General features: G+C 35.0%; 14 protein-coding genes across 22 annotated transcripts; 8 read left to right on the top strand and 6 right to left on the bottom strand.

Moving 5' to 3' along the window:
- Nucleotides 1-532: 532 nt before the first annotated feature.
- Nucleotides 533-13,651, bottom strand: LOC100257467 (mitogen-activated protein kinase kinase kinase 5). Of its 3 annotated transcripts, none has more exons than XM_010666308.3 (12): nt 12,681-13,651; nt 10,600-11,259; nt 10,435-10,522; nt 8,558-8,620; nt 8,314-8,474; nt 7,937-8,012; nt 6,405-6,464; nt 6,203-6,328; nt 2,643-2,852; nt 2,419-2,513; nt 1,048-1,112; nt 533-930 (listed from the first exon to the last, which is right to left on the bottom strand). In XM_010666308.3, exons 1-11 carry the CDS (start codon nt 13,142-13,144, stop codon nt 1,049-1,051), a joined length of 2,067 nt encoding a protein of 688 aa, XP_010664610.1. In that variant the 5' UTR covers nt 13,145-13,651; the 3' UTR covers nt 533-930; nt 1,048. The 3 variants fall into 3 exon arrangements, with proteins under 3 accessions (XP_010664610.1, XP_010664608.1, XP_010664609.1); XM_010666306.3 differs by having other exon boundaries at nt 1,048-1,196; nt 12,681-13,649; XM_010666307.3 differs by lacking the exon at nt 8,558-8,620 and having other exon boundaries at nt 1,048-1,196; nt 12,681-13,649.
- Nucleotides 13,652-20,438: 6,787 nt separating this feature from the next.
- LOC104882607 (protein OSB1, mitochondrial) lies at nt 20,439-21,416 on the bottom strand. Its single transcript, XM_010666637.1, has 3 exons — nt 21,303-21,416; nt 21,102-21,183; nt 20,439-20,707 (listed from the first exon to the last, which is right to left on the bottom strand). Exons 1-3 carry the CDS (start codon nt 21,414-21,416, stop codon nt 20,439-20,441), a joined length of 465 nt encoding a protein of 154 aa, XP_010664939.1.
- Nucleotides 21,417-21,459: 43 nt separating this feature from the next.
- On the top strand, nt 21,460-37,688 carry LOC100247210 (uncharacterized). 4 transcript variants are annotated; one of them, XM_010666301.3, is made up of 18 exons: nt 21,460-21,846; nt 22,516-22,575; nt 23,852-23,967; nt 24,078-24,341; nt 24,442-24,539; nt 25,057-25,219; nt 25,318-25,428; nt 25,820-26,863; nt 26,966-27,118; nt 27,213-27,312; nt 27,407-27,501; nt 28,368-28,556; nt 28,653-28,709; nt 28,783-28,854; nt 29,095-29,193; nt 36,241-36,372; nt 36,494-36,667; nt 36,920-37,688. In XM_010666301.3, the coding sequence occupies exons 1-18, from the start codon at nt 21,741-21,743 to the stop codon at nt 37,079-37,081; spliced, it is 3,195 nt and encodes a 1,064-aa protein (XP_010664603.1). In that variant the 5' UTR covers nt 21,460-21,740; the 3' UTR covers nt 37,082-37,688. The 4 variants fall into 4 exon arrangements, with proteins under 4 accessions (XP_010664603.1, XP_010664604.1, XP_010664605.1 ...); XM_010666302.3 differs by having other exon boundaries at nt 21,462-22,307; XM_010666303.3 differs by having other exon boundaries at nt 21,462-22,319.
- A 1,095-nt stretch (nt 37,689-38,783) lies between these two features.
- LOC100242069 (CST complex subunit CTC1) lies at nt 38,784-49,769 on the top strand. Of its 4 annotated transcripts, none has more exons than XR_002028951.2 (18): nt 38,784-39,974; nt 40,130-40,248; nt 40,349-40,423; nt 40,499-40,577; nt 40,703-40,765; nt 40,854-40,931; nt 41,082-41,276; nt 41,697-41,798; nt 41,965-42,243; nt 42,484-42,942; nt 43,069-43,695; nt 43,778-43,869; nt 44,973-45,180; nt 45,333-45,435; nt 46,328-46,659; nt 47,066-47,232; nt 47,964-48,396; nt 49,030-49,769. XR_002028951.2 is itself a non-coding variant. In XM_019216754.2 (17 exons), the coding sequence occupies exons 1-17, from the start codon at nt 38,793-38,795 to the stop codon at nt 47,965-47,967; spliced, it is 4,164 nt and encodes a 1,387-aa protein (XP_019072299.2). In that variant the 5' UTR covers nt 38,784-38,792; the 3' UTR covers nt 47,968-49,769. The 4 variants fall into 4 exon arrangements, 2 of the variants coding, with proteins under 2 accessions (XP_019072299.2, XP_010664602.2); XR_002028950.2 differs by having other exon boundaries at nt 48,951-49,769; XM_019216754.2 differs by having other exon boundaries at nt 47,964-49,769.
- LOC104882606 (uncharacterized) lies at nt 49,165-49,616 on the top strand. The gene is made up of 2 exons (XM_010666636.1): nt 49,165-49,522; nt 49,603-49,616. Exons 1-2 carry the CDS (start codon nt 49,165-49,167, stop codon nt 49,614-49,616), a joined length of 372 nt encoding a protein of 123 aa, XP_010664938.1.
- A 2,298-nt stretch (nt 49,770-52,067) lies between the features above and the next one.
- LOC100255850 (uncharacterized) lies at nt 52,068-57,558 on the bottom strand. Its single transcript, XM_010666295.3, has 3 exons — nt 57,419-57,558; nt 56,531-57,103; nt 52,068-52,334 (listed from the first exon to the last, which is right to left on the bottom strand). The coding sequence occupies exons 2-3, from the start codon at nt 56,993-56,995 to the stop codon at nt 52,146-52,148; spliced, it is 654 nt and encodes a 217-aa protein (XP_010664597.1). The 5' UTR covers nt 56,996-57,103; nt 57,419-57,558; the 3' UTR covers nt 52,068-52,145.
- Nucleotides 57,559-63,426: 5,868 nt separating this feature from the next.
- LOC104882539 (hypothetical protein) lies at nt 63,427-64,246 on the top strand. Its single transcript, XM_010666293.3, has 2 exons — nt 63,427-63,667; nt 63,764-64,246. Exons 1-2 carry the CDS (start codon nt 63,490-63,492, stop codon nt 64,021-64,023), a joined length of 438 nt encoding a protein of 145 aa, XP_010664595.1. The 5' UTR covers nt 63,427-63,489; the 3' UTR covers nt 64,024-64,246.
- A 7,455-nt stretch (nt 64,247-71,701) lies between these two features.
- LOC104882605 (uncharacterized) lies at nt 71,702-72,222 on the top strand. The gene is made up of 2 exons (XM_010666635.3): nt 71,702-71,873; nt 71,963-72,222. Exons 1-2 carry the CDS (start codon nt 71,702-71,704, stop codon nt 72,220-72,222), a joined length of 432 nt encoding a protein of 143 aa, XP_010664937.3.
- A 2,351-nt stretch (nt 72,223-74,573) lies between these two features.
- On the top strand, nt 74,574-75,453 carry LOC104882538 (uncharacterized). Its single transcript, XM_010666292.3, has 2 exons — nt 74,574-74,791; nt 74,881-75,453. The coding sequence occupies exons 1-2, from the start codon at nt 74,614-74,616 to the stop codon at nt 75,138-75,140; spliced, it is 438 nt and encodes a 145-aa protein (XP_010664594.1). The 5' UTR covers nt 74,574-74,613; the 3' UTR covers nt 75,141-75,453.
- A 3,378-nt stretch (nt 75,454-78,831) lies between these two features.
- LOC100250670 (transcription factor MYB73) lies at nt 78,832-80,054 on the bottom strand. Its single transcript, XM_002284201.4, has one exon. The coding sequence runs from the start codon at nt 79,670-79,672 to the stop codon at nt 79,022-79,024; it is 651 nt and encodes a 216-aa protein (XP_002284237.1). The 5' UTR covers nt 79,673-80,054; the 3' UTR covers nt 78,832-79,021.
- A 3,104-nt stretch (nt 80,055-83,158) lies between these two features.
- LOC100245545 (protein MIZU-KUSSEI 1) lies at nt 83,159-84,153 on the bottom strand. The gene has a single exon (XM_002284212.5). It carries the CDS (start codon nt 83,934-83,936, stop codon nt 83,250-83,252), a length of 687 nt encoding a protein of 228 aa, XP_002284248.1. The 5' UTR covers nt 83,937-84,153; the 3' UTR covers nt 83,159-83,249.
- A 6,429-nt stretch (nt 84,154-90,582) lies between these two features.
- On the top strand, nt 90,583-101,256 carry LOC100267853 (uncharacterized). The gene is made up of 18 exons (XM_002284218.4): nt 90,583-90,930; nt 91,011-91,198; nt 91,543-91,647; nt 91,773-91,844; nt 92,815-92,962; nt 93,720-93,802; nt 94,396-94,451; nt 95,366-95,502; nt 95,635-95,725; nt 95,827-95,892; nt 96,105-96,327; nt 96,769-96,870; nt 97,111-97,196; nt 97,275-97,397; nt 98,389-98,458; nt 98,569-98,660; nt 100,737-100,841; nt 100,929-101,256. Exons 1-18 carry the CDS (start codon nt 90,758-90,760, stop codon nt 101,040-101,042), a joined length of 2,034 nt encoding a protein of 677 aa, XP_002284254.1. The 5' UTR covers nt 90,583-90,757; the 3' UTR covers nt 101,043-101,256.
- A 2,035-nt stretch (nt 101,257-103,291) lies between these two features.
- LOC100262703 (probable dipeptidyl-peptidase 5) lies at nt 103,292-116,058 on the top strand. The gene is made up of 18 exons (XM_002284228.5): nt 103,292-103,943; nt 104,021-104,205; nt 104,481-104,588; nt 104,718-104,789; nt 104,966-105,113; nt 106,171-106,253; nt 106,815-106,870; nt 107,584-107,720; nt 108,033-108,123; nt 108,225-108,290; nt 108,459-108,681; nt 112,733-112,834; nt 113,103-113,188; nt 113,268-113,390; nt 114,667-114,736; nt 114,827-114,918; nt 115,531-115,635; nt 115,719-116,058. The coding sequence occupies exons 1-18, from the start codon at nt 103,612-103,614 to the stop codon at nt 115,830-115,832; spliced, it is 2,193 nt and encodes a 730-aa protein (XP_002284264.2). The 5' UTR covers nt 103,292-103,611; the 3' UTR covers nt 115,833-116,058.
- Nucleotides 116,059-117,439: 1,381 nt separating this feature from the next.
- LOC100243808 (uncharacterized) lies at nt 117,440-118,903 on the bottom strand. The gene has a single exon (XM_002282267.5). The coding sequence runs from the start codon at nt 118,805-118,807 to the stop codon at nt 117,605-117,607; it is 1,203 nt and encodes a 400-aa protein (XP_002282303.3). The 5' UTR covers nt 118,808-118,903; the 3' UTR covers nt 117,440-117,604.
- Between the last annotated feature and the right edge of the window lie 964 nt (nt 118,904-119,867).

Here is a 119,867-nt window from a genome sequence, read left to right as displayed (position 1 = left end):
TATTCTAACACTTGAAAATTTTTATCATTCAAGTATTAAAAAAACTAAAAACATTTCTTAAAATCACTATCAAACACACTCTTAATTATCCAATGGGAATCCGTGAGATTATGTATTCAAGAGCCATTTCAAACAACCCTAAATTTTATTTCTCCATCTTCCTAATTGTTTTGAGGCTCTGGAAATTAAAATATCATACGATGAAGAGCCTGACAGAAATAAAGGAAATTTCCAACTGGAACCAAATTTGATTAAATTTACCCATGCCTATTCCTTGAAGGTAACATATTCCTGAATCTATGAGTCAAATTCTCAAGTTTTTCTTTAACTTTTTCCCAACTTTTCCTACATTATCATTTTTTTTCCTTTGTGTGAATGTCTCCATACAGGCTGGGCATTGCAGCTATAAAGCAAGAGCAGCTATATGACTTAACAAGACTTTATGTGAAAAGTGCATGCAAAAATAAGAAGCATGGTGAAATAAGTTCATGTACAAGAGTGAAAGTAATAAAATTTAAGACAAAACATCTCATTTTGTTGCATTGGAAATGATTTTATAAACAAGTATAATACAGCGACAGTTTCAAATAGTAAGAAATCACATTCTTAAGCCGTGGAAGCAGCTTCCATCCAGTTTCTAAGTACATTCTTCTCTAAAGGTATACAAAATATGGAAAATTCTATTAAAACAAAAATATCAAGGAATGCAATTGAAAAAGGAACCTCAATATGTACATAACAAGGGTGGGCAGAACATCATTGATCTTTGCCTTTTGTTTACTCTTTCTGCTTGGACTCCCTGAATGCGTTGAAGTTCTGTGTTTGATGCGCATAGAAATGGCCAGAGTTCATTTCCCAATAACAATTCTCTGTAACTTCAAAAGGGATCAAAAATAAATTGAACCTCCTGTTGAATGAGGCATCAAAAACCTGAAAGACAATATATGAAACTCTAAGTAAGCCCAGGTGAATCCCTACAAGATGTTAGCTCTTCCCAGCTGTAGTAAGAATGCTTTCATATCAAGCTTTAGTCGACCAAAAGCATACCTCAGAGGGGATGCAAATCCCTTCCACGTGTTTTCAGACCCGCACAGTGATTTCTGTTCTCCAAGCTGCACGTCATGGGAATATGGGAAGTGTGATTCAGCAATGGAGATAGATTAGGGAGGACTTTCAGTGTGAAATGAGAAGTTTCCCTGGCGAAAGGAAATTATATTGCATGATGTCAGCTTTGGTGGTCATGATAGAGAAATTACAAATTCAACAAATTTTAAGCAAGAGGTAAAAGAAATCAATTACCCATTACTTGGAGGGTATTTGTTTTTTTGGTTTTTTTGTTGAAAGTCATCTACTTTCAGAATTTAGGTTGTTTATTTTTCTATTTTTTTATGACTTATTACTTAATTTTTAAAAATTTTGGCTGAATGGAAAAAACCAAAATATTTGGCTTTTTCTATTTAGAAAAAACAAGTTTTTAAACCTCCTCAAATCACAACTCCAACCCCGACCCCCAACCCTACCCCACCCCTGTGTAGCTCTCCGGTCTCGACTGCAACCCCATCCCTCTGTACCTCAAGTTGTTCTTCATCCTTGTTTTGATTCCAATATGTTTTTCACTCACTGGTATTATTTGTTTAGTTTTTTTGGATTTTGATGTTTTTTAAGGTTTTTTTTGTTTGGATCTCGGAGAATGAGAGGGAATGGAATCTCTGGGTTTTTTTTTTTTCCCCTGCATTTTTCTTATCTTTTTTGCTTGTATTTTGTGAAATCTGAATGGAGCATTGTTTTGTTGTAATGTTGAAATGTGGATATTTGTTGGATCTTTCTAAGAGTTTCTGTTTTGATCTTGGGAAAGGAAGAAGAAATGCTGGAAATGGCTTGGGAAAAGGATTGCAGAGAATGAGGAAGTAGGAGGAAAGTGTGCTGTTGTGAAGCTAGTTTCTGAATTTTCTGTTCATGTCCTGTGGTCTTTTGATGGTCGATCCTAATAATTGCTTTATTTGAAGAATTTTTTAGAATGTTTGAATCTTTCTTTGGGAAAAAGCTTGAATTGAAGTGCAGGGAAGAAATGATTTTCTTAGGAAAAGTTTCTCTTGGGATTTGGCTTTCAATTGGTATGTAGGGTAATTAAACTTAACAGTTGTGCCATTAGGTTTGGACTAGTTTAGCATTGTGCTCCCTGGCTCCTAAATGATGAAAAATCTAGGCTTTGTTTCAAAAAGAATGGTAAAAGAAAAGGAAAATGGTGACAACATTCATTAATTGATTTTTAACATATAAAAAACAAACAACTTAATATTTAATAGAAATAAAATATCAAAAAACAAACAATTTAATACTTAATACTATTAAACACTATTTGGTATTAAGTTAAATATAAGTTCTATTTAGAATTAAGCCAAAAAAAACAAACATCACCTTAGTACATTTCTGTTCATGGTTTGTGTGCCTGAAGAGAGTGGCATGGAATGAATTTTATGTTTCATGGCATCTCCTGGACTGCGTGGTTTGTCCTAGAAAGGTACAATAGAGTGTCAATGGGCAAGTTATTTTCACATGTTTAAAAAAAAAAGAAACAAGAAAAAAGGTCATTCTGAAGCTGATGAACAGTTGGAATCCAATGAATCATAATTCATACTCACCACTAACTGCATTCCTGAAAATGCCTGGCTGAAGCCTGAAACATTTTGATCTTGTGAACTTCTTACAAAAGAATGATCAAGCAGCATAGCAGCTGATGGCCGTTCTGCAGGATTTCTTCGAAAGCAATGCTGGAGGAAATCCTTTCCCTCTGAAGACAATGTTTCTGGTAAGGGTGGGCTCTCATGCAAAACTTTGAACATTGCTGCAGGCTGATGGGAAGAAGACAATTAGTCCATTTAAGTGATAAAACAGAAACACATGCAAGTGGAACACATACTTGTATGTTCTGGTATTCTCTTGTGGAACACATACTTTTATGTGGAACCATTAAAAGTTGAGGGGACAATTTCATGACCAAGCAAATTGAATCAATGTGCTGTGCTTAGCATAACATCTCAATACCCACGTTGGTAGTACAGTGACAGATACCATCACAATCACCAAGGAAAATAAAAAGTGAGATAGTATATGATGCTTGTCTGGAAAACCTTTTAATGTAAATTTCAGCAATTCCAATCCAAAGGATTCATGCTTCTTCATCAACAATCAGCACGTCACATTACATTACCACTCAAGCAATTTAACCATTTTCTTTGAGAAACTAGTATTGAAATATTGATTAATGTTTTGATTTTAATCTCAGTTAATTTTTTTTTTGATGGGTAAATAGCAATATATTAAAACAAGACACAGGAAGTATACAAAGGACACCTAAGAGCGCCTTAGAAAAGAGCAGGGGACAAAAAAGAAAAGCACCCCCTCAAACATAGCCCAACCAATCTACAAAATCAACAATGGAAGAGGGGCCGGAAACTAAAAACCTATTAGCCCACACCCAAAGGTTACAAAGGAAATAACATGTTGAGATGACTTCAACTCTACCTACAATATTTAATTGTGTTGAGATTATAGGAGAAATTGTAGGAGAGATAGTATGAATATTTTGATTTATTTCCTTTTCTTTTACTGGTAAATGATAATGAAGAATCAGTGATAGATGAAGGTGAGTGTGTGGAGAATAAGCAACGCTGCTATTAACAGAAAATCAACTATGAAAAAGGGACTAGAAGTCTTTGAGAAAATCTTAGCAATCACACAACAATGAACTCAGAGGTTTTACATGGAAAACTTCCAAGAGGTCAAAAATCATGAGCAGCCGTCTCAGTTGATAAAATCCAGTATGAAGATAACTTTTAGCACAACCTAGTCTTACCTAGCATAGAGCTTCAGACCAATCTTAGATTATCTTTACCTGGTGGCCTGCCCTCAATTGCAACTCCACAAATTCATGTTGATGACCTTCCACAGATCAACATCTCATCAATCTCTTCAAAATTACTTTAAATCTTCTTTCACATTACAGGAATATTTCACCATTCTTCTTTCACATCACCAGAGTCTGACCAAATTTCACCTTTGTTGCACGGATAGGGGTGTGGGTGTTAGATACAGGTATACATCCAGGTGTTTGATCCTTTACATTTACAAATTTTTTGGATATGGGAATTTGGCCAGAAAGGATTTCAATAATGGGTATGGACACTTGGATACAACACACTAAAAGGGAAAGAGGGAAAAAATCCAATTAAAAATTAATTAAGAAATCAAAGATATATTAGATAGGAACTCTTCTTCTTTTCCATTTTATCCCTGTCTTTTCTTTCTTATTTATAAATATGTTTATAAAAGTTCACTTTTGGCAAACTGTAAAAAATAAAAAATAAAAACTAAAAATAAAAATAAAAATCAAATGACCAAATCCAAAGCAAAGTGAGAATATCTGATAAGAATCCCACACCCATATCGTATAATGTCAACACATGTAAGCTAGGTCCTGTTGGAGGATTTAGGTATCATAGGACTTTATGATGACATCTAATCACAACCCTCCAAAAACAAAGAAGAATGGAGTAGAAGTTGTTCAGCCCGATACGAAGAGAGAAGAAGAAGAACCTTTAGTGAACTTGGCCTTGAATCAACCTTGCTTTCATCTTCAAGAAGAAGCTAAATTGATCTTCAATGGAGAATCTCATAATCTTCTCAGAACAAGGTCTCTCTCAAGTCTCAACAACTCTCAAAAAGCATCAACAGATATGAAATGAGAATGGATGCAACACCAAAAGCTCACTCAAAAAGAAAGACTCTTACCTATTTATGGAGAACCTAGCATACTTCATTTCAACTCAAAAGTTCCATGAGAAATGATTTAGAATCATTTTGGAGTGAAAATACAAAATTTTGAATTGGTGAACAATTTCGCTAGGGCCACGAGTACAATTTGCGCCAAGTGATTGTCACAAAGGAAACCAGGTGGCACAGTGCACTAGGGCCCAGTACAGATTTGTGCTAAGCACATCTACCCAGTCAGTAGCAACAGCTCTTTGCCCATGGCCTAAGCACCTAATATTGTGTAAATCCAATATGCAAATGCCACATTAATTCAGTGCTAGGCACACATCTACTTCCCCAGGAAGCATGCACATCAGGCTGCCCCATCCCATTTGCGGCAAATGTGCAAGCTCAGTGCGAAAAAACTCACTAAGGACAAATGCACTGCCCTCAGGCAGTAGCCAAACCAAGATGCACAAAATATGCCCACTCCGCCTCCACCTGAGCTGACATGCATGACACAAGGCCAACCTCCCTGCACCATCCTTGCGCACACCCTATGCACTGCCTGTGTGCAGCCTGCAGCCATTACACCAAGTGCAATTCCATGCCCAACTTCCTTTTTGAATTCCATTCAATTTTTCTTCCACTTCAACATTTTTCATGACTGTTTTTCACAACATTTTGAACATGATTGTTCAGAATTTTTGGGCCAAAAATACACAAAAAATATCATGCTTTAAATCCCTCAAAATGTATGCATTTTCAAAACTACATGCACATATGTCATGTGATGTTATCTTTACCACCAAAACCATGCAGATGCCTTCCACTTTGAATCATCTGCAGCATATCTCCCATCAAATCTTGATCACCTAGGACTAATCTAGGAGCTCTATTACAATGCCATTGACACAATATAAATATAACACACTCACAATAAGCTTATTTACATTCTAAAGCACACTAGTATAAAGACTCAATCTGAGTGATCTTGATTTAGATCATCTTGGTGTCAACTATCCAAATATATCCACGAGAATGATAAGCTGCATGGCATCTATCTAAAGAGTAAAGACAGAAGTTTAGGAGTAGCTGCTATAGCAGGAAAACTGTAGATGAGCACCAATACAGTGAGTTAAAACTGTAAGGCATTAAAATGACTCAAAAATATTTCTAAGGGGAACTTGAGATAAAAGGAGCAAGGATGCTATGAAACAAATGCTGCAAAAGCAAAGAATCTTCACGAAAATATGTATAAAAGAAAATGATTGATACTTTAGCATAATGAATTAACCACACATCATCTCCTAATACAAGCATGCCTTTAGGAAGTTTGAATAACTCTATTAGGGTGCTATTCAAAATCAAAACCCAAAACAGTTGGCATGTTGAGATATTCTAACAAGCCAAGGCTATGATGAATGCAGCCAGACAATCAAAAGCTTACCGCAGCAAACTCACTCCAAGGAGGTCTTCCATTCAGCATCTCAATGATGGTACAACCCAAGCTCCATATGTCCACCGCAAAAGCAAGATCAGGATTGGCATCTTTCCGCAGCACAGCTTGCATGACCTGCATGAAAGAAAAAAAAAATTATAGAAATAACTATAAGCCATTCACAAATTTACAAGTAACTTCAACTAGATACCTCTGGAGCCATCCAGTGTGGACTGCCCTTCAGTGAAAGATCACATGCTTGTCCTGTAAGCTGAACAAAAAACAAGAGTTGAAATACTGAAACAAAAAGGTGAAAGAGATCCAACAGCAGCAATGACTTAAAATAGGCAATAACATATATAATTAATACATCAAGGCTCTCAATCAAAAGAATCTCATCATATTCTTCTCTAAATATAATCAACTCTGATATAGGACAACCCTAGGATGGTTGCCTACACTCAAAGTAGGTGGATTAGGGTTTAATTCTTTAGGGTGCAAGGAGAGGAACAAGGAATAAAGTTTATGATAGAGAAAAAATACAATAAAAAAAATAGAGAGAAAGAAGAAACGATTAAGAAAAGATAGAAACCTTAAAGTCTCACTAAGGCCTTCTAGGAATCTCACCTAGAAGAAAATCAATAGGAATCTCATCTAGAAGAAAATCAATAGGAATTTCACCTAGAGGAAAATCAATGGAGTCTCGCTCTTGAGGATTGCAACACTTGCAATGAGAAAAACATAATATTATTAATTTCAATCAATTCATTGCTTTGATTTACATCGGTTAGCCTTATTTATAGGCTTATATAAGAAATCTAAAGTCTATTAGGATTGCAATAACCTATTATGACTCTAATTCTAATCATCTCATAACCTAATTAGCTAATCCTAATTTGACTCCAAAAAATACTAATCCTAATTTAATTCCAATTAATAGTAATTCTAATTTGATTCCAACTAATACTAATCTGACTCTAATTGCAACTAATACAAATTCCCTTTCTTGATGTATATCTTAGAGCTTCATCTTCATCAAACTCTCTTCAAAACAGAGAGTGACCAGGGTCATGCCAACTCAATTCTATGCCTAATCTTAGTCCAAACATCCAAAAAAGGTTCACAGGTTTCAATAAGAAAATATTATTTAATGCACTTGCCTGAATGCTTGCCAAGTTGACATCAAGGGAAAAAAATTATTTTTCGAGAATTATTTATAATCATAGTAGAGGAATCACCATAAGCTTTTAGACTGATTAAAAGGCCAGTTTTATGTATTGGTCATCACATAAATAGGGCAGTTGAGACGTAACTCATAAACATCATCTTCATCCTTATCTAATATGAAACATACAAGAGACAAAACCTCCACAATATCCATCGCAATTATGACAGTTGCTCCTCACTAAAATTACATTAGGAATAATCTAATAAATATAGAAGACCAATTAATACTAATTGAAAATATATTTGAATGAATTAATAGACATGTTATAAAATAATAATTTTTTATGCAACATGCGTCTAGTAATAAAAAGTAAGTTGTTCATAAGAAGGCAAAGGAAATGCTTTTAAACAGAGAATATAAAACTATAAGAGAGATCCAGATTGCTAGAGATTAAAAGCTTTTCAGTGAAAAAAAGAATGCAAAGAAGCAAAGGTTCATAAAATACACAAAATTAAGAGAAAGAAGATCTGTATTAATAAATAGAATAGAAGGCATTTAAAGAAATTAAAACTCACAAATTTTGCCAACCCAAAGTCTGCAAGCTTAACAACACCAAATGAGTCAACGAGTAAATTTGCCCCTTTGATATCCCTAAAGAGCACAAACATCTGAATTACCTTAACTTGCATCAACAGAACTACCAAACTTCATGAAGACCACAAAAAATGTGTTGGCTTTTTCAACATTGTTCGTTTCCCAACCACTGAGAAATAACACAACCGTAAATGTTCTTTTATTATTTCAAAACATGTCCATTGCATAAGTCATTTTATATTTTTCTTATCTGTCATATATAATACTATTAAAATACTGCAGCTTACATACTACAGTAGGTGGTTGTTGACAAAGAAGTTGAATCAGAGTTTCCATTCTAATCAAACATGACTCTTACCTGTGGATTGTCTTTGTGCTGTGCAAGTAAGCCAACCCAGAGAGAATATGGCGGGTGAAATTTCGAACTACATTTTCTGTCATAGCTCCAAAATGATCAACATATTTATTTATGGATCCAGGATGAACATATTCCAAATATATGTAAAAATGATCATCAACCTGCGCATAAACCAGTTTGTGAAAGATCTTTAATAAGTCAAATTTGACCATTACAGACTAATAGGGACCAAGCAAATATTTACAATTTCACTGCCATAGTACTGCACAATATTTGGATGCTTTAAATGATGGAGAACTTTAATTTCCTGCAGCGAGAGAAAATTGAGTAAGAAATACAAAACATTTTCAAAAAACAAAGGGAATGTTTATGAAGCCATGATCAGAAGCCTAGTAATCCTATTTGGATTTGATTCTACATGCATCCTCAATCCATGTAATAGAAAGTGAAGGAAACACTCTGAAACTCCTAATCAACAGCTTTTAATCAATCATAATCCATTTGAATTTTTTATTCTTCAGTCTGGAAAATTGTAATCCAGTAACTAATCTTACATAATTCCACTAAGTTAGCTATCAACTTAGCAAGTGTAAGACCAAAACTTTTAGTGAACTTTAAATTTTCTCCATAAATAGCTTCTTTGGCTATCTCTTGACACTAGCTGCTGAGAGTTCTTTTTCACTTCTTTTATCATAAAAGGAAAAACAGGAACTGTACTTACTATACAGAAATAAAAAAAACTTCAACAAAACAGAACACGTGACAATCTAGAAACTACAGAAGATGGACCTTGGTTAGGTATAAAGCTTTAGATCTATATTCATTAGATAGTTGACAGCCTATGTTTTCAGGTGGCTCAAGAAGGAAGGTCATGATTGAATAGGACAAATAAAAGATAATAGACAAAAAGGGTCTTCTGAAAATTATTCTACCAAATGATTAAACTAAGTAGTTTATAGTTCACAAATGCCTAGTAACTAAATCCATCACAATCACAGATGTTAATGAACAGAATGTCCTTACATAAATCTCATATCCAAGAAGCAGGCTATTCCTGTTATATGAAACCTAACGGGACGCTGAGCAAAAATAACAAACTTCAGAGATATTGGACTTCCATGAGACAATAAATGATTTTCACTTCAGTACAAAAATAAGTTCCCAAAGCCTGGAATAAAAAACTTGTAGCAGTTCAATATCTTTTTAAGTTTCAAAGCTTTACCAAGTTGGATGGGTTGTATCCACTATAATGAAGGGTGAGACATGATCATATGTCCTCAGCATATAGCCAAAGAAACATCAAAGGTTAAATCATTCACATCCCATTTAAGAGGTTAGTACATGACTCTACTTGCAAGAAGTATATCTTCTGCTCACTAGACTATCCACTTAAGAATGTAACATCTATCCATACACTGTAAAGGAGTCATAAGGGTAATTCAAGCTTCAGTATACACTCAGAACTCTTTTACTAGCACAGCTGTAAGTTAATAAAATATAAAAATGCCATTCTTAACAAACAGCATAATTTATTGTGAACTGAAAGATGAACATAATCTAAACCCCTTAAACCAATAAAGACAAACCTCTATGTATCTCAATTTGGAACGAACATTTAAAAATCATGGCTCAAAGATGATCTTTACCACTCCTCTTCTGCACATTTTATGATATTATGAGTTTTAGATAGCATATTCTGATATCCGTAATATTTAGCAAGAAGTATGGATGCTTCAGGGCTGGGTCAGGGCACCAACTAGAACCAGCAGATAGAACTGAGAATCCCAGTATTCAGTCCTTACTGAAAATTCACTACAGTGACCAAGCTAAAAATAACATTCCACCCCCTTATTCTTGTAATTAAATCACATAATCATTCATACTTATGGCCTTCTCTTTCAGTTTTGTATCTTCACTCATTAATGGTCCTTGCAGTCCAGATAAATGTAGGTGATAATCAAGTGGCAAGCAGTTGGCTAGGGTATATGGGAGGTTGTTGATTCGAGTCCCATCAAGGACCAAAAGAAATTGTGACCTATCAGAAAACAGGCGGTAAAAATAGAATGCAACATAATAATACTATACAAAGAATCAGAGATGTAAAGCCTCATAGAGAATAACCTGCTCCAACTGTTTGATACACTCACTAGATTTAGGGTCATCTGGAATGATATCAACTTCCTTCATTGCACATAAAGCTCCAGTTTCTCTGTCAGAAAAAATAGCAAAGTAACGTTTACTGCAATGGAAAGAACTATCAACAAAGCCTCAGACTACATGACATACCGATTTGTTGCAACATACACACTTCCAAATGTGCCCCGTCCAATAAGTTTCCCTTTCTGCCATTGACTTTTCATTGATGGTACATTTGGTTTCTCTGCAGTGTGATGACTGATAGCTGACTCTGATGGTGTTAAAGCTTTTGGAGGCAAGGGTAATTCTGATGGCATTAAAGCTATAGGAGGAAGGGGCAATGGATGGACAGTGACATGACCATTCTTTTCAGGCCATGTTACATGACTCCCTGGGAGCAATTTAGGATACAAAGAAAATGCAATACCAGTTGGACTTTTGGGGCTAAGACAGGGGCTAATGCAGGGACTTTGAACTGTTGGGCTATGAAGCGGAGAATAATCGGGAGTGTGCGGAGTTTTCAATGGTGACATCTGTGAAGAACAACCTGGAAGCCTATCAAAGCCGGGTGACTGAAAGTCTTGAATAGCTGCATAGGAGGATGGTAAACGTTCCCCAGGGCTAAATCTTTGTGGGCTAAGAGCAGGACTTGAGAAACCACTTGTTGGAGCACTCCTAGCAGGAATATTCACCCGTAAGTTGTAAGGACAAGCTTCATCATTTAGATCTTGAGAGAATCCCCTTGGCGAATTAGCTGATTTTGTGGCAAGATGATCTGTGTTCTTCCAGGTAGATCCACGAGCATAAACACTGCACCATAACAATTTCATATATGCAATCTAAAAATTATTTTTTATATAGAATTGAAAGATATCTCTGACCAAGGAGAAAAAGAAACAGTAAAATAAGAGAGAGGACCCTATAATATAGCATCCTAAATGTCAATACAAGATTTTACGTAGATGACATGTCAATGAAGATATATTGGAAATTCTCATGTCAGCAACAACATTTTAGGAGCTCTTTGAGGCTTTTACCTCAAGGCATATATATGCAACTACAACATCTCAATATCAGCAATAAAGAATAATGCCTCAAAGTTTAGGCATGCACTTCTTTCCTTCAAGCCAGCAATGAATCTAAGGATGTAAACATTGCCCAAAAGCTCCTATACCAATATTTGTTTGGAACTTATTACTCACTGTTAAAAAACACAAGAACAATAACATGCTACAACTTATGATTGACATATTTAGAGTTTCTAATTATAAGTGAAACTTCAACACAAAATAATTATTTCCATGTGATTCCATAAGTTGTAAATATTGAAAGGAAATAAGTAACGCTTGACATGTGGAATTTGCAAGTGTCTGCAATCATTTTCTACTTCTCTGAAGCAATAAATTGTCATTAAATATTGGAATTTTAAAGTGATATATTCTTCACTTAGATGATGTTGCTGCATATTTAATTATTTCCATGTGATTCCATATTTATTTATTTCAAAGAGAACCTGCATATTATCTTGTTTATCAGTTTTATCACCCAGTTTGCCTTCCAAAGCATAGGTCAGTGTAAGTACAAGAAACAATAGTCACCAAGTATTATAAACCTACTAACAGCAATGAGAAGATAAACAGAATTTAAAGAATAAACCACATAATACCACAATTTATGTCGATTTCAATAGAGCATAAATAAAGACGGCGCAGTCAATTCTCCAAGAAGCATATCTGGGCAACATTTGGCTTGATTTCTGTCCCATCCATCTATGCAACTAGAAGGTTGATATTTGATTTTGCAGAACCGGATTTGGTTTGGAATTCCATGGCTATGGATTTTTCTCCATATACCTCAATTGCTTTTATGAATCAGCTTATACGGAAAATTCAAATTGAATTCCAAGTTCCTGAGTTCACTGGTATTATAGAAACTAAACTGTTGATTCCACCGATTTCAAGGAAGTATAAACATCAAATATAAACCAAACAAACAAATCCCTTGAGAACGAAAAGAAATAATAGAGATCAACATTGATGAATGAATCAAATTCTGTATTAAGAGCCACGATTGTTTTTGCAGATGCATTCTTCATAGTCAAAAGAAATGTTTTCATCTGTTTGATAATATAACTGAGGTCCATTTAGATAAAAATTAAAATTGAAATTAAAATTAAAAAATATAAAAAATAATAACAATCCAAGGCAAATGACAAAGAATAAGAAGCTTACCTCCAAAACCTTGAGCCATACAAGGTTCTATCACCAGTTCCATTTCCATCTGCTGTGACCGGTGACCTAACACCACGTTGCCCCAAATTTGAATCCGGCGGACCAGGTCTCCGACCGATATGCGAAGGCAATTCCGGCAGCGGCAAAGGCTGTGGCAGCGGCTGCGGCTGCGGCACTGGGGGGCACGACCAGCGCTCCGAGCCTTTCGGCCACCGCAAACCCGACGTCGACTTCGGTGAAACAGGCAACGAATAAGAACGCTCCCTCAAATCCAAACCACCGAGCTCACTGTCATCCAGATGCCGTAGCTTCCGCTGCCGCGTGAGTTGGCCGGCCCGTTTAGGGTACAGTCCTCGACCAAGACTACCGAAACGGAAACCACCGATTTCCCGCCGCTGTGGCGGAGAATCGGGAGGAGACGACGACGAAGAATGTGGCCAGAAGGCGTTCTGCGAGGAATCCATTTCAGAGGATGGTAGAACAAGGTGGGCGGACTCGTTAAACGCATTGTACAAAAAGCTGGAACTCCATGGAAACAGCTAGGCTACTTCGTTATCGTCAACGTTTGACCCTATAGACGAACTTCACCCCACCGTTCAAACCCTGACCCTCACCATGGATCAGGCATTGCAGAGTCGATAGTAAGAGGCAGAGACACGACGACACCTCCAAAGTCAATGGCAGAGTCAAGAGCATGGAAAGGATTCATTTGCTGGTGATTTGATTATCACGAAGTCAATGCTGACAAAATCTGCGAATTTACACAAGACACACTACCAGCTTCTCGATTTATTGCTGGCCACAAGTAACCAACATTCTCCAGTATTAATATTCAACGTTTATGACTCGGTCACCTTGTTCAATTTCTCCTAATTCCCGCCGGCCGCCTACTCGGATTTGTCCGCTTCTTTGCTGACACCTGTACCTATACTGTTTGAAAAGCTTTGTTTTTTTTTGTACGGATATCTTGGTTGATTTTTCAAAGTTTTGGTAGATAATGATATAAATAGAGCTTTCGTTCTCCTACTTGCTTATTTAGACCCCCATAAAAAATGTTGCATGATAATCGAAACAACGGCTGCAATTGGATCAAATACAATTCTCCAGCAGGTACATGACAACCGTATAGACTCAAGGACTTGACAACAAATGATGTTTATAAAATCCCAATCCATCTTCATCACTGTTGTGGGCTCATAACAGTCCACGAAAAACAAAAATATTGATAAGGTAAAAATTATTTAAAATTTATAAAAATATTTCAAAAAACTCAAAAAAATTATATATATATACACAGTAAAAGAGAGATTATAGGATAAATCAACCTTAATAATTTATTATTTATTTAATCAAATTAATTTTAATTTATAAAATATTAAAACTTCATTATTATTATTTTTTTATTTTAGTATTTTTTTGAATAAATTTATATTTTTAATATTTTAAAATAAAAACATTCAAAATTAAATAAAATTAAAATGATAAATATAAAAAATTTAAAAGTGAAATGATAGTAAATTTTTAAAATAGGATTAATGAAATAAATGATGATACATTTAATATTAAAATTATTATTTATTTAATTCAAATGCATTAAAATAAATTATGATCCATATATGATTTTTTTAATATTATATTTTTTATATTTAATTATCATATAAATGATATTAAAAATTATTTGTTGAAAAAATTATAATGATGGTTGTCATATATTTCTTAATTAATAAAATAAAATTATAATTAAAATAATTAAAATTAATTAATTAATTTTTTAATAATGAACTTTAACAACATATAAATTAAAGGGGACACATGCAATGAGCAGCAACGTAAACATTTCAAAAAATGTGGCAATTGGCAAGGTCAATCGAGTTTACCACTAAAAATATTGGGAAATGACAGAAATGCCAAAAAATCGATGGTCAACTTTGATAACCGAAATATCGATAATATTTCACCGAAAAATCTGACATTTCAAATCATGGTTATTCAGATAGCATCCATTTATTACACAAGTAACAAATATTTTGAACCATTACATTTGGAGCAATTGTAAATATAAATGTCTAAATTTAAGCCTTATTTGTAATACCAATTATTAATCTTTAAAGTATTAAAAGACACTTGATACCTTACAACTCTCTCAAAATAAAATATCATTAGACATGGAATTCATGAATGACAAAAGTTCCCTAAAAATACACTATAATTCGTTTTTTCCAAAAATCAACTTAAGCTTCAAAAGAAAATGTGAAAACCATCTCAACAGACATCAGTGGGGGAAAGCGCACCATTCACTTGGAAGAAGCTAGTTAGAGAGAATATTATTGGTCAGAAAAGTATATATATATAGGATAACTAGGCCAATCGTCTTTCTCTACCCTATAACTGAAAGATAGCATAAGTAAAAAATTAACAAATGGTTGAGTTGAATGCTTATTAATAATTTTTAAGAATAACTAAGAGTTTAAAAAATGACCCATTTCTGACAAAAATGCCCTCACACATATCCATTCAGCCACATCAACTCATTTTCCCTCCTTTTACTTTTTTTTTATTCATATTTTTCCTTTTCTCTCTATTTTTTCATTTTCTCTAATTATTCCAGATTCTTTTTTTTTTCCAGCACATTTCTTTAAATTTTACATACATAATTATTTTTTTATATATATCTTTTTCATTTTTCATTTATTGAATATTTTCAAACCTTTAATAAGATGTATTAAATATTTAAATAAATTTGAAATTATTATAATTTTTTTTAACATCATTTACAATCATGAAAAAATGAGTTAAATGACGAAAACAACCAAACTAAAAAGTGTGGAGAAATATTGTCCATATGAAAAGATCAAATGATGGTAAGTAATAAAACTTATGAAATTTTATGATGGTAATGGTATTATTTGCATATTTATTTTTTATATGGATATAAATATATGATAGGGTTTTGTCATAATATATAAAGTTGTTTTTTTAGTCATATACCAAAACTTTACCGATGTTAAGTTGAACTTGAAGTTAAGTTTATATATAGTTATTTTACAATAACATTGTATTATTGCTATTTTTTTTTTAATTATATTCAACTCGAGTTGAATCATTTGCAAACTACCCTTGACATTAAATGAATTACAGTGTAAACAATCTTTTAGTAATTAATATATTTTTATTGTTAAAAATAGTTGAAAGTTACAATATTTGAATTTATTTAATAACCATAAACATTGTATTTCTATAGCATTGTTGATATTATTTGAAGTAGTAAAGATGATTAATAATATTCTTTATTTTTATTTATTAAAAAATAAATATATGTAATGAAATAATATGTATTTAATAATGAATAAGTTTTTTAAAATGAATACTTATTGATGGTAATACTTGGATGTAACTCAAAAATATTCTAATATTGTATGCCGACGCCAACAATTGGGATTGTTTTGTTGTTTAAGTGGTTGATGAAGTAGGAATAATACTTCTATATGAAAGAAAATGGGTACGAGATTGAAATTGCAAGATGCAGCAATTGGACACATTGATGATTTGTTTATGATATAAAATCAACACAGAACTTGAAGACAAAACAACACAAAGTATTTCCCCATGCAAGAAACAATGTTTGCACTTATCACATTAGATCAAACTTGAAAACAAAGTTTAAGAATCCTATAATTCATAAGTTGTTCCATGATGTTGTTCATACTTATCGTATTTCATAGTTTAATCTTATATTTGGATAACTAAAGATGATTGACCTAAGAGCAACAAGATATTTGATGGATGTTGGAGTTGATCAATAGACTTGTTTACATTCTACTAGGAAAATATATAATAGCATGACCACAGGGATTGTTGAAAGCCTTAATGTTGTGTTAAAAAAATGCTAGATATCTTTTGGTTTTGCAATTGGTTGAAGAACGGAGAAACTTACTTCAAAAATGGTTTATGACTCGTCAACAAAAAGTAATGTCAATGTCAACTAAACTTACTATGTGGGTTGATGAAAACTTCGTTCAAAATATTATGTCATTAACATATTAGGTGGAATCTTTCAACTCCAAGGAGTGTAATGTTAAATATGTTGACATCGGTGCTCAAGTGAATTTAGACACTCGTTCATGCACATGTTGGTAATTTGATCTTGATCATATTCCACGTGTGTGGGCTATTACTGCTTGTAGATATTATAATATTTCATATTACACTTTGTGCTATCGATATTTTACTACTAAAACGCTGTTATCTTCATATTTAGAGTCTATTTAACCAATTGGAAATGAGATAGACTAGATAATACCTGGTCACATTCATAACAAAGTTGTGTTACCACCTAAAACATGGTGGCCAATAGGAAGACTAAGGAAAGTAAAAAATCCCTTTTGGTAGAGAGGGTAAGCATACATCTCGTTGTAGTCGATGTAGTCAATGTGAATATAATCGAAAAACATGCAAACGATCAATCCCTTGATATCATTATAACTTTGGCACCCTATGAACCAACATGGAATGAAAATTGCAATAGTGATCATTTTCTTTATTTATTTATTTTGGTACCTATGCGAATGGAAATATAAGTTACTTGTTTGTACAAGGTGATAGGATAAACACATAGATGATTATTATAATAGTACTCTCTCTTTTTGAACATCCATACAAATAAAGTTATTAGTTATTATATATATATATATATATATATATATATATATATATATTGTGATGAGGTATGTATAAAACATGAATGAAAATTGTATGTTTATCAATCTTTTGACTAAATTGTCCTTAAGTTTGCTAACAGGAACTTGATACTAGTTAAGTTCAGGTTCTATCTGAAGACTATGAATTTAACTACCTTTAAGTTTGTACATCAAACAACTTGACTATAATTAAATTCAGGTTAAACTATAAACATAACTTACTATGAGTCTATACAAAATCAACTTGATAACTATTAAATTCAAATTAAATATGATACTCTAGAATGGACTTGGATTTAACATCTTTCAAGTTTGCTCACAGTTAACTTGATAGTAGTTACATTAAGGTGTTTTGTGAAGATTGTGGACTTAATTATTTTTAAGTTTATACACAAAACAACTTGACAATAGTTAAATTCAGTTTAAATTGTTAACTGTAGTCATAACTTCTAATGATTTTATACAAAATCAACTTGATACCTGTTAAGTCTAGATTAAGTTTGATAACTTTAGAATAGACACAACTTCTTACAAGTATGTTCACAATGAATTTGTTGCCTAGAAAGTCCATAAGAATATTATTGATAACTTTATAATAACCTTGTTATTCAATTAGAAACCTACCATCATGGAGCTACATTTAAATTTATATTGCATATATCAAAATGTCCAACTACATATGTCAAAATGTCTAACTACATATATCACAATGTTCAACTACATATATTAAAATGTCTAACTACATATATCAAAATGTCTAACTACATTTATCAAAATGTGAAACATCAAGTCTATATGAATTAATTATATAGGCAAATCTTTCATATATAATAACTCTACCAACATTTGATCCCAAAACTAATCCATACGAGCCCCTGTTAGTGAATTGAATGAATAATTGTGCATTAAATATTCAACATATTTGATTACAAACATTCCATAATTACCATTGCATGATATACCAATAATCAATGTTAGATTTGTTATTAAAGATTAAGTGTGCAAGAGATGAAAGTAAATATAAGAATCACTCACTCATGTTCTTGTTAGTTGTTTCCTTATTTTAACTCCATTTTTCATGACTATAAATTGTTAGCCCAAGGGTTCTCCAAATCATGTTTTGATGATAACAAATCATAGTTAAGTTACTAATTAGTTTGAATTATAAAGAATTTCAGGTATTAGTTTGGAAATTCATCGAATGACTTAATGGATATAAGATCAAGACTTTTAGAAGACCTTTAATCCTAGGAAACATATGTAAGATGAATGCATTGGTGCACTTAGGATTTACATATCATTTCATGCATCTTTGAAAAACCCAGTTTATACTTTAAAGTTATATTTCCATCAAAATCCGAGATCTATCAAATGAACCTTAGGCAAAACTTTTCAAAATTGACATATTAATTTACCTAAAAACCTTGCCTAAGTGTTAAAAGAGAAAAAAACATAAAAAGATAGGTTTTTGAGCCAAAAATGGTGAACCGATCGAGTCATTAGCCAAACCAGCTCAACCGATCAAGGTATCGGTCGACCGATTACCCCTTCTTGGTCAAGGTCTGATCGAGAGGTGTAAAAAAAACATTTTCTCTACCAGTAGTCTTTTCTTCCCGGTTGAGGTATTTGCTTTCCCGGTCGAGGTAACGATCACCTACCAAACATTAAATGCTCAAATGGTTAGTGAATCGATCGACCCCCAACTCAACAGGTCGAGGCTACTTTTTGGCTCCCGAGGTTAGACACCTATAAATAGAGAGCTTTACTTCATTTATAAGCTAGAGAACACTTGTATTTATTTATTTACCCACTTTTTCTTGCCTTAAAAGCTCTCATTCTTTTCTTAGTGCATTAAATCTCCATTTACATACTCTTTAATACACCTTTGTGATTTATCCTAGCCTTGAGTTATATTTGAGTCATTATTGAACTAGGTTGAGAGACTTAAAGTTGTTATTTGAGTGATAAAGCCTTCAAGTGAGTTGAGACTTGAAAAGATTGTGTAAGAGCTCATTGGAGCTGGAATCCAGGTGTAAAGGTGATTAAAAGGTTGGTTGAAACTTTAAGTTAGTAGAACTATCACTTTGTTAGAAACTTGAAAAGAGTGAACGTAGGTAAGGAAGTGTCGAACCACTATAAAACTCGAGTTTGATTTCTCTTACCTTATCTCTTTTTTATTTGCTCATCTTGTATTTAAATTTGTTGTGTTTAAAAAGATTTTTTTTAATCACCCCCCTCCTCTCTTGAGCATTTTCTCTTTTAAGATTAACCTTGATTTTCTCATAAATGACATTAAAAAAATTATAATAATTTCAAATTTATTTAAATATTTACTACATCTCATTAAATGTTTAAAAATATTTAATAAATAAAAAATGAAAGAAAAATATATGAAAAAAATAAAATAAACATACAATGTTTATCCAACCATAGCCTTAAACACTTTAAGTTGAAAAATTTTGAAGAAAATTTAAGTGTAAAATTTGAAGAAATGTACTAAAAAGAGAGAATTCGGAATAACCTGAGAAAATGAAAAAAGAAAGAGAAAGGGGAAAAAAAGAATAAAAAAGGTAAAGAAAGGTAAAGTAATAATTGAAAGGAAAATAGACTAATATGGTTGAAGGATAGTTGCAAGGGCATGTTTGTTTGGAATGAGCCATTTTTTAGGCTATTAGAAGTAGGAGGTTACTTTTACAATTTTAAGGAAATTTTGTCCCTCTTAATCTGTTATCCCCAAAAAAATCCAATAAAGATAAAACCTAAAGAAATTAAATAAGGTGCAGTACCTTTTAAAAATCTTAAAGCACTATATCTGCCGACTTCTCATTGCTTAACATGCATTAGTTTCAAGTTTCACCCTTTTGGATTCAAATTCTTTCTCAGAATTTACGCTCTGCTTACATCCTAAACATGCTTAAAAAACCTCAGATTTTAGAATATAAGTAATATGGAAGGAAAAAAACCATTTAAATCTATTTTCATTTTTCTCACCTTCTCATTCAAACAAAACCCGCACGCTAAAACATAGCAACCACCAGCTGGAATGTTGGGACCGAGAACCTTACAATTGCATGGGAGACACGGCGCGAATACCAGTAGGTCGCACTTGGTCCAGTTCTGCCATTCTCGAATCGTGCAGTTGCAGTTGTTTTCTGACCCATACAGGATCTCCTTTATGGAGCCAAAGAGCCTCACCTGTATGCTTGTGTTCGAAATCTGGTTGACTAGGTTTTTTCTTACGTTTTCTGTTATCCCACCATTCATCAGGGTTGTAGAAGAACACTTGCCACAAGTAAAGGCGGCTTTTCGGTTTTATCAAACCTGTTCCACCTACAATTCAATAACAGAAAATACAGAAAATGAAGAATGTGGCTAAACACCCAAAAAAACCAAAAAAATGAAGTGAACAATTGTAAAGAATGCCCCTTGATCAGCTACATATCCTATTATGATGATCAATTCTATTCAAGCCCTTAGGACTGTCCATGAAGGCCTAAATCTCAGGGGTTGACCACCCCACAACAATCCATACTGAGTAAATTCAAGGTATCATCTACGATGGAATTCGAATTCAGGACCATATGCCACTTGTTAGCCCACACTTTCAGTGTTCTATCAACTAGGTTACCCTACCGGCCGTCAGGTTTGTTCATATCGTTTCCATTATGCTTCATGGAAATGACATTGTAGCATATGTCACATCAACTCAAACTTGAGATAGTACCTTCTGATTCTAAATTCTCAATTTTCTTGTATGTTGGTGGCTGTCCAAATTGTGTAACATAATTTAATTCCTTTACGATCACCTGAGCAGAACAAATATATCATGTAAATATATCAGAAAATCAAGCAAGATGCAGTTCTAATTGCCATTTGGACTGTGAAGAATGGAACAAAGTTGTGAAAAAAGCTTAGCATTATGAACCTTGTGATATGGTCTGAGTTGTCCGTTGTCATCGGCCTTTGTGTAAAATCCTAAATGACCTGAGACATGAATCAAATCATTTTGTTTGAGATGCTTGAAAGATATTTCTGCCATCCTATCCCACATCTGCAGGAATATCCTGTTCACAAATTGCATAATGTAAGTTTTCATGATACAATAAGAAGCGTGAATTGAAATCCAATCCGATCAATTGAAGTTGAAATGATCAGAGGAAAGGAAATTGTTCTTAACCTAACATCGCGTCTTGCTTCCCGGAAAGGTTTGACATGGAGCACGGTGTAAACATACAGATCGCCGTTTATCGTATAGCGTCTTTCCAGGGGACGGTCCACTGAACCAATAAAACTGACGGAGTTGTGGAACCGGTCGCACCATTTAATGGTGGTGGGACGCTGGAACTTGAGGGTGTGCCGGTAAATGGAACTGCCGTCAGCGCTTAAGTCGTCCGAGACGAAACGCCGTGCGCTAGGGTTTGCAGCAGAAGATGAAGAGAAATGGAGGAGCTTTTGCAGAGAAAATGGAGGTATATTCTTGAACAAAGCATGGAGACGAAAGGCCTCCATAGAGTTATGGCGGGGCTTTTTGAAATTGAACCGCTAGGACCAGCGAAAGGTTGATTAGGGTTTTAGGGCAGGGGTGAAATCAGGAATATTAAAAGGAGGGAAGGGCATGTTTGGTATTGCAAAAGCACCATTCAAAAATTCCAGAAACATTCTTCTAAATTGCACCGTTGGAGCGAAGATCCGGAGACGCTGGTTGCCTTTACCTTTCCCTTTCTTCGATCCTTGATTGCGCTTTTTTCAATCTGCGAAAAGTTAAATAAAATTGCTGGGCGGATCTACTATGCTTCAGGGTCCATACCTGAACAAGACTCACCAAAAAAGAGGGCATCTGGGGGGGACAACCCTAATGCCATTCCCAAAGTTAGGGCAAAATGCTTCCAATCCAAATACGTATTACCTTGTTGCTTTTGCACTACACTGAGTAAGAATCCATGTATGCTTCTTCTTTTTTCATTTCTTTTCTTTTCCCCTGTTTTTTTGCTAACCAAACACGCCCTTGAAATCCTCCACCGGCTTACTACTGTTTGTGCATTAAAATCGAAGCCATTCCTACACACATGGTTTTTTTCCCTTTAATTTCTTCCATATTCTGTTACTACTAATAGTGTCTTCTCTTTCTCTCTCTCCAGTTGAATCATTTAGGTCGCAGGCAATGCTGGGTGGTTTCTCTTCCGCGGAGGCTCAAATAGGTGGGCTGGACGTCATTTTCTTGTGATGGTTATTTTTCCGTGGATTATCTAGATGGGAAAATCTGTCTGCTATGGTATTGTTGCTCTGGATCATTTTCTTGGGATATTGCATCAAAATTTTGAGTTCTTGTGCTAAGTGTTTTGCCTAGTCTGTTAGAGGGCTTACATTTGGATTACACTTTTAAGATTCTTTTCAGATACATAACAACAGAGCATTCCTCTTCTACATTTTTTTTTTCCATGTAATCATCCATAATTTTTAGACAATGGGAAAAGGATGACCGTCAAGGTTCTTTCTCAAATACTTGATATCATCCATAACTCAACAAAGCATTGCTCGCCTAAAGTTTCTTTTCTTTTCCCATGTAGTCTTCCTCAGTTTCTTGGGAATCTTTTGCATATGAAGGAAGCACTTGAATTTTCTAAGTTCACAGACATAGAAAGATTTCCTTTTATCTGACTGGTAGCAATGCTGGTTGGTGGTTATGGATTATTTTTCTGCTAAGAAAGAGTAAACCACAAAAATGTTTGTGATTGATAACATAGAATTGAAGCGAATTGTATTGAAATCTTTGATTTAAAGCCTATATTTGTGAACTCTGAAAATCCAAGTGATTCCCAACAAAATTTCTGGCATTTAGACAAGTATGAACATGAGGAATGATTCCCATTGGTTTTTGATTTGATAGCATAGAATTGAAGCAATCCTTTTCAGCCTCTAAAACTCTGTGGATTGACTCTAGCAGTTCAGACATCAGAAAGGGTTTATAGTCCAATAAGTGGAGCCAGATCTTAATGGAAATGGTTTAATTTCTAAATGCTCTCTTTGGAGGGGAAGTGCCTCTTTTTCCAACTAGTTATGTTATTGAAAAAGTTAAACATTAAGTTTATTTGATGATAAGGAAGTTATGCCTCATTGGTAGACTTTTGGCAAACTATGTAATATTCTATGTTAATGTACAATTTTTTTTTTAAAAAAGAAATTCAAGTGGCACAAAGCTTTTGTCTAGTATACAAAGGACAAATATCAATATTGGTGCTTCCTTTTAAAGCTGTGTTGCAACAGAAAGAGACTCAAGAAATGTAGGCTATTTAGACAGAAGGTTATATACTTTGCTAGATATTTTAAGGTTCATTATTTTAAAATTTTCCTCCTTTTAGTTATGTTCTTTTTTTTCTTTTATATTCTCTAACCTCTGTCAGCTAATCATGCAATTTCCAATGCACATTTCAACTTTCATGCATTCATATATGTCTAGTATCTTTTATTGGGCAGATGTGGCAAGGACGGATGCTTCTAGAAGTTTAATTGATAAAATTTCTAGTGCCTTATCTGATGGCATACATTTTGCAACACCAATATCCTCCTTGAGGACAAATGAAATTGACCTGGTTAGCTCCTTTCTTGGTATATTGATTCTTACTGTGCGTGTTCTACCCATATTGCCACATGCTTCCACATCCTCTTTTATCTTCATCCATATCATCTTTATTTGACTCAGGTACGAGGTGTTTTACAAATATTACAAGGTTTCTCCAGTTCTCTATTTTATTGGGACCATGCTGGACAGAGTTTCCAGGCTAAAAGTGGGATATATGTAACTCACCTTTCCCTGAAAAGTCTCCATGTCATTCTCAATCAATTTATGTATGCTGCAACATGTTTAAAACTGGTGGAAATTCTAATCAATAAGGTGGAGAAATCAGTGAGGCAATCTCCTCCTACTCTGAAAGCATTTGCATGCTCTATTTCCACATGGCTCAAAGTATGTATACTAATGTTTAATAAATTCTTTGTCTTTTATTTTTCTATTATTATATTTTAGTACACATTTATGAAAATTGAATTAACTTGTTTTGGAGCAGCGCTTGCGGGATGTTGCATTAAAGGAGGAAACAAAAATAAGCAACTCCAACATTGGAACTACTCCAACCCTCTTGGGATTGGCAAGTGGTTTATCAAGGTTTGAATGTGTTATTTTAAAAAAAAAAATAACTTTATCAGAATTAGGGATGTGAGTAAACTTACTAATTTATGCCATTCTCTCAGAACATAATATCAGTAAACTTCAATTCTGATCAGAGATCATCTTAAATATCTCCTTATAAAAAAATTTCATCTCTTTGGCCCAAAGAGCCTATCAAATAAGAGTTCATAACAAAATGTCATATCTTCTCTTGTCTGCACAATTATGTCTTTCTATGTGGTAAGGACACTCTTATATTAGCACCTTTTTTTTTTTTGTACTGGACACATCGCACATGTCCATGTTGGAACCCATGTGGGTACGAACATACGCATCATGATTCATTTTCTTTTGAGTTTGCTGCACTAGACACCATTTGGGACTTGACATGCAAGTTAGTATCCTTGCTACACAGCTTTTTTCCAGTTCTTAAATTTCATTAATACTCAAATCTTGTCTCCTCCTGGTTTCTTCTTGTTATGGCAAAGCATTAATGATGCCTGTTTCATCTTAGTCTTTGCTCAGGAGCTGAATATCTGTTGCAAGTAGTGCATGGAGCCATTCCTCAAATATATTTTGAACCTAATTCATCTGTCCCTGCTGCTGAAATGGCTACTCATATTCTTGACCACCTTTACAAGAAGCTGAATGAAGTTTGTCACATGCAAGGTGGTGAGGTTGTAATAGCTTTCTTGGCATTGGGTTATGTTTTTTGTCTAAACTCTTGTGGTTCTCTGGCTTTATTGATTTGAGTTTAATCTCTTGCTAATTTCAGGAGGAAGCATACCAGATGCTACTTTTTGTTTTTGTTGGAAGTTTATTGCCTTATATTGAGGGTCTTGATTCATGGCTTTATGAAGGAACACTTGATGATCCTTGTAACGAGGTGATGCTTTATATTTTCTCAAAATTCAAAATAGTTTATTTATTTGTTCTTTTGGACTGAAAGATTAGTGACTTCAAATTGAGATCATTAAGACTGTCCAATATGGAAATTTTACTCAAGAGTTTCCTTGGTGCCACAACAAGTGTGAAGGTTTTACATCTCTGCCTCTTTTACCTTGTGGAAGTGCATATGATGGATTTGTTGCATAAAGAACTTCCATTTCCCTTATGATTTTAATTTTATTCTTCAAGGAAACACCAAAAAAAATTTGATTGTTGACAGGCCATCTGTTTGCTGTACTTGCAACTCTGAAATTATAGTTCCATTAATATTTTCTTGGCAGTGTGTGTACTCCATAATATCATGTTACTAATATTTGCTCTCCTTGCAGATGTTCTTTTATGCTAACAAAACAATTTCAATTGATGAAGCTGAGTTCTGGGAGAAGAGCTATCTTCTGAGACCATTGCAGAGCTTAGATGTTGAGCTCTCTGCTATGATTGGCACCAGCAGTCGCTTGCCTTCAACAAATGACAAGAAGGAAATGGCTGGGAGGGAATCCATCTCTACATCTAGCTCTATGAAAGGAAAAGAGCAAAGCAGTAAAGATCTTAAATTGTGTCCTCTTTTTGTTGAGGATATAGCCAAGCCAATTATTTCTGCTGGGAAATCATTGCAGCTGATCCGGCATGTTCCGATGATGACCTCAGCACCATCTGGCAGAAAGAGTGTTCATGAGATTAATGGTTTTGGAAGTTCCTATGATGGTAACATTTCAAGTAAGATTCATCGGGGGCAGAGCATAGCTGGGTTAACATTGTCAGAGATTTTCTGTGTGTCACTAGTGGGTCTTATAGGCCATGGTGATCACATCTCTAAGTACTTTTGGCTAGAGGATCCATGCAACCCCAAGATTTTCTCCTTGTTTGAATCTCACATGGACAAACAAAACTTGGAAAAAGGGAATGGTGAGAGCTTGCCAAATTTAGCTTGCTCAGAGAAGATTTGGTTTAAATTCTTGGTTGAGACGTTGTTGCAGAAAGGAGAGATTGATTTTGGATCTAAGCATAAGAATGCAAATGATTTTCATGATGTGAAGGAAGAGACTATAGCTGGAGGTGCTCTGGATGAATTGCTCCTGAGATCATCCTGTCCAGAAAATCCTGTTATCACTATGTGCAAATTGTTCCTCAATAAGAATAGGGATGCTTGGAGCACATTAAACTTGTCTAGGAATTTCTATCTCCCTCCTTTAAATGACGAGGGTTTACGAGAGGCTATTTTTGGTGAGAAGATTGGACTGGGTTCCTCAGCTAAAGGAACAGATTATGCTTTTGCTTTTAAGTTTGCTGAATCTGAATATCTTCGTTCAAAGGATGATACAAAACTGTTAGAAGAATTATTTCCCTTTCCAACTCTTCTTCCATCATTTCAGGTAGTGCTAAGAGTAAAATTTTTTGAAGCAGTTATTTGTAACTATAGATTTTACAACAATTTCCAGGCATGCCTCTGAAATTTATTTGCCATTCTGAAACAGGAGAATCTCCAGATGTCAGAGCTCTTACCTTTCCAGAAAAATAGCACCCTTTCATCACGAGTTCTTACCTGGCTTCAAAGTGTAGAACTGAAGGTAGTTCCACTTCCTGTGGTTATTATGCAGGAATGTCTTATCGTCTACATCAAAAAGCAGGTAAGCAACTCCAACCCATTCACAGGACTTTAGTTTCTTTTTGTAGTAAGCATGCTGTTCATTTACTGAAAAATCACACTTCTACTTATCATAGGTGGATTATATTGGAAGACACATACTGTCGAAATTAATGAATGACTGGAGATTAATGGATGAGCTCGGGGTATTGCGTGCTATATACTTGTTAGGTTCAGGTATCTTCTAGCGTTACTTTCAGTTTATGTTGGTTCCCAGGGGCCAGAAAACTCATATTTTTCTGACATTATGTTTGCAACCTTGCTGTCTTAGGTGACTTGCTGCAGCACTTCTTAACTGTGCTTTTCAATAAACTGGATAAGGGAGAATCCTGGGATGATGATTTTGAGTTGAACACAATATTACAGGTGTGATTTGAACTGAAACCAACTCAACAAAGTGTTATTCCTACTTTTTGTGGCAGGCAACATAGACCTGTTTTTGGGACTTTAAGGCTGTATATTGTTTCTCTACGGTTCTCTGGGTTTATTTTTCATAATGATTTGACTTGAGTTGGAATGAGTATGAACTAAGAAGATAATGCCTAGATGCAACTAATAAAAAAGGTGTCAAGCAAAATACTGAGACATTAGAAAACCTGTATGTTCTCATACCGGGGAAATCAATCATGTAGTATCTTAGAAGGTGATTGTGCAATTGGGAAATCAATCATGTAGTATCTTAGAAGGTGATTGTGCAATTAGGAAATCAGTTTGCTTTTTTACTAGGGAATTTAATCATGAAAGACATTTTCATACTTAGGCTACTCAGTAAAAGGTTTAGGGAAAAAATTAAAAACCTTTATATGGTTTTCTGAGAGTAATGGAAGGAGGGACGAGTGAATTTTCATTTACAATAAGCTCATGAAGGATCCGTATATAACCCATGCATGTTTTGCATTTATTATTGGTGAACTTGTGGGACATAGAGAGGTCTCTTGAGGCATATTGTTTATTGATAAAATTGGAATAGATAACAGGTTAAGTTTTAATTTTGTTATTTTGGATCAGTCATCCAAAATGAGGGTGTGTTGAAGAGGATGCTGATCATAAAATGTTAGCAGTGGATGGATCAGGTACAATGTTTGTGTGATTTATGGATACCTATAAAACCAGAGGGAAAAATTATAGGTCATTTATATGATCAGCCATGTTCTAAATATACATTGCTGTTGGCGCTTTTGGTTTCTCTTGCTCTTGAGGCCTCTGTAATGCTATGTGCTTAATGATTTCAGGAATCCATTAGAAACTCTGCTGATGGCATGCTCTTAACGGCGCCAGATTCATTGGTTGTGTCTATAACTAAACATCATAGCCTCAATGGTGATGAGCAACATAATACAGCTTCTCTTGTCTCTACCCCTCGTAGAAGTCGTGAGAGCTTTGGGATTGATGGCCTTGATTTACTGAAATTCACATACAAGGTTCATTTTTTCCTATAAGCACACTTTAATCTATGTTTTCATCCACATTTTCCCTCTGTTATAATCCTTTAACTGTATTCATGTTGTATATGATAGGTCTCTTGGCCACTTGAACTTATTGCCAACACAGAGGCAATTAAAAAGTATAACCAGGTAAACCTGTTGTATTCAAGGGATCACAGTCCAATTTGCTTATTGTTAATTACATGTTACCTGTTTGATGTAGGTGATGGGTTTCTTGTTGAAAGTCAAGCGTGCAAAATTTGTACTTGATAAAGCTCGGAGGTGGATGTGGAAGGTTCCTTTTTTTCCCCTCCCCCCCCTTAGTTTTATTAATGCTGTTGAAACATTAACTTTGGACTAGGATTGGAAACATGTAATTTTGAGGAATTAATATTGGAGTTTTAGTTCTAATAAATATATATATATATATATATATATATATATATTGAAGTTTTAGTGGGCCTAATGTGACTGGTATTTTGATTTGAATTGATATTGTGAGGATCCTTGATGTCTGTTAATCTGTCTCTTCCAGGGTAGAGGCACTGCAACAATCAACCGTAAGCACCACTGGCTAGTGGAGCAAAAACTCCTGCATTTTGTGGATGCTTTTCACCAATATGTGATGGACAGAGTAAGCTCTTTCCATTGTTTTAAAACACCATTGTGATAATCTCAAGAAATAACTAGCAAATAATAATATACACAACAACGACAATAATGATTATTACTATCATTTTGTGAACTTAGCTGCTATTCATGGTTCATGAGCTGTGGCAATTGCTGTACTGGGTTTGAAATGACACAACAATGTCTACGGGTTATTTATTTTTATTTTTCATAATATTTGACCATGAATTTTTTTCTATTTCTTTTTTTGATGAGAAATAATGATTTCATTGGATTGAAGTAGTAAGTAGAAAAAAGGATTAGAAATCATTCCAAGAAATACAAAATCCTCTATACAAAGTGTAACAAAAAGGATAGATAAGTGTTTACTAGTTCAAAAAGGTGAATCTATATGCATATATCAAAATGATTAGGGTAATGCTAGCAGAGGTTAAAATCTCCTATGAAAGAAACCAAATGTCTAGTTCCCCACTTTGCTAGTGCATTCTTGCATGATTGCCTAAGCAAGGAGTCTACGAGAAGGAACATCCTAACTTTGAAAAAATATCAATAATTTGGTCTAACCACCTATCAAACTTCCACAATCCTTTTTCTTTTTGTTGCCCATGATATACATTGTGGGCCAAAATCTTATAAGCTTAAACTTTTATGAAGATTGGTTGTCCAACATGGTATTAGAGCCTTGTTTGGTAAGAGGTCAAGTGTTTGAATTTCACCACCGCATATTTATTTGCCCAATTTATTAAGCCTACATATAAGCCCAAAAAAGAGGCTACATGTAAGGGAGGGTGTTGGAGAGCAGGATATACATTGTAACCCGTATTCTATAAACTTAAGCATTTAAGAAAATTGGTTGTCCAACAATGACAATAGTGAAATCTGCTTCTACTAAGAGATTAGCGATGCCCAAAGCTTTCATTTGCAAAACTCTTCCAAAAGGGTTAGGATCTCTATCTTGATGTCTAAAACTTGATTTGCAAGTTTAAAGAATGGTCTTGCTTCTATACCAAAGTGGTCCTTAAGCAATCCTTCCATCTCTAGCTATCATGGTTGTCCAAAGAACAACCATTAAAATTTAGCTAAACAAAACCCATTGGAGTTAGTAACCATGCAGTAAGTGTCTCCTTAGTCAACCTTGTAATTTTGCAGACTAGCTTCCAATATAGTAGATTTTGGCTCAAAGAGATACCTAAAAAAGCTTCATTGGTAGAAGTTGAAAGGGAAGAAGAAAAGTAAAACAAGTCCCAAATGGCTTCTAGAGACTTTCATCCAAAAAATAAAATTCTTGCACTCTTTTCTCGCCAATGAGTCCATATCAAGTGAGGCTAGTAATGTGCCAATGAATCCTACCTCAAGAAATTCCCCTTAAACTTCTAAAGGATATATTTAACATCTCTTCCACCCTTATGGGTGGAGCTCAATCAATCCTTGCAAGTTTGACTAGCCTATACCATATTGTAGACTTCATACTTCCCCTGCACATGACGTACTATTATAGGTTAAGAGCATTATAAGGTCTTATCCATTGGGGCAAGTCATTAGTATTGACTTATTTACTACAAGCCATACAAAGGCCTTTACTTTTGGTGGGCCTTCAGATTTCCAAATGAAGTTTGGTAGGATAAAAGATATTAAGTTGGTAGAAGTAGAAATAACATTAAAGGGGCTAACTAAGAACAATCTTGAGGATATTAAGGACCAAATTCTCAATTGAGAAAAGTGGGTGATAGACACGCAAGGCCTTGAGCAAACATAAGAAAAGATAGGTCCTTACTTTTTTTTACTCTTAAGAGGTTATGATGAAAGTTGAAATTCCAAGATATAGACAAGGAGAAGGGAACTACCACTAAGAAAATAACACAGTCTCTTAACCTCATTACTTCATAGATGTTTGGGAATTGCTCACTAAGTGGTTTATTACCCCATTAAAGATCATATTAGATACAAATTTTTGCATCATCACCCATAGAATAACAATTGAAACAAAAAAAAAATCTAAGGAAGTTCAATAGCTTTCCAAGAGTATTTATATGATTAACTAACTACAAAGTTGACATCCCATCTATTAGAATTTAACCTATAGATACTCAAGATGACCTTAGGCTATAAAGCATAGCTTTCCTTAAGGACCCTCAACCACTTCCATAAAAGGGCTCATTTTCAAAGATATCCTACCGATGCCTAATCCCCTTTCCCTCTTAGGCTTATAAACCTAATTCCAACTCATAAGATGATTTTTTTCCCCTTTTCGAATACTCGACCAAATAAAATCTCTTTGCAATCTCTCAATCTTGGAGGCTACTTTAATTGGAGCTTTGAACAAAGATAGAAAATACAAGGGGTGAGTGATAAACATGTTTGCACAAGAGTAATTTTACCACCTAGGGACAAATAAGCTTTCTTCTAACCATCTAAATATTGTGAAGTCCTCTCTATAATTGGGTCTTATTCCTAAAGGAAATCCTAAGTAAGGAGTGGGGTCAATCCAACATTGTACAATCTAAATATGTGGCCAGCTTAAGGACACAAGTCTGAGTAATATTGATATGTGACATGATACTCTAATCCAAATTTATCTTGAGCTTAAAAATGTGTTCAAAAACCAACAAGATTAGCTTAAGGCTCTATAGCTACTCCTCTTAGACTTCAAGACTAGTATTGTGTTACCATCAACAAACTTTAAGCAAGTCACCCTTGTCTTTTCTTTACCTAAAAAGCCCTTTAAGATTCCCCTATCATTTGCTCTCAATATCTATTTACTCAATACGTCTGACACAATGGTAATAGAAGAGGAGAAAGGGGATCAGCTTACTTTAAACTCCTAGATGCCTTCACTAACCCTTTGGCACACCCATTTATTATTGCAAAACTGATTGATGAAATACAACCACAAATTCATGATCTTCATCTCCACTTGTTGGAGAATAAGATATACGTTATGAAACCAAATCCTACCAACTTAAGCTTTTAAGAAAATTGATTGTTTAACATTGTATTAAAGCCTTGTTTGGTGGGAGGTCATGTGTTTGAAACTCACTACCATTTGTTTATTCCCCAATTTATTTAGCCCATGTGTAAGCAAAAAAAAAAAAAAAAGAGGTTATATGTGAGGGGGGTGTTGGAGAGTGAGATATACATTGTGAACCCAAATTATACAAGCTTAAGTTTTTAAGAAAATTGGTTGTTTAACATTGCCTAAAATGTTTCTTCTCTAATGCATGATCCAAAAAACCCGACTTCACATGATGATAAGCTTTTTCAAAATCAATCCTAAAGACAATCCCTTTTTTTTTGGAATTTTTTTTTTCATCCACCATTTCATTGATGACCAATAGTGCATTTAAAATCCAACTACTCTTAACAAAAGCTCCCTAAGAAATATGAATTGTCTCATGTCAAACCCTTCATAAACGTTGGAACAACATCTTAGCTATGATTTTGTATGGGTTAGTCACCAAACTAATGGGTCTAAAGTCATATATTCTATTGGTTTGGCTCCTCTGAGACACTAGGGCGATGAAAGTGGCATTTGTGTTCTTTGTCATGAAACTTAAATGTTCAACAAATCCCTTTTAATGATATTCCAACAATCTTAATAAAATGGGAGTGTGAAGCAATATAAGCTTGGTGCCTTGTCCTTGTCTATGTGAAATATTGTTTCTTGAATTCCCTCCTCTAAGAAGGGTCACTCCAAATTTCTAGCACTCCCTTCCAAAATAGTTGGCCAATTTAAACATTCTAATCCCACAAATCCTCTTCTACTCTACTATATGGTTAACCAAAAAGGCTTAAAACCGCCTATGAGATACTTGACTATCCAATTTCACGCTTTCCTCATGCACTAAAGATTTGATGAGCTCTTTTTCCTTCTTCCATTAACTATCTTATGGAAGTACATTGAGTTGTAGTCTCCCTCCTTGTTTCATTTAACTCTTAACTTTTTGCCTCCAATGAACTTCTTTTCTTACCAGAAGTGCTTCTAAATCCACTTTCTTGGTATTTGAGGTTATTAATTCATTTGAAAGCGCACCTTCCCTTCATGAAAGTCTTTCATGGAAATGTACTCAATGATGAGTTTTAAATGTCTTGCCTTTCTGGAAGAAGTAAGGGTATATACTCCTTGTGCCTATTGCTTATCTGCTCGACTTTTTTTATTTATATATAGGTAAGTAAAGATTGTATTAAACATAAAAACAAGATGGTATACATGATGTATACAAAACAACCAAAAGACCAAAAAAGGCACAAAGACACAAAAACCAGTAACCATGCCCTACAAATAGCCTAACCAATCCACAAAGTCTAATAGAGTCAAAGAACCATCCTTAACATATAATCAACCCAATCCCAAAAAAGATAATTGTTTAGTCCATGTTTTCACAATTATTAAAAGTTATTCTATTTTTCTCTCTCTGTATGGTCCAAAACAAGCACAACAGAGCAACCTTTCAAGCCTTTTTTCTTCTTGTTCCCACAAAAGACCAGTGCTTGCCTAGGAGAACCCTTCCAACTGAAGAGTGTATCATCCCTTGGACACCAAAAAGAGCATAAATCAATTGCCACAAAATACGTGTTTTCGAACAATGAAGGAGGATATAGTCGCCTATATCTTCTTTTGCATTGCTCATATAGCATCTATTTCCAATCCCTCCTTTTGAGTTGATTTGGAGTCAAAATCTTTTGGCCCAAGTTGCTTCCCAAGCAAAGAAGCTAATTCTCAAGGGCATCTAAGAATTCCATACTGCGTCATAAGGAACAACTTCGCTCTCCTATTTGCCAAAGAGAAATAGAAGGGCTTAATCGAAAAAATATCGTTCTTTGTAGCCAACCACACCATAATATCCTTAATCCCCAAAGTAAAGAGTGTTCATACAACCTCCCAAAAGACTTCTACTCTAACCCTTAATCATGCAACTGTGTTGTAAACCTAGGACTTTAGCTATCACCATCCCAAAGATCACCCACTTAAGCATTTTTTAAAGAAGCTATAAAATAAAGCTTCAAAAATGATTCTCTTAAAGGTGTGTCCTCAGACCATTTGTCCTTCCAGAACTTCACCATATTCCCAAAACCAACCTGAAAACTTGTTTTATCCTTGAAAACCTTCTAACTACCTTTGATTGCCTTTCACACTCCCAGTCCATACCTTTATCTCACTTCTTTAGTGCATTATCCCCCCTCCTTCTTACCTATACTTTCCTACAATTACACAAATCTCCAAGACCATTTTACCAAATGAGCCTTATTAAAGATGGATAAATTTATGATGCCCAAGCCTTCTTTTTGTTTCTCCAATTAAACAATAGACCAATTCACCAAATACAACTTTTGTTCCAAAGCCTCCCTCCCCACAAAAAGTCCCTTTGAATCTTTTTGAAATCTAACAACTACCCTCTTAGGGATGACAAAAAGAGATATAAAATAAATCGGCAAATTGGACTGAGTACTCTTTACCGGAGGTCGTCTTCCACCTTTTGATAAATACTGCCTCTTCCACATAACAAGCCTTTTTTGGAATCTTACACCTCTTCCCAAACCTTAGCAGACTTGTAGAGGGCTCCCAACAGGAGGCCTAAATAGGTGGTTGGAAGAACACTCACCTTGCAACCTAAAACCCCAACAAGATCCTCCAAATTTGAGACATCCTCAATAGGGATCAACTCACTTTTCTCTAGGTTGTTAGCTCTAATAAAGCCTCAAATCACATGAAGACCTAACTCAGGTACTTTAGGTTCTTCTTATTAGCATCACACAGAATGAGGGTATCGTCTGCAAATAACAAATGAGATATCTCCGCCCTTGCTTCATATCTTCCCCTTACTAAAAAGCCATCCCCCCCTCTTCACCTCCTCCTCCTTTGTCCATAAAAGGATATGGGAAAGAGCCTCCATTGCCAAGATAAACAAATAAGGGGACAAAGGATCTCTTTGTCTCAAGCCCTTAGATCTTTGGAAGAAACCTGATAGAGACCCATTTACCAAGACAAAGAAATGAACTGTAGAGATGCACCACCTAATCCAACTAATCCAATCACCGCCAAAACCCATTTTTTTCCAAAACTGCATGAGCAAAACTCTAATTTACATGGTCATAAGCCTTTTCAATATCAAACTTACAAATGATCCCTCTCAAGTTGCCTTTAAGTCTAGAATCAGTGGCCTTATTTGCTATCAAAATAGCATCCAAAATTTGTCTTTCCACCACAAAAGCATGCTGAAAATCCTAGACTAAGTTGCCCACCGCTTTCTTAAATCTATTCTGCATCTTTATTTATTCAGGATACTGTACCTATGCTTTGTCTGCTCTTCATCTTTATTTATTCAGGGTACACTTTCTTTGCTCCTTGGAATAGATAATCAAAAGGTGGAGTTAAATTGGATCTCGTCTCCCTATATTTTTAAAATTCCTTTTCTTGTCCAAAAAGTGGTTGAGATCATATGGTTAAAACTTCCCACATGGTTATCTCTATATCTTTTTACACAATTGGTGAGTGACAATTATCTATTTGTATAAAATAAGCAAGTTGGGAATTACACTCCTGCAAGTCCAAGTCATTCAAGTTCAAACTAGAACTGTTTTTTTATCTGGGTTAGTTTAGGTCAAATTAAAGACTGCAATATTGCCTTGTTAAATCTCAATTTTCATCTGAAGATCATCAACTTGATTGCTTACTGCTCATTATTGGGGTTTTCCACTGCTCAAGAATTTGATTGATAGTAAATATCTCTAAGTGGACCTTTTTGTTCACTTATATCATTCACTGATAATGATGACTCCTTATTGTTGACTTAGTTACTTTTGTTTTGAAAGACAAAAGTAATTAAGTTCTTACTGATGAAAGAGTTTGAGCAATTGGGGTTCTTTTGTAGTTATTGCTAATAGTCCTTCCTTGTATTTGCTTTACTTTTTATTGTTATTTTGGTTTAGAAATTGTTTGAGAAGGATAACGCATCCTTCTTTTTTAAATATTTGTGCAGTTCTATCAATTGAGTTGTTTATTTATGATAAAAAAGAAGAGCTCCCTTTGTCTCTAACTGGACTTCGTGAGCAGGTATATCACAGTGCATGGCGTGAACTCTGTGAAGGTATGGCAGCAGCTGGATCTCTAGATGAAGTCATAGAAGTACATGAGGCCTACCTGTTGTCAATTCAACGGCAATGCTTTGTGGTTCCAGATAAGCTGGTGTGTGAAAGTCTCATTTTTTGGGTGTTCGCAACCTATATATTGAAAAGATAAAAATAAATGCTGAACTTTTTATTTTTTGTTTTATCTTCCTTTTACTTATGGTTTCTTTTGCACTCAGTGGGCACTGATTGCCAGCAGAATCAATAGCATCCTTGGATTAGCTCTAGACTTCTATTCCATACAGCAAACCCTAAGTAGTGGTGGAGCAGTTTCTGCCATCAAGGCCAGATGTGAAATGGAAGTGGACAGGATTGAGAAACAGTTTGATGATTGCGTTGCCTTCCTTCTTAGAGTAAGTCTTCTATAAACATGGTACTGCCCTGACAAATTACATGGATGCTGCTGCTGCCAAGCTTGCTTGACTCATGCATATTCTGAAAGTATAATTACACATGAATAAGCATGCATATATTCCTAAGTGTATGTGAATCTTCATGTTGTTGCATGTGTATGGTCGGGTCTGTTTGGTCATGGGTACATGCATGTTTCATATTTAAGATACTGAATTGGTGTCAACTATCTGTTTGGCATTCTGATTATGCAGGTCCTGTCTTTCAAGCTCAATGTAGGCCACTTTCCCCATTTGGCAGATCTAGTTACTAGAATCAACTATAATTATTTCTACATGTCTGATAGTGGAAACTTGGTTACCGGTCCTGGCTCTGAAACTGTGACATCTAAGCTGGGGAAGGCCTTCCCAGTCTGAATGGACTGATACTGATTGGATTAGTTCAGAGTTGGTTATGATGCTGCACCTGAAGATTGTGAATTTGCAGGAGTTGTTTATAGTTTTGTACATGATATGTATGAGAATGCATTATTCATAGAATGAAGGGGGAAGCAGGTTGGTTAACAGCCGCTTTCATCTCTTCTTTGAGATGGAAATCCTTGTAGTATTCAAATCTCTCAACTGAGTGAAGTATTATTTGATAAGGATCTGACTCTTGGGAATCATGACGAAAGGATGATGAGCTGCGAAGCACGGATTTGGAATGGGGTGGGCTTATGAATTGAAGGGTGTGTATCATGTGTCCTGATTTGGTATGAATTGCTGGTGAGGGCCCATTTCTGCTTACAATGGACCATATTTATACAACTGGATGTAGGTCATTAAAAATTGTAAGATTCATTGATTTCTAATTCCTATGTGAGAGTTTGTTTAGTCTTATAAGGAATATTTGTTTATTTGATCTTACAATATTATAAGACGCAATAAGAACGTTGTGTCTATATGGGGGATGATTGCGATGTCTTATATTGAATATGTAAGAAAGTTTCTAACGTTATATATATATGGACTTCATTTAACTGTATAGTCGTGTTTTAAAGTTGTGAAAGAGCTTTTGAACTCAAATAATATTTATAAGTTGATGTGGGTCATTACAAAAATAAGGAAAATATTTTATTTTAAAAACTTTATTTTGAAGGTTTATTTTATTTTATTTTATTTTATATATATATATATATATATATATATATATATATATATTTAGTAAAACTTTTACAACATTAATATTATCTTTTAAAATTGGTGACTTTAACACTTCTACCTTTAACTAACCAAATAATGCCTTATAAGAGTGGGGAAAGGGAATATTTTTTTTTATTCTCTTTGTATTATTAAATTGTCATAGGAAATATAAGGGATATATTTTCAACTTCTTTACTATTTAAATGAAATAAGGATTGAAAAAATAAAAAATGCTTCAAATTAAAATTTAGAGGTCAAAACCTATTGTTAATTTCTGTATTATATATATATATATATATATATATTCTTCCATTCCCTTCTTATCTTTTCTTAATAAATTTAATGCATCTTTCTCTCATGTTTCTATAACCATATTTAAGAAAATAACAAATAAATAAATAAATTTAATTTTCATAATAACTTTCTTTCATTCCCACTTATTAAAATTAGGATTAATTTCATTCATTTTTATTTTTTTTTAAGATTCTGGTTATATATCTAATTTTTATAGGTTCTAAATTTCATCATACTTCCCTTATTTCGAGTGAGAGGGAAGATGAGTGAAAATAAAACATGAAATTGATAGGAAATGTAGTTGATGAAATTTTAAATATACGATAATTAAATGTATTTAACCAAAACATGAAAATTTAAAATTATAAAATTTTAAATAAATTAAATGGAAAAGAAAATAAAGAATATAAATACAAGACAAAATAAAAAGATCATTTTTATTAATTATTTTAATTGATTCAATTAAAAAAAGTTATATAAGTGTTTATTTAATTTTAGTTAGATTTGAATTTTATATGAAGTTAAACATCATAAAATTATTTTTATTAATAGTTTTTTTTTCTCTTTATAGTATTTTTAAAACATAGTAAAAAAAAAAAGTAACGCCATTCAATTCTAGAACACGAAAGGTTTCTAATATTTGGGCTTCTATATGTATTTCTCGAATTTGAGTAATGATGAGGCAAAGGTGGGTCGGTTTAGAGGAATGGAAGGCGGGAAAATGGTGTCCATCTCAGAGCTGGTTCAAGGTCGTCGTCCCCTCACCGCTACATCCACTCTTCACTCTCCTCCCTCTACTTCGTCTCACACACCTCCCATTTCCTCTTCATCTTCCTTCCCAAACTCCAATCTTCCTCCATCTACCCCGGCAGGCGGTGTCACTGCCCCAAGAATCCTCACCCCTCTCAACCACCCTTCATATCTCATCGGAACCCTAGCCCTACCTTCCTACCTCCATTCAACCCCTGCTCTTCCTTGTTGCTCCCACAGCACCTGCTTTGTCTTCTCCGATGCTTCCTCCACTGTTTGCTGTGATGTTCTCCATCTTGATCTTCGAATCATTGGCAACAGAATCCGCGTTCTTTCCTGGAACTTCATTCCTTCCAAGTGCGGCGGCTTCCTGGAGATTATTAGATGGAGTTTCCTGGATTCTACTGCTAGACTCAGTCGTTGTTCCAATTTAGATGCATTTCCGTTGGTTTTGGGTTCTTCCTCTGATTCTAAAGACGGTTCCAAGGGTCGTTATAGCCTTCGCGGTGTATTAGAGTCGGTCAGCCCTGTTTCAGTCATCCCTTGTTCAGTTGTGACTCGTACTTCTAAAAGTGGTTCTGGTACAAATTTTAGCACTCCAAGCAATTTACGTGGATTTCTTGCGCAGATTATGGTTTGTGAGTGCGAATTATGTTGTTCCAAAGAGGGGTTAATGTCTTTGGACGATCCACGTAAAGGGTTAAGGGGCCATTGTTTTACTAAACCTCAGATTCTTTACTTTTGTGGGTCTGGCTCATCTTGGCATCCATTATTTACAAAGCTTATTGGAAATGTTATTTGTATATCACATTTGAAGAAGAAGTTAGTTTTCATTGGAAAGGAAGAATCTCAGCTCATGTATGTAACCACAGGGAAGACTGTGCTCCGAGTGTTGAGCATGGCCAATCAAGAGCTTCCGCATAAAGAGGCTGTAATTAAGGGGATGGGTGAATGTGGCCTTTATTCCGGCATTATAACAGGGATATACATGCAAGGAATGGTTATAAATTTGGATGAACGAGTGTGGCTTTTGATAACAGATAGACTACTTAATCCACCGCATAGTCTTAGGGTGGGCGCACTAGTAAGTAATATATACTTGCTATTCTCCTTATTGAAAATGTAGTTTGATGTATGTAATTGATCAATTTTCTTGAGAACTAATTGGGAATTTGATAAGAATGTTGGGAATTTATGGTATGACTTCTAAATTTGCATGTTCTTTTCCTTTTTCTGTAGATATCCGTCAGAAATATCCACTTTCTGAATCCAAAATTTTCTTGGACAGAAATGCTTATACTTGGGTCTTGCTTTAAGACTAGCATTATTGTAGAATGCTTCTCTCCATTGGAAACTGGGTAAAATAGCTAATTAATTTTCATTTATATCTATCCAAGTTCCTATTGAGTGAATAATTTTTACATGATAGGAAAAACAATTCTATTTTTAATGCTGCAGCTGCCATAAGGTTTCACAATCTCAGAGCCTGTTGGGGAAGTTTATTGACTCATTAGCATTTTCTGCCAGACTATGGTTAGGATTTTTTTCATGTGCTTCTAAAAAGAGTTTTTATTTTCCTGATTGCTAACTTGACTTGTTGTGTTTCAGGGTGTTGCTTGTTGTTTCGTGTTTCAGGAAAAAGTTCTGTGGAATACTAACAGAGAAGGAGATTTTAGGATCAAAACATGTAATTTACTTGTTGTAGATTTCATTATTTTGTTTATATTGAAAAGGAGGATTTTGTTTTTCTTTGGCTGAGTCACTGTTATATTGTTTTCTGCTAACATGGTTGTTGTTGCAATTTGATATCAGAGGGAAGGATTGGTTCAGGTGTTTGCTAGGTCACATTTACCTTCATCAGTGTTTCAATATCGGGTAAATTGGTAAACACAAAATTGAGTTACTTAATACACCTTGACAGTGTTCTATTTTGTTATCATTCAAGATGAAGTTCCTTTGGCAGTATGGTGTATTCATGGAATTCTGTAAGCATGACTCATGTGGCTGTGGGACTGAACCAAATTATGATCAGCTAAAATTGGTAAGTTCAGCTGAAATTGGGAGCAACGAGGTTCATCTTTTTGCATTGTACATATCATCCATTCATATAGATCTGCCAAATTTAGTGTCTACTTGAGTTTCTTAACGAGTATTGGAAAACAAAATCCTAATATTGTCACCCTTCTTGTAGGTGGCACCCATCTCTAATCTTGTCCACCATTGTGAAGCCATGTGGATGAAAAACCAATTAGAAGGTGATTGTGAAACAATGGTCAACAACAACGAATTTAGCCAGCTGTCCTGTGGAGGGAGATCTCATGGCCTTCCAATTACAAGGATTTTGCCTAGTGAAGCAATAGGTGTTATTTTGCTTGGAAGTTTAAAGGTCTCTAAAATGAATATCCTTTTTACTCATATTATTATTACTACTGCTACTGAACTACAGCTACTACTACTATTAATAAATTGCTCTAGCTTTGCCTAGGCTAATTGAGCTTGCTTGGACCCGTTAAGTGCTCAGAATATATTTGTGGTTGCAAACTCTGGTAATGCGTAAACATGGAAAAGAGGGAGAGTGCCCTAAAGTTTTTAGGTTCCCGGTGGGAGAAAAGTGGAAAGTTCTAGTAATATGAGAAGTTTAAATTGTTGTTCAAGAATTTTCATTGAATAGATGTCTTTGCATTTAGATTGACTAATTGTACTCTAACTCAATTACCATCTTGTGCTGATTATGTACTTCATCAGCTACTTAGATAAAATTATAAACTTCTGTTGATCTAATCATGGTTTGGTATTGTTCATTCAGATTTCTCCTTCTGGAAGACTGCAATTGATTGACGCCACAGGCTGCATTGACGTTGTTATACCAGATCTTCCATCAGATTGCAATAGCAACAGCATATATGAGGTGATATTTGATATTGACCTCACACCCCATTCTCCATTTTCTTGCCATGTAGTTGCTTAGAATATGATAAATATGCTATGCTTGTTACTTGCCTGTCAAACAAATAGTATGCATTCTTCTGGTATTATTACTAGTTTTTGGAGTCACTTTAAGATTGGCTTTCCAGGTAAATGACTACAGTCTTGTTATGGAAGGCATGCCTGATCACTTGGATCATTTTGGATTAGTTGAAATGGAGCCGTTCTCATGCAGAAGTATCTTCGAGAGTTCTCCATTAGTGAGAGAGATAAGTTTAACAATGTATGTTTACTTTCATTTGCGAAAATCAAGCCTTCAAAAATTTCTTGTCCATCCCCATATGAATTTGAAGGATAATCTTAAGGAACCTGAAGATGGAAGATTTCATATGCTCCATGTAACACACAAGTTTCCTGTGCTACAAAAGGTATAACCCAATTGCTATGTTCATCTTTGCTGCTTCAAATAAATTTTGTATGATAAGATGAGAACCACAACCAAGAAACAACCCTCTTAACAAAAAAACAAAAGAGAAGGAAGAAGAAGTTGCCATGGATGCCACGGAAAATATTATTCTGTAAAATATAAAATATCTCATTGAGCAGCAAATATGAATAACATGTTATTAGACTATTCACTGTACATTTGCTTTCGTGTGTTATCACAGTTTCAAAAAGATCAAGTTGTTTCAGATGGATTGAGCATGCTTGTTGAGGCTGTGGTCTTGCCTTGGGATTTGTTTCTTTCTGGGAAAAATCCAACTAAGGTTTCCAAGGACCAGAAAAAGGAACCTATGGAACTTTATAACAGTAGAAACTACCATGAGTATGTTTCTTTCAAGAGATGCAAAATTGATCATGCATCAAGCCGACTATTGAGCTCAGGCTTAACAGATAAGTCAAGTGTTGCTGGTATGGGATTGTGTGGTCATCTGAGTGATTGTTCTAGTGCTAATAAACAATATCCAGTTGAAATTCCATGTCTGGCTTGCTGTAGAAGTGGCTGCCTTGTTAGTTCAGGATCATTGTATTGCACAGAGGCTGCTTTAAAGTTTGGTGCTGGCTGCAATCTGGGTGCACTAAAAGTATTGCTAGAGTTCAAGTCAGAAAGTTTTTTCAAGTATCAGGTGTGTTTTGTTTTTCTTTTTCACTAATTAATTGGTGTGGAGGTTATAAAACTTCATTGGTTATAGTGATTTTTCAATTCCGCTCATGATGTATCTCCGCTTATGCTTATTTTCATTTAAATTCAGTTGTTGCAAATTGGAGGTTATTACATCACAAAGCACCAGAACAAAGATCTTTTCTGCAATCATAGAGACTTTGATTATGTCAGAGGTGGTAAATTTCTTATTACCTCTGGAACAACTATTTGGAGCTTGTCATTCTCCTATGATGAGATTTTCCACTATACTGATCCATCATTTGATCCAGCATTAGTCACTTGTCCTCTCCACAATTCTCAGCAGACTGAACTATTACTCCAGAGGTCCACTGATAATTGTCATGAAATGTGTTCAGATATTCATCTCCATCTCCCTGCTGATTTAAAAAATGAATTGGATGTGGATTTTACGGTATTAGAAAAAGATCTGATCAAGACAGCTCCAAAACTGGAAGAGGTTGCTAATGTTCCTCTATGCATTGAAACAGCAATGACTGCATCAATGCAATCTTTTCAAACTGATGATTCTGCTTTCCTTTTGCCTGAGGGGAATCTAGTGTCTCTACAGGGACAGGTCTTAGCTGTTCATAATCTCAACCACACTTCTCTTGATGCACACTCGAGCAATGAAAATTATGGTGATGTTCGGCAGTTGAGACTCTCTAGGGGAGTGACATGGAGCACGTGTATTCATGTCTTGATGGACCATCACATTGTAATTGACTACTCTGCCCCTCAATTTACCAAATATTCCAAGATAACATGTGATACCTTATCAGATGATTTCCATAATTCAGGTGAGCATTTTTGGTGGCCTAAGTGAGCATGCTTATCCTACTGGATTTGGATCCGGGGTAGTTGCAACTTTTCATCGAATTCTAGAATTGGGGTATGCAATCCTAAAAATTGGTAGTTGTTTTTCTCTTTGTGCTCTGGATTTTGAAGTGTTACTCCAATTTACCTTTATATAGTCTCTCCTTTTGACAGACATTCTTGGATTTGTTACCACATATACACTCTATTCATTTTGGTTCATGATGTTCAATTAACAATTTGAAGTTCTCCAATGTACAGAAGTGCTTTGTTTTGGTTCTAAATTTAGCCCATCCTTTACATATTTACTAAGTTTTTACTGGAGTGCAATGTGCAGTGTAAAATATTGTTTCCTTTTATCAGCTAAAATGGTTTTACGTCTCAACTAACAGATAGTGGAATTTATTTGGTATTTTTGTTAGATATTGGATGTTTTTTTTTTCTTTTCCACATGTTATGTTGGGCATACACCTAGCTTTTTATCATGCTTTCAAACTCAAAATTGAAAAGAAAAAAAGGAAGAAGAAGAAAAAAAGAAAGAAAGAAAAAGAAAAGAAAAAAACTAACTACAGAAAATAAGGTGAGAAAAAGAAAAAAGGAAACATGTGCATATTTTTTAGCAGTGTTTGAGAGAATTAAAGTGCCTTGGGATCTCTGGGATTGTATGTTGTAATTGGGATCAAGATCAACTGTCATGAAATCTGTCCAGGTATCTACCTCTACTCTTTGCTGATTAGTGAGTTTCTCAGATGTAGGCTAGCTATTGGGGAAATTTAGTAAACACTTTCTTGAAGTAGGTTTTGTGCAAAAACATGCATACATGGATAAATACATAATTATATACACACATATATCTCTACATGAGTGTTTCATCATTTATGGTCAGGAAAATGACTTGTTAAAGATGCACCTGTGCTATATGGACTTGCTTGTTACTGTATTGTCAGAGACTTTGTGCATGTATTGCAAACTTTTAACCATGGGACTATGATCTATACTTCTATATTTTATGCAGTTATCTTTTTTTAAATACCCATGGTTTCATTTGTATCTGTGCGTTTAACTAGGAAGTGATCCTAATTAGGTTTTATTTTATTTTCTTTTATTTTTATTTTTCTTTTCAGAGAAAAGGTGTAACTGAATTATGGTTATTTGATGGACTGTTCCTTGTTTTTCCAGTGGGCAGAATAGATTGATGTTGACACCTGTATCATTTATTGCAATCAACTCCATGAAGCTAAACAATGACCAATACAATGCTGAGTGTTCAAATCCAGTTAATGTTTCAGAGTTATACAATTTTGTCCCTCTAGATGCAGTTTCTTCTTGTTTGATCTCTGAGTTGATTCAGTGCTTGGAGTGTAAGCCAATGCAATTTCACTGTAGGGTAAGCTACGATCTTATGCAGTGCTTTACAAGCAGGTTAAATTTTTCTCCTTATTACACTCCTGATTAGGGTTTTTCTTCTCAAACAGATGAAGCTAGTTTTGATTCTGTGATTGTTGAAAATCATGATTTAACTGTTCGTGATTTTGACAGATTGTGGCTGTCCATTTTCTGGTGCTGGAGAAGAATAGAAAATCACAACCAAAAGTCCCCTGCAGGCTATCTGTTGATATTCCACTTGCCAGTTTTGTATTGGGTATGTTATTTTGTCCATTTCACAGACTACTAGTGTGGTGGAATATTTTCAAGTGGTAGGTTCAGTAGAAAGGGGACAATTAGCACTTGATCATTTTGCATAGACAGAATCTAGAGCATATATTGGGTTCTATTTGGCTTCCTGTTTTGATGAAATTTTCTTGTGTCACTCTGGAAATTGCAGATTTCCAATTCTCTCCCAGATTTGCCTTAATGATGTTTGAGTCCTCCCTGTGGGATTATTTTCAGAGCTTCTTAGCTCTGAATATTTACAGTTAAGAATTGGTTCACTAATGAAATAAAGCAGATAAATATTGTATGGAAGTCTCTCTTACATTCCAGAAGAGGGATTATGGTCAATCTGGATTTGCCGTCCATTGGCCTGTATGACAGAATGAAGGCCAACACCATGTTCCATATTTGAGAATCCACCCCTAGTTGACTTAAATGTTTACTAGGATTCATCCCTAAACACAAAAGATATGCTGCCATGTTATGGCTACATTTTGTAACTCATCAAAGTTACAACTCTGGTTTTATGATTAAATTACATCATGGTCTTGGATGCTGGGCAAATTTTATAAACAGGCATTCTTTCATCATGGAAGGCATAACAACAGCTACTTGAAATTGGTCACATGCCTTAACCTTGTTCTTTTTGGTCTTGGTATAGGAGCCTTTGACCTTAATCAAATTACTCAATAGTTGTGCTTTCATTTAACTTGCACTTATCTTGATGAAAGATTTGAGAACTCGGCTTTGCTTGAAGTTCTCTGATCTACTAGGGATATTTCTGGCAGAAGCTAGCCTACTATCCCTTTTAAGATTGCATTTATTTGCCTGTTTTTTTCTTTGTTTTTTTCCAATTGTTATTTTTCTCATTTGTCATATAGATGATGGGTCGTCCTCATGTTGTTGCTGGGCTAATGCTGAAAGAGCTGCAACCTTGCTAAGGCTACATGAAGAATTCCCATTGAAAGCATTTGGAAGCAGTAGCTGGAAATTAAAGGGGATTGGTATAGACAATGCCTGCAGGACCACTATTTATCATCTGGACAAACTCTTAAAGAAGCATGGAAGAATTACTGTGAAAAACTACGGATCTATATCTGATTCTTCTAGTCAAGATCTTATGTTTTCTGTTGGTTCAAATGATCTCTTGAGCAGTTCAGATGAGAACCTCCTCAAATTCATAATCCTTAATGCCTGCATTGGAACATTTTGGGTGAGTTCTCGATCTGGCATGAACTGATTTTCAGAACAAATACAATTATGGTGTCAGCCCTACATCCATGAAAAGGTGACATTAATTCATGATTTGTTCTTGGTGGGGTGCCATGCGGAAATGCAACTGGTCGGTTTTAGTTACATGTAGTAGAATTTGAACTGCAAGTTGGTCCTGTAGTGTTGCTATATCTGTATTTGTATTGCTTTGACTTCTGATATCAATAAATTATTTTGATGTTGAGATATGTAACCCAGGTTGGGCGTGTTACCGTTGTCCTCTGTCTTGCTTTTGTTCCTCCGTTGTCCTGTCTTGCTTTTGTTTCTCCCTTTTAATTCATGCCATTCATTTTTCTGTGTATACTGGAAAATAGGAAGCTGAGGTGATTGTTCCTTTTTCTTGGCAGACTATTATTGGCGATGTGATGGATTCTGAAGCTGTAGGGCAGTTGGAGGAACATGTTCCAAAGATGGGGATGACAATGCATTCAATGCAAAGTATATGGGCTAAAGAAGTTAGCTATGTAAACCCTCTCACGGAGGCCAGGAATATGGTTGAAGAACTTCTAAACAGGTAGCATTGCCAGTGCTATTAATACCCCCCATAAATTATGATGGCACGGCTGAAAATTGTAATGACAATTAGTTTTCCATGATTTATATGTCCAGCATTCTATGTCACCTTTAGATCCATCCCTCAGTTAAAAGTGTGTCTCAGAGTAAAATTATAATGATTAACCAAAGGCGGGTGTATTAGGAATAATGTCCAAAGAAAATTACTATTCTTCATGAATTTTTTGTAACAACCATCATTAGTTGTTTCTGGAGACAACTTGGAGGATGATATGCGTCTTTGCCTGCAAAATACCCAGAAGAGAATCCCAAATTAGATAAGCTTATTATTTCCAAACTTCCACACTAAAATTTCACCATGTTGCCATAAGAAACTGCATACCATAAAGTTCATTCTATTTAGTACTTAGCAGGTAGTAGGTACAAAAATAAGTATTAATTAGACAAGTTTTTACTTGTTCATAGAAATTTAACTAATTAATGCTCTCTTCTTTTGAATTAGGTTTTTATAAATGTTATAAAACTAAGTAGGTTGAAGGATCTCTTCAGATTTTGTGTTTTTAGCAATTTTATCTTTATAACAGTTTCTTGGGTTCAAGGTGTTTTCGTATGGGAATAGTGTTATTATTAGGAAACTACTTCTACACATAATTCATATGAATTGTGGCAGCTGTAGCTCAAGGTCTAACTATTACTGGCATTCTACTAATTTTATATTGCAACTGCTTAAAGGTAAACAGCAGCGGGATGTGCTTAAAGACTTTGTTTGGGCAACATTTTTTACAAATCATGGCTGTTTCTCAAAAGCTACACCTGTTTAGCTGCCTGGGCTTCATAGATCTTCAGTTTTGGGTGCTACATGTGGGTTATAGGATGCACTAGAATTTTTCCATTAGCAAGCGAGAGGAGACACCAGTTGGCCAGGTGGAAGATGAATAATGGAAGTTGTATTGTGTCAAAATGTGGGACAAAAATTGAATTGTCAAGACTTCTCTCTGTGGACTGAATAATGAGGAGAGCATGATGGATGTTTTAATTAAAAATTCAAGGAAAAAAAAGGCCATGGTGGGATCGGCCATGAGGGTGGGTGTAGTTTAAAGGCATTAAAGCCCGAGCCAGACGCCCAAGCTGGCGCAACAGCCAACGGGCAACAGCCAACATAGAGGTAAATTCTGCTCCCCTTAGTCATGATGTACGGTACCATTGCAACGCTTATCAAGCTGGAATTTCATTTTCTTATTATTCTATTAATATTATATTAGACAGTGGTGTTTAAGCATTTCAAACTTAAAAAGTGAGGGTAATTTCTAGCCATTTCCAACAACTAAAAAAAAGGGGAAACCGCATATCCAAAAGTCAAAGGTTGTTTTCCATGGCTCCTAACAGTAACAGAAACAGTCTGAAAAAGCTCACGGGGAGACCATTTGAAAAAAGGGCTTTTATCTAGGGTTTGGACCCTCCAAGATTCCCACCTTTTCTGCCTACTTTCACAGTTTCACATTTGTTGGCCCTACGGTCCTAGTTTTCTTTAGTATAACATAACCAAATAAAGGAAAAGAGGGGCCACCTTTTTACCTTAGAGTCCTGTAGATCTACCCTCATTTGTTGCTCTTTATTTGAATTCCTTACGCTGTCAAGTGCAGATATGCCACTTTGCTCTCTCCCCCCATTGTTTTGATGATCTTGGGGAAATTTTCTTGTGTTTCTATTTCTAAACAGATATTTCGACGTTATCAAAATGCATTTCGTTTTTTGGCCTCTCATTCTTCTGTTGTGTGTACCACCTTCTCTGTTGAAGGCACTCTCATCCGGTCATGCTCCATAATGCACCCCCTCTGCATTCGACCTCAACCTACAAAAACCTTTTGTCTCCCGGACCCCAAAGCTCTTATTGGCAACTCTAGAAGGAGTCTCAATCTGGGCCTTCTCTGAAATGTCAATGCCACTGGATCAACTGCAACAGCCGCCGCCATCATTATCTTACACTCGTTACTCAAGGCATGGATCAGTTGGTCCCGTCATCGCTGTTCTCGCTGTCATCGCAATCTTAGGTACTCTCGCTGCTATAGTCGGACGACTCTGCTCAGGAAGGAGAATCATGGGCCATGGCCAATACGATATTGAAAGTTGGTTGGAGGAAAAATGCTCATCTTGCATTGATGGAAGAGTCAATCCACCACCACTGCCCAGTGCTGACATATCCGCTGGCTCCGTTCCACTATCAATTCCAATCCATACCCAAGAAGAAACTAAGCCGGACGAGCCATCTTCTCAAAACCCACGTCCAAAAGGTGGTTCTTGAAATGGGGTTTTCCATGATACAGTGATATCTTCTGCTTCGGTCCTGTTTCCTTTCTCATCTTTTTGCCAGGGTACGTGTCGTGAGCGCGGGCCGCATTTGAAGAATGGATTTTCCATTGATGAAAAGTGACTGAAATGTTGAACTATTTTTGCATTTTTCTTTTCATCGCCTCTGTTACATTCCCATATTGTGGGACTTGGAAGAACTATTTTCAACGAATTTTCTCTCTTTAAATATTTTCATGACTTATGGAGATAGGCGGGGGTGGTCTGCAATGCAGGGCTATAATTATTTTATTTTATTTTTCTCCAAATATGTTAATATTTTGCTTGGGTCAATAGTTGTGCTAATATATTCATATAACTGATCTACCTTTTGGACTAAAGGGTAACAGTGAACACCTCAATCACAGGCTAAAGCTAAAGCTACTTTCAGATAAGTTGTAGTACTAGAATGTAATATAACAAAACTGAGAACAAAATTTTGTAGGATTTTAACCTTTGATTTTTGTCTCTTTTAAGTGTTTGAAGTTCAAGCAGCAAGTAAAGGTGTGTTCTTTAACTTGTTTTATTTTTCCTGTTTTCTCTCGTTTCTTTATTGATTCAGCAATTAATTCACAATTTTCTTTAAAGGGTTACGAGGATTGGTAGGAGGTCGCTATGAAAATTGTGTGATTTTGCGAATTATGGGGTCGGGTTGAAATTCAATTCTTAATTGGTATGCAGAGAGCATTGAAAAGGGGCTTCTGTTAGGCTTTTGGACCACAACTTGGTGTCTTCGGGCATCATCATAACTGAAAATACCAACCTGTCTTCTAAATTTCAACACAGTGAGCACTTACTCTCACGACCATGAGTGGAAATATGCTGCAGGGCCGCTGGAGTATTTAAAAGATTGAAGACGCTCTTTTAAGACGGATGTTACCCCAGAAGTTGAAGAAAAATTGTGGCCAACAGCGGTCGCCGCCGTTGAAACTTCAACAAGTGAGTAATCAAATGTCTGGGAAAGCATCATGTGGGCATATGTTCCCTTTGTTTTTTTACGCCACAGTGCCACACAATTGAGTACCACTAGTACTTGAGCATCACACATCCACACTGTACCCTATTCAGACATTTATTTGTAAAGATTGTAGCTTGAGTTACTGCTTTTTTAGGGTTTAGGCTATGTGGGATCTACCATATGCAGTGGCCATCACCTCACTCCCACTGCCCACTGCACTAACACCTGATACAAACAGCGATCATTTGATATCGCATCTCCCTCCCGTCCTTGCCAGTTGCAATAATAAAAACACCCACTCTCTGTTTCACAGAGCAGCATTTAAATGACTCTTTATTGCCAGTTGATATCACATTTCCTTCCCACTTTAGTTAGAGATAACAAGAACAAGTAAATCAATAGATCAAATTGTCAAATGTATTCTGTCTTTTAATATCATAACAATGACCAAAAAATATTAGATCCTAAGTTAAAACATATAGAAGAGAATCCCACCGATCCTGTTAAAAACCTACACATCATCCAAAGAACAGATAGCAGGGAAGATGATATCCTCGTCATCCTCAGAGACACAGGAAACAGCTACATATAGTGTCAAGAATCAAGATAGATAGAACAAGGGTTCTTGGAACTTCCAAACAATACAACAAAATGCAAACTATTCATTCAAAAACCACGTCTTTTGAATAAGGGAGTGTCGTACCACCTGTTTTCAAGAAAGCTGCAACAAAAACAACACAATTATAATCTCAAGGTAAGGTATCACGCCCGTAACATAGCCAGCTGAGATGGCCAAAAGAGCGGTTATAAGACTCCCAAACCTAATCGGGTCTCACATTAGTCGGGCCTTCCCTATGGCATATGTTGCACCTTCCTTTAAACGTCAACTTATGATGCACAAATTGTATTAAATGACCAAGTATTTTCTACAACTGTCTTCTCATGAATAACTGGCCATTCATAGAATTGCAATCCCACTTTTTTTTTTCTTTTTTTTTTTGGGTTAATTTCATTTAGCCCATTTACATAGAATTGTAATAAGTTTTTTTTTTCATATGCAAATAGTAGCTAGATAAATAAAATTTTAAAAATAATGATATATAAATGATAATATATATATATATATATATAAGTTTTTTTAAAATCAACACAAAATAGTACAAAACGAAAAATAAATGAATGATCACAAATCATATGACTTGTTCAAATAATACAGGTGATAAATAAATTAGTAATAAATTCTATGAATTATTTAGATTTAAAAAAAAATAACCAAGGGATGAATAAAACCCCAGCTCCCAGCTCCAAGGCCCCCCAACCAACCTAATACAAAATTGAAAATTCCAACTTTTTATTTTATTTTTTATTTTTTATTTTTTATTCCTAGACCATAAAAACCACCACCTCGCACTATGCGAGATGACCTCTCTGCCAATTTTTTATTTTTGATCTTGAATTTCATTTTAAATATCATTACAATTTTATTATTATTATTTTAAATTATTCTCAAAATTTTCAGTTATTGTGTGATGGGAGCAGAAGCGAAACTAACATATATGAAGGACGACTCAGTAATCGTCCATAAACGTGTCTTACATTCATTTTCAACACTAATTATTATCTGGATCCGAAGTTGAAAACTGGTGTTCGATTTTCTGGGGGCGCTTCATTTTGAGAAGATGAGAGACACCGGCAATAACATGCAGGCGGCTGTTTGGAATGCCCGTCTTTGCTACTGCTCTCCCATATTTGTCCAACAGCACAAAGCAAGGAACATACCTTATGTCATAATGGAGGAGCTGCATTTTAAAAGTGATCAAAAGCATAAATCAGCAGGTGAATTATTAATCAAGAAATCGCATCCCCTGCATCACAAGGCCACCATCTTTACAGAGAAAGCTAAACAAATGAACATTTAAAAGAATGAAAGAACATCATCGTATTGTAGTTCCACCTAATACTTATGCTTGGAACTGAGTAACATTTAGAGTGTGTTTAGAAGTGTTTCCCAATGCTTTGAAGCACTAATTTTACAAAAATTAGGCATTGGAAAAGTTCTCCCCTCCAAGTGGTTTTTTTACCAGCACTTGGTTAGTGCTTCCAAAAATCAGGTTTCTTTTTGTTGTGTGTCATATCACCAAAAACACTTCCAAACATTTTTTTGGTTTATATTTAAATATTATTTGATTCTCTGTATAAATATTTCTGATAGAAGTACTATCCACAGAAGCACCATATGCTGTTCAATGCCTAAATTTGGCCCTAAAGGACCATATCTATCTATATCTATATATATATATATATATATATATATAAGAAAGAAGGCAAACTTTAAAAAAGGCCATCAAGAATCACTTCAATGCCTAGTACAGTTACCCCTTCCAAATGTTGCCCCTGGCTGTACATGAAATAAGTGAGCCTCCACTAACAATGCAACTAGTAATCACTGAGTGCTGATATGGAAATCTATCAGTCCATTTACTCCTACAAGTATTTGAAGCCAAAAGACTTCACCCTCTATAAAGGAACCATGACATAAAAATAAATAAATAAATAAAAAAGCAATGATAAATAGTCTTCTTTTAAAAAAAAAAAAAAAAAAAAACTACTGTGAATCTCCCATCACCCATCTCCTGTTCTTAAGTTAATACTTTTATAAAAAAAGATTGAAGAAAGTCATTTTATGATATCCTAAAATCAAAGTGTTAAGAAAATAATGCATAGGCCCACAGCAAAGCTTTGAAAAACTTCAGAGGCTTTCTTCAAATCCTATATTAAAAATGTTAAAAAATATTCAATTTCCAAGGGAACATTCAAACTTTTCATTATAGAATGCAGCTTTCATTCTCAACTCAACACAACCAAAACTTTAACCTCCACAATTGATGGTAAGCCACACAAACACTTCACACTTGACTCTAGCATGAGCTTAACAGAATCCACAGTAACATAGTTGACTAGTGTGTAATGCCTAAGAATGTTAAAAACAATCATGAGGTAAACAGTACTAACAGATATGACACTGAAACACATGGATAATAGAAGATATGATCTCTTCACTATCATCACTCCATCTATATATATTGTTCCCTACCTTTTTTTTAGTTTCCTTTTGCTTAAGTTCCTTATCATGGGTCACTAACAACACGGTTTTCTACAGGATGCTAAATGAAAGAGTAGCTTAAATGTAGCCCTTACTTTTCATTCTAAATTCAGTAATACTGGACTCTGCATATAAACTACTCAAAGACAATCCATGACTAACCATTGAAAACTTGTTAAAAATGTAGTCTGCATAACCTGTCAAAATATACTAACAAGAAAGGTGCAAACAAGTCTATGTAATCAGAATATTTATGCTCCTATTCATGTGTTGTCTCTAAAAATACTCTAATTCAATATTCAGTTAATTATATATATGCCATGTGTAATGTTTCTGATTGAGAATTGATAACAAAAATATTCTCATGTTTTTCATAGACTGAGTTTTGTAATTGCTTCTAGACGGATTCGTCTTTAGAAGATGCCGAGATTTGTTTCTCCACCAAGATGAATCTCATACTAAAGCCTCAAGCTCAAATAACCCGCATTATATGATGTACGAGTTTTCCCTAGCCACTTTACTTGCCCCCTTTTTCTTACCTGTAAACGTGGTAGTTGAGGAGTTTTCAAGAAGGAAAAATATTTTCTTTACATGTTTTATTTTTGTAAGGTCACTTGACCCCTAGTGGGTGCATTGTCGCATGATACCACGTGGCTAAGGGAATATGACTAATTATTTTTTACATCCTTCTTATGTTTCTAAGAACTTGGGCCTTCATTTTGAGGACTCGCTTTTATTTATTTATTATTTTTATAATTGGGACAGATCAATTTTTAGTATATTATTAAGTTTTTCAAATGTTGTGACTAGAACCTCTTCTATCATAGATTTATCATGATATAGTATTACTCCTTATCAGATTTTTTATCATTTAATGATGGGGTTCATCTTTTTGAAGGACTTAAGAGTTTAGCTTGTGTTCATTTCAAAACAAACCTACATAACGCTCATGCTCATGCTAACACGAATTGCCTTCTCCATGGCCCATGACACTTAGAGATCAATCCTAAAGTTCACATTATTAAAGCCTTGAACTAAAGACTAATCTCTGTATACACTGTTTGGACAACCTATAATCTCCATACACATCCATCTATCCTCATACTGTATAAAATCTCAATTGCTAGTGATAGGTAGACGAGACAACTTTCATCCTATGAATCCATGCTTGTCCTAATATGACATTTTATGAAAAACAGATTGTCTATGATGTTGAACAGTACTAACATGGTTGATGGTCCCACCGAGATGGTTGGGATGACTTCTCCCAACTTTTTGGTGATTATGATTAAGACCATGGACACAAGACTAATGAATGCAGAAACCTACAATATTATAACAATACGAATCTCGTCTGATCATAATTGTCATTCATGACAAGCCAATAAATTCATTGCGTTGCTTGGGTCCACCCTCATTGGTTGAAGCCACATGAACTCTTTCACTCCTTGAATCAATGGTAAAAGTTGGGAATACGACATAATAAGGGGGGTTAGAGGTCACATTTGATTGGATCTTAGTTCCTTTCCAAGGTGCTTCTTATGGTTCCAACTAGAGGACTCATTGTCAGGTGCCAATATCTACCACTTCCTTGAATGTGCCATCTCTTGCTTGGTGCTGGTCTCCCCCTTGTGTTAATCCAACCATGCGTTGGAAGGCTGTGGGGAGATCATCTTCTAATATCACATACCTATTGGCCCTTTAGAACAATTCATCTACAGAGTTAACCGGATATACTAAATTGAAGAAAGGTAGTGGGTGGCAAAAGTTTACTAATAGTTGTATGAATGAACATATTGAGTTTGATGGCAAGAGATGGAACCATGACAAAGTCGGTCCCTACAAGCTAGACTAGAATGCTTTGCATAATAAAGCATCACTACCACTTTCAAGTGTCATTACACGTCTAAAGTGCATGCGGTGGTCGAAGGGGATCCCCTCCCATTGTACATATTGAATTTGAGCATCAAAAAATGTCATGGACCTTCTTGTCTCAGAATTTGAGAAGTAAATTGTGTCACAACCATGTCATCTAATATTCTGAATGTCATACTACATGTATGATCATCTTGTTCAGATCTACAAATCAACTTGCTATTTGGAATGTGCAAGATGGTTCATGCAAGTCCATCGCTAGCTTGCATGGTGCTCGAATACGAGCTTGAGTCACTTGATGGTGGAACTGACTTCTTTGGTCCAAAATCTCATTTGGGCATACCAATCGGCTTAGTTGCTCTCATGTGTTCTTTGATGGGTATCATTGGTGGGAAGGAAGGTTGGGGTCCACAGATTGGATGGGAATCAAAGTGTATTGCAAGGTTTTAGTTGTAGTTGCCACCTCTAGAATCTCATTTTCTTGTCACAAAATTTTTGAAGTTGATAGGAGCACTTCAATTTGCTTCTCGTGTTCCTCTTGTTGCTCGTCCAATCTTCTACTGAGTTACAACAATTTTTCTCCCACCGTCATCGAAATATTCTCTTATCGTTCTACCATTGTTTGAACCAAGCTTTTGCTTCTTGATTCCTACCAACAACACCAAGTGTTGTGTCTCTAAAAAAAAACTCTTATTCCTTATTTGGTTACTTACATAGGGTTTTGTTATATAACATGTATTCAGTTACTTAAAATATTCTCACATTTTTCATAGACAATTATATTTTCTTGTAGACAAGATTCATCTTTAGAAGACACCGAGACTTGTGTCTCCAAGAAGACAAATCTCATACTAAAGTGTTAAGCTCAAATAGCTCACATTATCTGATATATGAGTTTTCCATGGCCCTTTCATCATACGCACATAAAATGATTATATCAAGAAAAAAAAAAGGTTAGACTCAATTCTTAAATTTTCAAATTTCAGAAATTGGAATAAAGAAATCAGGATTCAGTACCTCAGGCAGCCATTTATCATTCTCAGCATCCACCATTACAATGGTAAGCCAATCAGAATTCTTACTCTCTACTTCTAAGACAAAGCCCAATAATGAATTGCAAAGCCTGCACTTGGGGGAGTAGAACTCAATCACCGTAGCCGCTTTTCTACTTGCTAGAGCTGAGGCCAGGGCTCTTTGCTCCGCCTCTCCTTGTTCTTCGGGAGTCAAAATCTTTTTCCCCATCTTTGAAATAGTCTTTTGGCTCACACCAACATCTAATTGGAAGGGTTTAAAGGTTCTAATCCAGGGATACGAGGATCTTGAAACAGAGCTATAGAGATTGAAAGCAACAGAGCCAAGATTTTGTAAAGATTTTAATAGCCAAGGAGTTTCAAAGCTGCAACCATGGGGATTTTTAGAATTTTGGTGAACATCCCACGGCCATTTTAAGCAGAACAAAGGTTGTTTCGGAGTAGAACCCATGCCCTTCTCTGATTTTCCTTTACTGGATTAGAATAAACAGCCCCAAATCGACAATGCCCAGGACATTAACAATTTATAGGATGTGTGAAGTTCATCGAAAGCATCATCCTAGAAAGGTAAAGGCAAAAACAAACAAACAAACCAAAACAACACAATACCGGTATCAGTTCCACACACAAAGAGAAGCCTCTTGTCAAATAAAACAGGTTAGATCATCGTGAAACCAAATGAAAATCAAACCCAATGACTCAAAAAATGAGGGTTTCCCACTTTCTCCAATGCAATTGTTATTTGATTCCAAAACACAGACAAGCCCTAAAAACACAGACAAACCCTAACTTGAATCTAAGAGTACTCTTGAGTTTGATTCTCTGGCAAGCATAAACAAGTAAAAGAAGATTGAAGAAACTCTGGCCTACGCACCCGCATATCCCTTTCTCATTCACTTCCTCGTCTTCCGCTTTGCCATCAACCTTAGTTGCAAACTTCCAAAGATGAACTGTGTAGTTTCCATGTATCATGTATATATGCATTCTTCCCAATGGAACGGTACCGTTTTGCATAAAATTAATTAAATAAAAAATCTTACATTTTATGAAAATATTAAAGAGAATTTAAAAATAAGCAAGAAAACTTATTAGAGATTTTTCAATAAATTTAGTAAATTTTTCACGAAAGGTAATTACAAAATTTTCCAAAAAATTAATAATTTCTTTAACAAATTTTGAGATCTTTTTTAAATAACTAATTATAAAATTAATCAAAAGTAATGATGTTTTTACTTAAAAAAAATTAAGGGTTACATTACAATTAAAATATAATTATAAACCCGAATGGTAATATTACCACTAATTATATAGATATTGTCTATTTAAACTTAATAGACACTCACGATTTTAATACACGTTTATATATATGGTATTAGAAATTTTGTTTTCTATTCATTGTTGAATCTCACAATTATTTACATACAGACATGTCATTGTCATTGTATTCCCCATTGTCATTCTCAAAATTATCATCATAAGCAAAAGAATCCCATTTTTTATATAGCCCCTCATAATCTTTCATGTATCGTGACAACATTTGATGATTATAGTTAACATATACCAAAGATTCTATACGATCTACATTCATCTTCTCTCTTTATACTATGGATGTATGCATAGGCACTCCATGCTCTCTCTACACATGAGATGTTTACAAAAAGTGATAACATTTTCATTGTCAAATTGTAAAGTTCAACTAACATTTTCATTGTCAAATTGTAAAGTTCAACCGTTGTAACTCTATATAAATCTCACCATAAGATTGCAATACTAAACAAACTTTCATAGTTAAGGATTTGTTTTAGTACTATTTGTAATAACTCACTCCCAATTTAGGAGCGATTATTACATAAGGATAAACTTCTAAATAATTAAGCACATGTTTTTTTAATATAAATACATTTTCATATATTTTTTATTTTTAAAAATAAATAATAATAATAAACATATGAATTTACTTTATATCTTTAAAAATTATTTTAAATTTGAGTTAGTAAAATTTTTTTAATACCTCAATTATTTAAACAATAGTTATTAGTCTTAGAGATTTCTTCCATAGAAGTTACTGTCATTTTATGTTTTTAAAAACAGAAACAAAAAAATTGTATTCAAGTTGCACCTTCATTGCAAATTAATAATTTTTAATTAAATATTAAACTAAAATTTTCAATTTTCAAATTGAAAGTAAAGAAAGCACACCATTTAAAAAAATATTCCATAAAATATCAAAAGAAAAATCAATAAAAATTAATTTTATTAGAAAAATTAAAATAAAATAACATTATATATATATATATATATATATATATATATATATAATTGATGAATAATAAGATTTCCGATTACCTTTTGAAATGCCCAAGATCCAGATTGGTTGTTTCACTAACCAAATTTCTCACCTCAAGTCATGAATGAAACTACAAATACGAGAACTGTTCGTTTCTCATAGTACAAGAGTTTTAACTTTTGTTTTCATGAAGAAAATAGAATAACTTTAAGAGAAAAGACTTTTTGTTTCATCTAAAGAAAAATTATTCTTTTTTATATTTTTTAGGGAAAAAAAGAAAACGTATTTCTTCACCTTTGTTTTCAGGAAGAGAGAGAGAAAATGTATTATTTCTCTCTCTAGTTTTCCATGGAGAGAGTTCTCACAGAGAGAGTTTTCTATTAAGAGAGAGAAATTTTTTTTTTTTTTTTTTTTAAGATAGTGGCAAGATAGTTTAAAAACTCCGAGAAACTGCTCTCCTTATTTCTCTCATTAATTAGGTCGGGTTAACCCATTTGGGCACCCAAACCCAACTCCAACAATAATAAATAGACTCTAAAAATCCTTTCTCAAATTAAAATTTTATAAATTCATGAATTAATTTTAATACAAACACATATTTCAATCATAAATTTAAAAATACATCACAAAAATAACTAAATAAGTGTTAAACTATTTAAGATTTTTTAGCAACCCCAAACATAATTAGATGGTAATTATTATCTAATTACGTACTAATTGTTAATCAATTACATTACTAATTGTCATAAATTTTTTCTTATGGTAAAAATTATGTTGTGGGATATTTAAAAAGATGTTAATTACTACTTTTTCAAATTTTTAGTTTTTAAATTAAAATAAGAGTATAATAATTAATTTTATAGATGTTTTTAACATATACAAATAAATAGATTTAACCATTAACAATATTAAAAAAATTAATGGAAACAAATTATTTAACACTTAAATAATATTTAATACCAGTAAAAACAAATAGTGTAGAGAGTGAGGTGTTTGATAAAATTTAATACTTATTACTTAATGACTTAAATCAACTTTAAGTTAAATTATACTTAAGTTGTTAACTTAAAACTTAATACTTTAATGTTGTTTAATGAAATTGACTTAAATCATATTTTAAATCATCAAATCAGTATATTTATCATCATAAATCATAACCAGGGCAAAGAAGATTGAGTAACAATGGATGTGGTGGAATAACAAAGGAGATCATGGAAGTGATTAGGGTAAATGAGGGTAAAAAGGTAAAATAATGACATAAACTTAAGAATAAGTTAATTAATTTTACTTATTATTTAAAGTTGTTTTTTATTTTAAGTCATTTTACCAAACATACTTAATTTACTTAATGACTTAAATTAAATTATTAAGTTACTTTAAGTTGTTAATATGATTTACCAAACACCCATTTATTGACATTTATTTGAAGTTAAATGTAACATTTCAAACAAAAAAAACTATACACTTCCTTAGTATAACATTATAAAATGTATTCATGATATACTTTAAAATGTTTTTTTATTAAACTTTTATTCAATGTTTTCAGTTGGATCAGTGATTGAACAAAAAAAGTTACTAGTTCACAGTTTATTAGTCAAACCGATGATTGGACCGTGGTTAAACCGGTGACATCATAAATAATAATTATATATATTACATAAAATTTTAAATAATTATAATAAAATAAAGTTATATATAATTAAAATTTTTAATAATATTTCATTTTTATATTTGACATATCAAATTAAATGATGAAGAGAAATATAATATATTAATATTTTAAATTTTATTAAATAGAACATTTATAATATTTAAATATAAAGATATATTTAAAATTAAAAAAAAGTATAATATTTAATTTATTTGCATGTATTTTGTATTTTATTATTTTGAAATTATTATATTAATTAATAATTTATATTATTTTTTTAATTACATTATATAATTATTATAAAAATAAATTTGAAAGTGTTTTATACTTTTATACAATAAAAATTTGAAAAAAAAAAATTAATTTTGCTATATATTTTTATTTCCAAATATAATATAATGAAGAAGCTTTCTAGCTTAATGGTTAAACTTCAATTTTTACTCCTAAAGGTCCTAACTTGCAAAATTCTTTTCTTCTCACTAACTAATCCCACATCGTAAATGGATTAAAAAAATATATGTAGGGATTGTGGGGTATAAAAGACATGAGAAAAATCATTAACTTATAAGACTAAAAACTATTGGACTTGATGACAAATGAACCGAATGGACTCTTCATAGAGTAATCTGGTTCCCTTAGGAAACGTTGTCATTTTGGTGCAAAATGCATCAAAATGTTTTTTTGGCTTTAAAAAAAATAGCTTAAGAAAAAAAAAGATTAAACCATTTGATATGGAGGAAACTGACCAAATTGTCTATTTCATCGGTCCAACCATCGGTTCAACCCTTAGCCGACTTAATTAACTAGATCAAACCGGAATCGTGACCGACCAACAGTCGAACCGACCAATTTGATCCGATTTTTAAAACTATGTTTTTATTATTAAAACTGTTTGAAACTTGTGAATAATATAATGCACAATGATGTTGCTAATTTTGAGACAAAGATACTACATGGAATGCATATATTTAACTTATTGGTCCACTGCTAATAATGTCTTGTTTGGCTAGCCTCCGTTGAGTGAATGACCAACGCACTTACAATAAGGAGTATCTGAATGGTTTTTCCAAGCATACCCCTTCGAAGCTTAAATTAGCTCGGGGAAGAGATCAGCGAGAATGTTTTAGGAACTTGTGTCATACCTCTTATGGCTATTTGTTGTAACAAAGTTGTAATATTTTTCATGTGCCTTAATCATCTTTAATATCAATAATTGACTTGTGTATAACATTTTTTGTGCTTTAAAATCAAACATTTATGCCCATGAATAGCCCCGATGTAACGGTTACATCATCCAAAACTATAGTATTTAGTATCCGTCGGAGAGCAATAAATGATGTCAGGATAGTATTTCGCCGTCCAGCTTCTTAGACAGGTAAGACACACACAGCATGAAAAAAGGCCCATGCTAGACGGATGCAAGGAACCCACATAACCCCTTAAGCTATTGTTGATCTTCTCACTTGAAAGATTTGAGCACTCTAAGAAAGAGAAATGCCGTGGATTGATCATTTTAAGTCTCATTGAATTTATAACCGCCCAAACAACCCATATTCAGTTGTTTTAAATGACTTTAGCCTGTGCCATGGTGAGTGAATCTAGTGGTCAACTAGGGAACTGGTCAGCCATCAGCCACGGATTTGTTACTAGAAAACCTTAGTCATGAAACTATGTACAGAATTGATTCAAAAGCTTTACATTTTTCCCCCTTCCTTCCCTATAAACCTCAAATAAACTGATCAATACTCCCATCACTATCATCTCATTCCTCGTTAATTCTCAACTGTCCTATGAGGCACTTCAAATGGACCTCTTCTGGACGTTAGAGGCCTGATTTTCAGGTATTTTAGCAGTATTTTTGTTATTGGCGAATGTAAAAGAGAAGAGTTCTCATGCTCAGATGAGAATATTTTGATGATTACTTTGTTAGGTTTTTCTAATTCATATATAGCAATCATAACCCTAATTCTCAAATCTTAAAACTTTATAATTATGATTTTCATAAATAAAATAAATAATTAAGAAAATATAAGATCGATCTTTAAGAGAAATTCTTTACAAAGAAGATTAAATTAGAAAGAAAAAAAATAGTTTTCTCTCTTTTAACCTATATTTCTTGATTGGAAAAAATTGTACATAAATGGGATATAGAAGACCAAATCTAAATAGTGTCTTCTTTTATGTTCTATTGTGAACAATTATTTAAAAAATATATATATTCTCATTTGACCAATAAGATTTTAGTATTTAATATTATTAATTATAATTATCTTTTAAATTAAATAAAAGATAATAACATAAGCTCATCATAATTATTTTTTAAAGATAATTAATAATAAAATAACCCACTTGCACGTTAAAGAAAACTAACATATTTATTAATGGTTATGAAATCATATGATGAGGCGTCGTAAACGTTTCTCACGATAAAAAGTTTTTTCATTTGATGAGAATTTCTCCCGTCCACTTGCAAGTACTAAGAGGAATTTACGTAGATCCCCCGTTCAACTCTTTAAAGGTTTACGATAGTCAGAGACCAATCCCAATTAGTTGTATTGGATGACTTTGAAGGTTCACTCATCTTCATCACACCATCACCTTCTTTAAAAGAAGTGGGTGACTGAGTTTAGTACTCGTCAACCTTTGAATTGGCGGTTATGCCCTCTCTTTTCTGTTTGTTACATCACCATGTTGGCCTCAGCCAGCGCTGAGATACGGCATCTAGAAGAGGTGGAATTGAGGAAAAAGAATGAACTGAGATAAAACCTTGGTATAAATCATAATCATGAAATTAGAGATTCGTGTCAAAAGCTGTACATTTTTTCCTCATCCACCTTTGCCCACAAACGTAGAAAATAAGGCCATTCCGCCCCAACAGTTTGGCCAGAGTTCCTTATATATAGACCCCCCGTAAGCTTACACTTCCATATCCCACCTTCTCGTTCTGCATTATAAGTTTCTAATCAGGCCCATAACCCAATATTCCAGTAATATACAGCTTGAGAAAATGAAGATGGGTATCAGCTTTGTAGCACCTGGACTCATCCTTCTTCTTACTGCGTGTTCGTTGGCAATCAGTGAGACTGACACCATTGTGGTTGGAGGGTCCGAGAACTGGCGCTACGGCTTCAACTACACCGGTTGGTCTCTCCAGCATGGCCCATTCTACATAAATGATAAGCTAGGTTGGTACTTAATTACAAATACAGGGCTCAATATGGATATATATTCCAAAAATTATTGCTAATCTTGGGTTTGATGTTTTTACTAATTATTTGCAGTGTTCAAGTATAATCCACCAAGCAAGAACAACTCACGGCATAGCGTATACTTGCTACCAAACCTTTGGAGCTTTGCAACTTGCGACTTCAGTCAAGCGAAGCTGTTGGCTAATCCGCAGCAAGGTGGTGGGAAGGGGTTTGTGTTTGAGCTCACAAACTGGAGGCCTCACTATTTTGCTTCAGGAGAGGAAGATGGTTCCCAATGCGAAGATGGGCAGATGAAATTCTTTGCTGTGCCTCTGCCTCGCTGGGGAAAATGATGATAGAAGGGATGGCACAGTGGCCGCATGCTTCCCGTTTTCGTTTATGTGTCTACAACTTTTGCTTTGCTTATTGAGAATAATGGAATCATTTGGGATGTGGATCCAATTGATCATAAATGATCAGAGATTTTTCTCTTCTGCTTCTGATGGCGTATTAGTATGAGAAATATGTCAAAAGGATATTGTGTTATTGATTTCTAATATGGAATATCAGTTTTTGTGTTGCCTAGTAAATTTTTCTTTTGATAAATCAATTTAATAATTTAAAGTAATTTAATAATTTAAGTTAAATTATTAAATAAATTAAATGTAATCATTAAAATAACTTAATGTCATATATTAAAATTAAAAATGACTTTAAATATTAAGTCAAAATAATTAATTTATTTTTATTTAAATTTAAAACTATGTAAAAAAATTAAGATTGATATAAATGAAGTCATTAAATTGATTTATCAAACACTCTCTTATTCTGGTCAAGTAGTGTGAAATAAGAAGAAAAAACCGAGACAAAAAACAACTTAATTTAAAAACTTTTGAGTGTGTGAAGTATAATCATTTGCTTAAAACCAATTAATTAGCATTTTTGTTCCACTAAATACAATTTTTTTTTTTAAATGTCCAAGTGATCTCAACCATTAAAAATATGTAATTTAGATTTGATATTGCAAATAAATGAAACAAAAGTATAAGAAAAAAAAATTAGAGTATTATATACATAAAAAAGACATAAGTGAAAAATAAAAGGAAGACCAAATTATGTAAGAGTTGCGTACGACTTTTTGACAAGTATTGTCTTCATTGCTGTATACCCAAGGATTTTTTAATCCAAGCCAAGTTTCCACAGCATATTTTTCTAGTGGCATGTGTATACACTCAAGTGAATGATGTCAACTCTTGGGTCCATGCTATGCCCGTTGATTCTACCCTTTGGCGGAAGTTTGAACCCTGTAGGCATCCTGGTCAACCTTCTTGACTTTACCTAGCTCGGAAAGGAAATACCATACAAAGAAATAAAAATTATAATATTTTCTGTTCATTAATTTTATTATTGCTTGTGTCCTGACATTAACAAATAATAAATTAGTCAGAAAAAAAAATGAAAACAAATATAGATCCTGTTTGGAGACGTTATGAAAAACAATTTTTGTTTTTTAAAATAAAAAATAGAAAAATAAGTTTAATAATAAAAAATATATATATAAAACAGTTTTTTGTTTTTAAATATAAGAAATATGGAGATTCTAAAGAATATTTTTTAATTGTTTTTAATTTTTTTATAATTAGTTTAGAAAATAGTTATATGAATATAAAAAATGATTAAAAATAAAGGATTGATAAGGGATTCAAAAAGTCATGATCTGATAAATTGAGAGTAGGCATGAGAGTCGTTGATTTCAATGCACTTAAGAGTTAAGACTTGAGAGCGTAATGCGCAACGCCCAGTTGGGAGAGTTGTGGAGCTTGAAGATATCTATCCATTTGCCTTCCGTAATTGTGAAGGTAATCCATCTCAAAAATGGAGCCACTAGGAAAATGGAGACTTGACCACAAGTTAATTTCCACGACGAATGGTTTTCTTTCCAACCCAAAATCTACCAAACTTTCCTAGCAATGTGATATACACAGGTACCCCGACTATAAATAATAAGTGGTGTGTGGTGGAATCATGTAGATGGAGGTGCCACGATTGCTATCTAGAAGCTAGCTATACACTAAAGCTCATTGTCATTGGTTAGTTCCAGTTAGCATTCAAGTTTCATCGAATAAAGCGACCACTACTAGAATTCCAACGAATCCCATTCATTTGAAAAAGGAAAGGAAATGCATGAATCGGGGAGCCATGGTTTAAAAGTCTGCAAACTGTTCTTCGGAACAGCAAGCCAGGTCTTCACAGTGGAGTCGTCTCATGATTTGGAAAAATGTTGGAAACACACCTAAGTATAAATTTTAGTAATGCAACAATCTAGAAGTCATAAATAGAATTGATCATCATACATAAGCGAAAATGTGCCCATTTGAACTTACTGCGCTTTTGGTAGGTTATTTCAGTGTTACTTTCCTTGGATGGTTGTGCCTCTGAATTTAAGAATCATAACCCATCAAATGTTTTGATTGGATCGATGTAGATATTGGGATATATATGTATGAATACTTTAATACTTTCCAATCCATCTGCCAAAGAAATTTGTACCACTAAAGTTGATACCCTCTCTTTTCCACGGCTATCTCATACATGGCTCTGCCACCACATCTAGAAGAGGTGTATATTTTGTTGTTATAAGGGTATCAACAAGAGGATTAGCCCAAGTAAAGAACAGAAAGAGGAGAATTGGAAACTTATTGATGATAAGCTGAGGCATGATAATGCACTGTTCTTAAAATAGATCTACCATTCTCGAAGATAAACTTTATGCACTAGGGTATTAGTGGTCTATCTCCAAGATCCAATAACCAATTAATCTCGCCTTAGGTACACTCTATAGGCGAGACGTGTATAACTCTAAAAAAATTGGTGTAAGGAGAGTTGTGGAAGACCTACTTTTATAGGCCACTAACACAGTCCCAACAAGACTCTACTTGTAATCAAAACCACTAACACAATCCCAATAGGACTCTTCCCAAAGAGTCGGGCAAAAATAAAAGACTAAGTCAAACGGAATAAAATTAAATTAAAAAATAATTTATTTTGTAAAAATTAGTCAAGGTCACCCATGTACACAGAGAAGAGGGGGAGTGGAGAAGGGAGGAACCCCCCGCCTACGATGCATGTGCGGATGCGACGCACATTAAGAAATTATAGCCCAACTAGCCCAAAGCCCCACTAAAATGGGTTTGGGTCCTATGGGCGCACGAGGCTCTCTAATACCTCTCCACAAGCCCATTAAGTTAAGGAAAGTGAGCTTGTTAATAAACCCACTAAAGGTGTTCATCTTTTCCTTATGTGGGACAAACTAAAACACTTAAAGCATCTTTTCATATTTACACTCTTCCTACAATCCCTTACAGAGTGTAGACGTGAAGGAAGAAAAAATTTAGAGGGAAAAAGAATCCAATGCATCAGTATTGGTGCCCAAAGGCTATGTACCAGTCTTAGGACAAATAAGTATTGAATCACAAAACATAGTGAAAGTAAATTTTTATGAACCAGTGTTTTTTAATGTAACTCAAGGGACCTTTATCCACATTGGTTTTCTCAACTACACTACGAGCTGTACAAAATGGGTTGGCACAAGTAGGTTATATACCTTACTTGGATATTCATGAGAGCTCTAGAAAATCTGCCTAAGTTCTCATAGGAAGTGGCCCCACCTTCACTCTCATATAGGTAAATCCATCAAGTATGTTTTGCATTAAACATATCATCCGTAAGGAATATGATATTCATTAAGAGTAAAACACTCAGCCTTAGTCAATGCAGAATACGCTTTATCTACACCATAGGGATAGACTATCATACAATTAAAGTTGATAGAGCACCTCAAGTCAACAAATGATTTGTTATTACCCATATGAACCTACTTCTAGAATTTCCATTCTAATAGGTTGGGTTACCACCATTCTTGACTTCTTTAATAGGCATAAGCTACATTCCCCTCGATGTTTCTTCCATTAGTTTCTTATTTAGTGGTTTGGTCAAAGGATTGACCAAACTCAACTCTGACCTCACAAATTTTATGGATATAACCCTTGTTTCAAGCAATTGTCTCACAATATCGTGTCTTAGGCCTACATGTCTATTCTTCCCATTAAATATTTTATTCTTAACCTTAGCAATTATAGCTTGACTATCACAATACATAAACACAAACGAGGTTGGTTTTATCTATAAAGAGATATTTGCTAAGAGGTTTCTAAACTACTCAACCTCAGAACTTGTCTTTTCTAAGGCAATAAACTTAGTCTCCATATTAGACCGAGTAATGCAAGTTTGTTTGGCAAACTTCCAAGAAACTACACCTCCACCGAGGGTGAAAATATATCCACTAGTGGATTTCATCTCATCTGAATCCAAGATCCAATTTGCATCACTAAATCCTTCAAGGACACTTGGAAATCCACTATAGCACAAACCATAGCTAATGGTGCCTCTCAAATACTTAAGTACTCTATGAACAATAGTCCAATGGTTTTAATTAGGGCTTTGGGTGTATCGACTCAATCTACCTACTATATAAGCAATATTAGGTCTGGTACAATTTGTTAAGTACATTAAGCTCCCTATGATCTGAGCATACTTAGTTTGGACAACATTGTGTTCTCTATTTTTCTTCAGCTGTGAGTTGGGGTCATAAGGAGTTGACACTGGTTTACAATCAAAGTGTTCAAACTTCCTTAAGATCTTTTCAACATAATGCTCTTGAGAAAGTTTAAGCCCATTAGGTGTTCTAGTTATTTAGATTCTTAGAATCACCTCTGCCTCTCCTAGGTCTTTCATATCAAACTTAGAACTTAGGAATTTTTTGTTCTCACACACAACCTCTAGGCTAGTTCCAAAAATCAGCATGTCATCAACATAAAGACAAATGACTACATATGTATTATCCTCATACTTGCTATAAATACACTTATCAGTATCATTAATGGAATATCCATTAGTTACTAACACATGATCAAACTTGTTATGTCACTGTTTAGGCGCTTGTTATAACCCATGTAGTGATTTAACCAGCCTACACACATTTTTCTTCTTCCCTAGAACTACACAACCCTCAGGTTGTTTTATATAAATTTTCTCTTCCAAATCGTCATTCAAGAATGCAGTCTTGACATCCATTTGGTGTATCACCAAATTATGAATGGAAGCTAGAGTGATTAATACTCTAATTGATGTTATTCTAGTGACAAGGGCAAAGATGTCAAAGTAATTTACATCATTCCTTTGTTTAAAGCCTTTGACAACTAAACGAGCTTTATAATTCTCTATGAACTCATTTTATTTTAACTTTCTTTTAAAGATCTACTTACAACCAATAGTCTTTGCACCATGAGGTAAATCTACTAACTCCCATGTATGGTTATACATGATTGATTCGATTTCACTCTTAATGGCATTTTTCCATAATGGTGCATTAGGCAAAGTTATAGCTTTTTTGTAGGATCTAGGGTCCTCATCTATTAGGAAGGTATAAAAAGCATCTCTAAAGTTTGTTTGTTTCCTATATCTTTTACTCCTTCTAGTTTCAAATTCAGAAAGTTCAATAAACTCGTCTCTACTTATTTTCTGAACTTATTGTTTACCACTACTTAATTTCATAGGAAAGATGTTTTCAAAGAAATCTTCATTCTTTGTTTCTATTATGGTATTTACATCTACAAGATTGTTTTCTGACTTGGTAACAAGAAACCTATATGCCGCACTATTCTCAGCATAGTCAATGAACATTGCATCAAAGGTTTTAGGATCTAGTTTTTATTTTTTAGGTTAAGGGAAAAGAACTTTACCTAAACACCCCCACACTTTCAGGTATGTTATATTAGGTGCATAACCCTTCCACAACTCATAAGGAGTTTTACCAGTTCTCTTATAAGGTATTCTATTTTGAATATGACAAGCGGAAATGATAGCTTCCCCCCACAAGCTCAATGGTGCTCCTGAACTTACCAACATTGCATTCATCATTTCTTTTAAGGTCCTATTTTTCCTTTCTGCTATTCCATTGGATTCAGGGAAATAAGGAGTGGTTTTGTGAATGATCTCATGATCTTCACAAAAAAAGTTAAAGGGGTTGGACTCATACTTTCCTCCTCTATCAATTCTAAGTCTTTTAATTTTCTTACTTAGTTGATTTTTCACTTCATTTTTGTACTTGATGAAAGCATCTCTTGCTTCATCTTTGTTTCTCAAAAAATATACCCTGGTATACCTTGAGTAGTCATCTATGAAAGTTATGTAAAATATTTTACCACTTCTAATCATTGTATTTTTTAAATCTCCCAAGTCATTATGTATTAAACTTAGTAGTTCTGATTCTCTTTCTACTGATTTGCGAGATTTTTTTGTGGTTTTTTATTCTACACAAGATTCACATTTTCCATGGTTTTCTAAGGATAGCTTAGGGACTAAACTCAACTCAACCATTTTCTTCATATATGAAAAGTTCACATGTCCTAATCTACCATGCCAAATATCACAAAAATGAACTATGTAAGCAGAAAAAGAAGATGCATTATTATTGATAATATCATAAACATTCAACATAAATTAACCCTAATTAAAATAGTCATTTTCCCACAAATGCATCATTCTTGGTTAAAACTATTTTATCATAATCAAACAAGATCAACACTCCTGTTTTCCCAAGTAGAGATACTGACACCAAGTTCCAACGGATATCTCGCACATGAAGAATATCACAGAGGGTGAGCACTTTTGTAGAGGTTAGCTTGAGGATAACTTTCTCTTTGTCAATCACTAGGGTAGATCTAGAATCACCCATGAACATTTGTTTCTCTCCTTCCTTTATAGTGGTATAAGAAGCAAATGCACTTTTGGTGTCATAAATGTGTCTGGTAGCCCCAGAGTCTACCACTCAGTCCTTTATATTGGTGACCAAGCTCACCTCATATGAGACTATCGCTATGATCACCTTTGTCTCTGCCAGATTTGCCTTTGAATTGAACTTCTCAATTCTCTTCCTATGGCAGCATTGACCTGCATGGTGTCCAGGCTTGCCACAAACAAAGCAATTACCCCATTTTTTAATAGTTAGGTTTTGAACCTTGTTTGTTGCATTGGGCTTGGTCCTAGAGTTTTGCTTTCTGAACCTATTGTTTTTTTATTTGAGTTTTTCTTCTACTACATTAGCCTTAGAAGACAATTCCTTAGCTTTCTCAACATTGTCCTTATTTCGATTTTGTTCTTCAATCCTAATATGGATTATGACATTTTCTAGAGACATTTATTTCCTTTTATATTTCATGTTATTTTTGTAGTCTTTCCAAGACTTTGGAAGAGTTTCTACTAAGTAACTAGTCACAAAAGGTTTGGGTAATTTAATGTCTTCAATAACTAAGTCATTGATCAACGAGTGGTAGTCATGGATTTGAGATGATACATCTCTATTCTCAGTCATTTGGAAATTTCTAAAATTCTCTATGGCATATTTTTGAGCTCATGCATCTTCCAAAATATATTTTTTATTCATTACATCCTAAATTTCTTTTGCAACTTTATATTGACAATAAACATCAAAAAGTTCATTAGAAAAAGTACTAAGAATAACATGTTTAACTTGACAATAAACATGATGTGTGTGCAGACAAGATGCACATTAAGGAATTCTGACCCAACCAGCTTGAAGCCCCACTCAAATGAGCTTGGGCCCCATGGGTATGCGAGATTCTCCTATACATTTCCACAACTTTTTCTTGTGTGTGACAAACTAAAACACTTAAAAGCACATTTTCACGTTTACACTCTTCCTACATATTTGTGGAAAAAGAACTACTTAAATAATTATAAATTAAACCTTGGTATTGAGCATAATCATGCAAATTCAGAATTGACCCATAAACGTTACAACTTTTTCTCGTCCACCTTCGGCCACCAAGGTGGAAAAGTGTGGCCAAAGCCCCTATATATAGAGCCGGCCGATAAGCTTACGCTTCCATCTCTCACCATCTCATACTGCTTGAGTTTCTAATCAGGCTCATTCCAGCAAAGAAAATGAAGATGGGTACCAGCTTTGCCGCACCTGGATTCATCCTTCTTCTAACTGCATGCATGGTGGCAGTTAGTGAGGCTGACACAATAGTGGTTGGAGGGTCTGAACACTGGCACTACGGCTTCAACTATACCTATTGGTCTATCCAACATGGCCCTTTCTTCATAAATGATAAGCTAGGTCAGAACTATATACTTTCTATATGAATACTCCGAAAATTATTATTTATTGCTAATCCTGGGTTTTATGTTTTTACTAATTATTTACAGTGTTCAAGTACAATCCACCAAGCAAGAACTACCCACGGCATAGCGTATACTTGCTACCAAACCTTTGGAGCTTTGTAACTTGCGACTTCAGTCAAGCGAAGCTGTTGGCTAATCCGCAGCAAGGTGGTGGGAAGGGGTTTGTGTTTGAGCTCACAAACTGGAGGCCTCACTATTTTGCTTCAGGAGAGGAAGATGGCTCCCAATGCGGAGATGGGCGGATGAAATTCTTTGCTGTGCCTCTGCCTCGCTGGGGAAAATGATGATAGATTTCAACCTAGGGATGGCACAGTTGGCCGCATGCTTCCCGTTTTCGTTTGTACGTGTCTACAACTTTTGCTTGGTTAATTATTGAGAATAATGGAATCATTTGGGATGTGGATCCAATTTATCATAAATATCAGAGATTTTTCTCTTCTGCTTGTGATGGCCTAGTACTTTGATAAATTAATTTAATAAGTGATTTAATAATTTAAGTTAAATTATTAAATAGATTAAATATAATCATTAAAATAACTTAATGATGCATATTAAAGTTAAAAATGACTTTAAATATTAAATCAAAATAATTAATTTATTCTTCTTTAAATTTAAAATTATATTATAAAAATAAATAAATAAATAAGATTGATATAAATTAATTTATCAAACACTCGTATTCTGCTCAAGTGGTATGAAATAAAGGGACAAAAAATAACTTAATTTAAAAAATTTTGAGTGTGTGAAGAATAATCATTTGCTTAAGACCAATCAATTAGTATTTTTGTTTGATTAAATACAATTTTTTTTAAAAAAATGTCTGAGTGATCTCAACCGTTAAAAATATATAATTTAGATTTGATATCGCAAATAAATGAAACAAAAGTATAAGAAAAATATTAGAGTATCATATAACTAAATAAGACATAAGTGAAAAATAAAAGGAAGACCAAATTATGCAAGAGTCGTGTACCACTTTTTGACAAGTATTGTCTTCATTGCTGTATACCCAAGGATTTTTTAATCCCAGCCAAGTTTCCACAGCATATTTTTCAAGTAGCATGTGTATACACTCAAGTGAATGACGTCAACTCTTGGGTCCATGCTATGCCCATTGATTCTACCCTTTGGCGGAAGTTTGAACTCTGTGGACATCCGGGTCAACTGTCCTGACTTTACCTACCTTGGAAAGGAAATACCATACAAAGAAATAAAAATTATAATATTTTCTGTTCATTAATTTTATTATTGCTTGTGTCCTGACATTAACAAATAATAAATTAGTCAGAAAAAAAGAAAAATGAAAACAAATATAGATCCTGTTTAGAGTCGTTTTGAAAAATAATTTTTATTCTTTAAAATAAAAAATAGAAAAAAAAAAGTTTAATAATGAAAAAATATGAAACGGTTTTTTGTTTTTAAATATAAGAAATATGGAGATTCTAAAGAATGTTTTTTAATTTTTTTATAATTATTTTAGAAAATAGTTATATAAATATTAAAAATGATTAAAAATAAAGGGTGGATAAGGGATCCAAAAAGTCATGATCAAGTAGGCATGTGGACAAGTTAAGTATCTCAAAAAGTTGTTGATTTCAATGCACTTAAAGACTTAAGACTTGAAAGCGCAAGGCCGAAGGACATGCACACCCCAGTTTGGAGAGTTGTGGAGCTTGAAGATATCTATCCATTTGCCTTCCGTAATTGTGAAAGGTAATCCATCTCAAAAATGGAGCCACTAGGAAAATGGAGACTTTCTACGACGAATGGCTTTCTTTCCAACCCAAAATTTGCCAAACTTTCCTAGCAACGTCATATACACAGGTACCCCGACTATAAATAATAAGTGGTGTGTGGCGGAATCATGTAGATGGAGGTGCCACCATTGCTATCTAGAAGCTAGCTATACACTAAATCTCATTGTCATTGGTTAGTTCCAATTAGCACTCAAGTTTCGTCAAATAAAGCGGCCATGATTCGGGGAGCCATGGTTTAAAAGTCTGCAAACTATTCTTCGAAACCGCAAGCCACCTTCAAAGTGGAGTCGTCTCATGATTTGGAAAAATGTTGGGAACACACCCAAGTATAAATTTTAGTAATGCAACAATCTAGAAGTCATAAGTAGAATTGAACATCATACATAAGCGAAACTGTGCCCATTTGAACTTACTGCGCTTTTGGTAGGTTATTTCAGTGTTACTTTCCTTGGATGGTTGTGCCTCTGAATTTAAGAATCATACCCCATCAAATGTTTTGATTGGATTGATGTAGATATTGGGATTTATATGTACGAATACTTTAATACTTTCCAATCCATCTGCCAAAGAAATTTGTACCACTAAAGTTGATACCCTCTCTTTTCCACTGGCTATCTTATACAGGCCTCTGCCACCACTGATATGCGGCATCTAGAAGAGGTGTATATTTGAGGAAAAAGAACTACTTAAATAATTATAAATTAAACCTTGGTATTGAGCATAATCATGCAAATACAGAATTGACCCATAAGCTTTACAACTTTTTCTCGTCCACCTTCTGCCACCAAGGTAGAAAATAAGGCATCGAACAGTGTGACCAAAGACCCTATATGTAGACCCGGCCCATAAGGTTACACTTCCATCTCCCACCATCTCATTCTGCTTGAGTTGCTAATCAGGCTCATTCCAGCAAAGAAAATGAAGATGGGTACCAGCTTTGCCGCACCCGGACTCATCCTTCTTCTAACTGCATGTATGGTGGCAGTTAGTGAGGCTGACACCATAGTAGTTGGAGGGTCTGACCACTGGCACTACGGCTTCAACTACACCTATTGGTCTATCCAACATGGCCCCTTCCACATAAATGATAAGCTAGGTCAGAACCATATATTTCCGATATGGATACTCCGAAAATTATTATTTATTGCAAATTTTGGGTTTGATGTTTTTACAAATTATCTGCAGTGTTCAAGTATAATCCACCAAGCAAGAACAACCCACGGCATAGCGTATACTTGCTACCAAACCTTTGGAGCTTTGTAACTTGCGACTTCAGTCAAGCGAAGCTGTTGGCTAATCCGCAGCAAGGTGGTGGGAAGGGGTTTGTGTTTGAGCTCACAAACTGGAGGCCTCACTATTTTGCCTCCGGAGAGGAACATGGTTCTCAGTGCGTGAATGGTCACATGAAGTTCTTTGCTGTGCCTTTGCCTCACTTGGGAAAATGACGCTAACAAAAAAGGGCTAGGAAGGTTTTATTTCCCTTATATCTACTGTTTATCACTTTATCTCAGTAGAAAATAATCATTTGGGATGGACCCAATTGATATTTAAATAAACAAGAGATTATTCTCTCCTTCTTCGTTCTAGGAATATGTAAACGGATTGCGCGTACGCACGTTGTTGACTTGTCGTATGAAATTGGGCTGTTTGTATTGTCAACTACTGCCTACATCTATCACGTTTTCAACCTTTTAGTATCATCAATAATTGGTCTAGGCGCGGGTGTACTAAGAAAGCGAAACCGGGACAAAAAGAACATAATCGGAAGAGTTTTGTGCATCCGCCCTTTCAAATATTTTTGAACTTAATTTAGAATATTATAAGATCAAAAGTTGTGTTTTAGAAGTCCAATATGTTTATTCTCAATAAACATATTATGTGCTTATTTATAAGGTTGACTTGCAATCAAAATTTTCATACACATGATATCAAATTTAATGTCATATAAAAATTGATGAATGATGCAGATATAATGTAGTGTAGTGTAGTTCAAATTTGGAAGTACATTGATTTTTTTGTCATCCAACTTTTCATCTCTATCACTAAGCTAATAGCCCGTCGTGCGGTGCGGGCCTCCCATTGGGGGCCCGCTATGCCGAAAGCGAGAGAAACCCCATCCCTCTCTTTCCTTTTTTCGCCCCCATGTCGCCACACGGGAGGGACATAGGGACGTAAAAAAGGGGATCTTATCAACTTATTCCGAATGACTTTGATGAACATTGTTATTTCTCCATTAATTCTTTTTGTAATTGGAATTACTTACACAAGTCATTCAAAAAAATCAAATTTTTGGTTATATAAAAATTGACCACTCGAAAAAATTTAATGTAGTATAGTCTAGATGAGATTTTGAAGCAAATTGAATTTTTTTACATCGTTTTTCATAAAATTACTATCGTGTTTCCTATATACGGGTATTAAGTCATCTTAAAGTGTGGGGTCTTAAAATTACCCCACACTTTACTACTCTTCAGCTTTCAAATGACCTAAAAGTATGTTTGGGTTATTAAGTCTTTTTTTTTTTCGTAAGGAAAAGTGAGTAAAGAAAATAATATTATTAAGTTGTATAAGCTTAGAAAGAGTAGTTTTTTAAACATATTCTAAATAATTCTGATTTTGTGAACATCTACACATTAGGAAAGATTATGTTATAAGAGTCTGCCACAAAGTAAATCAATGATATCAGTCACCTTCATAAAAAAATTGCTTAGAATTTAAAATCTTAATGATTGTGTTTTATGGGTGTTTGATAAATCATATTAATAATTTAAGGTAACATAATAACTTAATTTAAGTTATTAAAAAAATTAAATACTTTTGATAAAATAATTTAACAACATGATTTAAAATAAAAAATAACTTTAAGTAATAAGTAAAAATAATTAATTTATTTTTAAATATACATATTTATTTTATTTTTTTACCATCATTTACCCTAATTATTTTAATAATTTTTTTTATTATTCTATGATCTTTATTGTTATTTTACCATCTTTGCTTTAATTATAATTTATGAAGATAAATATGTCAATTTGATAATTTGAAATAAGTTTTAAGTTAACAACTTAGTGGATGTTTAATAAATAAACTTAATAACTTAAACTGACTTAATAACTTAATTTAAGTCATTAAGTAAATTAAGTATATTTGATAAAATAACTTAATAACATAAATTAAAATAAAAAACAACTCTAAGTGATAAGTAAAAAAAATTAACTTATTTTTAAATCCACATTTTAATTTTACCTTTTTACCCTCATTTACCTTAATTATTTATGCAATATCTTTTACTACTTCACAACCTCCTCAATTATTACTCAACCCATTTATCATAATTATAATTTATGAAAATAAATATGTTAATTTGATGATTTAAATTAAATTTTAAATTAATTTTATTAATCAACATTAATACTTAAAATTAAAATTAAATAATAAATTTTAAGTTTATAATTTTAATATAATTTAACTTAAAATTAACTTAAATTATTAAATAATAAATATTAAATTTTATCAAACACCTTCTTAATCTAATATTTAATTAAAGTAAACCTAATTTTAATAGTTGATTATACCGAAAGTTATTTTGCAATTTTAAGAAACGTTACATCGGATATGATGTCGTGTGAGCTCAAATTAATGAAGAAATGTAAAGATAGTAAAATCGACAAACTTGGAGTTGGGCGGGCGGTGAATAATTGAGAGCACGAAAAGTGGGGAAGATTTTGCTCCGCCTGAAATTCTTGACTTTAATGCTGCGGAGGTGATTCCAAATCTTAGCAAAGGTTTTAGTGGTGGACCGTAGTGTGTTTGTTCGGGATGAAAAGCATAACTGGTCGAGCCTTCTGCACGTTTTGTACATGCATGCCGTAATTAAAAAATGAAAGTGACTGGAAATGTCGCCTTAAAGTCGGACATTCATTGAGAACTGCCAGCTCTTAAAACTGAAATTTTAAATTTAATTTATTAAAATGTTTAAGTTCTTGAGCTGAATTCACTTCAGACATTTTGATTCCATTGGCATCGGATAAAAACCAATTTTGTCGTTTAACCCAATTCATTCGTCCCTGACTTTCATATTTTTCTTAACAAAGGGATGGAAAAAAAAACGTGTTTTCTCTATTGAATATAATGTGTATATTTAAATATTAAATATTATATAGTGCATAATTTGGAAAATATAGCAAAGAAATGATTAGAAATAATTTTTTTTTAAAATTAAAGGAGAAAAATTATTATGCTTCAATGAGATTAGATTCAAATTAGTCTATTACCTTTTCATCCAATTAAGTCAATGAATTTTAAAATATTTTTTTGACTTAAATTAATCTAGTTTAATGTCGTATTACGGATAAGTGATTACTAGTAATTCCAATTTCATGCGGATAAGTTGTAACTTGTAATCCAAATGTTTTTGGAGTTAATTTATCCTTACAAGATCACGACCCTTTATTCCGATCATTGTAGCACGTGTGTTTTTTAAATTCACTGAATTGATGGGCTTTTTGGCCCACCCATTGATCAAATGGGCATTTCAGGCTATACATATATATATATATAGAATTGGTATGACATTTAGATCATGAATTAATCAATGATAATATCAGTCCAATTTAATCGAAATTGATTAAATTAAAGAATCAAACTAATATTTTAAAACTTACCACTATTATGATTTATAATTATTTCATATTTGATACAGATTTTCTTATATTTAATGTTATATATACTTTATAGATTTTTATTAAAATAATGAATTATTATTTACATTTATTATATTTTATACTAAAAATTTTAAATGTAATTTAAACATCAAATCCAAGTTGTTTAAACTTCTATAAAAAATAAATTAGACTTCTTAATTGAACTTGCATCAAACCAATCTTAAATAAAAGTTCTTTTTAAAAAAATAAATAAATAAAAATAAAATCGGGTGATGAATGGAAAAATGGATCCTAGTTAAAGGCCTTATCAATGGAGTAGTTTTCCTTTTTCTTGATGCTGAAAAAATTTCATCTTGGGCAACAAAGGAGGGTCTTTTTGAGTAAAGAAGCCGAGGCAGTAGATTTCCAGAATTGGTAGTTAGTTAGGCTTGCGCCATAAAAAGATGATTGATGATCGGATTGGGGACAGCTCTTGACAAAATTAATGTAAATTTTTTGAATTTCTTTTAGGATTGAAACCTGAGCATTGATTCCACAGAAAGTGTGAGGAAGGTGTCGGAAAGCTGCTTCAAGCCTTCAACTTCAACGGTTGTGGTTGAATACTATATTAACAAGAAAGTGAAAAAAGAAAGAACCACCAAAACAAGTACACAAACACACACTTAACAGTCATGAAACCCAGAAGCTTCTGAGAGTGTGGATGTCATGTAATCCCTCACCTCCCTTGCTATAACACCTCTCATCGCATCCCAAAACCCCTCCGGAAAACTCTCCGCCCGCCGCTCCTCTGGCGTGGAACCGTGGGCACCCGGCGGCGCCAATGACAAGGTGGTAATCGGGTCGGGCTCCATGTCCGGGTAGGACCCAGATCCCGATGGCCCCTCCATCTGCTGACTCTGCTCTCTCTGCCTCTTCTTCAACGTGGAGTTCCAATGGTTCTTCACCGCATTATCCGTCCGACCCGGAAGCAGGCGGGCAATGGTGGCCCATCTGTTGCCGTACCTTGCATGAGCGGCGAGGATGGTGTCGTCCTCGGCCGCAGAGAAGGGCCGATGCTCTACACTGGGGCTGAGCTGGTTGCACCACCTGAGCCGGCAGGACTTCCCCGACCGACCCTTTATGTATCGGCTTATCAAGGACCAGTTTCGAGCACCGTAGCGCTCAACAAGACGAGTGAGGACTCTGTCCTCCTCCGCACTCCACGAACCCTTTATTCTCTCAGATTTGTTGGGTTGCTTTCCAGATAAAGAAGACTCAGAAGAAGAAGAATCGGAAGAAGAGGTATAAGAAGAACACCTGTTGGTTGCTTCCATCGCGAGGGAAGAGAGATTAAATAAGGAGGATGGATTTGGACAGAATGAAGAAAAGGAGGGATACGAGTGTGGAATATATATGGAGAGAAAGGGAAGGGGAGAGGTACATGCACTTAGTGAGGGGCTATGCCCTTTTTGCTTCAAAGCGGGTACTTCTTGGAAACATCCTCTTGTAAAGTTGGTGGGGGGTGGTTCGAACCTCAACCGGTGCGTAGATGCGCACCCTGTTAATCCTACATCTTTTTATTTTCTGCCATCTCTGAAGTCTGATCTCATTTTGTCGCCTTTCATTCTGTTTTTTATTTTATTTCCCTCTTTAGGTTCTCTCATCTCTGTGACACTGAGACGACGGTTAAAGGTTGCTTCTGCTCCTTTTTAATCCTATTAATACTTTCCTGATTCTGTGTTCCAAAATCCATGGTTTAATCAAATGAGAAGAATCTGACTAGTCTTCTTCAAGGGGGTTGAAACTTATCTCATCATTAAATAAATTGAACGTAAATCAAACATATGACAAGAATCATGAGTGAGGAGATGAAAAGCAGGAGGAGAAATTTAGGGGCAATAATGAAAATTGGGAGAGGTGAAAAAAAAAGGAAAAAAAAAAAGAATAAAATCATTCTCGTGCGGTTTCAAGGCTCAAGCTTATCAGGAGCGTTTAAAACATGACAAGAAATGCAGAGCTGTGGAACACATTAAGCTAAACGGCAAGTGGGGGCCATCCCTTTTTGACTACTTTGCAGACTTACAGCTGTGAAGCCCCAAATCCATAGCCTCAGTCCCCCAGATCAACGGCTCCCATCCACCCGCCCAAAGTAACTCCCCTAAAACAAATCCCTCCCCTATAATTAACCCCTTAAAATAAACCCAATTTGAAGATGATTTCAACATCTTCCACGTATGAAGGGCCCCACTCACAGCCTGGAAGAATCTCACGTGATTCGAGTTTGAATTGCTTTGACTTTTGGACTCTCCGGTCGCCAGTCACTCGTCACCCTTCACCCCCGCTCTCAACCAAACACCTCCCTACTGCTTCTCCGGAACAGACACGTGGATTAGGGTATGGAGGCTGGCACGCCACGCGCTGCGGATGCGGGTGGGGATGGTTAGACTGTGGGGAGTGGTGTCATGATGATATCCTAGCCGCCCACGTGGCAATATTTATGGGTTTTGGAGTTTTATGGCGGACTAGCGATGTAACTTGAGGAGGAAGCAGTTGGGCAGTTGATGATACAGCTGGTGCCAATCCTAACTCACCGACTCATGGCAGAGTTTTCAAACAGCTGAGAATAGGGTTTTATACTTTTATTTTATTTTGTTCAGACTTCAGAGTGTGTGAGTGGCATTGTAATAATAATAATAACAATGTCCGTACGTGGGACCCAATAGTTGGGATGGCAGGAGATATTTTGGAGTGAAACGCAGCAATCAGTGGGGGGCCAGAGTGTCCCCTTCCAACCCATTTGCCGGTGGGTTTGGGCCTGTTTCGGACCTGCACAGTCTGTTGTCATCCTCCCTATGTTACCTCTCTCTCTCTCCACTCTCCCCACTCTCTAGTCAACCAATCGCCTATTTTTCTCGGTTGTTATCGCCGCTCATTGCCCACCTCTTGTTTTCTCGTTCCTCTAATCGGATATCTCTCACCTTTTTCTTTTAATTTTTTTCGTGTCTTATTAAACGGTGATAGATAGGAACCAGTGACCTTTTTTGTTTGGAGGTTGCACTTCGTTTTACAAAGCTTAAAAAATATTTTTGGTTTTATCTGGATCCAACTGATCTGGGCCGGTGTGGTCCAGTAGTGACTGCCAATTGCCCAGTCAACCAAAGATGTAATGATTGGACATTGGGCTTGGCGGCGTTTTCAATGACCTGATTTTTCTGGATTTACCAGTATCATTTCCAGCAGTTTGTGGGTATGGGCCTTCTGGCCCATTTCTACGTTTCAAACAGAAGGCGGGCCTGTCAACAACCCAATTCATAAACACAATGAAATGGGAAAGAAGAAAAAAAAAATTGTACTTTCTATTTCTTGAAAAAATAACATAAAGGCTAGACAAAATAGACTAAGTATTCTCATGGGAAAACCACTAAGTCCAAAAGTCTTCGCTCTCATGGGAATTAGAATTTCTATATATTTGTATTTAATATGTGCATTCTTCTAACAAAAGCAGTCTACAATTTGATAGCACATTTTATTTTTTTAAATTGATAATTAATCATTTGAAATAAAATAAAATACTAATTTTAGTAATCCATGCTAACATGAAAATCTCCCCCCCCCCCCCCCCCCAGTTCATTGGACTATTGGAGTCATCACTTCCCTACAATTAGGTATCCCTTCATAACCCTCATATGGTGATCGCAAGTAAGCTTTCTACACGGGTGGCTCGTGTTGCTAAATGAACACCATCTGACTATGAACTACTGAGTTAAGGGAATCCGCTTAAATTAGAAAGATCACCAACTTGATGGACTACTTTTGAGGATGGTAGAAATTAGATAAGACTAATGAACAAATTAACCAAGCCACTTAGTCCAAATCATGTAAGATATTTTTGGGCTAGGATGACACGTGTTTGACGCGTAGGATATTCAGGGACAAATCTCATTTTTCAAGTAACAACCAACATAGTGATATAGTGGAATGAAAAAGAAAGCAGCCGACATCAAACTGGATCATTTGATCCAATGAAAATATTTTCCTCACATTCCACTTCTACTTCATCATTACGATGAGAATTTTCCAGCTCCTACACCTCCGTTACCAATGAAAAAAACGTGAAAACAAAGACTGAGAAAATTTCATTTTCTTGCATCCCAAACACGGTTGGAGAAAGAAATGGTTGGGATTTAATGGGAATGGGTGGGTTATCCATAACAGCACTGGCAACTTTACGGATGAGATGGAAGACAATGCCTTATATTTTCATGTCCGCCAATATATAGCAACCCAATCTTGACTGAATAATACTGTCTATGATTTCCTTTTCAATTTTTTCTTTTTCTTTTTCTTTCTTTATTAGTTGGGCTGTGACTGGTGGGCCGATCCAATGCAGTGTGATTGAGTGGCATGCCATAAATTTAGACCACGACGTTTCATGCACATTCGGTGTAAGAGAATGGTGAAATTACAAAGCTTTTAAGAAAGGGAAAATATATGTATATGTTCAGGAAATAAGATGTTGACGAAAGCTCTGGTGTCCTTGGATTTCAAACCCCAGACTCCGATGGTGATATGGCACACAATCAGAAGAAAGGATGGGAAAGAAAATATCTGGCAACAATTTTGCATCGGGAAAGGAAGCCTAGAAATTATTAAATTAGGCATCATGTGCTCAAAAGTGTCAAAACAGAAAAAGCTTTCACTTTTGGGATGTCTTTGTATCATCTTGGGCTCTGCAAAACGGCAGTGAATTTATGTTTGGGAGTAAGTGGCAAATGGGGTAAATACCCAGAATTGGAATCATCCAAAAGGAAGAGGAGAGATTGAGAGAGTGAAAGGGTGATTAATTATGGTAGAGGTTTAGTTTACAAATGTAAAATATACCTAGGAGTGGCACATAAGTGATTGATAACTCTAATGAACTCTTACAAAGAAAATGCTCAACTCAGGACCTCCAGCACCATCTGGGTTGATCATGTGCAAAGCCTCGGAATCTTTGGACCCAACCACTCGCTCGAATCTGGCCCTCATGTATGTCAATTCCCCGTCTGCGGTGTCCTTGTCGGACTGGCAAGGAAGCACGCCTGCCCCCATTGAAACTCCTCTCAGAAGCTGCATGACATGAAGCTCCTCGTCTGACATTTGCTTCCTCCTAATCGAGTATCCAATCTTTCTGCCATTGCAGTACACAGCCCAAACGAACTCCTCCATTAGCTTCTTCTTGTGAGTCTTTGTCTCGCTCTCGAGTGCAATTCTGATTATATCCGAGGCCATCTCTTTATGCAGTAGGCTGGTAAGCATTGGGAGCTCTATGATGAACATGGGCACGCAATGAGGATCATCTTGGATTGCTAGGCTCACTCGCCCCTTACGGTACCCAAAAATTGTCCCTGTGGTGGCACTGTCCCCTATCTGGGGTCTTCTGGGTCGACCCAGAAGCGCCACCATCTTGCATCCTGAGGTCAGGAGAGGGAAGAGCTTGAACATTCGAAAGAATCCGCCGGAGGATTTGGAGCGCTTCTCATTAGAAGTCGGCCGGAGCAGGGAAAGCAGCGCCGGATTTTCCATTTGGTAGCATGGACCAGAGTGCACTGATGGCATCGAGAACTAATATTTAATACAGTGTATAAGCTAGGTTCCAACTTGCAATTCGAGAAGTGAGAGGAAAATGTTGTGGATTGGTGTGAAGAACACAAGATTAATATAGAGGGAGTGGGGTGTGGGAAAGGGGAAAAGGAGGAGTTGGGGAAGGTGGTTGGTTGGGTTGTCCTTGGAATCTTTGAAGTGGGGAAGGGCAGAGACCCCCCAAGTTGGTTAGGAGGTAGAAAAAATGGGGCTAAAGCTTGATGTGACCAAGTTTAGTGATGAAAAGTGAGGGTGTTGAAAGGGATAAGATAAGGGAGGTCGGACCACAAGTTGTGGGGGAGGAGGTGAATGAGAAAAATTAATAAATTAACAGAAATAAAAAAGATGAAAAAGGAGTCTGCTAATGCCGGGTTTGGCATGTGCCTCTCTGATCATTACATGGGGTATCAACATCACTTGCTTTATGCTTTTCCAATCCCATCCCCCCAAACACTCTCTAATTATTGAGGTGCATCTCATCTTTCCCCAATCCTCTCCCCTGTTTATCCATGGAAGCTTGCTTTTGCCATTAACTGGTGATGACTCTTTCCCTCTCTCTCCCTCCCTCTTCCCACCTCTATTTCTCTGTCCGTTGTCAGACCAGTCTCATTCAATAAAGGCATGTTTGGCAACAAAAAGAAAAATTGAGTCGATGATCATATCTGGTGGATAATGTGTGTGTCGAATCCGGTTTTATAGTGTCACATATAACATCTGGTGTATAAGCGACCATCCCCAATATACACATTCTCAGCCATTAGTTGAAACTAATGTCTGAGAGTGTTGCTCTGTGAGACAACTAGATATACATATCTACCCTCATGCCTCTTCAACAAGAAACTCCAAATAAATGCTAGTCCAAGTCCAAGATAAGAACCATACACCAACATGCCTTATAAATTAAGAGTTAAAGAAGGGCCCCATGTGGTTGTGGCACACTGGCATGCATCAGTATCACCACCAAACAACGGCAATTTACGAATATGAAAAAGGGTTTGTCGTTTTGGGTGTGCAGTGGCTGTAAAATGAACGCAAGTCCGTTTTTAGGATTGCGGTACTAGGTATTTACTTACTTTCCTCCAGTCTAAAAGTTGTTAGATTTTTGTAGTACAAGCTCATGGGAACCTATTCATTATCTAATAATTAAAATTAAGGCAGTCAATTGATCAGGGTCATAAGCACGTCTAAAAGCTCCGGACGTTTTTACAATGAACTACTGTTTGGGATGATGCTGTCTATTCTGCTTTTAGGCAGAGGTCCACTCAATAAACATGCTCAATCACTGAGCACATGCAGTGATTTGACAAAAAGTTATCTTCAACGTTAACTTGGCGTGTGAGAGATGCCCACAAGTTAGGTTTCACATAAGGGTTTACCAGAAGAGTTTGGTTTGAACTGATGCAACATAAATCCCACCAAAGCTCACATGATCCCACCCAAACAGTGCTTCGATTGAGAACAAATCACCAGTAAAAGATCCCTACACAGGGATATTTCAATTTCTGATCCCTCTAGAAACTAGAAAGTCTTTTTTTTTTTTTTTTTTGCCTTTTCAACTTTGGGATGATCCATCACTCACCCACCAACCATTCTTTCTCTATCTACTTTATACATATGTTAAAGCAACTCATAAGGAGCATGCATCAAACTAAGAATAAAAGTGGAGTAAGTAAGAAGAGATGATTCTTCAATCGAAGCTTTGTTGATGAATGATGATGATGCCTTCCAATAATTGAGGCCGTGATGGGGCCGCCGCTCCCATGTGTCGGATTCTGGCAGGTGTATACGCTGCTCACCTGCCATTGGTTTGTTTTGAAGTGAAAGCACAATTTTTTAGAAATAAGAATGACCCTTCTTGATGAGTGCAGCGGGGTGAGACCCACAGGCGTGAGAAGAAAACATTCTATCTTGTCACAGCACAATGAATTATGGAGAAAAACTTGGCCATGGTTAGCAAAGATTTAGGAAACTCTAATCCCAAACTTACAAAATCGAATCACAAGGTGCATGCGGCCAATGATAAAGGGTCTACAATGAAATAGTATATGAGACGGCCCTGTTTGGAAGGCTTCTTGAAAGTTGAAACCAGCAACAGAAAATATATATATATATTTTTTTAAATTTTGACAAACTTTTGATTTTAAAAAAATTTATTATGAAAAATATAATATTATTTTTTTAATCTAAAAAATCAAGGGAGGTAAGCCATTTGCAATTGGTCTTTTTTTTTTTTTTTTAATTTAGAAGTGGAACGATGGCAAGTCCAGCAGAGAAAAGAGCTAGTTGCTATTATTGGAAGCAAATCAACATGGTTTGGTTCAATGTTTGGAACCATCCTGATTGACGGATAATTGTCTTCATTGAATAAGTAGTTATTTTAATTATTATAGCATCTTTCAAAGTTCATAAAAGATTAATAACTTCCATCGGTTTTATCATGATAAGATCCAAATTATTGGTTGGAAGAGAAAGCTTTGTTGATGTGAAAATTCACAATTTGCTTTTGTACTTTTTCTGTTGGTGCCGAGGGCAACCATCGGAGCCACTCCAACCCCTTGTAACAAGGGACACCGAAAATGCCAATAGTGTAAAAATACCATCAGGGAGATGAATGGTGTCTCCTTTCATCAGAGTCTTGACTCATCAGCAAGATACTTCATCCGAGCCCTTCACATAACAACTTCGAAAGTGTTTTTTTTTTTTCAAAATTATTTTTCAAGTTAAGAGTGTTTTTCTAAAACACTATCAAATAGATTTTGAGTTAATAATAAAATTGACCAATTATTAGGTTGTCAGGTTAAGACCAAGTTGGGCCAGTTTGGAGTTCATATGTAGGCTCTTCCATAGGGGACACAACAAGGATAATAAGGACTTCTGTGTTTATATGCTATAAAACAAGTTTCTAGATAATTTTGAATTCTTTTCAACTTTCTCGGCCTTCCAAAGTTTGTTTGTATCCTCTTGGCTGACTTTGAAACAGATGAAAGTAAGATAGTTTAAGGGGTCGACTTCTATGTTATTCACAAAATGCCATTAAAGTGAATATTTTCTCTCACTTCATTGATAATGTGCATTTATCTAAAGAAAAACCCAACCCATGCATGTACCTTGTCATATCCAATTAGAAAGAAAGAACATCTCTTATTTTTGCACTTCTTTCGACCTATTGATGTGATGAATGAAAGTTACCCCAACTTCATTAGGGTTTATGCTAAAGTACTATATTTTTTTTTATTTTTTTCTTAAACTATAATAGTTTGATGTGAGTGAGATTCGACGTAAGCCTCATCCTTTGAATAAATAGTTTAATATAAAAATAAAATTCATCTTTTAAACAAATGACTTCAGTATAAAATCAATACCTGTTTTTTGAAAAGATAAGTTTAATATAAAATCAAAATTCGTCTTTTGAGTGGATGGGCTTAGTGTAAAATCAGAACTATTTTTTCAAAAAGGTGAGTTTAAATCAACTACAATTTCTTAAGTTTGGTAAACCGAGAGTTAATATCAATATCTAAATCATGAGACTATGTCATAAAAAATACAAGTTGACGAACCTTCATTGTGGTAATAGCTGCAGGAGTCTTGCAGTAGAAGAAAACAAGAATAAGAAGAATGAGTAGGGGCAAAGCTAATTGTTAAATGATCATTTGAACCTTGCTTAGTTCTTTGGATACATGGTCATTGCACCCTTCCCAACCCCAAGCCCCAACAGCCCCCCTCCCCTCAATTTCCATTTCCATTATGGCATCCCAATCTTGATGATGCCCATTCCCAGTTATATGCATCACTTGAATAGAAAAATGAAAAATCCACATCAACCTTGGGGTTGGTTACTGTGTCTCCAAGTTGGAAAGGTAAAACAAAGAATGGAGGGTGCCCACAAGGGCACATGTAAAACCCTATGCCAAAGAGGAAAACTGAGATCCCAACAAGGTAATTCAGTTACAAGTACAGATGAACCAGTGGAACACAAATGGGAAGTTAATATCAGAGCCTTGGCCATTCTGGAATTGAAAAGGAGGATTGAAGAGGGTTTTCTGTGGAGAACAGGTGGATGCAATATGAAAGGGTTTTCAAGGGAAAAAAAAAAGATGAGTTTTTCAAAATTTAGTGGTTCTTATGTGGTGTCCACCCACGTGGCAAAATTTTGTTGTATTTCTATGAATAGTTTTGGTTGTGAGTTTTTAAAAAAGATAATATTTTAATAAAAAAATCTCAACTTCATCCCATTATAATATTTTGGATATTTTGATATTTTATTTAATAAAATATTTATAAAACTAGTTGTTTTAAAAATAATTTGAGATTTATATTCATTAGAAAACTAGTTTTTAATTTATGGTAATTCTTAATTAACGGTGCTTTCTTAATAAATAAATAAATAAAAGTTTTTTTTTAAAAAAATAATTTCAAATTTCAATAGTTATTCTTTTTTTTTTTTCTTTTGTTTCATCCTCCTTTGAATATAATTAAACCAATTTTCACCATCAAAACAAAGAAACGCAATGGAAAGCTGAAAGAGCATGACATCATTTAGATCAATTCCTTTTTAATGATCAAGTTAGTCTATAGTGAAAAGAAGATTAACGGATAAAAAACATTATTTTTATTATCATTTTGATATCTTAGTCTTTTAGTGACATTCTCCTTTTATAATTGTTCTTCGCATAATGAGTTGTGGATAGAAAGCGTTCCTAGTTACTTAGCGTTTTTTAATATTTATGATGATTATGGTAAAGTTTTCACTGTTCGACCTTTTTATGGTTAAACATAGGATGTGGTCATTATGTTAACATGTTTTGACCATCCTTCGGGTTGAGCAGGTGAGGTAATGATGACGTTGGTCTAATCATATCTAATGCTTAGAATAAGGTGGTCTCCTTAGAGGTGTTGTGGCAATTTTTGATTGGCTCTCATGTGCCTCTCTAGTTGCTCCTTATATCGTTTTTTTAAATAATTATTTAATGACTCTTAAAATAAAAATTTTAAAATAAAATTTGAATAGCTATATTTTATCAAATATATATATATATATATATATATATATATATATATAAAATAAAAATAAAAATAAAAATACTATACTTTTTAGAATCTTGACCCAGTTCCACACTTTTTTCAGCCAGTTCACCCACTCAAATAAAATCTCTCCTGTCTCTATTATCTAATATTTCATCAATGTTCATTTGTTCACTCAATCCAATCCACCTTCCACCTTTTGTTTTACAAATAAAATATTATTAGCAATAGTCGTTGATAATCAGTTAAGCAAGAAATCACAGGGTTCCGATCATGACTCCATCATGCCAACAAGACTTGAGAAAAGTAATCTAAAATGTCATGAATTTTCTCATGCAATGTCTGCACACCTTAAATCATCAAGGCGTGAGCTTGTTGGAATAAAGGAGTGGCACTCTGCTTTTGGACAGTTCTAGAATGAGTATAAGGTTTTGCAAATTTTGACATACGACAAGGAGAAAACTAAATAACCATAAAAGGCACATGAAAAAAAAAAATTGAAGAAGAAAAAAAAACAATTAGAGATTAAATTTGGTTTTAAACTTTATAATTTTTTATATTGCTTTTTAAATTTCATTCATCTTTCAAATAAAATGAAAATTTTAAAACATATAAAATTGGCAAGATGCCTTTGTTTGTTGTGTTTTTTTTTTTATCAACTTCGAAATTAGTTAAAAGCGAGAAAGAGTTATTCAAAGGTGGCTTTGGTTTTGTTTGGTTTTAGCTTAACAAGGTGGGATAAGTATTTGAAAAAGACTATAGAATATGGATTATATATAAGAAAATCCTTAGATCTATTGGCATTTTGTGAGGCTAATTAGATATTATATTCAGATAATTGTTAATCGACATTATAATATCGTGTTAATTTTGATTCAAATTTAATTTATTGGTGCTTTAAAAAGCAAAACACAATCTCTAGAGCCAATATTGAGATTAAATACTGAAGTCTTACTAACTGTGTAATAAAGATGACACGATTGTAATTTTTGTTATCAAAATATAAAATTTGAATTTCAACGCAATTGACAATCTGGTATGATATTAGCTAATTAATATCTCCATTTTCCAATTGATTTTTCTTAGGTATAGCCCAAATCGCAATCTTTGAGATATTATATCATTATCATATCCATCCCCCCTAACCCTATCCCCTAGGACCCCTACTAATGTAACGTGCATTGGTGTTACAAAAAGCGAAAATTGAATATATTTATTATATTATAATCTTATTTTACCATCATCATAAGTTCATAACAACTCCACTTGTCACGTTCCGTTTGGAAATGTAGAGATTAGACACCATGAAATTGATGCAAAAAATGTCATTATTCACTAAATTGACACTAAACCCTTACCTAGGAATGCGCGGAACAAATACCGAGGCACGTGCCCTGAATGTGGCGCTTTTTTTTTTTTATATTTTATTTTATTTTATTTTTATCGTTATCAGTTATTTAACTGATTTTTTCCTCTACGCTCAACACCGCAACATCCATCAGGGCAAAGTGGGTCCCGCAATTTGAGGATCCAGATTCCTTACGGCCAATCGTTAACCCTGAGAAATGAATACGAACAAAACTAATTTATGCTTTAGATACACGCTAATTTATCCTAATTTATCCTAATCTATTTTTGATTGACGGCATTGGCGGCAAGGTCCTTGGCGTGTCTCTCACACGTCCATTGGAGTCTGGAAGACTATGAAGTTGAAGGTCAGCAGTATCCCTAGGCTCACTATCTCCATCAAAAATTGGACGTAGAATCATTGCTGAATGAGCATGGCTGCACCTGCCGCATCTCAGGATAAGGTTACTGCTCCCTACGGTTCTTGGAAGTCCCCCATCACCGCCGACATTGTCTCCGGCGCCGATAAGCGTTTAGGCGGCACCGCCGTGGATGGTGACGGCCGACTCATCTGGCTCGAGACTCGCCCTACTGAATCAGGGTATAATATATGTGTTGTTCTTCCTTGCTCATTGACAGTACAGTTTGTTAATTCTAATAGCGTTTTTCCTCCGTGTTCAGGCGAGGGGTTCTTGTGAAAGAATCGGAGACAGCAGGGGGTGAACCTATAGATATCACCCCCAAAGAGTTTTCAGTGCGGACAGTTGCTCAAGAGTATGGAGGCGGTGATTTCAAAATTTCGGGCCATACCCTACTTTTCTCCAATTACACGGATCAAAGGCTATACAAGCAATCGATTTCATCTGGAGGTTAATACTTGTTGTCGCTTTTTGTTGTCCATATGTGTTTCTCTCAATTAGGGTTTCTTATCCTTTTTTTCTTTCTTTTTCTTGTTTAAAACATTCTACGTGCATCCTTTGATTGCCGTGAAATTTAGGAGAAGGAAAGAAACCCTAAAATTTTACTACAGCGACCTGTCATGAAAGGACATTTTTCTCAAATGTTTGGCTTTGTAGCTGAAGTAAAAAGTAGTTAGCCAGTTGATAGGAGATTTTGAACATTTTTGCCAGGATAGATTTAATTTTGAGACATGAGTTTTTATTAAAATTTTCAGTTGGAATTTTCTGATGTGAGATACTGTGATGGCTAGCAGATCCTTCTCCTGTACCAATCACTCCAGATTATGGGGAGCAGGCAGTTCGTTATGCTGATGGAATATTTGATTCACGGTTTGACCGTTATGTCACTGTGAGGGAAGGTAGCTTATCGAGAATACCTTTTATTCCCAGGACTTAAGTGGTCCATTTTTTTAAGTATGCACTATCTGTTTCCTTTCTATATGATACTTACGTATTGACTTCTCTGTATGTTTCAATTTTATAGATTCTCGTGAAAGCAGTTTAAATCCAAGCACAACAATTGTGGCAATAGACCTTAGCGACAATAATATCCAAGGTAAAAATTTGTCAAATACAATGTATTACACCCTCAGCCCTCTTCTTTTACATAAATGATGAAAAAAGGCTGCTACATATGATAGACATGCCATCGGATATTATTTCCATGGAGATGATAATGTTTGGCCTGTTACTGGCATATGTGTTAAATTGAAAAATTCCTTTCTGCTGATTGGTTTGTCCTAGGATAGAAATTTGTGACTACTATCTTGGGGGAATGGCAACTATATGACATTCATTAATTGAGCAGTTCCATCAGAACCTAGAATGAATGGTTGTTCTTTAAATTAAAAGAGTTGGAGAAGATTCAGACTTAGGACTTGGAGCTACAATGGTTACACCATACTGTTTATGCAATGTGATGTGAGAGTCATGCATGATTTGGAAAGAATAAATGCATCATGAATTAGAAGATGGGTTATGAGTAAAGGAAGTGAGAAGATGTTGAGCATGGATGTTGAACAAAACGGCATGTGTTCAAGAGTATGTAATAGTTTGTGGAGTATGTTAAATCCTTCCTCTGCCATGGCATGAAAAATCCTGGAGGGATATAAAAATCACTTCCAATAAGTGATCCAGTCTATTTACCCTATTCTATTTTCAAACCAAGGAGGCATAGAATTTTTGCATCCTATCCCAAGTTCTTATCTTGCAAAAGAAACCTGGATGTAATGTATAAATAGTTTCTTGGAATTATTTTGGATGCTATTTTATCATTATGTAATTGTTTATTATCACTTCTTTTATAGAAGGAATACCCGAAAGTAAAAACAATATTTTTAGAGTTCTTTAGAGCTTTTGAGAAAAGTAGGGCAGGTGTTTTACAATACCTCTTTGGAGCTTTATGTAGTAATTCTAATTATACTCTGATGTGAAATGCTGTTTTTTCCTCTTTTAAGTTATCATAGTCTGATGATAAATGTTGTTTCCTCTTTTTTCCCCTTTTATTTGTTTTACATGCCATTCAGAGCCCAAAGTATTAGTTGGTGGCAGTGACTTCTATGCCTTCCCTCGTATGGACTCTAAAGGAGAACGGATTGCATGGATTGAGTGGAGTCACCCTAACATGCCTTGGGATAAAGCAGAACTTTGGGTTGGCTATATTTCAGAGAATGGGTGAGTAGGATTCCCTTCTGTATGCTGCCATAGCTCTCTCCAGTGTCTTTTCATTTTCTGAGGATTATCTTTGCATTAGAAATCCAATTTTCTTTTCTTATAATTCAGCTTATTACATCATAAATTAAAGGTATTTTATGTAGACTAAGAGTTGTCTGGGAAAGGCAAAATAGGGACTCACCTTAATTGAGCCTGGTTGATTTTGTGATGCATGCTTGGTTTCATAACCTTCTTCAAGGAAATGCCCAAGAAGACAATAAGTCCACTTTCCAACTACATGATTTGGGTGCTGAAAGGTTAGGAACCAAATCTTCCCATATTTAGTGCTACTCCTCCTTGTTGCAAAGATGGAGGAGGTCATCTTTCAGCAACCATATATTAAGTTGGAGGCATGGGTGTAAGGTGCTCTAGCCATGCTAGCTTAATAGTTTCCAAAAACCAATAAAACAGTTATAACCTTCTTTATTTTCACCTTTCATTCTTAAAGTTAAATCTAGGGTTACACACCCACACATTTATGCTTCTATATCTATTTATATTTCTTCACTTCATGCTCCTGTTCTCTCTATTACTTTTTGTTCTACTTGTTTTAATGAGGTTCAAAGACACCCTTGAGCTTACTTCTAAGATGAAACATCCTTTAAATTACTTATCTATTTATCTGATTAATTTCTTATGATTTCCTAAGATTAATGTTAAGAGTTACATGTTAGTACCTTTCTGTTGTTGCATTAATATTCTTAGTACTCTCTTGCAGAGATATCTGCAAGCGCATTTGTGTTGCTGGTTGTGATCCTACGCTTTTGGAATCTCCTACTGAACCTAAGTGGTCTTCCAGAGGTACCTTTTTAATTGTTTGCCTGGTTATTGAAAAATTCTGCAACAGGCTATGTTCGTATCAAAACTACTGTATTTTTTTGATAGGTAAAAAAAATACAGTTTTCAGTATTAAAAATGTTCAATTGTTTTTGTAGGATGATTTGAATTTCATACCATGATTTGTAGCTTCCTTGTGTAGCATATGAAATCATTCAGAGAACAAAAAAATATATGCTTGGGGTAAACTTCTATCTATGACTCAGTGCAAACAACTGCCATATTTGTTCTGAAATGAACAATGGAATCAACTACTTTGATATCAATCCTGCAATAAGAGGTGCCAAATTCCATGTTACATGGATTGGTGAAAGTCTCAAGATGAATACCTGGCTCCTAGTTAGTCCTTTGGAATTTGCTAAGTTCTACTTGGATTCTAGGAATTAATTATTTTCCCCAGTTGATTTCTTTGGCAATTCTTGACTAATTGTTACATGTTAAAAGGTTGCTATTTTAAATCTATATTGAAAATTCTATTGCCTTGTTAGTAGTTTCAAACTTTTTTGAGGGTTCAAGTCACTGCATGTATTGATTCATTATGTTTTGAAACTATGCAGGGGAACTATTTTTCATTACTGACAGAAAAAGTGGGTTTTGGAATCTCTACAGATGGGTAAATTCTGACTGGCATTTCAATTATTTGTACTTAGATGAGATTGTCTGAATAATGATTGCATGCCATCCCCATGAGAAACTGTTGAAGTTTGTGAGTTGTGACTTGAAGGACTCCTTAGTTGCATCAAGCTGATCTTCCTTTGTTTTTATCACCCTGAATCGCTGTGATTTCCATCAGTATTACCAGAAGTTGTTCACAGGAAGTCTTCCCACCCAGTATAGGCATGTTAAACCATAACATCATAGATTATGCCTATTCCTTCAAACATTCCCTAAACTATACCTAGAAGACATGTTCTGAGCTTTGACGAGAGGGCATAGCAACAAACAGAGTTGACTTTTCATGTATTCTCCATAAACTACCTGGACCATTGATCATCTCAGAATATTTTCCTTCTCCCTATGCCCAGGGGAATAGCAGATTCAACAAAGAAAATTCCTAAATTGTTTATTCTATAAGATAATGACAGAATATTTATGAAGAGCCAGCATGTCCTTTGGCTTTCATTGCCTCAAATCTGCAAACAATTTCTTGCTTCAAATACAATTGTCTTTTATGGACATTGTTGTACTAATACCAATTGAAAAAAGTAGCAGAAGTGCTCCCATGAACAAAAAGTGATGATTTATCAAATATATGAATTGAATGGTTACTACAAGAGAAAAAAGAATATGATTATTCTGACATAGGAAGGGCCCTGCATTTACATGAGAGGGATGGTTTGACCACCAGATAGAGGAAGACATATCCATTGCAATGACTGTAGAAGCATATATTTAACAGAGCAATTTTCTTTTTCCTGTGTTTTTTTTTTTTTATTTTTATATTTTATGTGCTGGACCATTGTTGCTTGGGCTGGTTGAACATCATTTTTAATATCAGAATTGATTGTTATTTCACTCTGCCAACAGATTGAATCCAGCAATGAAGTGGTAGCAGTGTATGCCTTGGATGCTGAATTTTCAAGACCACTATGGGTTTTTGGCATTAGCTCTTATGAATTTCTTCAGAGTGGTGGACAGAAAGAGTTAATTGTTTGTAGCTACAGGTCTCTCTAAGAAAGCTGATGAATTTGTCTTCTCTCTTTTGCTTATTAGCCTTTTATTGTTTGCTTAATTTTTTTCAATTTTGATTCATCTATTTCTTTAATGTAATGGAAGTTGTGGATGATTACGTGCAGGCAGAATGGGAGGTCATATCTTGGAATTTTGGATGTTGTTAATAGCTTGTTGTCTGCCCTTGATATTCCTTTTACAGATATAAATAATATTGTACTTCCAAAAAACCTATTCCCACTGTATTACTGCAATTGAAAATTTCTTAAGTATCACCTGGTGATGGTTTTGTAAGACGTGCATATTCTCTTTTGCAGTCATCAGGGATTGACTGCTTTTACATTGAAGGAGCATCAGCAGTTCATCCATTATCTTTAGCTAAGGTACCTTGCCCTGTAACACGTCTCTTTTGTCTTCTGCTTTTTCTTCTTCACCTCCTAGTATTTTCGAATTCTTACAAAATGCTGATTTTAGGAGTTACCACTCCTAATTTTTCTTTTTTAACACACCTCAGCATTTTTCTTCTTCTTCTTCTTCTTCTTTTTTATTTATTTATTTATTTTTATTTAATGTGTGTATGTTTGTGTGTTTGCAGGTGACTTTAGATGATCATAAATCAGAAGCAGTTGGTTTTAAAATTATTTGGTCTTCTTCAGCTGATATTTCAGAGTACAAGTCGTATTTCAGCTTGCCAGAGTTAATTGAATTCCCGACAGAAGTTCCTGGCCAAAATGCTTATGCATACTTTTATCCACCATCCAACCCCATTTATCAAGCTAGTCAAGATGAAAAGCCTCCACTGTTATTGGAAAGCCATGGTATGTACTCATTGTAATTGAGGATTAACTCTAAGGTAAATTGCAAGGAAAATAAAGAAATTTTCTAACAATTCAAAGTTCAGAGCTACCTCAGTACCCAAATAATTCCCTTCTATATATAGAACCTATCCTCAAAAGATTCCTTGCTAAAATTGAAACTGCTAAAATTAGAATATTTCAATACTCTTTGGCAACCAAAAGGAACCTAATACTTTAGGGCAGTTTCCTTCCAATTATTGAATTTCAGAATATCCTAAAATTTCAGATATCTTGCAAAATTGAATGATTTTTGAATTGCTTTGTTGCTTACTTCAACTGGACCACAAGGCTGTTAGCTGAACTAATCATGATAGATGATTTTCTCTATACCTTCTCTTAAATGAACAGTAAATTATTCTATACATTGAACTTGTAATGGTATACATGTGTGATATACTGCAGGAGGGCCGACCGATGAAGCGCACCAAAGCTTAAATTTGAGTATCCAGTACTGGACAAGTCGAGGTTGGGCATTTGTGGATGTGAATTATGGTGGAAGCACTGGTTTGTCCTTACCTTCTATTACACTTATTATTATTTTTTTTAATTTCATTTCACAATGAATTGGTGAACTCCCTTAATGCCAAATCTAAGTTGTGTAGCCCTTCTTGAATTTTCTGTTTGTTTTGCTTCATGTGTATGTTAGGCCACCACTGCTATTATCTTGACCTATTGGACCAGCTGGTTTTGACCTTATATCTTATTATATATCATTTCTAAGGTGACATGTATAGTATTTTGAAGGTTATGGCAGAGAATTTCGTGAACGGCTTTTAGGACGCTGGGGAATTGTTGATGTCAACGACTGTTGCAGTTGCGCTAAATTTTTGGTAATTATTTCCAAGTTTGTAATGGATGACTATGTTAAGTGATCATTCAAATCACGGTAATATTCATTTGATGTCTAGGTGGATAGTGGAAAGGTAGATGGAAAACGCCTATGCGCAACTGGTGGTTCAGCTGGTGGATTCACAACATTAGCTGCTCTTGCTTTCAAAGAAATTTTCAAGGCTGGAGCTTCCTTGTATGGTGTAAGTTGTTCGATCCTCCCACAATATGAGGTATTTGCTAGAGGTATTTGGTTGTTTCATCCTTCAAAGCAGCTGATTTGACATCTCCACTTAAAAGACTATGGAACTTCCAAACTAGCTTCATCTGTGCCCTTTCACCTTTTCCTTTTCATATCAATTTTCTGCTTAGCAATTGTCTCTTATGAAATTTATATTTAATAGAAAATAGAATCATATCAAAAGGTCCCTCCCAAAATTGGATACACAATACACGTGAAATATATGAATTGCATCAAAGAAGACAGAAACAAAGTAAAAAGGATACAATAAAACCCCAAACACTAAAATCTCCCCATTCCAAGAAGGTTCCTTGTATCCAAACTATAATTCAAACTTCAAAGAGAATGAAGATTGTAGATCTCTCTATTCCAGCAGACAGTGCACAGAAGATTAACAGCACTTCCTGGTGCTTTCACCTCACCAATTTTGAATTTTTTTTCATCCCCTTCTCACCAGCTGGTCAATGGTTATAATCTGTTTCCCCTGCCAGGGTTTTCTTTGCAAACCATATTTAATACATGTTCTAGTCAGACCAGCCAGATCCTTTTATACATAAATGTGTGTATGTGTGTGTGTGTGATTTTTTTTAGTCACATCTTTTGATTATAATTGGTTCTTGGATCTGAGTATAATATTAAGGCCAACATTATAGCCTGACTTGGTTGCGGGTTAATTATAGGCTTTTCTAATTGAGACATCGAGCACCTTTTTTAATGGTAGCAGGGGTGATGAACTCAAGAAAAAATATGTACTCTTGTCCTTTGATGCTAATTGCTAGTTGAATGACGACCATAACTTTTCCATTGCTATTCCATGATGATAATTCTATATTTTGAAGTTTGAAAAACTCTTTAAAGAAAAATCATATTGTGATAAAAATAATAAATAGTTTGATTTATTTTCTAGAAATCTGAAACTGACTATGTTTTATATCTCAATGGTCCATGAACAGATAGCTGACTTATCCATGTTGAGAGCTGGAATGCCCAAATTTGAATCACATTATATTGATAATCTTGTTGGTAAATAACCTTTCAGGAAATTTTTATGTTGAATTACATATTCTGTGATAGTCTAAAATTCGATTATACTTTCCATATTGAGTATTCATGCAATTGTCAACTGGTTTCAGGAAGTGAAAGTGCTTACTTTGAGAGGTCACCGATCAATTTTGTTGATAAATTTTCTTGCCCCATTATTTTATTCCAAGGATTGGAAGACAAGGTATGTACAAAACTTCATCTTACTTTTTGATTTTTTTTTGTCCTTGAGGATGACTATGGATATCATTATGGTTTCAGCATGGGCAGGTTGAGCCCAACCCAACCTGAATCCAACTTGAAGAAACATGAGCTTGGGTTGAGGAATCCCAACCCAAGCTTGGATTGAGGATTCACAAGCTTAACCCAAAACCTGACCCATCTATACATTTGATCATTTATTATGTATTTTATGTTAGTATGATCATAATTTTGAAAGTCAAAAGTTAATGTTTGTTAGATACAATAAAAAATTTTGAATTGTGATAAGTTTTTAATAATATTTGACATTTTTATTGGTGATAGATTTTACCTATATTATAATCAATGCATGAAATTAAAGAGAGTAGATGAAGTTAAATATAAAACAAAAAATGATAGGTATAAACATGATATGAAATTTTAATTGATGCTAAAATTAATCTCTTTTATCATATAAACTATAATTATGTTAATGTCACACTTATTTCAAGTTTTATGTTGTAATGTATTTCATGTTACATCTATGAATCCATTATTGTATCAAATTTAGTTTGTAGATATATTTTCTTAATATATAATTGATGTTATAACCAATGCAAAGTATATCAATTTTACAAAAAAAAAAAAGTTGATTATTTATTCAACCTGGGCAACTCAAGAACCCAGCCAAACCTGACTCATTTGGGCATGGGTTGTCTTTCAACCTAACCAACCTGTGTAAGTTGCAGCCTTGGATTTTACAGATTTATAATAGAATCATGTGATTACTAGTCATTGTTGTAAGGGTTACAGAAAAACTAGGTATGTTGGTCTTATTGACCAGTTATTATTAGCCAATTTGAAGTGAAGTTACAAGTTACAACTAGTTTTGATTGCCCTTATGGCTAATATGCATTCAAATTATTGGAAAAGATGACTTGTATCTCAGCCTCGTAACATTAAGGGGAACTACATTCTTCAATATGTCGTGGTTTCTTGAATAGTCCTTTTTTCCCTTCTTTTTGAAGTTTTTCTAGGCAAGGAATATTGGTTTTTGGCAACATCATGCTATTACTTTACTAGAATTGGACATAGACAGTGTTCATTTGACTTGAAGTTAAATTAGATGGATAAATTCTAGGTTTTTCTAAACTCAACCTAAAATTGGGAAAATTTCATCTTAGATAACAAGGCTAGATGATAACATGATATGTTCCCCTCTTTCTCTCAATCATCATAGACATTCATGAATATTAACTTTAATTTGATAAGAGGCAGTAAGGCAGTGCTGTGTGTCAGATGTTGACAATTTTTTTGCCTTTATCTTTGTGGGTGATAGTAATGTTGGGTTTAATGCAAGTTCTTTTTTGCATGATATGTTTATAGATAGTCAATAAAATATCTATTTAAGCAAGTACTTCAATAAGTAATGGTTCCATTAAACTATCAATTGCTAGTGAGAATCCCATTTTGATCACTAGCTCTCCAAGAATTGGACTAGAAAATGAAGGATAACTTCAACAAGATTGAATTTCCCCCAGTCTGCAAAATGGTGTATCATTGTACAATTTGAACTTGCCTTAACCAACTGGAGAGAATTAACTACAGGTTCACCATGTTTAAGGCTCCATTTGAATAATGGACAGTTTTAGGGAAAGGTAAAAAATGAGGAAAAAATCCAAATTATCTTGCTTATTTTACTTCAAAAACCAATAAGGAAAATCAAACATTACAAAAGGGTTAAAACTTTATACCTCTTCAAGTTCTTCATTCTTTTATGTAGAAGAGAGAAGAAGATAAATAAATTTGGAGAAGCATGCAAGAAAATTTTATTGAGTTGGAACCTATTTTTTATTTTTCTCCCTTTTTTTACCTTTGTGCTTTCTCGCAAACTTTCTAAATCCAACTAGAACCTAAAGGAACTAGGAATTAGAAGCTGAAAGCCTGAAAGTCCAAGCTGGTGTTGTGTTTTCCATGTATCATCTGCAATGGACTATTGACTAAAGCAGCAGGTTCCACTACATTCCCATTTTTCAGCAACATTTAGTTCCAAATTTGAAATTTCTCGTCTTTTCCGCAGGTGGTACCCCCAGAGCAAGCTCGTAAAATCTACCTGGCACTGAAGAAAAAAGGTTTGCCTGTTGCTCTTGTGCAGTATGAAGGAGAACAACATGGTTTTCGCAAGGTATTTGCAATTTCTATGTTTAATCTAAGCACGAAATTTATATTTATGAGGGAAACATTAGTACTAATCAGATAACTTTTTACACAGGCTGAAAACATCAAGTTCACACTGGAGCAACAAATGGTGTTCTTTGCTCGTGTAGTGGGACACTTTGAAGTGGCGGATCAGATTACTCCAATCAAAATTGATAACTTTGACTGAGACTTTGATATAAGGTACGTACATCCAATAAGCTTCAAATTTGGAGACTAAACACATGGGACCTTGTTGTATGTGTATATATTTTTAAATGGATCACTCACACGCACAGATGGCAGTTGATCATGTATTATTGCGAAAAATTCTGGACATTCTTAGAAATAAGTGTTTCAGGTCATGCTGTCTGCTATATAAACATGAATGTTGATTTGGTGTATGAGAGTCGTCCATAAGTGTTGGGTTCTGCATATGAGTTCACAGAAAAGTGTAGGCAGCACAAAGCATATATGTATGATTAGAGGAGAAGTCACACGTTAAAGTCGAGCTGAAGTTTGAGGTTCAAAATCTCATCCCAAACCTGTATGACTTGATCCAATCATGTTCATCTTGATCGTGTTCATTATGATATCGATAATTGATCTTGGCATTTTGTTGAATCAAGATGACTAGGTAATCTTTGGAAATTTTGTGTGACCATTAAGTGATGATGCCAAGACTAATTAATTTTAGTGATAAGGAAGTTTTGAACTTTTGAGATGGTGTGATGCCTTTTTGAACCCTTCTGACAATTTGGTTGCGAATGAGAGGGGGGGCAATGGAAAGGAGGAGAGGTGCTACGTTTTCCATCTGCCACTACTGCTACTTCATATTCATGGATCATCACCCTTGAGTTCAAGATGAAACGGCACGGATAATGAAATGGGTAATTGTTATTTAAAGGATATTTGGGTATAAATGCGCAAAATGTGTATTTGGTGGGAATTTGGGCAATGTGTATGCACATTGATGTATGAAAAATAAAAATTGGTATAAGTATACAAAAAGGGTATTGTAACAATATATTCAAATAAAAATAAAATAAGAAAATTATATATATTTTTTAATAATTGCTTTATAGTGAACATATTTAATATGAAAAATAAAATTACTTTTTTGAAAGATAATTTATTATTTCAAAATGGTTGCATTTTGAACACTTAAAGATATATATTTAAAGTTCTTTTTTATTATTTTTATCATTTATTTGTTGAAAATAAAAGTACTTTTTATTTAATGACCGATCATTCTAATATGTTATGTACCAAAATATTAAAGATTGGCATCAAATATAAAAATGGGTATAATAATGTTTAAACAAAAAAATGAGTACTCCGAGACAATTGAGTAAAAGGACCATGAAATCGATGACTATAAAGTTTAAACTATGCTTGGGTTTTTAGAATTTTTAAAAGGAAATATCATGATGGCTTAATACTTTGTCTCATCATTACCTCCAAATGTTTATCATTCAACTCTGGATTTTTTTTTTCTCAAACTTTTTTGCACTAATATAATTTTTTTAATGCTCTGTAAACTTACAATCATCATTTCATTAAAATGTGCATCATTGGACCTGATTTTTCGAATCTCTCTTTCTCGAGTCTTTTTACATTAGTATAATTTTTTAAAATATTGTGTTACCAATCATAATTCTAAAATTACAATATTTTTCAATGATTATTTTAAAACTACAATATTTTTTAATTTCAATATAGTATTTACCTTTTAGAATTATAACATTATTGAATTTCAAGTAATACTCATTTGAAAAAACGAGTTCAGTATAAAATTGAATTTGTTTTGCTTTTTGCACTAATGTGATTTTCTTAATACTTTGTCATTGAACATGAAACTTATCATCATTGTTTTGTTTAAATATATATTATTAGGCTTGATTATTCGAATCTCATTTTCTCGAGCCTTTTACATAAGAGTAATTTTTTAAAATATTGTGTCATGACTCATAATTCTAAAACTACAATATGTTTTTGAATGGTGAGTATAAAATTAAAGTATTTTTAAATCATAATTCTAAAACTACAACATTTTTAAATTTTAATGTGGTATTAGTCTTCTCACGTTTTAGAACTATAACATCCTTAGATTTCAAGTAGTGATTATTATTGTTACACTAAAAAATTGGTACATAATTGACACCCTTTCCACGTCCTTACAAGCCTAATCTTAGTTAAGAGATTCCCATTAAGGACAAACAACCTATGTCAACAATAACATCATCATCCCATGTTACTTTCAATACTAATATTTTATATTGGGCTTACTACAAATATCCGTGTCTACGAAGAACGAATGCCAATGGATCCTAAAACCGTCCACTTCACTCATCTTCTGAAAAAAACAAATTGAATATAAAATTCAAGTCGTGGAAACTTAAAATAAAAAGTGAATTGGTTTGTTCAAGAGATGAATTGAGTCATATTTTAATATTTTTGAAAAATTATCCCCCTCAGCGGCTCAGCCCAGACTCTCTGCCATAGCGCTGGCCGTGGCCCTCACTCTTCAGTGGGCGTCTACTTAAATTGACAGCATTGTTCCAAACTTCCAATTAACATTCAAACAAACCAAAAAGTCTCTGTTCAACGATAAATTGGGATGGGGTGGATGTTATGGAGGCAGGTGGCGTGCATTGGTCACATCATCCCCAGATGAAACCCATTGATCCCTGTGACCAACTAATAATCATTGTACATACGCTATATTATTTGTTAATTTATATTATTTAATTATATTAATGGCATTCTCGGCCATAGCCGCTACTCTCCTCACTCGCTTCTCTGCTCTGCATAACTCCCCTCTCAAATTCAAAGTAAGCCATACCGGTAGACTCATCAGTATCGCAAGGGTGGTCTCTATCACAAGTAATCCTAGCCCTAGGCAGAAGCGTAGGTGTATCAGCATGGCTTCCACTGCCTCAGCTGAAGACAAGCTCACTGCTCCTTTCGGTTCTTGGAAATCGCCCATAACCGCCGACGTTGTCTCTGGTGCTGAGAAGCGTTTGGGTGGCACCGCCGTCGACGCCCGCGGCCGACTCATCTTTCTCGAATCGCGTCCTACTGAGTCTGGGTATTATTCATGATTTTCATTCCACCTCGTAAATCCTATGTCTGTCAATTTTAATTGACGGTTTTCTTTGCGCTCAGCCGATCGGTTCTTGTTAAAGAATCGGGGAAAGCAGGGGAGGAACCGATTGATATTACGCCCAAAGAGTTTTCAGTGCGAACAGTGGCTCAAGAGTACGGTGGTGGTGCTTTCAAGATTTCCGGCGATACCGTAATTTTCTCCAATTACAAGGATCAAAGACTTTACAAGCAATCCATTTCATCTGGTCAGTATTTGTTCATTTAGTAAGGGAGCGTTGTTAGGTTTTTTCATGTTTGACCGTCCATATGCTTCAATTTGGTTGCCGAGAAATTGTCGAAATGAAAAAAGACATTGGAGCTAGTTCTCGTGGTACCTAATTGGAGCATTATGACAGAAGGTTTCTGAATATTTTTGCCTCCGTACTAAATCCCAGGTTTATGTTTTCATAAATTTATGTGATATTGACCTTTATTCAACCTTAATCGTGATCTTCTGATATGATTTACTGGTGGTCGCTAGAATATTCCTCTCCATCACCAATTACACCAGATTATGGGGGCCCGGCAGTTTGTTATGCAGATGGAGTGTTTGATTCAAGGTTTGACCGCTTTATTACTGTGAGAGAAGGTACACAATTGATATAAATTTCATTCCCAAGGCTTATATGGTCCATTTCTATAAGTCTGTTTGTACAGTCAGTTTTCTTTCTGTCTGGTATTCGTGTATCTCATTTTCTTTTATGTCTAAATTGGATAGATCGAAGGGAAAGTAGTTTGAATCCAATCACAACAATTGTGGCCATAGATCTCAGAGACAACAATATCCAAGGTAAAAAATTTGACAAACCTACTGGCGACCCAAGTTTTCTTAGATGTATAAATAGTGTTGGAATTATTTCGGATGCTTGCTTTATCATTATTTGTTATTTTTACTACATCGTGGATGAGGAATGCTGATAATTTTTTTTCTGTTCTTCCTTTTATTTGGTTCAATTTGGCACTCAGAGCCTAAAGTCTTAGTTGCTGGCAATGATTTCTATGCCTTCCCCCGTCTGGACCCAAAAGGGGAACGGTTGGCATGGATTGAATGGAGTCATCCTAATATGCCATGGGATAAAACGGAACTATGGGTTGGTTATATTTCTGAGAATGGGTGAGTATGATTCCCTTTCTTGTGCATTTCTTCTCTAGTGCATTTCTTGTTTCCAAGACTGATATTTCCATTGACACTCAAATTTTCTTGGCTTGTGTATTTAATCATGCCGTAAATAACTTGTTTTTGGCTCACAAAAAACAGTTGTTTGGAGAAGACAAAATGGGGATGGACTTAATAGAGCCTGATAAAATTAGAAGTTAGTTTGCTAATCATGTGGGGGCAGCTTGATTTAATAACGTGTCAATTCAATCTGTAAAAGATTCTTTTATTCAGACATTCTCTTTTTGGTCCATAATTTGAGCAGGAGAGGGTTGTTCACCCATGCTAGATTTTGTGGATTGAGTGGGGTCATACGAGTGTGTGTGTGTGTGTGTGTTTTCCTTGTTTCTTGCCCTTTTGGAGGACTTCGTAAAACTCCTATGTATTTGGGTCTGCCCCTTGTGATTGTCATTTTTAATAAATTGCTATTTTTCCTATCAAAGATAAAAATAAAAGAAGAGAGGAAAAAAAATTCACTCACCAACCGCATGAAGTGGGTGTCTAAAGCTTATATTAGCAGATCCTCCTGCATTTGGTGCCATTCCTGCTCCTCCTCAAATTGGGAGTAGAAAGCTAGTTTTTCTCTGGCCCTTGCTTGCACTAAATTGGAGAGAGTTTAGATGCTAGGTGCTCCCACCATCCTAGCTTGATTGTTTTCAAAACCTGTAAAACTGTTAATGCTGGAAGTTTAATTTGGTGACAATACAACTTTAAAACAATTAAAACACCTTGATTCATTTCACTTAGTTCTTATATTTGAATGACCTTTTCATTTATACACAGATATAAGATGCGACATCCATAAATTATTTATTCATTTCTTTTATCAAGATCTCATTTTTTGCTAGGATCTTTTATCATGTACAAGATCTCTTTCTTGTACATCTTAAGTTGCTATTTTAGCGCCTTTCCGTGATACAATACTCTCACTTACTTATCAAAATAAAAAAATAAAAAAAATTATGTGAAATTAAATTCCTGTTGCTGCTTTAATCTTTTCATTGCTCTCATGCAGGGATATCTGCAAGCGCACCTGTGTTGCTGGTTTCGATCCTAAACTTTTGGAGTCTCCAACCGAACCTAAGTGGTCCTCCAAGGGTACTTTCTAATAATTCATTAGGTTCATGAACAACATTGTAATAGGAAATGCTTGTTCAAAACTATGATATTTTAAAGATAGTTTTTATGTTCATGAATAACAGCTTTAAACATTTCCTGTCGTTTTTCTGATTGGTACTTCTCTTTGCAGCATTTAAATTATCAGTAGCATAAAAACTAGATGCATGGGAAAAGCTTGTCATGTGTAGGCTGTAGCTTCCACATTGTTCTGATAGTAGCAGGGTGGTAAAGACAATCCATACCTATCCTGCCATAAGGGCTCTTGAGTCTGTCTTATTTTTCGTAAATGTCTTAAGATGAATTTCTGGATCCTAGTTCATGCCGTAGAATTTGCTTAAGTTTTTTTTATGTCCATTTGAATTATATAGATTTGATTGTGAGTCCCCTCTTATCTATTAAAGGATTAATGATTCATATGTTATGTGTTCAATCATTGCTACAAAACTTTATATGATATTTTGCTACTTAACTGGTAGTTTCAAACTTGCTGTGGGTTCAGGTCACTGCATGCATTGATTTGTTATGTTTGAACCTGTGCAGGGGAGCTATTTTTCATTACCGATAGAAAGAGTGGGTTTTGGAATCTCCATAGATGGGTAAATTTGTACTTTGACATTTGAACTAGTTGTATTTTACTGAGGTTGTGTAAACAATGGCTTGCATAGGGTCTCAAAGATTGCAGAAGCTTTTATGAAAATTAAGACACAAGACCCCCCCTCAGTCTCATCATGCTGCTATTTATTCAAACATGTTAAAACTCTAAACTGAACTGCGGAACACATGTTCAAAGCTTTGACTACCTACCCAAAAAAAAAATGTTCAAAGCTTTGACTAATTGACATAGCTAGGTCAGATGGGGCTAACTTGTCATTCATTCTCAACATACGGAGAGTGTCATTTCTCTTAGAATATTTACCTTCCTCCCTATAGTCAGGAATTCAATGAAAAAGAGTTTGTGATTTCTTTCTCACTCCAATGTAGTCGCTTTGATGTACCATTTTTGTACCAATACTGACTTAAGAAAGTCACAGAAGTGCTTTCATTTAGAAAAGTGAAAGGTAATCAAAGCATATAAACTGTATAGAATATTCAACCCTGAAAAGTAAAAAAATCTATGAATGTTTCAACATGACTGGGGCCCTGCATTAACGTCTGGAAGATGGAACCTTTATGAGGAGTGTGGGAGCATTTTAACATGGCTTTTTTCTTTCTTGCTTTCTTTTAAATGCACAGCATCAATATTGCTTTTTTCTGGTCAGATATCAGTTTTGGTGTATTGGAATTCATTAACACCATTCTTTGGCAACAGATTGAATCCAATAATGAGGTAGTAGCAGTTTATTCCATGGATGCTGAATTTGCAAGACCTCTATGGATTTTTGGCATGAACTCCTATGAATTTCTTCAGAGCCATGGGCAAAAAGAGTTAATTGCCTGCAGCTACAGGTCACCCAAAAGAGTTATTGATTTCATGTTTTTATTTTTGTCTATAATTTTTTTTTGATAACCGTGGATGTCCGGGCCAGCTTACGCGCACCTCGACTAATCCCACGGGGCCCTGAAGTTAACGACCCGGTAAACCTCCAGTGGCCCTGAGGGGACTCGAACTGGTGACCATTGGGGAGCAAACCCAAGGCCGGACCAACTGAGCTACCCCTCAGGGTTTTTTATTTTTGTCTATAATTGTATCATTCACTTGCATGTGTAGTCTATCTATTCATTTTTAGTGTAATAGAAGTTGTGGATGATGGCTTGCAGGCAGAATGGGAGGTCATATATTGGAATTCTGGATGCTGTTCAAAGCTCATTGTCTTTGCTTGATACTCCTTTCACTGATATAAATAATATTGTACCTCCAACAACTTTATTCTCACTCAGCTACTGCAATGAATATTCTCGTTGGTACATATTAACAATGGCTTTATGAGACAATCATATTTTCTTATGCAGACTTCAGGGACTGAATTCTTTTATGTAGAGGGAGCTTCTACGGTTCATCCATTATCAGTAGCTAAGGTGCCTCCCCCTGCAGCCTGTCTTTTACTCTGCGCTTTTTCATTATCTCCTCATATTTTGGAATTCTTTCTTCTTTTGCTGTGGGTATTATCACAAATGCTAATTTAAGAATTACCAATTATAAATGATTTCTCCTGTTCCTCAGCATTCCTTATTTTGTATTTGCAGGTGACTTTAGATGATCAAAAATCAAAAGTGGTTGATTTTAAGATTATTCGGTCTTCTTCTCCTGATAGTTCAAAGTATAAGTCATATTTCAGCTTGCCAGAGTTCATTGAATTCCCTACAGAAGTTCCTGGCCAGAATGCTTATGCATACTTCTATCCACCATCCAACCCCATTTATCAAGCTGGTCAAGAAGAAAGGCCTCCATTATTATTAAAAAGCCATGGTACATTGTGTTTTCTTTTTGTCGTTATTTCTTTTCCTCATTACAAGATTGATCCCCTGTAATATAATTCTTGATCAACTCAAGAAATCACAGGGAAACAAAAGGAGGAGAACAACTGTTTTCTTAACTCTTTATGATTTAAGCTTCAGAACTACCTCATGACATAAACCCATTTACTTATATAAAGAACCTCAAACCTAAAGAACTCCTGAACTTACTAAAACTCAAGCAGCTGAAATTTAAAAAAGATTTTAAAAATTCTTTAATGTTATTGTAGCCAACAGAAACCGGAAACTTTATGGCATTTTCCTCCAATCATGACTTTCGAAGAGATTGTCTCAAGTCATCCTAAATCTTGCAAAAAATAAATAATTTTCAACTACTGAGTTGTTTAATTGCAATTGAATCATGAGGCTGTTTGCTGAACTTGCCAAGTCAAGATCCATGATTAGCTTTAGAAATTGCGAGGAGGATTTTGTTTGGGTTTTCTCTGGGTTATATGGCCCGCTCAAAGGAAGGGAGAGAAGGGAGTTGTGGGAGGAGCTAACCGCTGTTAAGGGGCTTTGGAATGAACCTTGGTGTATTGCAGGGGACTTTAACGTGGTGCGGTTTCCAATTGAAACGAGCAATGGCAGATAGATGTCAACCACGATGAGAGATTTTCCAGGCTTTATTGACAAGTTTGAATTAGTAGACCCACCACTGGGAGGTGGAGCATTCACTTGGAGTGGAGAGGAAGGAGGTTCCCTAAAGGCTCGGTTAGACCGCTTTTTGTTTTCAGGAGATTGGGAGGACCTTGTGTCGGCGGCAATGCAAATTCTTCTTCCAAGACTTGTTTCTGACCATTGCTCGATTTTGTTAGACTGCGGTGGGATAAGAATAAGTAAAAGCCTGTTTAGATTTGAAAACATGTGGCTAAGGGTGGACGGTTTTATGGATAAGATTAAAGAATGGTGGCAGTCTTACAATTTTAGGGGGAAACCCAATTTTGTGCTTGCGAAGAAGCTACAGGCTTTGAAATACGACTTGAAGATGCGGTATAAAGGGACCTTTGGCAATGTGTCAGCTAGGAAGGATGCAGCCTTGGAGAAGTTAAACTATTGGGATAGCTTATAAAGGCTTGGATCTCTATCTGATGAAGATAGGAGTAGTCAACGGATAGCCAGAGATGAATTTAGTCATTGTGCCATCCTTGAAGAAATCTCTTGGAAGCAAAAGTCAAGGGCTCTTTGGCTGAAGGAAGGAGATAGCAATACCAAGTTCTTTCATCGTATGGCTAATGCAAGGAGAAGGGGAAATTTTATCAGTAGCCTGACAGTTATGGGTGTTCGGTTGGATAAAAATGAGGAGCTTAAAGAAGGGATTGAATCCTACTTTAAATCCTTGTTTGAAGAATCTCTAGTGAGAAGACCTGCTGTGGAGTCAGGTCTTTTTAGAACTCTTGACTCATTGGATAATGAGACTTTGGAGAGGCCATTTTTGGAGGAGGAGGTTTCCAAAGCTCTCTCAGATTTGGGGGGAGATAAGGCGCCAAGGTCGGATGGTTTTACGCTGGTGTTCTGGAATTTTTGTTGGCCTATAGTTGGGGGGAAAGTGATACAGGTGTTTAAGGAGCTCCATTCGCAAAACGTTGTTTTTTGAAGTCTTAATGCAACCTTCTTAGTGCTTATCCCGAAGAAAGAGGGGGCTAGTGATGTGCAGGATTTTAGGTTCATTAGTCTTGTGGGGAATTTTTATAAAATTATTGCAAAAGTCCTAGAAAATAGGCTGAAAAGAGTGATGGGAAAAGTGGTTTCGAATAGTCAGAATGCGTTTGTGGGAGGTAGGCAAATTTTGGATGCAGTTTTGGTAGCTAATGAGGTGATTGACTCAAGGAAACGAAGCGCCGATGCAGGTTTAGTGTGTAAATTGGACATTGAAAAGGCTTACGATCACGTAAATTGGAGGTTCCTTCTTTCAATTTTAGAGAAAATGGGTTTTGGACCCAAGTGGCGAAACTGGATTTTATTCTGCATTTCAATTGTGAGAATGACAGTTTTAGTGAATGGCACTCCCACAAAGTTCTTCTCAATGTTTAGAGGCCTAAGGCAGGGAGACCCACTCTCACCTTATCTGTTTGTGCTAATTATGGAAGTTTTTAGCAATTTAATATCAAGAGCTAAGGAGAAAGGTTTCATTAGGGGTTTCAAGGTAATGGGGAGACGTGGAGAAGGGGTTTCAGTTTCCCATCTGTTGTTTGTAGATGACACTCTTCTTTTTTGCGAGGATAACAAGGATCAGTTGGATTTTTGGAAGTGGGTTGTTATTTGTTTTGAAGTGGTATCAGGCCTAAAAATAAACATGCAGAAAAGTGAAATTATTCCAGTTGGGGGAGTGGAGAATGTGGACAGAGCAGCTGCGGTTTTTGGGTGTAAAGTAGGGAATCTCCCTACTGCTTATCTAGGTTTACCTCTTGGAGCTCCTCATAATTCGTGTAGAGTTTGGGATGTTGTAGAGGAAAGATTCAAGAGGAAATTGGCTATGTGGAAAAAACAATATCTTTCTAAGGGAGGTCGACTTACCCTCATTAAGAGCACTCTCTCAAATCTCCCCATCTATTTTATGTCGCTTTTTGTAATCCCAAGGAAAGTGAGACTTAGATTGGAGAAAATTTTCAAATGGAGTTTTTGTGGGGAGATTTGGAGGAGAGAAGGAAGATCCACTTGGTAAGATGGGCGGTTATTTGCAAAGATAAGAGGCATGGAGGGTTGGGGTTAAGGCACTTGAAGGTTTTCAATCATGCTTTGCTAGGAAAATGGCTTTGGAGATTTCCTCTAGAGAGGAAGAGTTTTTGGAGGAGAGTCATTGTTGGTAAATTTGGAGAGGAGGAAGGGGGTTGGACCACTAGAGAGGTGAGGGAGTCTTATGGGATGGGCCTTTGGAAAGAAATTAGAAAGGGTTGGGAGGAGTTTCTTCTTAGAACTAGTATTCGTATTGGAAATGGTAGACGCACAAGATTTTGGTGGGACATTTGGGTAGGAGATTCTAAGCTGAAGGATCTTTTCCCTTTGCTGTTCAGAATTGCAACCCATAATTCTGTTGTAGTGGCTGATCTTTAGGGGAGACAAGGAGGTGGAGGCGGGGGTTGGGAGGTGCACTTTAGAAGATCCTTCCAAGATTGGGAATTGGAGGAGGTGACTCGTTTTTTGGATCATATTTCTGTAGTAAAGGTTCAAGAAGGGGAGGATTCTTTATTTTGGAAGATAGAGAGGAGGGGAAAGTTTAATGTTAAATCTTATTATAGGTCTTTAAGGGATGAGAATAGCCCCTTATTTCCAGCCAAAGAGGTTTAGGATTCGTATGCCCCTTTGAGAACTCGTTTTTTTGCATGGGAAGCAGTTTGGGGTAAAATTTCTATTGTAGATATGTTAATGAGGAGGGGTTGATCTATGGTTAATAGGTGTAGTCTTTGTAAAGAGAATGAGGAATTGGCGGACCACATCCTAATTCATTGTGGTAAGACAAGGGAGTTTTGGACTTTGTTGCTTTCTTCTTTTGGGGTGGTGTGGGTGTTCCCGGCTTCAGTGAGAAATCTGCTTCTAGAATGGAAAGTTAAAGGGCTAGGGAAGAAAAGGAGAACAGTTTGGAGATTGACGCCTATTTGTCTTTTTTGGTGTATTTGGGGAGAGCGAAACCGAAGAACGTTCCAAGAGGAAGAGATGTCAGATACTTGCTTGAGGAACCTCTTTTTTTGGTCTCTTCTTGAGTGGTCTCAACAGTTTTTGGACTTGGACTCTCTCTCTTTTCTGAATTTTTTAGGTGATTGGCTTGTTGGTTAGCTTTTTCCTCTCTAGGTTTTTTCTTTCTTTTGTTGCCTTGTTTTGGCTTTCTTTGTATATTGCCTGTGTACATAGGGAGTGCCCCCTGTTTTGGCGTGTTTTAATTTATTTTTCTCTTTGTCTATCAAAAAAAAAAGATCCATGATTAGCTTTATACATTCTCTGAAATGAAAAGGTAGAATTTCTTCTAATATTGAATTGGGATAGCATATGTGATGTGTGAAATATTGCAGGAGGGCCTACAAGTGAAACACGTGGAATTTTAAATTTGAGTATCCAGTATTGGACTAGTCGAGGTTGGGCATTTGTGGATGTGAATTATGGTGGAAGCACTGGTTTGTCCTTAATCTTCTCTTATCTTTTATTTTCAGTCCCTTATTTATATAGTATCATTTTGGTCCAATGCTGGACTTCATAAACCACCTACTGAAGTGCATAGATCCCAGACCTAAGTTGTATGTGATTCCTCTCAGTTTTTCTATTTTTCTTCTTTCACAATAATGCTTGACACTTGTTACAGTTAGCTTGACTTATTAGGCAACTCGTTTTGTTTTATTTCTTATTATATTTTATGCTAAGTATGATATGAACTGTGTTTTGAAGGTTATGGCAGAGAATATCGAGAGCGGCTTTTGGGCCGCTGGGGAATTGTTGATGTAAATGACTGTTGCAGTTGTGCTAGATTTTTGGTAATTATCCTTTAGTTTGTGATGGATGAACATGCTAAGATATTGTTTAAAACATAATAATATTCATATGGTTCTGTAGGTAGAAAGTGGAAAAGTAGATGGTGATCGACTCTGCATAACTGGGGGCTCTGCTGGTGGATATACAACATTAGCTGCTCTTGCTTTCAGAGAAACGTTCAAAGCTGGAGCTTCCTTGTATGGTGTGAGTTCTTGATCGAGCGATTTTTTCAGATACATTTGGTTGTCCTGTCTTTAACACAGTTGATTTGGATATCTCCACCTAAAATAACTAAGAAACTGTCAAAATGGTTCTGGCAATAGCCCTTTCCCTTAGAGTTCCTTTATCTTTTCTTTTTCATATTGGTTGTGTGATGCTGCTATTTTCTTTTATGAATTTTTTATGGGATAGTAAAATTATGTTGGAAGGTACCCAAGTGCATGGCATGTAGATGTGCTGCACCCAAGAAAAATGAAAAGCTAAATAGAAAGGATAAGGTAGTGGTGCCCCAACACTAACACCACTTCTTGCTTTCTTAGAAATCCAAGAAGGTTCTCCTCTTATCCAGAATGACATCCAAAGTGCAAGCATATAAAGATCTAGACATAATCATCTTTAACTTTCAGTCTGGACTTTCTATTCCTTTGAAAGTTCTTTTATTCCATTTCCTCATAAACACCAAGATGGGCATTGGCTGTTGAGACTATACTTCTATTCTGAACAAACTTTCCATGCTAGCTTGACAAGACCTGCCTCATTGTTCACAAGACCAGAAGTCCGTATTAGGCAGTGCAGAAATAGAAGATTAACGCTCCCCTGGTCCTTACACATACAGCACCAAGTGGAAATGATTCCTACTTTTCTTGCCAGATGGTCGACAGTTAGAATCCTATGCTAGGGTTTCCTTTTTATAGATTCACATTTCTGTTATGTCCTGGTAGGACCTTGTCAACCTAGCCATGTTGTTTGAATATCAATTGGTTGTTGGACCCAAGAGATTCACTATGGCCAATATGCAGCCAAATTTGATTATGGGTTTGGCCCAGACTCTTATTTGCAGCCTTTAGAGAATTTTATTAGAAGATCAGTTATAACAAACTCCAGAAGATACTTGGTCCTGTGTTCTTATCTGCCGGTCAGAAGATGAGGCCATGGATATGGTATATATAGTGAGTATTCATACTGATATGGTGAGTATCTTCTGCACTTTATCAAGCAAGGGGAAAGGCTTGCTAGACATAATTTATTTGGTGCTCTAAGTATCTGTTTGGAGTTCCTTTGATTCTACTTCAATCAAGGCTACAACTTTTTCCTTATCCTTCTTCAGAGATATTTTTAGACAAAAATTGTGAAGATTTAATATTATATATATCTATATCTATCTATCTCTATATATATAATCATGTCTTAAATTTAGAAATTTTTTGCTATTTTCTAGAAATGGTAAACTGACAATGCTATGTTAATGGCCCATGAATAGGTAGCTGACTTGTCCCTGTTGCGAGCGGAAACTCACAAATTTGAGTCTCATTACATTGATAATCTTGTTGGTAAATAATAGAATTGCATATGTTTTGTCAGTTCTGTATTTGATTTTTTATACTGGTTTTAGTTCTGAGGCTATACTTGACTGACTGCAGGAGGTGAAAGTGATTACTTTGAGAGGTCACCTATCAACTTCGTTGATAAATTTTCTTGTCCCATAATTTTATTCCAGGGATTGGAAGACAAGGTATGATAAATTCATACTATTACAAGTAATAGCTGCCAGGGATTATACAATCTATATCTTTTTCTCCCCATCAGTCTAAGATAAAATGTCTTATACTCACATTGTCTATCTTATGGGCCATTTTAATTTGATTAGTAGTCCTAAGGTAATTCCATGATTTGGGTGTAAATAGCACTAAGGATTGAATAGAATAAAAATTATTCTAAAAGAGTTAAAATATCTATTTAAGAAAGCCATTTCTGAAGGTGGTTCCATTAAATTATCAACTTATTGCTAGTGACTTTCAAGAATCTCAAAACATTTTTTCCAATTTCATCACAAACCATCCTGAAAAAATTCCAGAAGGTCGGATTTCTCCTGGTCTACTAGACTGATGTCTTTTTTACACTTAAAACTTGCTTTCCCTCACTGCAGAGAGTTGATGTGACTGGTTCATTATACTTTATATAAAGAACTACAATTTGAAGTGGAAAGGCTTCATCCATGTCCATGTCTAGCTGTTTCATGCATGACCAGTAATGGATTGCATAAAGAAGTAGTGGGTTCCACAATATCGCCCTTTTCAGCATTGATTTTGTTCCTGAATTTCTAAAATCTCATAAATTCTTGCAGGTTGTACCTCCAGTTCAAGCTCGTAAAATCTACCAGGCATTGAAGGAAAAGGGTTTGCCTGTTGCTCTTGTGGAGTATGAAGGAGAACAACATGGATTTCGGAAGGTATGTATTATCTATGTTTTATCTAATCACATAATTTTTATTTTTGAGGTAAATATTAGAATTAATCAAATTGTTTTACATAGGCTGAAAATATTAAATTCACATTGGAGCAACAAATGGTATTCTTTGCTCGTTTAGTGGGACACTTCAAGGTGGCAGATGAGATTACTCCCATCAAAATCGATAACTTTGACTAAGCCTTCGGTATGTAAGGTACATTCAATGAGCTAGAAACTTGGGAGTAAAGGGCTTATGGAATTATTATAAACATGTGTACAATTTTTTCATCTTGTTCCCATGGCTCTACAAACATGAAAAGAATTATCCTAATCCTTTTTGTATCACTCTTAATCGGATATTATCTTTCTTTCTTTCTTTTTTTAAATCTTTTGAAGTCTCAGTAAACGTGATTATTTCCAATCAGTTTTATACTGTCTCTACAGGTCTTTGTCATCATTTTTACTTTTGATTGCTTCCAGTTGAATATCCTGCTATCAGGAAAGACACTAGTTCCAACTCCCAAGTATTAGAGGATGGGATATTGGTAACTTAATGTATAGTCTATTTTTGTGTGGAACATTATCAACCCAGTAGTGCATGCGATTTGCCTTATCCTTAGGTCAATAAATGATATAATCTCTTATTACTGTTTTAATTTTTTAAATGAGAAAGCTAATGAATATATATATATATTTATTTATTTCTTTTCTGTTTTTGCCCAATTAACTCACTAGTTAAATTGGTCATAAGATGGGCTTCGAGCTTATTTGCAGCAGAATGCTAACATTCTTAGGAGTTCAGATTTTTAACAGTTAATTCACTTTGGAGTACAATCAATATGGAGTTGAAGGATAGCTGTAGAGATTAGATTTTCAAAATTAAGCTTGAGGCATTAGATCTATGATTATAGGTGTGGGAGCTTACAAAATTTTAGAAAAAGGTCAAACTAATCTACCCAGGGTTATCATCTGATCTGGAAGAACCTAGCCTGGATCATAATCTGACCTAGAAGTTGCATTATTACATTTCCTATGCAATGTTTACTTTTATCTTATTTTCTATCCTTTGGCATGGGGTTGAGTGGACTAGTTTCTAGGAAACGTTACACTTGAGCATGCTTTTTCTAAAAGCATTGCCAGTTCCATGCCAGCACCAAAATTCAGCCCAATTTGGCCTGGTTTTGCATATAAAGTTTGGTCTTGGAGCCCACTCAAGGCCCTTCTGAGTAGATTTGTTATCCTTGTTGCCTTGGATACCTAGGCTATCATATTAGGTAATGGTCTTTTCGATGAAGCCTCCCCTCCTTCTGGAAGCTGGCCTTTATTGATTTTTCTTTGCCGACTAGCCTGCATTCTTAATCTGATGTCACACATCATAGCAAAATACTGGTAGAACAGGATAATTCTATTCTTAAATTGTTCATCTTTATCCATTGCTGATTGCCCTCTTTGAATATCCAAAAGAAACGTGACAAATGTCATGCTGCAGCATGTTTGACTTTTAGCCTGGTTGCACCAGGCTTAGGCGCATAGATCGCTCAACAACATCATAACATTTTTTTTATAAAAAAAATCTATTAATATTTTGCCTGCATGATGATACTGGTCAAGGCTCATACCTTCAAAATTGTAGCAGAAGCATGAATCTAATGGCATCCAAGTTTCTATATATTTTTATTTTAAAACGACTAAGAAAGAAAAATGCTAATCATCTTAAGAGTTGTTAATTTTACCAGAAGTCACTAAGACAAAAAATGGTAGTACGCCAAGCAGAGCAAAGTGCAAATCATGAACAAATATTAGAATGAAGTCACAAAGAAGCAGGAGACGCAGGATTTGATATTCGTATGCAATTGTTTACATACATATACATATATGTTCTTACAGTTGCTGTATAATTAAATTAAATAAATAAAAAAAAGGTAGTTTCGTAGTTGAAAAAAAAAAAAGAGTGAAAAGATTGATGTCATTCAACCACGCCCAAGGGTGCCGAAGCCGTTGGTGAGTGCGTGGAGGGCAGGATTGAATGCCAGCCTCCCTAAAATGCCCTGCTTGTATGGCAAGAAGGTTTTCTTCTTGAGATCCTCTGAAGCAGCCCGGTTCACCGTGTAATGCAACTCGTGAGCCGACACTGGTCCACGTCTCTTGGACATCGAACCGGAGCTATCTATAGACCGGAAACTGTCGTTCTTGATATCTTGTTTCCTGAACAGCCCCGCGTACTTTCTGAATGGATCTCTATCCGTTGCTCGTCCTTCCGATGCGCTTCGGAACAGTAGAAAATCCTTCAATCTCCATTTTTTGGAACCTTTAGATGATGACGATGGTGTTATTGCAGAAGCTGTTGTAGGCTTTGAAATCAATGAAGATTGTTTGTTCATCTGCTGCTCTTCTTCTTCCCATACCAACTCAGAAACCCTAAACGGAGAGAGTGACCTTGTTCTCCGGCCTGACCTCGACGTCGGTAAATCCAACCCTCGTTCTCTCCCTCTCTCCTGCTCCGTTCTTCTAGGGAAGTCTGCAGCTGCATCCACGTTTTTATTCTTTCTGGGAGAAAAAGCTTCTCGTACAATGCTTTTACCACGTAGTACGGGTGATCTCGATGATGAAAGAGGCGGCTTACGAGTCGAAAGCACCTCAGCTCCGGCGCCAAGCTGTAACCCAGGTGGAGGCTTCAGAGGTCGGATCTTGCCGCCATCAAACAGTTCTTCAGCTGAGAGAGAAGCTTTCTCCAGCTCCTCACTGAAATCAAACGCGAAATCATCGTCCTTGTTGGCAGTCACCACCTTGGAGGATGATTTGGGCGTGCCCGGCTTCTCTTCCCAATCAAATGGAACCCTGGGAGGAGAGCCATTGGATTTGGTACTGGAGAAATGATCAAAGTCGCGATAAATCTCAGAGAGGCGGGAGGGACTCGTGGGAGCACTGAAGTAGTAGCTCCCAAGACGCTTGGGCGTGGAAGGACAACTCAAATGGCCGGAAGAATCAACATGGGTGAAATCAAAATCCATGGAGGCCACAGGTATCATCACTTCCATCTCCATTTTTTCCCTTCTTCCTGTCTGATGAATGGAGCAGCAGAGATGGTTATGTGAGAGTCGGTGAGCTACATTATAAGGACAGTGGAGAGAGAAAGGAGATAGAGGTGGCGGTAGAGAGAGATTGTTGACCATTAACTTTCTAGGAGCCGCCTTATACTACTTTCCTATATATTAATTTTTTGCGTCACCTTCTGTCTTCAATCACGGAATAATATAAGATTTTATTTAGTAAATCATATAAGTTATCCCCCAAGCCAATGGTATCAATGTAAAAGCACATTTCTTTTAGAATAGGTAGATGTGGACTGTTTGGACGAAACATACAATCCTACTCAAAGACAAGCGTAATCAATGTTGTCATCCCAAAGGTGGTTTCCCTTGACGCCCAAGATTTCACATTATAATCCAAACCAGACACTGCTTTACCACCACGCCACTCACTGTTGGAGACTCATCATCTCCCGTCTTCACACCTAGAATTGATGAGAGCGAAATGCATGATTTCTTTTACAATTTTGAATTACTGTTTCCAATCACAACAATGCTCTCAACTCCACTTCAAAATTTAATATTTTTTTTATAAATATAATTAAAATTAATTAAAAATTTATAGATTTTTACTTTGTTCTTATCCTGTTTCCTTGGAAAAGATCATCATTTTTTTTTCTTTTTTTCTTTTCATTCATCATTTATAATTATTAAAATCAATCATATTATAATTCTTTTGACTGAATGATATCATGAAATTAAAACCCCCTTTTTTATAAAAAAAAAAAAACTTAATTTTCTAGGAAAATAAAATTTGAGGATGATGACGGTTGGATTAAAGTATTTACCTTGAAAACTTTGCCTTCACTTCATGGTGCTTCACAATGCTGCATAATAATATCAATGTAAGACAGTAAGAGTAAGAGGCATAGGCATATACGCAAGTCACAAGTGGCAAAACATATGTCAGCTGGGTGCTTGCTCCACGTGTTATTATTATTATTATTATTATTATTATTATTCCTAAAATAGCTGTAAAATGTTGAACGCTTTGTCACAAAAAATAAAATAAAATAAAATTTATCCCATGAATTTCTAAGGAAGAAGGGACAAAAATATAAAATAGAAGTACGTGAACGGTAGTCGCAGCATGTGCTTAAATGTATTGATGGCTTCCAGATGGTGAATTTAATTAGAGAATTAG

This window comes from Vitis vinifera, chromosome 18 (assembly GCF_030704535.1).
Source record: "Vitis vinifera cultivar Pinot Noir 40024 chromosome 18, ASM3070453v1".
In the NCBI taxonomy this organism is placed as follows: Eukaryota; Viridiplantae; Streptophyta; class Magnoliopsida; order Vitales; family Vitaceae; genus Vitis; species Vitis vinifera.
This window is presented reverse-complemented; position numbering and strand designations above follow the sequence as displayed.

Bases quoted from the DNA above. Each gene is read 5' to 3' on its own strand.
- LOC104882605 (XM_010666635.3), top strand. From the start codon at position 71,702: ATGGGTACCAGCTTTGCCGCACCTGGATTCATCCTTCTTCTAACTGCA. The intron at 71,874-71,962 runs GTCAGAACTATA...AATTATTTACAG, and splicing joins CTTCATAAATGATAAGCTAG to TGTTCAAGTACAATCCACCA.
- LOC100262703 (XM_002284228.5), top strand. From the start codon at position 103,612: ATGGCATTCTCGGCCATAGCCGCTACTCTCCTCACTCGCTTCTCTGCT. The intron at 107,721-108,032 runs GTCACCCAAAAG...GATGGCTTGCAG, and splicing joins TTAATTGCCTGCAGCTACAG to GCAGAATGGGAGGTCATATA. The intron at 115,636-115,718 runs GTATGTATTATC...TGTTTTACATAG, and splicing joins AACAACATGGATTTCGGAAG to GCTGAAAATATTAAATTCAC.
- LOC100267853 (XM_002284218.4), top strand. From the start codon at position 90,758: ATGAGCATGGCTGCACCTGCCGCATCTCAGGATAAGGTTACTGCTCCC. The intron at 96,328-96,768 runs GTATGTACTCAT...GATATACTGCAG, and splicing joins ACTGTTATTGGAAAGCCATG to GAGGGCCGACCGATGAAGCG. The intron at 97,197-97,274 runs GTAATTATTTCC...TTTGATGTCTAG, and splicing joins GCAGTTGCGCTAAATTTTTG to GTGGATAGTGGAAAGGTAGA.
- LOC100242069 (XM_019216754.2), top strand. From the start codon at position 38,793: ATGTATTTCTCGAATTTGAGTAATGATGAGGCAAAGGTGGGTCGGTTT. The intron at 39,975-40,129 runs GTAAGTAATATA...CTTTTTCTGTAG, and splicing joins GTCTTAGGGTGGGCGCACTA to ATATCCGTCAGAAATATCCA. The intron at 40,578-40,702 runs GTAATTTACTTG...ATTTGATATCAG, and splicing joins AGATTTTAGGATCAAAACAT to AGGGAAGGATTGGTTCAGGT.
- LOC104882538 (XM_010666292.3), top strand. From the start codon at position 74,614: ATGAAGATGGGTACCAGCTTTGCCGCACCCGGACTCATCCTTCTTCTA. The intron at 74,792-74,880 runs GTCAGAACCATA...AATTATCTGCAG, and splicing joins CCACATAAATGATAAGCTAG to TGTTCAAGTATAATCCACCA.
- LOC104882607 (XM_010666637.1), bottom strand. From the start codon at position 21,416: ATGGCAGAAATATCTTTCAAGCATCTCAAACAAAATGATTTGATTCAT. The intron at 21,184-21,302 runs GTTCATAATGCT...TGTTCTGCTCAG, and splicing joins AACTCAGACCATATCACAAG to GTGATCGTAAAGGAATTAAA. The intron at 20,708-21,101 runs GTACTATCTCAA...ATTGAATTGTAG, and splicing joins TGAGAATTTAGAATCAGAAG to GTGGAACAGGTTTGATAAAA.
- LOC100247210 (XM_010666301.3), top strand. From the start codon at position 21,741: ATGGAACTGCCGTCAGCGCTTAAGTCGTCCGAGACGAAACGCCGTGCG. The intron at 22,576-23,851 runs GTGGGCTGGACG...TTTATTGGGCAG, and splicing joins TTCCGCGGAGGCTCAAATAG to ATGTGGCAAGGACGGATGCT. The intron at 28,855-29,094 runs GTTCCTTTTTTT...TGTCTCTTCCAG, and splicing joins CTCGGAGGTGGATGTGGAAG to GGTAGAGGCACTGCAACAAT.
- LOC100257467 (XM_010666306.3), bottom strand. From the start codon at position 13,144: ATGGATTCCTCGCAGAACGCCTTCTGGCCACATTCTTCGTCGTCGTCT. The intron at 8,475-8,557 runs GTAAATATTTGC...GTTTATGCGCAG, and splicing joins AGTACTATGGCAGTGAAATT to GTTGATGATCATTTTTACAT. The intron at 2,514-2,642 runs GTGAGTATGAAT...GTACCTTTCTAG, and splicing joins TTTCAGGAATGCAGTTAGTG to GACAAACCACGCAGTCCAGG.
- LOC100255850 (XM_010666295.3), bottom strand. From the start codon at position 56,995: ATGGGTTCTACTCCGAAACAACCTTTGTTCTGCTTAAAATGGCCGTGG. The intron at 52,335-56,530 runs GTACTGAATCCT...TTTAAAATGCAG, and splicing joins ATGATAAATGGCTGCCTGAG to CTCCTCCATTATGACATAAG.
- LOC104882539 (XM_010666293.3), top strand. From the start codon at position 63,490: ATGAAGATGGGTATCAGCTTTGTAGCACCTGGACTCATCCTTCTTCTT. The intron at 63,668-63,763 runs GTTGGTACTTAA...AATTATTTGCAG, and splicing joins CTACATAAATGATAAGCTAG to TGTTCAAGTATAATCCACCA.
- LOC104882606 (XM_010666636.1), top strand. From the start codon at position 49,165: ATGTCAATGCCACTGGATCAACTGCAACAGCCGCCGCCATCATTATCT.
- LOC100250670 (XM_002284201.4), bottom strand. From the start codon at position 79,672: ATGGAAGCAACCAACAGGTGTTCTTCTTATACCTCTTCTTCCGATTCT.
- LOC100243808 (XM_002282267.5), bottom strand. From the start codon at position 118,807: ATGGTCAACAATCTCTCTCTACCGCCACCTCTATCTCCTTTCTCTCTC.
- LOC100245545 (XM_002284212.5), bottom strand. From the start codon at position 83,936: ATGCCATCAGTGCACTCTGGTCCATGCTACCAAATGGAAAATCCGGCG.